Below are 127011 nucleotides of genomic sequence, written 5' to 3' on the forward strand. Positions count from 1 at the left end.
TTGGCCTCTTGTGCCTTTCCCTTTCTTGGCAAGTTCCTGCCTACCCTTCATGCTTTAGCTCAAGGGTGACCTCCACGAAACACAGTCTGGCAGTATTTCCTCTAGCACCACGTGTATGTGTTTTATTGCCCGAATTACACTTTATTGCAATTGTTCACAAGTTTATCCTTCTTATTAGGTTACAAACTTCTTCAGGACAGTGTCTGTCTAGTCATCTGTGTATCAAAGATCTAGGATACTTCTTGGCACACTGTAGATGCTCAGTAGCTATCTGTTGACTGAATGAACGAATGAACATGACCTGATGTCTGTGAGGCTCTGATGATCAGCAGAAGAATCCTTCTAAAACAACTGCAATAAAGAGTGTGCAGTATTCCAGCCCTGAGTTACCCAAAGGTGGTTTAGAAAACAAAGAGACACCAGCTATCTTGAAATAATTTTTAATGTTTTAAAATTTAACTAGTGCACACAATACATGTTTTAGCAGAAGAAGAATGAAAATGTGTGTATGGTGTTTAATAAAATTGACATTACAAAACAAGACCATGTTAAGAAAATTCTCAAAAGTAAAAGTAAACATTTCAGTAAAAACCAAGTAAACAACACGCTAAGGGATAGGATTTTAAAATCCTAATAAATGTAGTTGCCTAAATCCAGACTTCAGACATTGAGATTTACTTTGTCACTTTAAAAAAAAAAAAAAAAAAGGCAGAATGCCCTTCATTTTAAATGCATTTTTAAAAAATGTTTGCATATTGTTTTCCTGCTGGCAACTCAGTATAATCAAGTATATAAGAATACCAGACGGATTCCAATCTGATAATAAAAAAGTGTATCACCTGGTCTTCTGGTTAAATATACAGTTCACCTCAGAAAGCAACAAAAAGTTATGCTACACATTACATTTCTATGTCACACCCTCCCTGCTGTCCAGGCCCCAAAGTGAACACAGTTGAAAACTACTTCAACGTAAGAGAAAATGAAAACAAAAATCTACAGCACCTTTTGGTTTCTAAGCATAGGAAACAGGCAGAATGGAAATACAGGAAGAGGGAAACAATGGGTGAGACCAATGATGTGCTCTTCAGTAAAATTCCATTTATACACAGCTGCTCAAATGGACAGAATGGCTGATTTATGTATTGGTCACATGAGAAAAAAAAAACTGACTTTCAAAATTTCCTCGAATTCTGGCAGATCCCTCCAAAATGTAAAGACCGGAGATAATTTACTCACACAATCATTTCCTAGAACTTTATCAAATAATTAGGTAGCACCATAATGGTGAAGGTCGTGGTGAGGAAGAGAGGAAGAAAGGAGCATTATTTTTTCCTTCCTACCCACTCTTCTCCATCAAATTACTAAGGTTCAATGAGTCCTCAGAAAACCAAACAATCAAAATGCATTTCATGCAAATAAAGCACTTTCCAGACTGAGTCCGTCCAAAAGGTAGTGCTTCACTTAACATTTCAGAAGAAGTATGCAATTCCACGACAGTATGCAGATTTCTCTAGAATCCTGACAACGAGTGCCAGCTTGGCAAAGTTTAATTAAATGCATAAGAGTGGCAAATGATGATGATACTTAGAAGAGCATCTTGGTCACAGCAGGTAAGAATTTAATCAGCACAGAAGGTGTTTGCTAGCACATTATATGGTTAAAAATTCCAGAGTTCAACTGTTTCTTTTTCAGACATGAATTTCACTGAGAATGGGGATCTTGTTTTATCAATTTTTCTCCTTACAAGTAAAACAATTCAAACCACTCCTGCCTTATGTAAAAATATTAAAATCTTATATAAACCTTATCAGGCCTGAGAAATGCAGGGACATTCACGAAGAGATGTGTGCAAAAACTGTTTCCCTCAGAGAGCAGGATAAGTGAGAAGAATCCACCCTCTAGAATAAAATTTTAGCAGGGGTTTGTTTCTATTTTCACTAAATGAACAAGGGAGGTTTTATCTAAAATTTGTATGTAGCTTTAAAATGTATTTAATACACTGAAATTCTAAACAAATACTGACAATTGGTATCACAAAGTGTGATTTGGTATATTTGTAGAATTTGAGGACTTATACTACGTAAGCTCCTATTACACATTAATAAAATTTAATTGTACATTTAAAATACGATTATCCCTTACTTCACATCATTTATTCAGAACATCAATCCCCTTGGTTATGTTCACAACTTTCAACCCCTTAAGAAGCTGTACCAAAGTTAAAAAAAAAATCATTAGATTTGATGTGAAATACAACTCCTTACAGGTTGAATGAATAAGCCAGATATATATGCTTAAGAAAACATTTACAAGTATTATATAGGTAATATAATTAATTACAAATTGCTTGCTGTTCATTAAAAACATCTCTTTTGGACTTGTAGATAGTGCACAAACAGGGTCATTATGACGTGCATGTCTTTGCAATGCTAATATTACTGGATTATACAGATTCGGGCTAACGCTGTGCCACACACAGGACTGAGGACATGCCGCATCTGAAATGCCATTGATGGAAACAGACTGGGTACCTAAGTGCTGGGCTTCCAATCTTTTATCCAATGTCAGTTCCTCTTTAGTTAGTAGATGATGAAGCTTCCGCCTTCCCCGTGGCTTCCTCACTAAAGAGCAGCTTTCGAAGTATATTTGCATAAAATGGTCCATACACTTGTTTGTTGAGATTCACAATGCTTGCATATTGCGAGCCTAGCACCTCTAGCTCCTGCTGAACGACAGTGAGGCCTCCTGGCACGGCAGGCATGCATTTTTGAGGGTTTGGCAGACAAAGTAGGCTTTTCATGTATAGCTGGATTCGTTTTTCTGGGGAAAAAGAAGGCATCTTTATCTGTCCCATTATTAAAGCACGTGATTTTGAAAAATGAGAACAGTAATTGTGGTATGTGGATTGCGGCAACATTCTCAGTTCTTGACCTCTCCCTATATTCGTGCCCTTTCCAAAGCAGCCTTGCAGCTCTTCCCATCAAAGACTGGAGTCTGTTTCCCCATGCCTTGGAGCAGGGATGGCCTTACGACTTGCTTTGGCCAATGCAGAATGTGGCAGAAGTGCTGGTATGTGACTTCCGTGCTCAAGAGGCATTGTTTGAACCCACTCTCTCTGCCTACCACCACCATGTAAACAAGCCTGGGCTTGATGAGGGACCATGTTGAGGGAAGCCCAGTTGTTCCATCTTAGGCCATCCTAGACCAACCTGTAGCCAACCAACTCCCAAGCACCTGAGAGAGCCCAGGCAAGATCAGCAGAGCTACCCACCCAAGCCACAGCTGACCACAAATGCACGCGTGCGTCCAGCAAGATCAAAAGAACTACCCAGTTGCCCCACAGACTTGTAAGCAATGACAGATGGAGTTTTGGGGTAATTTGTTATGCAGTAATAGCTAGCTAACAAAACATGCATAGCATTTTCAGGGTGGGGTGGGGAATCTTTTACAAAAACTCAACGTCCATAATTTTAGTTATGTATCCTAAAGCTGAGTTGGTAAACTGGCACTGCCAGTTTGGTCCACGTAGTGTTTTTTAAAAATAGAAGTCATTTAAAACGAGGGGATTTCACATAGAAAATCAAAGTTTTGGTTCTTCTTGAAAAATCTACAGATCTGGCAAACTTGGGGGCCCAAACTGCCACATGGCAAGGGTGAGCACACATCCGAGTTTTCACAGGACAGTTAAAGTTGACACCTGCTGTCCTGGCATAATTAAAAAGAGCACTCTCAAAAGTGTCCTGGGGTGGAAAACAAATTATATGATCACCCCCCATGTGGGCAACAATCTGGAGTCACTAAGGAAGGGCCACCCCACTGGCACTGCCCCTTCTCCATTCTTCCTGCTTCAGTGCCTCAGTGTATCTGCATTTGAGACGACTTCACAAAAGCACGCAAATGCATAAATAAGTGAAGCTGCAGTGGTATTGGACAAATGGTACTGGACAAGCCTGACATGCCCCAGCCCATGCTGCTCCAAGGATGTTCTCTGGCTTTGGAAACAGAAATCTCACAAATAAGGAAGTTTACTAAGGAAAATACACTCCATCGAATACAGATAACTATATTGCTGAAACTTATCTCTAAACACTTCTCCCAAAAATCACACGTTTCAGCCGGACCTGACCTAGAACTCAAAGTCCCCAGTGTCCCATGTCCATATCTTAGCCCAAATTGTTTCCTCTTACTAGAATGCCTTTCCACCTCACCTCATCTCTGCACAAGTCGAGAGCATACTTCAATGCTAAAGTCACCTCCTTTCTGTGGCTTTTCCTAGCAACTGTTACACTATCACCCCATATTACTGTTACTTGAGAATTTATCTCTCCCTTCTTAGACAGTGGGCTTTCTAAGGGTCAGGGCTATTTTTTTGTCTTATAATATCCCTGGTCTGGCATGTGGCAGGCACGTCATAAATGCTGCTTGAATTAAAGTGAGATTGGAATGAAAAAGGTCTATAAAGATAAACCCGAAACTGAAAGCAATGGGAGCCAGAGAGGAATGGGGGCTGGAGAAGGCAGTCAAAGATGACTTGGGCCTTATCCATAATTTGTCAACAAGAGGAAATTATTCATGGATGTATCACTTGTATAATTGAAAATTACTTTTTAAAAATGTAGGTGGCTATTAGCATGCAAATAATTTATACAGCAGGTAATCCATAAATCATTTTTACATGGTTTTGGTATATATTTGAAAAAAAAATCATTTGAAGGAAAACTCCCTCTCTAATTACCTTTTTTAATGGCTAAGAACACAGTGGGAGTTTTAATTCCATTGTAGACAAATAGCACATCAAGTAAGAACAAAAGAAGGCAGACTGTGGGTACCGTGAACTACAGGGGAGGAAAGGCAGGGGTAAATTGGAGCCCTTCTTCTGTCCCAGGGATCCCTCTAAGTGCTTAATGTATTCCAGCTCCTCTGCAGGCAGAGAATTAAGAGGAAACTGTCTGCTAAATTCCCCGTTAGGAAGCTGGGTCTATTTTCATCACAGATACGGTCCAAACACTTTTCACAAGGCTGTTTAAAGAATGAAACTTTTTCAAAACTGTTATTATGCTGACAAGTGGTTCTATCTCCTCTGTGGATGAGTCACAGTTTTTAGGCCAAGACTAAGGTGACAGAAGCGTCTGTCCATTTAGGAGCAGCCAAATGGAGCCCCTGCCAAAGACGTGCCCTTGGCTTCCAGAGCCCAGGGAGGGACGCTCAAGTGAGTCATTCACGTTGCTAGGCAACAATACTTTGAATGAGGTTACAAAATACTTCCAGTTTGCAAAAGAACAGGAAACTTGGACTGGGGAGAGCTGGGTGGAAAAAAGTTGCTTGACTGGATTTTAAGAGGCCACCTCGGGGTGGGGCATCTCCTGGACCCCAGCTTCCCTCTCCCTTGACATTGCAAGTACTTCCCTGATCTAAAGCAAGGGCATGGAGGACACCCAATGCTCTGGCCACGCTGCCAATGAGCAGCAGGGCTCCAGCTTTGACTGTAGTGCCCATTAGAGCAGTTAAGAATATGAGTCACTCTCCCCACCCCACCCCACCCTCTCTCTCTCTTACACTTCTTCCTCTTCCTCTTTCTCTTTCTCTTTCTCTGCTATGTGAGGACACAACAAGAAAGCAACCATCTGCCAGCCAAGAAGAGAGCTCTCACCAGAGCCCAACCACGCTGGCACCTTGACCCCAGACTTCCAGCCTCTAGAACTGTAAGAAAATAAATTTCTTCTGTTAAAAAAAAAAAAAAAAGAATATGAGTCAGAGAGGCTCAGGAAGAAGCCATACTCTGCAACCTGCTAGTTATGTGACCTCAGGTGAGTTACTTAACTGCTCTAAGTCTCCATGCATTCACCCATTCCACAGATATTTATTAAAGGTCATCTCTGGGCCCAGCATGGTATGGGGAAATAGCAGTGAGCAAATATGCACCCCGTCCTCGTGAGGCCTGTGCACTAGTGGGGGGGGTCTCTTGGTACGTGGCAGACTGCAGACAGCCTGCCCCTCTTTCTCCGGGGAACACCGTCTCCCTGTTGTTAGCGTTCAGCTGGAGACTACGGGCCATGAGATGCATGTCAGCAGTGAAGGTTACGCAGGGAAGGGCTCAGCCACAGGCAGCTGCGGTTATGCTGTGTGTGTTACTGTTTTCACCCGTCACCCCTCAGCAGCCCACATGCTACACACCAGATGGCTCTCTTCTTGGGGGTGGGGTTGAAGCCTAGAGCTATTAAGTGGCCTGGGTGGCCTAGATGGCCAGCATCCCGTGTCCCCAGGGATAAGAATGAGAGAAACTATTTAAGAGCCTCAACTAAATAATAGCAAGTACTTGTATTCTTAGGGAAGTCAGTGCTGTACTTTGAAAACTTGCAGATTAGTCCTGGAATGTTAGTATATTCGAATGCCACACTCTTTCCTCTGTCTGGTCCATTCCTCACCCTCTGCAGTAGACACTTGCTTTGTGTCCCACATCACCCTCTTCCCTTCTTAAGGCCACAGCACTCTGATCTTGTTTGGGGGAAAACAATCTCTTCCCTAGTTTCAGACCAGGTGTTCACCAGGAATTGAACACGTCTCAAGTTTAAGTTTCTTCCCTTCTGGCCACCATGAATGAGTCAACAATGGGACATGACCACCGTCTGGAGTCAATGAGACTCAATTCTGGGGTCACTGTCTGAGCTAAGAGGGGAGGGAAACTGACTCCTTTTTTTTTTTTTTTGGCTTGACTTAAACACAGAAAGATGTAGGCTGGAGCTGAAGTCATCTTGCTGTGTTGGGAAGAGACCCTCCATGGAGACAGCCAGCCCAGAGGAAGGCAGTGCTGAGGGACCAAAGTGGGGAAACCAGCACCCAGGACATAGTTTAATCTCTGATTAAGCTGTACCAGCAGCCAATCCCACCCTGCTGTTTTCTGTTATATGAGCAAATACGTTCCCTTTTTGCTTAAGCCACTTTAGAAGCTTAGGTTCTCTGTCACAAGTAATAGAAAAAGTCCTAACTGATACATTCTCCCCAACTCACCAATACAACTTGACCTTAAGATATTCATTTTCTTAGCAATCAAGTACAAAAAAAAGTCTACCCACTATGCCTCTCAGTTGCAGGGTCTTTTTAACTCTTTGTCTCTCTAAGCCTGACCACCATAGGGGCCTCAGCTCACACAGGTTTGCTTCCAGCAGAGCCCGTGTCTGCTTTCTGGGAACACACTGCCAGCTGGTTTGGATTGCTCTGTTGATCTAGGAATTTAACATTACTGGCAGCATGATGTTATTTTCTTCATAGAAACCTATCAGCTGGGTAGTAAGGCAGGAGGCTCTGAAACATCCTCCCACTCTGCTACCTATACACACAGAAGCAGCAATGAGTCCCAGACCTTTGAAAATATTAATGCTTTCTTCATATTTTCAATATTTATTCACTCACCAAAAGAAGCAGGTAATCTGTTTAAGACTAAAATTTGACTGACACTTAACATTAGCCAAAACCAGCATGGCAAAGCAAATTGGAATTGAAGCAGAAACCAATAAAAACATGAAGACTCACCAATCAAGGACCAGATAGGATTGTCCTCCTCTTCGATGCTTGAGAACTGACCTACAAGATTAGCTTGAACCTCAGCATTTAGAGCAGGTAAACCTCTCTCCATCAGGGTCTTGTTTACCTCAACACAAGTCTGAACACCGATAGAATTTAGGACTTCCTTCAAGTTAAAGGTCCTACAAAACATGAAACAAAAATCCCATCAGGGATAGTTTTTATTTAGCAGGATTTTTGTTGTTGTTGTTGTTTTAAAAATATACCAACTTATTTCAAATGTCTACCAATTTTTCCCTATACAGACAATAATTACCTCTATTAGAATGAGCTTAGAAAATAGTAACTCCTCCCAACCATCCTCTATATGTAGCAGATTTGCAAATGCTTAAAACCACTCAATTCTGTGGGTAATGTTTAAATAGGAAAGCACAGGGGCTTCCCTGGTGGCGCAGTGGTTGAGAATCCGCCTGCCGATGCAGGGGACACGGGTTCGTGCCCTGGACCGGGAAGATCCCACGTGCCCCGGAGCAGCTGGGCCCGTGAGCCATGCCCGCTGGGCCTGAGCGTCCTAAGCCTGTGCTCCTTAACGGAAGAGGCCACAGCAGTGAGAGGCCCGTGTACCACAAAAAAAAAAAAAAAAAAAAAACATAAATAGGAAAGCACAGACAGAAAAATGTGGTCCCTGAAAATAAGTCTGCAACCCCATCTTCAGGCAGGGCTATCAGAAAAGGAAAGAGTAGGTTCTTTAAAAAGTAACCTATTTACTTCTTAAAATAAACCCTCTGGTCTGAGTGGATTCATTCATAGATTTTTTTTTTAATGTGCTTGGAAAATGAGGTACAATCAATTCCTTTATCCATGCCTGAGCAGTAAATCTCTAACACCAATCAAAAACAAGAAATGAAGATATTCAGAAGCCAATACCATGAAGACAAGTTACCTAAAACTCTTGACCTATCATGATGAAAGGTAAGAAACTCCTTCACATTGTTACTTTCAAGTAACTGATCAGTAATACCAAATATATACAGTCCAGAAAACTGTAAAAAGTAGTTAGTGGTGGGTTATTTAACAGGTAAGGAAAAAGGTGTAATTAGAAACAGCATTTGTTGGATCCGCACTATTGGGGAATGATGATGGAAAATTGCTGCTCACTAGTCAGAAAGGGTCTTTAAGACAACTTTGTGCAAAATGGGAATTAAAGGATAAGAGATGGGGGGATGGGGTGGGGGGAATTAGACAAAACAATAATATAATCAGATAGGCAAAACAACTATAAAGAAGATGACTTAACAACTAAGTAGTTATTAAAAGCTAACGTTTATCAAGCACTTACTATGTGCCAGACACCTGCCCTAAGTGCTTCACACAGTCATCTTAAGTTTCCATTAACCCTAAGGTAGGTACAATTATTCCCTTTTTACAAATGAGGAGGTGAGACTCAGAGTGATTCAGGATCTTATTCAATGGTACATAACAAGTCAGTAGCATAGCTAGGATTTAAACCCTGGTTTGCCTGACCCCAAAGCCTGTCCTCTTAGTAACCATTTTGCTGTGTGCTTTATATTAATACTTAAGCAGTACTGGGGGTTCACTAAAGGCTTAATAAATTAGAATTCCTGGAAAATAATGGTTACCCAGTGTGGGAAAATGCTAAAATAAAATCTATTGCAAAACCAGAGCCAGAGCAGATTTCTTTTTATTATAGGTCTTGGGTCCTGGAACGTGAAATAAAGGAGCCTGGCAAGTTAGCACCAGGATCAGTAGAAAGGGCAGGGCCTTGACATAGGCCAGAGTTCAGGCCTTGGCTTGTCCTTTTCTTGGTGTGCAACCCAAGGCAAATCCTATTCTCTCTCTGAGCTTCAGGTCAAAATGAGAACTCTGGATGCTATAACCACTTGGGCTTCTTTGGGCTTTTAACATTCTAGGATTTTATCAAGTCATTTATGTGCTCTCTAAGTAATGGGCAGGAGGATGGGAGGCTGGGTGTATCTCCCTTCAAAGAGAGGAATAAAGTCCCTGAAAACACCTGAAAGGGGAACCAGCAAGAGGAGCTGACCCATATGAGACCCATGGAAACATCTGGCCATTGGCTAAGACTAGGAATTTTCTAACGTGGACAGGATTCCCAATAGGATGATCTAAATGCAAAATTGAAATGGGATTCTAGTATTCAATGAAGGTTTGATACTGGGAAATGAATTTGGCAAAAACAAAACTTTCACTGGACTTGCAGAGCATCTCTGAAGGACAGAGATGTCACCACTCTGAAGATTTCACAGAGGCTGGGTCAGTGAAGCTGGTAAACATTTCATGGCAGAAAACCTATGGAGTTGGAACAACTGAATCGGAAAGCCTCTTTGATAGGGTGTTCTAAACACTGAGCATGGTGGATTTCTGGGTTTTGTTGGTTTTTTCCACAACACTGTCAAAGAAGAGCTTTTGCACACACCCATCCTAAGCCGAAACACTATACTCACCCTGGCACTTGTTATGGAAAAGACCTCTCCTTTCCTATGATGGGACATCTAAGCCTTCAGTGATATTAAAAGAAATTCTAAAAGAAGAAGGTGTGAGCTAAGCTTTTCAAAAGCACAGTCCTGAATATCACATCCAGATGTCAAGGTTATTTACATTCTCTGAAACACATGCAGACCCTGAATACAAGGCAAAGCAGATAAAAATGCTTGGAACTTACTCTTTGTTCATGCCTTCAAGTAGAACAGCTGAAATCTTTTTTACCCTGATTGCAAGCTCAGGTAGGCCTTCTGTCATAGCACCCACCATGTTGTTGGTGATTAGGGACAGGCAGGCAATCATTTTCAGTTGATTCAGCTTTTCTGTCAGTTCCTGAAGACGTGCTCCATCTGTCATGAGTGTCTAACATGTTTATTTAAAATGTAAAAATAGTAAGGGAAGCTCAATACCATGAACTTGTAAAATAAGCAATGTTACATCCAAACTCCCATTTTTATCTGATTTCAGTAAAGTCATTAAATCACATGCAACACAGACAGACCAGCTGATTCACAGTTTGAACTTAAGAATTAGAATACTGGAAAACTTGAGTGAAGGAAAAAAAAAATCACTCACCTCTGGTAATTCTTTTTTCTGGTAATCCCACTGTAACAATTTCAAATAACTATTATTTAGCACCAATGTAGGGCTCAGGCTTGGCTTGGAGCTGTTTTTGGCCCCGGGAGTTAAAGCAGTCTCAGAAAGAGAAAGTAATTCTTCATGCACAGATTCTTTTATCCATTCTGTAGTTTGATCAAGAGCACCTGCAAGTACAAAGGCCACATATTTGTCCTCCAGCTGATGGATTCCTTCATTTGTGCGTTCTACATGACAGATGTCAGGTTAGGTGCTGGGCATGAATGACAAAACAGCCATGGCCCTCAAGGAGCTGAGCTTAAGAGTCCAGATGGGCAGACAGACCTGTAGGCTCACAATTACAGCAGAATACAGTGAATACTAGAAGACACAGAGGAGTGGAGGGAGGAGAGGCTGTCCAGGACAGGCTGTAAGAGGAACTCCATAAGTGACACTTCAGGATACAAGGCAAACAGAGGAAAGAGCTGTCACGCCAGGGTAGGAGAATAGCCCACACAAAGACCCGGAATAGTGAGAAAATATGGTAATTTGGATGCTACAAGCAAATCTGTACTGCTGGTCTATAAAGAACTAGGCGGGAGAGAGAGTGGCAGCAGATGGCATCAGATGGATAGACAGGCCAGCTCACACATGACCTTGAGTCTTGTGCAGAGAAGGTATTTAGATTAAAGGCATTGATGATTAATTAAACATTTTTGGGTTCCAGACCCCTCCTCGGAGTGTCTGAATAGAGCTATGCCTTTCCCAGCATGCTGGTGTGCACACTTTATTTTACTTCAGACCCAGTTCTAAGGTTTCCCCCTAGAAATAAATTGCTTTTTATACCACATTTCTTATAAAATTATGTATTTGGTAGAATTTATAAGGTGGAGATTGCTTAAAAATGCAGACTGAACACAGGTGCAGATTTTTTAAAAAGACCCAGAGAACAAAATAAATAGTCACCCTGGAAACAGGGGTAATTTATGAGCAGCTCAGTTTGCCACAGTTAAGCAACACCACCTCCAGAATTTCACAACTTTGTTTCTCCTCAGTTGGCAAATGTTGTTCTTGGTTTTCCCAGCTCTGTTTATAAAGATATAAAAGACTTGCAGTCTTTTATTTAAAAGGTACCCAACAGACAGAAACAGTGGAAACCATCATGGATATAATTACAATATGGCAGTAATAAGCATTTATGCTGCAAGCTTAATCATTTACAGCTGACAGATTTTTTTTTTTTTTAAACATCTTTATTGGGGTATAATTGCTTTACACAGCTGACAGATTTAAAAGCCCATTTCTTTATCTCAAACAAAAGCAACAGTGTAGCAGAGGTTCTCAATCCTGGCTGATTGTAGAATCACCTGGGGAACTTTAAAAAGAAAGAAATGTGATCTTGGGCACTGGCTCTTGGAGATTTTGATTTAATCAGTGTGAGATGGGGCTCAGGCATCTGTGTTTAAACACCCTAGGTGATTCTAATATGTAGCCAGAATTGAGTACAACTGGTAAAGCAGAAAGAGCATGAGTTTAGGGGGAAACATGGGCTTTTCTCTAAGGAATCCCCTGAGATTTCACCCCCACAAGCTAGTACACTGACTGTTCTATGTGGCTCCAAAATCGAGGTCAACCCTATGAGGCACTGGTACCCCGTGGTTTTTCATATGGAAAAGAGCCTCTCCATTCATTTCTTCAATGACAACTGAGCACCTACTATACACCAGATACTATACCAAGTGCAGAGAATTCACAGGTGAGTAAACACAGTCCCTATACTCAAAAACCTCCTTATCTACCAGGAGAGAGAAACAGAACAATAGGCAATGGTTTTACAGGTGCATTTACCTAAGAATTTCTCAGGGGCAGTGGAGGCCCAAGAGCACTTCCCCACCAATATATGTTCCTGTTTCCTGCCAGGAAGTCTTGGACTAACCCCGCCGAAATTATCTCTGGTTCTCTCAGTCCATATCCTGCCAGTCCTCAGTGGTCCAGCCTCTTCCTGTGGGAAGCCTTTCTTTTTTTTTTTTTTTGCGGTACGCGGGCCTATCACCGTTGTGGCCTCTCCCGTCGCGGAGCACAGGCTCCGGACGCGCAGGCTCAGTGGCCATGGCTCACGGGCCCAGCCGCTCCGCGGCATGTGGGATCCGCCCAGACCGGGGCAAGAACCCGTGTTCCCTGCATAGGCAGGCGGGCTCCCAACCACTGCCACCAGTGAAGCCCGGGAAGCCTTTCTTGATTGTATGGACCCATCCTTATCACTGCCTTCTTTTTGTTTTTTATATTAATTTATTTATTATTTTTGGCTGCGTTGGGTCTTCGTTGCTGCGCGCGGGCTTTCTCTAGTTGGGGCGGGCGGGGGCTACTCTTCGTTGCGGTGCCCTGGCTTCTCATTGCAGTGGCTTCTCTTGTTGCGGAGCACGGGCTCCAGGTACACGGGCTTCAGTAGTTGTGGCGCATGGGCTTAGATGCTCCGCGGCATGTGGGATCTTCCTGGACCAGGGCTTGAACCCATGTCCCCTGCACTGGCAGGCGGGTTCTTAACCACTGCGCCACCAGGGAAGTCCTATCACTGCCTTCTTGAGGCACATCTGCCTTTGAATTTTTGATCTGGCTGTCATTTCTCTTAAATAGCTGACCTGAAAAACAGCTTCTCTATTTACTAAAAATAAGTTATTAAATAGTTCATGTGCCTTTAATATTACTATTGATATGAAAATGAGACTCCTTGAGAGTCCAAGCCTATGACGTTTATTTTTTATATAGTTTTCCCTTGACTTAGCTCACAGCACAACCTGATAGGTGTGTGAGATATCTGGCCTTGTCTTGGCAGACCCCTTTGCGTTGGAAACTAATCAAACGTTTTTCCAGTGGTACTTGTCACTTAGTAGGTTCTCAAAAAACCTCTGCTCTCTATACCTGGCATGAGAGACCCGGTAGGTTTCCTATTTAATTCACCATCTCTGGAGGTAACCATGGGCTTAAGTACTGACTCAAATAGTCTCCTTTAGACTGACAAATTGATTTGGTCCTATATGCCTGCAGATATATTTCCCTTCAACTGTCATGCAGTAAAATGTTTACTAATATACACTGTGCATGCAAATCAAACGAGAAGACACAGGGTGTTTTAACTCCTTCAGAAAGCAGAGGAGGGAACACTTCCTAATTTATCTTATGAGGGCAGCTTTGCTCTGACACCAAAACCAAGCAATGGCATTATAAGAAAAGAAAATTACAGGGGGACATCTTTCATAAATACAGATGTAAAAATCCTTAAGGAAGCATTAGAAAGGCAATAAGATAAAGATAATATACCGGGGCCAAGTGACTGGATAAACATCTCAGGATTGCAAGCTTGGTTTAACACTAGAAAAAAAATCAGTCACTCTAATTCGCCACATTAACACAATCAAGGAGAAGAAAAATATGACCAATTGAGTAAATGCAGAAAAAGCATGGGAACAAATTTAATATGTGACCTATTTAGATAAAAATTCTCAACAGGGCTTCCCTGGTGGCACAGTGGTTGAGAGTCCACCTGCCGATGCAGGGGACACGGGTTCGTGCCCCGGTCCGGGAAGATCCCACATGCCGCGGAGCGGCTAGGCCCATGAGCCATGGCCGCTGAGCCTGTGCGTCCGGAGCCTGTGCTCCACAACGGGAGAGGCCACAACAGTGAGAGGCCCGCGTACCACAAAAAAAAAAAAAAAAACTCAACAAACTAGAAATAGAAGAAAACTTCCTTAACCCCAAAAAATGACATCTATGAGAAGATGCGGCTAACATCATATTTAATGCTCAAATAATAAACATTCTTCTGCTAGAAAAGCAAGGATGCCCTTTCTCATGACTTCTATTCAACATCTGATGGGAGGTCCCAGTCAGTGCAATAAGATAATCCAAAGAAATAAAAGGCAACATGATTGTATATACTATAGAAAAACCTAAGGAATACTCCAAAAAGCTATTAGAATTAATAAGTTAATTTAGCAAGGTCTCAGGATGCAAAGTCGATCCTCAAAAATCAATTATATTTCTATATGCTAGAAAACAAAAAGTTTTATAAAATAGCATTTATAACACCAGAAGAACATAAAATGAGATTAAATTTAACAAAATAGGAGCTTCCCTGGTGGCGCAGTGGCTGCCTGCCAATGCAGGGGACACAGGTTTGATCCCCGGTCTGGGAAGATCCCATATGCCGTGGAGCAACTAAGCCCACGTGCCACAACTACTGAGCCTGTGCTCTAGAGCCCGCGAGCCACAACTACTGAGCCCACATGCCACAACTACTGAAGTCCGTGCACCTAGAGCCCGTGCTCTGCACGCAACAAGAGAAGCCACTGCAATAAGAAGCCTGCGCACCACAACGAAGAGTAGCCCCCACTCACTGCAACTATAGAAACCCCGCGCGCAGCAATGAAGATCCAATGCAGCCAAAAATAAATTTAAAAAAATTATAAGACCAGTACACCAAAACTAAAACAATATTGCTGAAATAAATTAAAGATTTAAGTAGAGATACTGAGTTCACATATCAGTAGACTCAACATTACTAAGATGTCAGTTCAACATAATTCCAATCACCATCCCAGCTGGCTTTTTTGCAGAACGAGATAAACTAATTAAAAAATGCATATGGAAATTCAAAGGACCTAAAATAGGCAAAACAATTCTGAAAAAGAATTAAGTTGGAAGCTAACACTATCTGACTTCAAGACTTAGCCTCAGTAACCAGGATAGTGTTGTATCAGCTAAGAGTAGAAATATAGATCAATGGAAAAGACTAGAGAGTCTAATAAAAAGGAATGAAGTACTGATATGTGCTACAACATGGGTAAATCTTTAAAAAACAATACTAAGTGGAAGAAACCAGACACAAAAAGCTACATATTATATGAATCCATTTATATGAAATGTCCTGAACCGTCAAATCCATAGAGACAGAAAGTAGAACTGTGGTTGTCAAGGGCTAAGGGAAGGGAGGAATGAGGAGATACTGCTAATGAGCTTGGGGTTTATTCTGGAAGCATGAAAATCTTATGGAATTAAATACTGGTGATGGTTGCATAACCTTGTGAAAATACTAAAAAACACTGAATTATACACATTTAAAATTTAATTTTATGGTATGTAAATTATATCTCAATTTAAAAAAAGAATAAAGAGTTCAGAAATAGAATCACAAATGTATGGTCAATTGATTTTCAACAAAAATGCCAAAGCAATTCAAAGGAGAAAAGATAGTCTTTTTCAACAAATAGTTCTAGAATTAGATATATGAATGGAAAATTTTGAACCTTGGAATATACTGCCTTGAAATGATTCATAAGCCTAAAAGTCTAAAACTTCTAGAACATACAAAAAAAATTTTCATGACCTTAGGATATACAAAGATTTTGTGAACAATTCACTAAATGCACAAACCATAGAAGAAAATTTTATTATTTGCACTTCATCAAAATAAAAAACAACTTCTTTTCAAAGGATAGGGTTAAGAGAATGAAAAATGCAAGCCACAGATGGGAAGAAAGTTTCACAACACAAAAATATGACAAGGGACTTGCTTCCACAATATATAAAGAGCTCTTCAAATCAATAATAAGACAACCCAATTTAAAAATGGGCAAAAGATCTGAACAGACACTTCACGTAAGAAGATAAATAAATGGCCATTTAGCATATAAAAAGATGCTAAACATCATTAGTCATCAGGGAAATGTATATTAAAACCACATGAGATACTTTCACATTCTCTATAAATATATATAGGGTAAAATTTAAAAGACTGATAATACCTAGTGTTGGTGAAAATGTAAAGCAGTTGGAACTCTCATACACTGATGGTGAGTATAAAATGGCACAACTACATTGGAAAATAATTGGCCGTTTTTTCTAAAATTAACCATATATTTACCATATGACTCAGCCATTCCACTCCTAGGTGTTTATCCAAGAAAATGAAAACACATGCCCACACAAAGACTGGTACACAAATGTTCACAGAAGCTTTATTCATAGTAGCCTAAAACCAGAAACAACACAGATGTCCATCAACAGGTAAATGGATAAATGAGGTATGTAATCATATAGGATTACAATATAATAGGATAACTTTCAATAATATAAACTATGGATACTCACAACAACATGGATGAATAGCAAAAACCTTATGTTGAGTGACAGAAGCTAGACAGAAAAGTGAACACACAGTATGATTCCATTTAATATGACGTTCTAAAAGAAGCAAAACTAATCTACATTGATAAAAATTACATCAGTTTTACCTCGATGGGGGGAGGTTGGTTGCAAGGGGCCTGAGGATTCTTTTTGGAGTGACAGAAATGCTTTATTTCTTGTTTCTAGTGGTGGTTACATGGGCATATTCTTTAGTCAAAACTGACAGAACTATACACTTAAGAGTTGGCGTGTTTTTATTCTATGTATTGAATGCTTCAATAAAGTTTTTTTAAAAAGATATGGGTTATGGGTTGGCCAACTAAGTCACTGAGTCTAAGGCAAAAACCTAGCAAACAACCTATGTGATAAAGTCACATAAAGCTTTATCAACACAAAACACACATGTAAATATTTATATTACGTAAAAGCCATTGATCGTGCTATTTAGTGCTTCAGAGGATTCAGTCCAGGGAATGCTCTGTGAACTCTGCCAGTTTGGCATGAATGAGTTTAGTATTTGAGCTTTCTGAGATGAATGCATCAAGGGTATCCCTGTATCGATTCATCAAGGAATACAATTCCCATCTCTACCGACTTCTAATATGGTACCTAAGCATGAAATCTGAGTGACCCTTAAAAAGGCAATGACTCTACATCCTGGACTTGGGGGATGGCCAGGCTAGCTCTTGGTCTGTACAATCCTGAACAGGCACCATTCAATAAACTAGGAGAATGGTGCAGAATACATGGATGGGAGTCCCTGATGTTGTCCAAAACTTTAGATGGCCTCTATTTTCAATATTCTGGAAAATATTCAGAGCAAATACCCCAATTTTCAGTTAGAAGAATGTAGTTCTCTTATCCATGACATCCACTCTTTTATGCCTAGCAACACCTCACCTTCCCTTTTTTTGGTACTGATTTTGAGAAATCATTTTCCCTCACTCCATGCTTTCTTTTTGTGAACATCAATTAGAGGTCCCATGACTAGGCAACCTCCCTGAACAGGGGTTGGCCTCGCTGAGTCATATGCCCATCAGACTCCTTCCTAGGACTCTGAATGATGACCACAGCGTTCAAGGATGGCCCATGTTGAAGTGCACATTAACCATCTGAGGACAGAGCTCGGAACTTTCCCTTGTTTCTTCCTCCCCAGATTCCTGATGCCCTCCCGGTTTCTGGCCTTGCGCAGACTCAGGTATTTTCGCTTTTCTGTAAACTGCATGACTCCTTCCATTCACTTCCTTTTCTGCTAAATCAGCCAGTTAGTTTCTGTTGCCTGCGATATACCCCAGCTGATATAACACCAAATTTAAAAATCCAAAGAAAGGAGCCAAAGCAGCAGCTTGGTCTACTCCTGACTTGGCCATGAGAGACCTGGCTTCCAGTCCCAGCTCCGCTACTTCTCAGCTGTGTGGCTCTGTCTTTGGGCAGGTCGTTGCTAAGCATCAGCTTGCTCGTCTCTAAAATGTTTCATAAATATTTCCTGAATGCCTTGGGTGCCAGGCAAAGACAATCATAATGCAGTTTTATATATTTCTGAAAAACATTTATGTCCCATAAGGATTTCTGAACCACATGAAATGAAGTTCCTGAGAACATTTTATCAGATATAAGAGATTATCTAAATAAATAAAACCTTTTCTTTCTGAAAAACTACTTATGGCCCAGCCCCCCAGGGGTAATGTGCCATTCTTTCTACAGGTAATTTAGTTGTTGGATCTAATGTGGTTACTTTGTTGACATTTAATACATTCACCCAATCACTGCCTAAGGCTTTCTTGGGTATATTTTAATAGGGCAATTATATAAAATCTCTCTGTCGGCAAAATACAATTTTGGGGGGAGTCAATTAAGAAACCCAGAGTACTTCTCTGTATTAACTTTCTGGATAATTATTTTATAAAAATCATGTACACACAAAAATCCAACACTTTTGTCCTTCTGTGCAATACTGTAAGACTCTTATTTTGATACTAGGGCACAGTGGCCAACTTTTGGCAGAGTGACTTGACGATATAATTAATAGTTGACATACACTCTGCTTCCTGGACTCTTGATTTCTCTGGGAACATATTTAGATCTGGGCAACAATGACCTACTTGCACAGCTGGATTTATTCTATTCTTAAATCTCTGGAAATATCCAAGTCAATGTGAAAGGTGCAAATGAAATATAAGTCACTAAGCCTGGGTTTTAAGGAGAGAAACAAATCATTTGAGATGAATGAAACTGTAGTTCAACCCTACAGTAAGGAATTTGTTCAAGATTACAGGCTATCTTGAATCAAGACATGAAGACATTTGCACACATGTGTACATACACATATACAGGGACACAAATGGAACCAACCAATGAATCTCAGGAAAATGCTGCTAAGAATGTGGTTATCATAGTTCAGGTTTCAGATCCAGGTTCTATGTAGGGTTCTATGTCCCATAATCCCTCTCTGCCTTTGAAGCCAAAACAATATAGCTCTGAAGTCATAGAATTTTTGTTGTAGAAGGATCCTTAGAAGTCATCTAGTCATATCTGTCACTTGACGCTAGAGCTCTCTCTGCAAATCCCCCCAAGATAGTCGATATATTGTCTGGAGAGAGTCAGTTTTGCATAGTGGTTGAATGCACACGCTTTGGGGCAGAGACACAGCTGGGTTATCCAGGCTTTACCACTTACTAGCAGTCACCTAGGGTAAATACCTTAACCTCAGTTTCTTCTTTTATAAACAGTAGGTGATAACAGTACCAGCCTCATAGGGTGACGTGTGAAGCCTGAATGAGCTAATAAACGTATGGTGTTTGGCACACAGTAAGGACTTGGCACACAGTAAGTGCTCAAACAAAATGTTAGCTAGCATGGGCTACTATCAGTAATAGAGAGGCCCATACCAAAGTTAAAACAGCAGCTCCAGCTGCTAGGAAGGCCAAAATTGGCTGTCTGCTGCTTCCTTCCCATGGGTCCTAGTCTGCCCTACAGAGCTTAACCAAAGCCCTGAATCACTATTGACAGGGAAGGCAGTGCTCATGGCCCACCTGAGTCTCCCTGTTATCAAGCAGAATGGGCCCAGCTTCACTGATTGCTCCTCCTGTCACCCTCCATGGCCCATGCCCTCCTCCCTGGACAGGCTTGAGCCCCTTTTAAAGTGGCATCTGTTTGGCTTTGTTTACATGAGGCTATCATATTGACCATCTTGACAGAAAAGCTCAGTCCACGAGGGGTAGGGTGGGGTGGGTGCATCACCTAACCCAGCCTTAGGCTGTGGTTAACCGAAGCCCAGAGGCTGCTGTCAAGGGTTTGCCAATGAGGGAACCAGCTAACCAGCCTCTTGCCAGCTGTCCAACATCTGGCATCTCAGCTTCCTCACCTGTGAAACAAAGGGAATAACAGTACCTCTCTCACTGAGTAATTGTGGGGATTCAATGAGGTAACACTTCCTTTACTCCCATTCTTTCTTGACATCTCTTCCAGTCCAGTTTTAACGCCCACTAGTCCACTGAAACTGCTCCCATCACAGTTACCAAGGATCCTCACACGGTCATATCCAATGGTCAAGCCTTGGCCTTCATCTTTCTTGACCATTTAGCAGCACTTGTCGCAGCTGACAGTGTTTTCCTTCTTCAAACACTTTCTTCGCTTGTCTTACAGGACACCACCCTCTCCTGGCTGTCTTCACCTCTCTGGCTACCCTTTCACAGTCTCTGTTGCTGGATCCTTTTCCTCTTCTCAAGCTCTAGATGCTCTAGAGGTCCCAGGTCAGGCCCATTCAGTATCTACACTCACTCCCTAGGTAACCTCATCCAGTGTAATACTGTGGATAAGAGCATGGAGTGGATAAGAGCGTGGAGTCAAACTGCTTGGGGTGAGTCCCAGCTCTGTAATTCACAGGTTGTGTTGTGGAGGGAAGTGATTTAACCTCTCTATGCCTCAGTTTCCACATCCATAAAATGGGGAGTAATTTCCTCAAGTTTTGGTAAAGATTAAATCAGTTAAAACAGATAAGGTGTTTAGAATGTGGTAAGCATTCTATACATGTTAGCTACTATCCAGTTCCATGGCTTTATCCACTATAAAGATATTGATGATGCCCAGATGTATATCCCCAGTGCCCATCATTCCTCTGAACTCTAGTCTCATATCTAAATACCTCCTGGCATCTTCATGTTGATGTCAAACAAGATCTCAAAGTTCACACGTCTAAAACTGAATGCTGACTCCATACCATCTCCCACCTTTCCCTGGCCTCTCCCATCTCTCTAACAGGCATCACTCTTCACCCAGTTGCTTAGAGTCACCCTCAACTCTCTTTTATCTCTCATCCAACTTTCAGCAAAACTTGTTACTCCATTTTCAAAATACAACCAGAACCTGACCTCTTCTCATTACTTCCACCACTATAACCTGGACCAGTCCACCATCTGCGATACCACCTAACTGGTACCCGTTTCCCTTCTTGCTCCTGTACAATCTGTTCTCTACCCAGGAGCCAGCGTATACCTAAAACATCAACATCAGATGTTGCTCCCCTGCTCAAATGCTCCAGTGACTTCCCATCACACTTGGAATGAAACCTAAATTACTCTCATTTCCTAACAAGGCTCTTTGTGACCTGCCTTTGCGTACCTCTTGGCCTCATCTGCTACCACTCTCTCCTGCCTACTCCACGCCAGCCACACAGTCTGCCTTGTGTTTGTCCAATTTCACAAGCAAGTTCCTGCTGCAGGGCCTTTGTATGTGCAGTTCTCTCTACTTGGAATGTTATTCTCTCACATCTTCCTATGACCCTTCCTCATTCCTTTAATTCCTCATTCCTTCCTCATTCAAATAGTTACTTATTAGAGAGGCCTTCCCAGTCCACCGCATCTAAAGAAACACCCCCTACCCTCATTCCTGTCCCGTTACTATCTGTCCCTTTATCCTATTTTTCTTCATAGCACTTAATAACACATCTGACAATACATGTTTTTTGTTTGTCACGCCTACTAGAAGGTCAGCTCCTTGGGGGCAGCAGCTTTATTCTGTTTTGTTCTATCCATAGCACGCAAGGTGTGTCTGGGACACAGGAGGTGCTTAATAAATGTTTGTTTGTTTTTTAAATGTATGAAGGGCTTCCCTGGTGCAGCAATGGTTAAGAATCTGCCTGCCAGTGCAGGGGACATGGGTTCGAGCCCTGGTCCGGGAAGATCCCACATGCCGCAGAGCAACTAAGCCCGTGCACCACAACTACTGAGCCTGCATGCCACAACTACTGAAGCCCGTGCACCTAGTGCCCATGCTCCGCAACAAGAGAAGCCACCGCAGTGAGAAGCCCGTGCACCACAACGAAGACCCAATGCAGCCAAAAATAAATAAATTAAAAAAAAAAAAAAAGTGACTAGTGCTTAGCACAGTTCCTGGGTCAGAGTCAATAGCTATAAGTTTATGATGTCAATTTTAGAAGTTAAAAAAATGTTGAACAGAAATGCCAAAAGTCTTTAGTGTTACTATTTAAGATGTCAAAAATAAAAATATCATATTTTCACCCAATTTCAATATATATACACACTTATATTGTACTTACTCGGAGTTTCTTCTAAAATTTCTTGGAACTTGGTTCTCTCATAATCTACCAACTGGCGTTGGAGATGTGGTCTCAGACTCCTAATTGTAAAATTGACCATGTCCATTTTCATGAGATCCAGGACATGAAATATTTGTCTAAAAATTTTAGAGTTAAAATAGTTAGAGAGGTGATTAAGAAATCAATCTGAAATTCATTAACTATTACTAATTTTACAGGCTGGAAAATATAAACATCCACGAAACGGTTTTAAAATTCCAATCACTTTGACAAGGTCACTTTTTACAAAAGGCATTATACATGCATTCCAAATGTATTCTTCTAGAGATCTCAAGAGTATTTGCTTTAGCAAATACACCTCCAGCTGATCCATTACATTCAGCCATAAACTGATAGACACTAAGAAGCATAAACAATGAGTCTTAACAATGAGACAAAAAAGATTCAAGAAGGAATTTTCATTTGAAATTTTATGGAGTCTGAACATAGTGTACATTGTTTCTGTTCCTAAGGAAAGAAGAAAAAGAAAAGGAAAGAAAGGACAGGGCAGTAAAGCACAGGGGGAAAAACACTGCATTTTAGAGTTAGGCAGCCCTGTATTCAACTGCAGCTTTACAACTGACCAGCTCTGTGGCCAGGAACAAGTTACTCAATCTCTCTGAGCCTTAGTTTCTTCATCTGTGAAAGAAAGGGACAAGATCAACCTTGGAGGGATGTTGTGAGAGTCAATGAGATAGTGAACACAAAATGCAGGGGAGAGTGACAACCAGTAGGTGCTCAGTACACGAGGAAGACGAACACCACAGAAAATCCTTCAAAGCAAGGATTCTACAACTGGAGAATCTCAATCTGCCAGAGCTGAGTGCAACTCTAAGGATACTTACAGCCTATTTTACAGATGGGGAAAGTGTGACTTTGAGAGGTTGTCAACTTTCCCAGAGTCATAAAGTAACCCATTATATGCAAACCAGCTTCCTTTCCCCTTCCCTTTCCTATACTATTACGTGAAACTTAGTTCTCAATGTGGCTGTATTCTCAAAAAAAGGAGAATTCCCCTCAATGGCAAAAAGTACTGCAGACTCCTCTCTCCTCTGGGATCACAAAGAAATTACTGTCTACACAGCCAGATTAGAGTCTTACGATCTTACTGTACACATCACTTCCTGAGGGAAGCTGTAGCAGAGATAGCTAGATGACCACCAAAGGTCCATGTTGCCTTCCTGCAGTGTGGATTTGTGGCTGGGAAATGTGTTCCCAGATAGCAGCCACGTTTCCCAGGCCACATTCAATGTAGGTGGTACCATGGGACTAGGTATGGTCAATGTAATGCATTGCTTCTGGGCCTAGGTGGTTAAACACTGGATATGCCTTCCTCATGATCTCTTTCCCATTCACCAGCTAAATGTAAAGGACTCCAAGGAGCTGGGCGAGGGTGGAGCCAAGGAGAGAAGGAGGCTGGGTCCCTGAATGACACATGGAAGGCTGCCTGACCAAGAATCCCTGACTCGGACTCTGACATGAGTGAGAAACAAACGTTTACTGGTTAAATCACTGAGAACTCAGGGTTTACATGTCATAGCAGCTAGCAATACCCTAACTAATGAAGAAGCCTTCCTGGATCCTTAACTAGGTTAGGTCCCCCTGCTGGAGGCTCCATTAATCCCCTCTACTTCCCTTTTCACAGCACTTATCACAACTGTAATTCCTTGTTCAAGACCTGTCTCCCCATTAGACTGTAATCAGAGATTGCATCAGAGATTGCATCTGCCTTTTTCATCACTGCACCTCTAGGGCCCAGCACTGCCAGCTAACAACCTTGTTGGGTCACTCAGTGTGAAAACTCCACGCACACAATAAATGATTGACTTATCCCTTGCTTAGGTGGTTTCTTCCTAGGGTCAAGGGTTCCTTTGGGAGAGGAGGAACCCTTATTCTGTGTTCCTCAATTCCCACACTTCCCTTCTGAATGAACTCAAAGGTACTCTAAGAAAATGCAAGCTGCAGAACCGCTAACCTCAGCACATCCACGATGTTGCAGGTAGCCTTTAACTCTCTGATATCATCATCTCGCACAGGAGCGCACAGCTTTCCCATCGTACTGATGACGTAGTTGGCCAGGGCTTGGATGTCGACAGCGCTGTGCTCAGCCTGCTGCCTAATGAGGTCTGTGTCCAAAACTTCACAGATCTGGTTGCGAAGCCGGTTGCCACCAGGAGTCAGAAAAGAGAGGAGAACCTATACAGGGAGAGGAAGGAAAAATTAACAGCATCCTTACATGAATAAAGGTTGTCATTTCTAATTTCAGTGTCTAGATGACCAAGCTCCCTGTCCATATTTTAATGCCCCAGATGCCACAGAAGTTTGCATCAAGTGGTGGATCAGAGGAGCACTCCAGGGTCCTGACTCTAAAAAGAAAGCTCTGTCTTCTGAATGAAAGCCTCCCCTCCCCTCCCATGGGAAGTTACTAACACTATCGGAATGAAAACAACTGGCAAGGAAGCAATACTATTGAAAGAACTTCAAAAAGTTTACAAAGAAACCGTGCAAAGACAAGTTGCAGATCATGGCTCCAAAAGAACCCTTTAAAGAAGGGCGAATAGAAACATCCCCATGGGCTCTATTAGTATAATATATTTACATGTGAAATAATACATATTATATGAGCAACGTATATTGTGTATTCACTACACAGCAGACACTGTACTTATAGACACAGCATGTGGTTAGGAGAACAAGCTCTGAGCCGGAGTGCCTCAGTTCAAATCCCTTCCACCCCTCAAAGCTGCGTGACCTTGGGTGAGTCAGGGAATTTGGTTTCTTTATATAAGATAATAACAGGCATAACTACCTCACAGCATTATAGTAAGGATAGATGAATAATCTAGTGCTTGGCACAGAGCAAGTGTCTTGTAAAAGTTAGCTATGACTATCATCTGATTTAATTCTCACAACTACTCCAGAGACAGACTTAAGAAGAGAGAGCCTGTCACTAAAGCAGGTCTATCTAACTCAGGCTCTGTGCTCTGAAGCACCACAGCCACTGCCCTACATGCTAAGCATTGGCTTGAGTTCCTGCCGCTGCCCTGTTTTCCCAGCCTGCACCCCATTCCAGGAGGTGCAGGAAAAAACCCTTTCGGTGACTGAACTGGCTCAGTGTTTCAAAAGAGTCTCCAATACTCTCTGCAGGACATGAAAACAGCCTTTGGGGGGAAAATTACTAATTAATACAGACAATATCAACTTGCCTCTCTGATTTCTTCAAACAGTTTGATGGCGTGTTCATACTCAGGGGGCTCAGCGTTCAGTTCTGATTCCAAGACGTCCCAGAAGGCCTGGTGGACAATGTGCCTCACTCTACCGGCCAAGCTACAGGAATGAAATGGATCGATTTTAAAATAAGCACTATTTTTCCTGATTATAAAAGAAAGATGCTTATTGTAGAAATCTTAGAAAATGCAGAAAAACAGAGAATAAAAATTGTTCATAATCCTATTATTAATCTTTTGATGTATTTGACATATGTTCGATGAATGCATTGTTTTAATATAATTGTTTTAATACTGAGTCTGTACAATATTATTTCATTTAATACTCTGTCTTAAGTGTCTCCCCTAGATTTTTTAAATGCTTCCTCCTTATAGCTTTTGATATGTTCATAAAATTTCGTCCTAAGGAGATACCATAATTTACCTAGCTACTCTTCTACACAGACTTTTAGACTTGGTCTAGATTTTGGGGATGAGATGGCAAAATTGCTCTTTCCTTAACAGCTGAAGTTTCATGGCATGGAACAGAACAGATTGGCCCATGGAGACATGCATTTGATTGCCTGCCAGCTTCAGCTTAGATGTCCCATTTAAAGTTGGCCAGACCAAAACTGCTGAAATAGGAGCCTTCCTAGGAAAAGCTAACAATAGAGTAAGTGGCCACCTTGCTTTACCCTGTACGTCAATGCCCTAAAATAGGCGTATGTTAAAACACACAGGGACCTCTCTGGTGATCCAATGGTAAAGAATCCGCCTTCCAGTACAGGGTTCGCAGGTTCAATCCCTGGTCGGGGAACTAAGATGACAGACGCCGCAGGGCAGCTCAGCCCACACGCCACAGCTACTGAGCTTGCGTGCCTCAACTAGAGCCTGTGAGCCACAAACTACAGAGCCCACCCGCCACAACTAAAGAGAAGCCCGTGCACCGCAACAAAAGATCCTGCATGCCTCAACGAAGATCCTGTGTGCCACAACTAAGACCTGACGCAGCCATAAAAATAAATAAATTTTAAAATAGATAAATAGATAAAACACACATTCCTACTGAACTCCTACACCATTCTGCAACAGCTTTTAGAAAAGCGCGTATTTCCCTGAACTGTAATTACCTGCAAGTCTCTATCCCACACAGGGCTATACACCTCTCTCAGGTAGAGGTCACTTCTTCTAGGTACCTGCCACTGTACCTAGCATAACACTTGTCATTTACTGAGGGTTCACTGAATGCATGGTGAATGAATTAATAATTTGATAGTTAAGCATATCTCCTAATTTTTCTTTTAAAGTACAAATAGCTAAATATACAATAATGCTATGAGAAGTGAAAATTAGCTTTCTGAGGAGTATGAGTTAAAACTGTTTCCGTAACTGCAAATACTATATTCTACTCAGCCACTTTAAATGTGAAAACTTATTCTAGTTGCCTGAATAGATTTATTCAACATAAATGCCATTTCCAATGTTTGAGACTCTCTTGAGCAATTACAGAACAATTAGAAAGACAAACATTGCTGGGACAGACTTTTGCTCTGAACTTTACAAGCCTCATGTACTTGGCCTGAATGCACCAACTAGGAGTGAGCTAGAACAACTTCATAGCTCCTTGAGGGATGTCGGAGTTTAAGTTTTCCCAAAGGCTACAAGCTTTTTAATTTTGGGGAGTGGAAGAGGTAGGGACGAAGGGGTGGAGATGAAATCAGTCAAATCATTTATAAGCATTCCTACCTGGTCTCAGAAATCTGACTTATTTTACCAAGTGTTTCCCCCAACTTGGTAAAATATGAGAGTTGGCCATATTTTAAAGAGTAACAAGAGACAGTGCTTTGAGAGCTATCACCCTGTCTCCTTATTTGTCACAAATAATAAACGCTTATGCTTTGATAAAAAAAAGAAAAAAAAGTAAAGACTTGGTCATTGTGGAGGGTCATCTGAAAAATCAGCAGCTAACGATACGCTATTTCACTTTTAAACAAAGGTAATGTGTCCCAACTCTACATGTTGTTTCCCTTGCTCACATTTTCTAGCCGTGGCAGAAAATGAAGAGAAGGGGAATTCGTATCTTCCACAGTATCAAAGTACTTACATGCAAGGCACTTATATGCCCAGGAGCATGCATTTAGAGTGAGTGTTGTGGAGAATGCTGAGGCTCAGATATGGTCACAGCAGAGCCAGGATTCAAACCCTGGAGTCTGTCTGAACCTAAAGGGCCTTCATTCAGCCTGTATTTGCAACTTTTGAATTTAAAGCACAAACACTCCCAATTTGTCTTTTCTGTACTTCATAAAACATACTTATTTTAACTTCAAAAATTCATTTTTATTAGTCAATAAATGTTTATTCAAAATTCAATATGTGGTAGGCCCTGTTTCAGGTGCTTGGGTGTAGTGAAAAGAAAGCCTCTGCTCTCAAAAAGCTTACATGTTAGCAGAGACAGAAGAAAAACACACTGAAAGGGAGTAAGACAATTTCAGAGCCACAAGGAAGGCAGAGGAAGACAATGTGGTCCACAGTGACGAAGAGGTGCAGATTTGACATGGTGGTTGAAGAAAGCTTCTCTAAGACAGTAAGCGACCTTAGAGCTGAGACCCAAATGGGGAAAAGAAAGCAGCTGGTGAAGATCTATTGGAAAAACATTAAAAAAGAAGGAAGGGGCTTCCCTGGTGGCGCAGTGGTTGAGAGTCGGCCTGCCGATGCAGGGGACGCGGGTTCGTGCCCCGGTCCGGGAAGATCCCACATGCCGCGGAGCGGCTGGGCCCGTGAGCCATGGCCGCTGAGCCTGTGCATCCGGAGCCTGTGCTCTGCAACGGGAGAGGCCACAACAGTGAGAGGCCCGCATACCGCAAAAAAAAAAAAAAAAAAGAAGGAAGAAGGTCCAAGTCCCTGGGACGGGATCAAGCTGGTGTACTCCAGGATCAGCAAGGAAGCTTCAGTGTGGCTGAAGCACAGCAAGCAGGAGGAAAAGGAGGAAGAGACATGGTCAGTGAAGGGGAGCCTTGCTCGTCATACTAAAGAGTTTGCATTTTTATTCTAAGTGTAATAGAACCATTGAAGGGTTCTATAAGCAAAGACATGATCTAATCTGATTTACCCATTAGAAAGATCACTGTGGCTACCTGTGGATGTGGAGGATGGACGATGCAGGAGCTAAGGATGGAGACTGGGCAACTAGTTAGGACACAAAGAGTCCAGGTCAGAGACGATGGTGGCCTGGCCTGGGGGTGTAAGCAGCACAGCTGATATAAAGGATCGTGGTGAAATGCAGTCACTATAGAAAACCAAACAGATAAACCTACTTTGGCCAGTAATCCTAAAAAGTATTAGTGATTATTATAAACAACATCCCCAGGAGGGAGACTATGATCCATATTTTAAAGAAGGAAAATTACTGTGTTTACTATTTTCCTGCTTTAAAACAAGAAAAGTTCTGAATGGAATCAAATATTATATGTTGTCTTAATTGACAGAGAGAATGCCTCCCAATTTATGAATGGCACTGTGAGTTTTAAGATTCAGTGCCGTTATCCAGGAGTCAATTTTTTTTTTTTTTTCCGGTACGCGGGCCTCTCACTGTTGTGGCCTCTCCCATTGCGGAGCACAGGCTCCGGACGCGCAGGCTCAGCGGCCATGGCTCACGAGCCCAGCCGCTCCGCGGCACATGGGATCCTCGCGGACCGGGGAACGAACCTGCATCCCCCGCATCGGCAGGCGGACTCTCAACCACTGCTCCACCAGGGAAGCCCCCATGAGCCAATTTTGCCTCTAAAGACTACCTGCAGTAATGGCTGCAAGACTTTTCTCCTCTTTGTCCCAGGGGACCTGTGAGCCACTAAAACCAGAAAGACTGAGATAGGATATAAGGGCATGGCTCTAACTAGAGATCCCTTGGGCATGAGGTTAACCAGGGGTGCCTATGTAGCTGTGATTCCTCCCTCCAAGGCTTCTGGATCACCTCTTACCACTTTGGCAGCTCAGCTGCATTTACTTATCTTTCACAACCTGAATATTCGTTTTTAATAAGTCAGGCTGCAAATATTTCTTGAGCAGGTACTACATGTCAGGCAATCTGCTAGGCAATAAGGACAGAGCAAACAATATAGACATAGTTTCTCCGTTAATGGGGCTTTTGGTCAAGTGGGAAAGACAGACTTTGAACCTAAAATTATAAAACATCTTAACATGAGGGAGGTAGAGGGGGCTATAGGAGTCTTTAGAAGGGGATTTAATGTAGTCTAGTGAGCTCAGGAATGTCAGGAAAAGCTTCCTTCAGGAAGAGACATATAAGCTGAATTCTAAAGATTATAATTAACATATACCCTAGAGGAATGGTTTTAAAAACAACTATAAGACCTTGTTAGAGAACTAAATACTGTTAACTCCCAGTGGATATTATATGAGACTGTCCAGGAATCAGTGTGAAAGTCTGTGTTTGCAGTACACACACACACACACACACAGAGTCTGCAGCACAGGTTATGCACAACACATGCCTCCAGGTTACCTGTTCTCAGGGAGGGCATCTTGTTTCAATTGGAAGTTCTCATTTACAGCAATCTCATGAGCAAGAGTCATGTTTGATAAGTTCCTTGCTGCAGCCATCACTTCATCAAATGTTACAACCCTGGGAGGGCTTGTTGCTGAAAGGAAGACAAAAACCAGTTAATGCTCTGGAAGGAGTTGTCATCCAATGAAGCCTCCTGATGCACACAGGTTTTAAGTTACTCCAACATATATTTTCAGTAAGAAGAATATATATCAAAATAGATCAATTCCCCCACTTAATACTTAAGGCTCCAAAAATTTAAGAACTCCTTTGATAGCTTCAGTTACTGTATTGAAAATAAATTGTCGGCCGCTCTCGCCTTCTGAGATAGCCCACGCTCTGTCTGTGGAGTGTGTTTCTCTCTAAATAAATCCACTTCTTACCTATCACTTTGTCTCTCACTGAATTCTTTCTGCCATGTGACATCAAGAACCTGAGCTTCATTAAATCCTGAAACCAGATACTGAAACCCCCGCCAGGTGGGAGAAGTTAACTATATGCTGCCACCACACTCAGACCCAGGACCAGTTGGAACCAGAAGGTTGATGCTGCTGACCCCCACGCACCTCACCACCAGCCAATCAGAAGAAAGCCCACGAGCTGATCACGTCCTCCTCTTTGAACCATTACTATAAAACTCCTCACTAACCCCTCCAGGTCAGGACACTCCGTTTTGAGAGCATTAGCCCTCTGTGGCCCCTTTGCTTGGCAAAGCAATAAAACTATTCTTTACAACTTCAAAAACAAAAGAAAGAAAATAAATTGTCAAATGTTTCTGAGAAAATTTTATTAATATAGCCTATTATAAGTTATTTTTAAAAATTAAATCACCTCATTTTTTAGCGAATATTGATATCTGCATTTATTACATGTACTCTACAGGAAATTGATGACTACTTTTTATTCTGTAATTCATAACTCCCATTAATTTAAGCAGACTCAAAATGAACTGATTTTTTAAAACTATAATTTTGAAAAGTATATGCCGTATAGCACAATTCTAAGTTTTGCTAATTGGGAGTTATCATTTGACTTCGCTGAAGCAAAACTTACCTCCTCATAGGACTGTCCTGAGGTGACTAAACAAGATAATTTAAGTAAAGAACATGGTAAGAACTCAATAATTGTAGATAATTAAAATAAAATAAATCTGATAAGCTGATAATCTACTTCTCAGTAGGAAACAGTGGGTAAAGAATTATTTTAGTTATCTGTAAAGATTATTCAAAAAATTACTCTAACAAGTCATGTCTTTTTGAAATCGTTGTTGGAACTCTTGGCTTCTGTTAATTAAAAATCACTACCTCAAACAACAATCCTGACTGGCAATACTTTGCTACCTAAAATAATTTATTTTAAAAAAAATTTTTGGCTGTGCCACGCGGCATATAAGATCTTAATTCCCAGACCAGGGATCGAAACTGCACCCCCTGCATTGGAAGCGCGGAGCCTTAACGACTGGACTGCCAGGGAAGTCCTTAAAATAATTTTAGAAATAAGAAGAGGAGGAGGTAGTGGAGAAGGTGGAGATGGAAGAGGAAGAAGAGGAGGAGCAAGGAATGCTGATATACAATTAGTAAAACCCTTCTTCAGGACACCTAGGTACCCTGCTGGAGACATCAACTCCATGTATAGTAATAAAGAGTGAGAAAAAGCACTGAAAGCTGGAGGGCTGCTAATAAATTCTTCTGCCAATTCTCTTTCCCATTAAGATTCTCCTTAAAACCATCTGTATCCTTTGGTCCAGCAATCCAATTATATCCAAAGGAATTCCTAGAAAGGCTTTATGCACCATGATGTTCATAAAGCACTATTTGTAACAGCAAAAAAAAAAAAGGAAATGAACTAAATGCCCAATGATGAATCAGAGGTTAAATAAATTGATGGTATTTTCACTTGGTAAAGTAGTAAGCAGTCATAAAAACGTTTAAAAAAAAACATTATCATGAGTAAATATTTTAGTTATAATAGTAAGTGAAAAAAGTCCACATACATATACAAATGTATATCTATGTGCAGTATGAAGATATGACAAAGCACTATCACCTGTCATCTTTGGGTGACATTATAGGCGATAATTTCTTTTCTTTCTACTTATCTACCTTTCCATTTTTTTAAATGAGAATGTACTAATTTAGAATAAATACACGACAGATGAATGGATAAAGAAGATATGGCACATATATACAATGGAATATTACTCAGCCATAAAAAGAAACAAAATTGAGTTATTTGTAGTGAGGTGGATGGACCTATATATAGTCTGTCATACAGCGTGAAGTAAGTCAGAAAGAGAAAAACAAATACCGTATGCTAACACATATATATGGAATCTAAAAAAAAAAAAATGGTCATGAGGAACCTAGGGGCAAGACAGGAATAAAGATGCAGACCTACTAGAGAACAGACTTGAGGACACTGGGAGGGGAAAGGGTAAGCTGGGACAAAGTGAGAGAGTGGCATGGACATATATACACTATCAAATGTAAAACAGATAGCTAGTGGGAAGCAGCCGCATAGCACAGGGAGATCAGCTAGGTGGTTTGTGACCACCTAGAGGGGTGGGATAGGGAAGGTGGGAGGGAGGGAGACGCAAGAGGGAAGAGATATGGGAACATATGTATATGTATAACTGATTCACTTTGTTATAAAGCAGAAACTAACACACCATTGTAATGCAATTATACTCCAATAAAGATGTTAAAATAAATAAATAAATAAATACAAATGAACAAACTTTTTCTGAAGTGGGTATTTGATCATATTAAATGCTAGTTGCTTCTCTCTGCATTTGCTTGGGCAGCTTAAGGAGTTATGTTTCCCATACAAAATGTCAATTAAAAAGCTAAAAAAAAAAAAAAAAAGACAAACACATGGCTTCACACATTTCTAGCTTCCACACACAAAAAAGGAAAAAGACATCTCCCTTCACCATGGCACTCTTTTCATTCCTTCTCATACTCCTGGTGCAGTAATTCTCCTCGTGGGCACTTCTCTGGGGTTATTTGCACAACAGTTTTTGAAATCAGTAGGAAACCCTTTAGATTATTTCATTTCCTGCCTGACCCTTGAGTTGGGGCAAGTTTCATTCCATGTAAACAAGAAAGGACCGATTTGAATTTACCCTTGAATGTGGCTCAAAAAATGATCTCAAGAGGGAGTAGCTTTCTGCTAATTGAGAGAGAAGACAGGTGGGGTTGGGAGACCTGATTTATAGCCAAACCAAAGCAGATCAGAGACAATGATGAAAATAAAAATGGGCAGATTGTAAACATCAATGGCAATTTATTGCTGAGAGCGTGTACAAGACAGCTGCAGGGCCCTGGCAGTGCCATTCCAGTACATCTAGAAGGGGAAAGTCAGTACTTTGCTCTCATTCATTTCCGAGTTTTAAAATCCAACATGTGTGTCTAGAACCACCTCCACTCCCCATTGGCTTACAAGCAGGAGAGCTGGATTTGCTAGAAGAGTCACTTGTAAAGCTCTGCCTGGAGCAGTCATAGTCACTGAGCGAAGCCATGCTTTCGGAAAACCGGGAAGAGTCTGAATCACTTGGCTGGTCCTCGCCCACACACTGCTTCTCACCATTGAAGGGCATTTTGTGTCACTGGAGTGCGGGTAAAGAGACAGCACCTGCACAGACAAACAGACCCTGTGTCAACGTTCTGCGGTACTCCCTCCAGTGGTGCTGGTGCTTCGTTCAATGTAGAAAGCCGTGTCGCATGTGTCACAGCACTGGAAAAGCCCCCAGAAGATGACCTCCTTCCTCCCATGGCACCCGGGCCAGGCTATCACTAGGCCTGCAAGACTGCCTTCCAGAAAGGGATTCCACAGCCAAGGTGTGAGCTCACACAGGACATACTTGGTGTGAACGTGGAGCAGCCCCCAGCAATAAAGCATCCTCAAAAAACAATGCGCAGAGCACACACTCTCTCCTCCTGAGGGTGCTAAAGCATGGGAGGGTAAGAGTGAGAGTGTGGGGCTCTGGGTTTGAAGCTTGTTCTGTCTTTTGACATGTGACCTTGGAGAAGTCACTTAACTCCCTACCTCATGAGTCAAGCTGGGCTGAAAGACTAACCTCACAGGGTTGCTTGAAGATGAAACAGGATTAATCTTATTAAAGTGTTTAGCACAGCATTCAAATGTTTGCTATTATTATTGTTCCTCTGTCTTTGTCTTAAATAAAATATTTTTGAAATCAGCCTTTTTAGTTGTCTGTGAGCCTCCTAGGGAAAGAGGAAGACTAATTAAAATTTCTGGCCAGCAAGTATATAGGTTTTTCTCCTCCATTTTCCCATGAACTGTCACGCTATGAAGAGTAAGGCCTGGTATTTCGATTGTGCTTTAGACAGTACCTACTGCCATCCAATGAACAAACAGGCACAAAAGATCCTGATTCACAGGCTGGGGGGAGAACAGACACTAGGAGACATACTGTGCCATAAAACCAGTCCCTGGACTCTATATCCACGGCTGTTTCTGGGACATCAGATTGCTTCCCAGGGAAGGGCAGGGCAGTTGGGCCCAGTCAGCCACTGGAAGGGAGATCCTGGGTACCCAGGACGCTCAGGCCTGATCCCAGGATCCTCAGCCAGGCCTGGGAGGAAGCTGGCCCTGATATGAGTGTGGTGATAGCTGACACTGAGGGGAAACCTGGGCCCGAGGAGAAAGGCACCTCAAATCCTGAACAGATGGTAATGATAGTAAGGGTTCACTGAGTCTCTTTAAACCTGAGCCAGCAATGAGATACTCAGAGCTTTTAAAGCTATCAGAACGGGAAACCACAACTACCCATGGAATGCCTGGAAATGCCTGCAGTTTCTTCAATGATTCCTTTGATGTGTATTAAGTGCCTACTATGCACCAGGCACTGGGAAAAGTTAACAGTGAACAAAATACACAGGGCCATCCTCTCATGGCTCTCAAGTCCAGTTACCTAAAACTGCGTGTGCCAGATGCTAGAGGACAAGGAACGGGAAACCAAGGCATTGCTGAGGAAGCACGCGAAAGGAGAGGCAGGGTTGGGACCAAGGTAGGGGGATCGAGCCTTTGCTGAGAGAAACAGTGCTATTCTTTATCCTTCGGGTGATGACAGAGAAATGGATGGGCCTGAGAGGGACTTACTAAAGGTCAAAAGCCAAGGGCACTTGCCCCTGGCCTCACCTAAACAACCTCTCCAGTCCTGCCACTTGTAGAAATGCACCCGTGCTCAGCCTACCACTTTCGCAAACAGAAAACCACCAACTTGGAGGCTGCCTCTGCAAACCGAAGGGCAGGGAGTGGGGACGAGCTGCCAGGAAGCTCCCCAGTAGATACACTCGCCTTCTCCTAAAGCCCAGAAGCCAACCATCTCGGACACAGACTGAGGGCCGACCCCTGGCATCCTCGGCGGTGAACTCACCTCCTTTACCGCAGGCAAACTAGATTCTCCTTGAGCGTTAACTCCCATCTGCTGGAAGGGGGACAGGTGGGGGTGAGGATAGAGGACAGAAGAAAGGGGTCTGCTCCAACCCTTCCAATTCCACCAAACCCCAGATCCCAACTGGTGCGCTTACCCTTCCCTCTAGGCTTCTCTCTTCGCCAACATTTTACTTCTCACTGATGGCATTTCTCGAAAATGCTAGCTTCTCCAGGAAGCCTTCCCTCTACGCCGTGGCCAGAGCTAAGGGCACTCTTCTTTGTACACCTGCAGCACATTTCTTGTATCTGCACAATAGCACTTAGACCCTTGTAGCTATTTTCCTCCTGTGGCTACTTCCGACTCTCCTTAATAGGCAGGACCTGTGTCTCGTCCCACCATCATCAGTGTCAAGTATGTGACAAATATTCATTTGGTGTTAGCTGAATGGGAATCACTGAATCCCATCTGGTACAGCTGCAGCCAGAACATTTGCAAACTGATTATCACTTCACATTTACAGGCCTGCTGCTGTCAAGGTTCAAGGTCTGGAGCAGAGTACCTACCACCTCAACCTGCTTTATCAGGCTTAAGACTCAATATTCCCTGGTCCTGTCACACTCTTACTAGAATATCTTAAACTCTGTTTCCATTTTATTATTTCTTTCATTCATTCAACTGTAACAACTGTGCTGTGATGCTCTGCCCTCAATTTCTCTTCACTTTGGCTATTTTTCCAAGTAAGAGTGAATAAGAGCTTCCATCCATTGGAATTTATGAACTGGGTTAATAGCTATAACTATCCACTTCACTTTTCTACTCCAGCTGAACAGCACACTTCATAGGTTTCTTAACTGTGTCTAACAAGGCAGCTAAGTACAAAGATTAAAAAAAATAAAAAGCTCTAGGTTAGGAGGCAGAAGTCCTGGGTGTGAGGCCTGGGTCTGTTGTTGATTTGCTGCGTGACTTTATCCACATCGAGTCTGCTCTCTTCACCTCATTTTTCTGAGGGGGCTGGGCCAGCTACCAGGTGTCTTTTAGTGAGGAATTGCTAACATGCTATAAACCCAGAGTTCCATGAGGCATCACTAGAAGCTCTGAGAAATTAAATACGCTCATGGCAGACATACTTAATAACATGCAACTACGCTTTCTTCCAACAATTCACTGGAGGTAGAGTTTCTGGCACAGGGGATGTAACGGAAAATGTAAAAGCATCAAAATGTTTAGAAACTCTTGTTTAGTTAAGCCTCCACATTACATCTGGGTTTTAGTGGATCCAAGCAGAAACTTTTCTTTGAGGCCAAAATGCACACTATTACTCTATCAAGAAATCGCCTGCGTCCTCATATTAATAATACCTAACTCACAGGGTTGGTGTGAGATTTCATTCAGTCAATCTATGTAGAGTGCTTGGAACAGTGTCTGACACAGAGTAAACAGGATACAGATGTTTGCTATTGTTAGTATTATTTGCTTTAGTAGTTGTTATTATCATCATTTCAGTCATTAAAAACTCTAGAGGGAAGAACAGCTCTATTCCATGATGATAAAAGCATGTTACCCTACAGATAACAAAGACTGGTATTTAACCTAGGACAGAATTCTTGCATTTGTTTGAAATACAAAAATCAAAAGCAAATGGCCCATCATGGTGTAAACAGTTTTCTGTAAGTTCCTTCACACTTGCTCTTACCTTTCTTGCTCTCTGGTTTCCATACAGGTCATCTGGGGACAAAGCTACTTGACTCAAAGACACTGACGGTAATTAGACTGTTTTTAAAGCTATTTTGGATTCTCTCTTAGAATAGTGATAATGAAAACAGGTTGTTTCTTTAAGAAAGGTAATGTTTCTCATACTGACAAACCTAGATTTACTTAACCTTCACCATTGAGACTCACAAACAAACCAAACAACTTTCCAGGAACACCACTTCTCATCCTACCTGGGAGGATTTACTCACTGGCCAAATGTAAAGTCAATGTGAAGAGAGAAGATAACGCCAAAACAAAGCCTCCAACACTCCAGTGAGTCACTATTCAAAGAGAATAATCACATTTTTCATTGTACTGTTCCACATTTTATAATAATAAAGGCAGTATTATGTCATTCTTTCCAAGGTCAATGACTGGGAGGCAGCAGGCACCTGAATACTTATTGTTGAATGAATGGCAGTATGACCACTGACATTTTAGAGAGGAGGGTACAGGTACAGAGACCTGAAGGGGCTAGTCCTGTGTTCCAGCACATATGGAGCAGAGATCAGTTTTTAATTTGCCAGTGATCCTCAGGCTGCATCCGGATTACCGACTTTACTTCCTTATTTCCTTTCTGCAGCAAACTCTATCTGCAAATGATCCTGCACTGGTTCAGGATTGCAAAGATCCACCAGTGACAATGCACATGTCACCGAAGCAGTTAGAACACTGGCTCTGGAGCCAGATGGACTGGTTCCTTGATCTCGACTCGAGATATTTACTGACTGGAGACAGGGAACTTACCATTTATGAATTGGGGACAATACTATTATCTACCTTGTAGAATTGTTGTGAAGATTAATTGAAATAGTCTATGTCAAGTACTTAAACACCTACTAAGTGCTCCACAGATATCAATTATTATTTTATTCTTATTAGAGGAAGTCATGAATTTAAAAAAATATCAATGTCATAAAAAACAAAGAAAGGTTGAGGATATGTTCCAGATGAAAGAGGACCTGACAACCGACTGCAATAGATGATCCTAGATTGCATCCTGTACCAAAGAAAAAAATGCTATAAAGAACGTTATTAGGGCTTCCCTGGTGGCGCAGTGGTTGAGAGTCTGCCTGCAGATGTAGGGGACACGGGTTCGTGCCCCGGTCAGAGAAGATCCCACATGCCACGGAGCGGCTGGGCCTGTGAGCCATGGCCGCTGAGCCTGCGTGTCCAGAGCCTGTGCTCTGCAACGGGAGAGGCCACAGCAGTGAGAAGCCCGCGTACGTACCGCAAAAAAAAAAAAAAAAAAAACATTATTATATCAATTGACAACACGGTTACAATACTTGAATCTACTGTCTGTATTACAATGTTAAATTTACTGAAGTTGATAAATGTGCTGTAATTGTGCATTTAGGAAAAAAGGCCGGCGATATATGCAACTTTCTCTCCAACGAGAGAGAAAAAGACAAAACAATAAAGCCTATGGAGCAAAAGGTTAATAGGTGAATATGAGTAAAATGTAGACAACAGGGAGTTCTTTGTACTGTTCTTGCAACTTTTTCTGTAAGTTTGAAATTATTTCCAAGCAAAAGGTTAAAAGAGAAGAAGTACTGAACCAAAAGTTCAAGTCTAATTCAGAACAGCCCAGCCTCCTGTAGTTTTCAGATCTTGATTGTTCCCACCACTACAATAGCTTAGATCCACTCTATTACAGAAACTCTTCTAGACAGTCAAACCCATCCCAATGTCCTTCTTGAACAGTGCCTAGTGAATAAAACAGGAAATCGTCCAGAGCCCTTCTGAAAAGGCAAAAGAAATCATCATTTTTAAGAGTTCTTCTCCAGGTGGGTTTCCTTTTCTTAAGAAGTTTCCTGGCAGTGGTTTATAACCCCTCTGTGATCTGGCCTCTGCCCACTTCATTCTGTTACCACTCTCTCCCTAATCCTTCATGCTCTAGACACAATGGCCTTCTTTGGGCTCCTCAGACATGCCAAACTTCCTCCTTTGGAGCACTTGTACCTGCTTTTCTCTTCCAATGGGATGTTCTTCTCCCTGATCTCTGTGTGGTTGGAGCCTTGTTGTCATTCAGATTTGAAAGCAAATGTTACAACTTCAAAGTGACCTTCCTTAATATCTCCACTAATTCCATTTAAATTCGTCATCTTAGAGCTTAGAACACCGCATGGGATAGAGAAGGAGCTCAGTGAGCATCACTGATGAACAAATTAAGCCACGTTCTATTCAAAAGACAACTTGGGCCGCCCTTCTCCTCTGCCTCACTCACACTGCTCATATTCCCATTATGCAGTCATTTAAAGTACGATAGTTGTTTTCTGCAAATCTGCCTTGCCACTAAATTATAAGCTCCTTGTGAGAAGAAGCTACATCTCCCTTCTCCAATTCCCAGTGCAAATTAACAAAGACTCACAGTCCCAGAGCTTAGAGAAACTTTTACATTGTGCCTTTCCAACCTCCTGATGCTAACTGATAGCAAATAATAACAATCGGAGTTAACAGTTATTGAATACTTACCATGGCTCGGCCCCCATGATAAGTGCTTAAAATGTTTTATCTTCTTGAATCTTCATCATAACCTTGTTAGCTAAGGTATCATCATTATCCCTGTTTTACCGATAAGAACCTGAGGCTCAGAGAGGTTAAGTTATTTGCTCGAGGGTTCATTGCAGCGGCAGGGGCACAACTCTAATCCAGGCAGTGGATCCTTAAAGCCTGTGCTCTTTACCACTCTAGGATGGCTGCAGAAAATTTGGTGTACTGCTCATTCTTTCCTCTCCCACTCTGCCATCGATCTACGCACTACCATGTGGACACTTGCACATGTGGTAACAAGCTGACCTTACCCCCGGGGTGTCTGCTTAAGTGCTATGCCGTGAAGGGCATCACTGAAAGAGTCCATTGACCAAACTTATTCTCAACCACCCCACTAGACTGACTGAAAATCCTCTATCAGGGAGCCATTCTTTATGCACTGCAAAATCCCTTCTTAAAACCCAAATATTATCAAAAGGGTTAATTGCTTATAGCTAGCATGAGTCAAAAGCATTTTGAAGTGAATTATTCAGATTATCCAGCAGGGCCCTGAGGAATGGAACCCATTCAATTAAGGTTAGGTCATGAAAAGAGAAAATTTCAAGAAATATCTAGCGGGTATCATTCTTCAAGACCAGATCAAGGTCAGCTGCAAAGACAAGCATTCATATATTTGTAGTAAAGGGCAGGGAGTCAGAGGAGTAGGACTGGGCTCTGAAGAAAACACTGCAGGTGATAAGGAAAAATCTTCATCTTCTGCGAAGTGCTGCTTTAGAACCAGTCCTAAAGAGCAGCAGCGCTTAAAAAGTTATTCACACGCAGCAAAGCAAAAACCACAGGGCAGAGAGGTAGGTGCCTGCTCCATTCAGCTAGAGAATACTGGTCTGCATCAAATTAGAGCCAACAAAGAGCTAGATAAAAGCCAACAAAGCCAGTCATTGTCTAAAAAAGCAGATGTTCACGCCACACATAACATTACAATGTCAGGGAGAAGGATTTCTAGGCACTTTTCACACTTGAAAACACTTCTTCTCCCACCCCTGGTTGGCCTGTTTTAGTACCTGTTTCCCCCTCTGGGCCCTCAACCCTCCACAAAATGGCACTGAAGCTGCTTCCACACACGACTGGGTATCTTCAGCTCTGGGCCACTTCAAGTCAGGCAAACTCCACGGGCTGCAAGGGTGATAGATGAAATCCCTGGAGGCAAGAGGAAAAGGCAGGCCGAGCGCCTCCTGCAGTGGGAACCACTGTCATAACCTCATTAAGTTTGCAGGTGGGACAGAGCAAGGTCTCTGACTGGGCTGGAGACCCACGGGACCCAGAGGATCTTGGGGGCCGAGGGGCCGACCGGGGACAAGGACAGCTTGTCTAGTTTCTTCAAGGTGAAAGTAACAGGATAACCATCGAAGACAGCATAAACTTTAGTCACTTGAGGGCCACTCTTCACGCCTGTTTCCACATTTCCATCCTCACCTGTGCTCTATCAAACACTTCTCTTTATCTGAACTAGATTTTTGCATTTAGATACACTTAGTTTGAAAGGAAACTTTATATCATTGTGAAGTCGCTCGGCTTAAGGGAACAGTTTTTCTTAATACTAACGAAAACACTTAACCACGTTCGTCCACGTGCCATCTCAAATCATCGCTGTGACCCGAAGTGGCGCCACACAGAGTAGCAGCCTTGGGAAGCACAAGCCAACCCTGACCGCCCCAGGGGTTCGAGCCCGGGCCTGGTGGGCATGTCCCGCCTCTTCCCCGCAACTGAGGGTACAGTCGTGGGGACGCATCGGCACACCCCTCGCCCACGTCCTCTGGGCGCCCCTCCCCTCCAGCAGCACGTTTCCTGTCAAAACAAACTCTTGGGGGAGGGGACGGCGTAGGCCGAGCCGAGCACCGAGGAAACCCGGGCAACAAACCCCAAACACACAGGTGGGGCCCCTCCCGGCCCCGACAGCGACTCAGTTCGCCCACCCGGGCAAGGGGTTGCAGGCGACAGGATGCCCGCTCCCGGAGCCCCGATGGTGGGAAGCCGCTCGCGGCGCGGTCGCTGGCACGGACCCAGGGGGATGTAAGCAGAGGCCAAGCGGCCCCGACCCTGGTGCCTTCAGGGCCCGAAGCCCGCGGCCGCTCCAACACCCACCGTGGCCACTCGGCGCCCGCGTCCCGCTCCCACGCGGGACAGCGGTTCGAGGTCAAACAAGGTGATGTGGCGGGTTGGGGGAGCAAGGAGCGGGCCTTTACCACCCCTGCCCCCGGGTCCCAAAACGGCGCTCCAAGGTGGGGCGGGGGAGACCCTCGGGCTGCCCGGGGGCGACGTGTCCCTCTCCGCCGGCCCGGGCCCATCGCCTCAGAGCCCGCGACCCCCTTCCCCGGGATGGTACGCACCGGCTCCGACGCGGCGACAGGCAGAGGAGAAAGGCGACTGAGTGAGCCCGGTTCGGGCGTCTCTGGGTGTTCCCTCGCCCAGCACGGTATAAACACCTCAGAAGCCCACGAGTCCAGCAACCCTCAGCCTCCCCGGCCCCCTCCTACCCCCACGCGGCATTTAAAGGACCGGGAGGGACTCTAGAGAGGCAGCCACGGCGTGGCCATCACGTAACCGGAGAGAGGGGGGAAGACGGCATCGGGGAGAAGGGGAAATCTAGGGCACTTCAGCTTCCATGTCCGAGCTCTGACAGATCTGACCTAATACAGGACATTTCCCTCATCTTCGGATGAAAGAGTCCAAGGAGAGCTCGGATTGGGTGTGTTCTGGGTGGGAGAGGGAACGGTTTCCCCCCCGTGGGCTGAGAGTGGTGCGGTCCGGGGACTGGTAGGGGCGGGGAGAGAAGTGTTTACGGAACTAGGGCAGCGGTGCCATCCCCAGCTCTCTGTGTTGGAGGCGGGGCCTGTCGGGACGCTGGGGACGGGGCGGAGCGGGGATTCTGGGGGCGGAGCGGGGATTCTGGGGGCGGAACGGGGATTCTGGGGACAGGGCGGAGCCACCGGCGGAGGTGCTTGTGGAGCGCTGGATTGACCCCCCCCCGCCGCGACCCCGGGCTCCCGGGGCGCACCACCGTAAGCAATGCTGCTAGGTCCCCGGCCGCGCGTGGAACTTTTACAGCCCGAACACCCAATTAGACTGGGCGATCCAAGTTAAGTGCCCACTATCACACGGTCTGAACTGAGACAATCCAACCCACAAACGGGCAAGTGCATTCCCACTCACGTCAGCAACCAACTTGTCACCTATGTTTGTATCTGCACCTCCACAGAAACAGGAGTCCAGATTTGCATATGGCTGGACAGGACGATTAGCTCCTGGGAGTCACACCCACCCAGGCTCTCTGAAGACGTAAACTTCGTGTGGACGCGAAAGATAAAGCATCTTACTTCCCCTAGGGTTCTTGGGCATCTATTTCCCGGAGAAGTTTCGACAGCGGTTAATGTAAATAAGCAGTCCCAGGGAGCTCGGTGCGGTCAGGCCTACTGTTCGGCTCTGCTGTGGGTGTGCTTCAGAGTGTACAGAAACACCCTCCCCCCAACCGCACACACGAAAGCCACTGTATCTTCTGTCAGGTGTACATTGGTGTTATTTGAGAGACAGTTTCATGCAAGAATGTAAGTGACTTTTGTATAGGCTCAGGTACTTCCATTTAGTGCTGAAATCATGTCTGGATTGTGAAGGCAAAATTGGTTCTAGAAAAAGAACCAGACAAGCAACATTTTAAAGGAGGGCAGAAAGCCAGTTAACCTAGATGGAATCATTCAGTGTCACAACATGGGCTCATACTACTATGAGATCTTGGTCAATGGGGAAACATGATAACTGTCTCATTGGGTTTTTGTGAGGATGAAATGAGATAAAGCAGTGCTTAGAGCTGTACACAGTAAGCACTCAATCAGTGTTGTTTAAACTATTTGGCAAACCACTCTGAACAACCTTAGCTGGTGATCTGTATAAATTTGTAGTACTTGTGTCTCCTTATGCCACTCTCTCCTCCCTTCTCCTAAAATACACAACTTGTTACAAATCAAGAGATTAAAGAGAAAATGCTATTGCCACCCAGGTTCTTTCCTATGAACCTTGTTTATACCGTTTGTTGGAATCAGAAGTCAGGTTGACAGAAGCCTCTAATTTCAATTCTTGCCAAATAACAACCACCACACAACTGCCATCACCACCCTAAAGATTCCACAATAGAAAGATTAACTAAAAATATCCCCCAAACTTCTGGACACTGTGACAATGACACATTGCAGCTTTGCTTCCTTTGTTAGCTTTGCAGGAGCTTAAGTATTGTTTTGCCATATTACATAACGTGAAGCAGGTAAGCATTAGTCGGGAGAGTTGTCCAGTCTACCTGGGTCACCAGCTGCCTGATCCCGGGCATGGCACTTATTTTAAAGCTCAAATATGTAACTCTCAAAGCCACGAGGAAGCAATTTTTATCAAAGCAGATGAGTCAAGTTTCAGCCTTTGCTGGGGTGAGAACCTTGAGGCAGAAGAGGTAGGGTAAAACCAGAGACCCATGCTAAGGAGAAAAAGTCTCCTGGAAAAACAATCTTCTATTACATCAACGTTAAATAACGTGCTATCTGGAAACCTTTTGGTCAATTACCTGACTAATTGTCCTTAGCCTGGCTTGTATATAAAATCACTTTGAAGAAATACAGTACTGTAAAACATTAGGTAGTTTCCTTAAAAAAAAAAAGAGCCTTGTATCATATTCTTACTCAGAGAGCTCAGGCCGTCATAGAATAAAGTCCTCCTTGCTCAGATTATGTTCATGACCTTCCAAAAAAAATGTCTGAAAAGGCAACCTCTTTAGTAAGTAAAATAATTAGCTTTTTATTTGAAGAAGACATCACACCTAATTTTTCTAACTTTTCTGTTTTGAATCACTTAGAGAACTCATGGTAATGCAGTTTGTTTAAATTAACACAATAGATTAAATTTGATCTGTTACCTTTGGCAAATAACAAAGGACAGATCAAAATTTTTGCTTGGTAAAGAAATGTAAATACTACTTTTCTTTTGACACATCTTAAATCTGAGTTTTAAATTACAGTGAAGCCTTGTATAAATCAGAAAATCCCAAAATGTAATTTTAATATGGATTTGCAACCTCTCAGCCATTTAACTTTTATAGCAGGGCTGCATCTTGTGCTGATCTAGCGTAATGCAAATTCAACTAGACAGAGATGGGACGGGGAGTGTGGAGCACAGCAGCATAACTGGAACTCTGCCAATGATTTTAACCCCTTCTTCTCTCCGTGGGAGTTGTGAGGCTTCGCTTTCCTGAGTTGATCTCAGTTTCCAAGCTTCTCAATTATGTTCCAAACTTCTTATCCAAGGCTGGTTTTGTGAGCATGCAGTGGCTCAAGACCCTGACCTTGGAAGAGCCCCATACTAGGTTTAATGCTCTGATGCTGCCAACTTGAAATTCTCAATATTTTTTAAACAAGAAGCTCTGCATTTTCATTTTGCACAAGACCTCGAAAATCATGTCGCTGGTTCTGATCTCACCACACAGAATATGAGTCTAGTGTTTAAGGTGCTTATTTTCCCTTTATCTGTCCTCAAATACAAGACAATTACTTTATCTAGTGCTCAGGTGAAGAAACATATATGTTTCCAGGAATCCCCTGGTGGTCCAGTGGTTAGGACTCGGTGCTTTCACTGCCGGGGCCGGGCTTCAATCCCTGGTAGGGGAACTAAGATCCTGAAAGCTGAACAGCCGGAAAAGGAAAAGAAAAGAAAAAAGGTGTTTCCAAGGTCTTATGGTCTACTTAAGGAATTTTCAAGGATAACTTTGATTGCACATGATTTTGACCTTATGATCTCTCTTTAGAACCTAACCCCTCACATAGTATATGACTCCACTGTAAGTAGAAAAATTGATTAAATGGAATCGCATCTCTTTTTCTCTCCCCTGTCCATCTTAACGTGCTAGGAAGGACTAAAAAGCAATAAAGGGGGGGAAAAGGGCAATAGAAAGTAGAATGAAGAAAAATAATTTGGCTAATATATAAACAAGATGATCCGTTACTAAATGTTCAAAATTTAGCCACACCTTCTTGGCAGATTTGTCTTTTTTTTTCCTTTTGGTCTTGAATATAAGGCAGATATAGATCATTTACCACTTCTGAGAGAGAATCAAAATGTTGATTCTTGATCAAGTTTCCAACTCACCAAAACCAGTGTTTCCCCTGACTCTACTCAACTGAATTGGTGTAAAATTGGAGGTTATTTCTCATTCCAATTGCCTCACACCTACCATACTAAAAAGAAAACCATTCTTAATTAGTACCCCCCTTCACCCTCCATGGGCCCCCTCCACTTAACTGGCAACCACAGTTGTCCCTTGGAAAGCCAAAAAAGAGAGCGAGGGCCAGCAATGAGGACAGCTCTGGGCAGGAAGTGGGAGGGACCAAGGAGAGATGAAGCTCAAAGGAACACCTATGCGAGGCCAAAGAGATGATGGCTCAGAGCTCAGCCATGCTCTCTAACCCACCTCTGGGCCAGCAGGCAGCTGTTTTCTAAATGTCTTCGTAGCCCTTCATTCAACCATGGATGAAGATTTGGGCCCTCAATTTAAAAATCAATTGGAACACCCAGCGGGGTGGGGGAAGAGCTTCTAAAATTAAAGGCAAAACCCAGAAGACATAAAGGAAAAGATTAAGAAATGTGACTCTTCAGATACAGCGTTCAACATAAAAACATGAATTATAGAACAGTCACTGTGCGGTGATACCATTTATGCTTGAGAGAGAGCTGGCGCAAGAGAGCACATGTATGTATTTTGTATACATGACATGCATAGAAATGGACTAAAAAGTTAGCCTCCCAACTGTAAAGGAAGCAAGTTGAGAGATGTTCCTCCTTTATTCTATATACATACACATGGCTTGTTTTTTTTACAATGAGAATGTATTCATTCATACATTATTAATGTAATTTCACATGGCCTCACAATGATACTACTCTTATCATTGAATGTCCTCCTCAATATGCCTTAGTGATGGAGGGCTATTAACACTACACAAGTTTTCCCATCTCCTTTGTATTCATATTTTTTTAAAGTCATGATAAGAAAAGGAGCTTTTTATGTAAACTCTGGAAAGGAATAGATTTGTAAAAGGCCCTTCACTAAGGTATGTCAAAATTATTTATGCTGGGGGGGGGGTGGAATACTCAACTTTACTTTTTAAGTTGTTCCCTTCAAGCCCAATTCTTAGACAGTCAAGGTGCATGGAGTTTCCTTTGATTTTAAAAACATGTTTTGCCCCACCTGCAACCTCTAAGGGTTTCTTTCCTTTGATGATAAACCAAAGTGGTATGGGACTTAAGTAATTATATTACTTTTTGAGGATAAAAAATTGAGAGCCCCGAACATTCAGGTGTCTGTACAATAGTTTTTACTTAAGTTCCAGAGGGTTCGAGTAGAAGGTATTACAGGGTTTATGAGGGATACTGAGTGACTCACTGAAGTGGCTGGTCAAGAATAGAAAACAAAGCTCATTTCGTGCCTTCTCTATACACACACACACACACACACACACACACACACACAGTCACATGCAAAGTATTACCTATTGGCATTATTATTTAATTTCCATAACAACATGCCAACAAGCATACCAGCACTGTATCAACTAAGTGCCCAAAGTATTTATAATCACATTGCATTACTCTAGAAGGGTGCTTGGACCAGGTACCGGGGTGGCTGTGCCTTCCAGGTAGCAAGGAGAATGAAATGGTGCCAACTCTCTTAAAATATGAAGCTGTCCATGCATCTCTCACATGTATATAGGAAGCAGTCAGAAAAAGAAAAAAAAGTAAATTCTGCTAAGAAAATCTGGAGTAAAGAAGCAAGTAAACAGCAAAGTGTTTCTGGCCGATTCCCTGATAGGGATTGTTCATGTTAAGAGTATACCTCTAACTACATAATCAGCAAATCCTGAAAATCTGGGTACAACATAATTGTGGTCAAATGAATTTTAATGCTCAAGCTGACTTTTTTATTTAATAGGCTATTGTGATTATACTTGTAAATTAAAAATGATTTTTAAAATTTTACAAATATATGTAGATCAAAGTTTTCGAAGAGAAAATCAGGTACCAACTACCTGTATATAAAGAACAAATGTATTCTGGTGGAAAGAGGGAATGCTTTGGATTCGCACATACCAGAGGGCTCATATGTATCACTCATTATATTGATACATATGCTTTACCTTCATAGGTATAAAATATGGATAGTGATATTGTGGGGGCCATTTGTCATTTTGGTGGTCCAGCTTCCCAAATGGTAGTCCCATTATTACTATTTACTATAGAAGCCAAAAAGGGGGTAATATGGTAATCCCATTAATACTTTACTACCGAAGCTGAAAGGAGAGAAGACATTCTTCCCAGACCCTCACTGGGCCATGGGCATGGGACCTAACCATACCTATTAGATGCTGCCCACCACGGGCAGGTAGGGATGACTCACAGAGCCTGCAGTGGTGGTGTCCCAATGCATGGAGTCCTAAGCAGATCATCCCTGTGACAAGATAGCTATGCCTGGCTTCATTTTGTTCTTTCCCAAGCCTGGATCTTCAGCCTTCCTGTTAATTCCATGAAGTACCCAAGAGCATTCTAGTATATCTGTTCAAAGTAGGTGTCTATAATTTGCCACTAAGAATGTTGACAAGAACAAATACCCCATAGTTCGTCAGAGAACTCAGAGATAATGTAGATAAGGAGTTGAGCAGATTGCCACGTACATTGTATGGATCAATAAACTATAGCTACTATTATTATACTCGTTATATACTGATTTAATATTTATAGTTTCAACTGGGCAACAGTTTCCTGAGTGACTTAAAGATCTGTGACATGTGATAATTTAAAATTCTGCCAAGGAACAAATTTGAATCCATCAAGTTGGTGCTACAGGAGCCATTTACTTAGCTAATGAATGAGCCTGACAGAGCAGCCAGTATTGACATATCAATGTGAATATTACTATTCTCTATCCATTAGGCCAATAACTCAAGATCCATTCAGGAAAACAAGAGTCTGTTCCATATAAGTTAAATACAGGGAATTCAATAGGGAGAAGAAGTTATAGACAGGAAGGAAGAGCTAAAAGTCCTGTTACGGGCTGGTGAAACAATCCAGATAATAGAATCAGTGGAAAGCTACTTCCATCCCTAGAGCTAAAGGAATAAAAGGACAAAAGCAGAGCCTGGGTGTCAGGACTGTCCAGTGGGAAGTGAGGCCAGAGAAGGAGGGACTGAGGAGTAGGAGGTGAAACCGTAGAGGAGATAAGCCTTGCTGGAGAGGCTCTCTAAAGGTGGAGGGTGGAAGAGGAGAGGAGGAGGGACAGGAGTGGGTGCGTCTCCCCTCTTCCTACCCTCCTGTCTCCCTCCAGTGCCAAACCCTGAAGCCAGTTGGCAAAGGAGGTTGGGAAATGTAGTCCCCAAGAACCCAGAGCCAAGCCGGGAAGGGAAGAGAAATAACTCTGACAACTTTAAATATAACTTTTTTTTCCCTTTTCCTTTTTGCTTTGATTGAAAACCAGGAAATATACAAGGTAGTCAGAGGGATTAGGGAGCTAGCTGTGAAATTAGGAAGGAAATACATTCCCCTATCTCTGTTTAAATTGGAAACATATCTCGCTATCTCTCTAAATAAGATCAGAACTACATGGGATCTGACCAGAGAGGTTCTTGAGGAAAATCTATGTAGATTTTCTGGACCTAGGATAAGTTGAAATAAGCCCCAGGCAAGCCAAGAAAGATTAAAGATCAGTTAGGACTACCCAGAGCTTTGTGAAAATTGGTGTTTGATCAGCCAGTGTTTCAAACCATTCTAAAGCTATTTATGAAGACACATAACAATGTAAGCATTTTCTTTGGGGGATAGTAGCTGGAGTGGGAGAAATTAGCAAAAGTTAAATTAGCATAAAGGAAAGTGGGTTTATTAAAATGAATCTAGATTTGAATCCCAGCCTTACCACCTATTAGCTACATAATTTTAGGCAAGCAGTTTAACCTTACAAAGTCTGAACAATCTTATCTATAAAATGAGAAGAATAATGCCCAACTACTTGGAAATCCCATGAAAATAAAATGAAATGTATGTATATGTGAATATGTGCCGAGATTGGCTAGACACTCATACCTGTATTTCCTTTTCCTTCTGGTGCACTGGCCTCCCAGAGGTTAGATGTTAACATGTGACCGAGTTCTGGCCAATGGAAGGGGAGGGGAGGGATGGGTGCCGCTTTCCAGGATGGCCCTTAGATACCACTCTCCCCTAGAAGATAGAAGTCATAGGATGGAAGAAACCTGGGTCTCTGGATGCCTGCCAGTCAGGAAATTCCATTCGGACTTTATAAGAGTGAGAAGTAAGATGTTATTTAGATTTGGAACAGTTGGCTTTAACTTCATTTAGTATATACATATATATATATAAAAAATTTAAAAGTGTATTAATATAATCAATACATAATATGCATACATAATAATAGATTATAATTATATATACCTTCATTTATTATATATACAATATATAAAATAAATGTATAACATTTCATTTATTATATGACATGTAATAAATACATATAAACTATATAAAATATAGCTGTATTATATACCTTTATTAAATATAATTTTTAATAATAACATACGTGACATATAGCATTTACATAACATATGATAAAAATAGAGCAGTTACCATGTGTCAAGCTCTATCCTAGGCATTCGAGATACAAGATAGTCAAGGAAGGGCCCAGGCCTCCAAGCGCTTACAATTTAGGAAGGAAGGTGGATAACAAATCACAAATATATACTATGACTTTAGGTATCAATAAGCTATAGAAAAAATAATGCCCAGAAAGGGGACTGAACATGATGGGGGAGGTGGATGGGAGAATGGGTCAGGGAAGGTTTGTTAGGGTGTCAGCCAGTTATTAAATGATTGACTCTCACCCCTAACCCACCTTCTGTGCTCTGATTTGTAATGCATGAAGAGGCTGAGGCTGAGACCCTACAGGCTACATTTCTCCTTTGCTAGGGGTTCCCTGTTAAGGCTATGACAATTGGGGTGGGGTTGTGCGCTAGAGGGAGACGATGAGGCTGGAAGGGATATGTTAAGCCCCTCTATGGGTGCCCCAGCTGAGGTCTGAGGCTCAGCTCTGCGGATAAAGTCAAGGGGCTTGAGGTTCTGTGGGAATTAATATCCCTTAGGACTGGGACACTGGAGGAAGAAGGAAGATGGGAAGTAGTGACCTAAGAATGTCCCTTGATGTGATACTTCGGAAATGCTACTGTTGTGGTCAGTGACCGAGATTGGAGCAACACTGTCTGATAGAACTTTCAGCAATGATGGAACTATTCTTTGATCTCAGTGTACTCAAGCCACAGGTGGCTATGGAGAACTTAAAATGTGGCTAGTGCAACTGAGGAACACAATGTTGAATTTTATTTCCTTTTAACTAATTTAAATTTAAATAGCCATGGTCTGATGGGAGAGAATAACACAGATAATTTCAAGGGAGTACGGTTTTTAAAAAGCACCCAGGATGCCAAGGGAGCACAGAAGAAGTGTATTTAGGCTAGTTTGAGAATTGTGAGGGGGGTTCCTGGAAAACCTCCATGTGCCAAATCCAATGGTGAATTCTCAGTCCTCAAGCTACTTGACCTCTATATAGTAAATGTCGCAGTTTCAACACTCTCCCCATCTTCAAGCACATTCTTTGCTTTGTTTCTGTGCATCAGACTCTCCCACCTCTCTGTCTATTCCTTCCCAGTCTTTGCAGGTTCTTCTTCCCCTGATGAGCCCTTTAGATGACTTGTCCCTCTTGTTCTCGACCTGCCCACATCTCTTCCACAGGTACCCTCATCCCCCTTCCATGACTTCCCTATTTATGTGTTGTGTCTCTCCTGGACTCTCTATGTCTAACCCTCTCTACCTTTGAGTGGATGAGGAGCCACCAGTCACAAAACTTGTTTTTGACTGCCGCATTTGTAGGTCCTCTCCAAGTAGTCTGACGTCTCTCTTAGAGACAGGGGAGTAGTTGTCGGCCACTTTCTTGTGGCTGCAGATGAAACGGATACCATCACTGTCTCATTAAATATCCTGTTAAATCTCTTCCTTCCACTTGGACCCCATGCAGGTAAGGGCTGCATCACTCTTCATGGCTGTCTCTCCAGTGCCTGGTGTAATATCTGGTGCATTGTTTGTTTCCTCATAAATATTTTGTGAATGAATGAATGAGCTGCCCTAAGGCTGTCTTGATGGGTGAATTAGTGCGTTAGCTGGAAGAAGAAAGGGAGTCAGTGTTCTGAATAAGAAGACAGCATGACCAAAGGCACAGAGGTGAGAAATAGGAATGTGTGCAGACTTTAAAAGAAGGGCAAATGGCTACATCCCACATTATTTAGTTGTTTTCTCTTTGTTAGACTCGCCAATCTACTCTTTTTTTTAATCCTATGGAAAATGGAGAAAAAAGAGATGTTAGGGAAGAAGTGCAAAGGGGGTGGGAGCACATTGGCATACTTAAAAAAACAGCTAGGCAGCAAGCATGGCTGGAATGTGGTGGGGAAGGGGTTGGGGGTGGGAGGTTGGAAGTAACCCAGGGCCAGATCACACAAGGCCTGTAAGTGATGAAAAGCGATTGGAGAGAAAGGACAGGATGTGATAGATGTTTTAAAAGAGTCACCCTGACTGTGTGAAGGTAACAGCCTAGCAGAGCAAGAAGGAGGCAGGGAGAACTGTTGGGAGGCTGAGGTTGCGATTCAGGCTGGAGATGATGCTGGTTGTCCTGGGGTTGTGCTGGTGGCCTTGACCCTTGCATAGATCATGCCTATGAATAGCAGTTGGCTGTGCTCCTTTGGAATCCTGACCTGGGAGTTCCCTTTGAGGTGAAGGTGTCTTAATTCCATGCCTGACAGTGAGAAGGAGATTACCTGGGATGGATATAACTGAATGGTACGTGAGTAAGAACATAGTGTCATCAAAGGCCCTCAGGAAAATCCCCAAGTGGAATCTGAGACTATGGCATCTCCTTGTAATTAATTTTTCCTTGTCAAAGGAACAGATGGAACTAGTGGACGTCAACCATTGCTCTTAAGGAAGGCATGCCAAGGCGGGTGCCTTGGCTTAGTTCAGATGCTTTTGAGGAACAGAAATCCAATTCAAACTGGCTTAAACAGAGGGGAAATCATCTCCCATAGCAGCAATATTCTGTTTGCTTGTACATTTTTTTTTGCGGTACGCAGGCCTCTCACTGTTGGGGCCCCTCCCGTTGCAGAGCACAGGCTCCGGACACGCAGGCTTAGCGGCCATGGCTCACGGGCCCAGCCGCTCCGCGGCATGTGGGATCTTCCTGGACCGGGGTACAAACCCGTGTCCCCTGAATCGGCAGGCGGACCCTCAACCACTGCGCCACCAGGGAAGCCTACTTGTACATTTTGATATGCATATCTTTATAGACAGAACCCTCTGATCTGCTTGACTTTTTCTTTTTTCCCTAACATCTTCTAGCATACTACAAAATGTGCTTACTTATGTTTATTAGTATTGTTTTTCTTTCTCCATTAGAATTAACCTCCATTACTGTACGGTTCATTGTTTTGTTCACTTATGTATCCTATGTGCCTATATTGGTGCCTGAAACAGTGAAACAAATAAATATTTGCTGAGTGAATGTGTAAAAGGATGAAATACCTTCCTTTGGATCCCAAATGAAGCAAAAGGAGCGTCATGATGACTCCACAATTTCTCTCCTGAGGAAATAGGGAAGAAGTCAGGAAACTCTCCATTTGCTAGGATAGTTTCCTTGTAGCCTCCAAACGGACAAGACGGTAAACTGCAAACCAAACCCCATTGCAGAGAGAAGGGTACTCTTCAGTAGGGTTGTGAAGGCTGAATAGGGGTTTACTAGGAAAACATGGAATAGGAGAGGGCAGAGTGACACTCCAGGGAGGGCAAATAGCAGATACAAAGATGTGGCTGTATGAAGCAGCACTGTGTGTTTAGAGAATTATAACTGGTTATGTATTTCTGGAGTACAAAATGCTGGGAAGGGAGTTACCAAAATTGAGGCTGGAGAGCTGGGCAAGGGCCAGAGTAGTAATACATTGTATGTTCTGATAAGGGGTTCTGTGTTTATTTTAGGTGATGAGTTTTCATCAGGAGAGTGAGAGGATCAGATTTATGTTTAGAAACGTCACTCTGGTATCCAGGGACAAGATGGATTTGACAAGGGCAAATTGGTGTCAAGAAGACCCACTCACACAGGAAAAATAACAAATCTTTGGCGGTTTCCCACACTGCCCACCAGGTGGAGTAAATAAGCCAGAACAGCTTGGTTGCTGGCGAAGAAGAGGAGAAAGCACCAGCAAGGGGTTGTTTTCACAGGCAGGAAGCTTCTTAAGTCAGGTGCCCATAACTCAGAAAAGAACTGTACTGATTAAAAAAATTCTCCAGCAAAAACTGGAAGTCACTTAAATGTCCTCAAATGGAGGATATGTTAAATATCCCAAAACATTCACGCACTGGATTACCAGTAAGCCATTTAGAGGAATGAGATGGATTTGTGTGTACCACATAAAAAATATCCAAGTGAAAAAAGCAAGTTGTTAGCATAGTGTATAATATGATCCCTGTTGTGCAAATGTTCAGAAAGATGATCATAAAATTGGTATCAGTGGTAAATTCAAGAGAGGGTTTTGGGCTTACTCACTGTGTGTGTCTAACAGTTTTATTGAGGTGTAATTGGCATACAATAAGCTGCATGTACTTAAAGTGTACAATTTGATAAAAGTTGACCTATATGAACCCCTATGGAACTTTTACCACAATCACAATAGTGAACATGTCCATCACCCTCCAAAGTTTCCTCACACCTGTTGGTATTCGCTCTCCATCATCCCGTCCTGCCCCGCCCCCATCTCCAGGCAACCACTGATCTGCTTTCTGTCAATAAAGGTTTCAATTTTCTAGAATTTTACATAAATGGAATCAGACAATATGTCTTATTTTTTGGTCTTGCTTCTTTCATTTAATGAAATTAATTTAAGATTCACCCATATTGTTAAGTGTATCAGTAATTAATTACTTTTAATTGCTAAATAGCATTACGTTGTATTGTTGTACCACAATTTGCTTATCCATTCTTCTGATTGATATTTGGAGTGTTAATAGTTTGGGGAGAGACTTCCCTGGTGGCGCAGTGGTTAAGAATCCGCCTGCCAGTTCAAGGGACACGGGTTCGAGCCCTGGTCCAGGAAGATCCCACATGCCACGGAGCAACTAAGCCCGTGCACCACAACTACTGAGCCTGCGCTCTAGAGCCCGCGAGCCACAACTACTGAGCCCGCGAGCCACGACTACTGAAGCCCGCGCGCCTAGAGCCTGTGCTCTGCAACAAGAGAAGCCACCCAGTGAGAAGCCTGTGAACCGCAAAGAAGAGTAGCTCCCGCTCGCCGCAACTAGAGAAAAGCCCGCGTGCAGCAACAAAGACCCAAGGCAGCCAAAAATAAAAATAAATTAATTAAAAAAATTATTTGTTAAAAAAAATAGTTTGGGGATATTACGAATAAAGCTCCTATGAGCATTCATGGACCACTCTTTGTATTTGCATGTGCTTTCATTTCTCTTTTGTAAGTACCTAGGAATGGAATAGCTAGATCGTATGTTTAACTTTTTAAGAAACTGCAAATTTGGTTTTTCAAAGTGGTCGTACCACTTTACATCCCAACAGCCCTGTATGAGTGTTCTAGTTGCTCTATATCTTTGCCAGCATTTGGCAAGATCAGACTTTTAAGACTTTTAGTTCTTCTAATGGGTGGTTTAAAATTTCATTTCTTTAATGATTAATGATGTGTGTTTTTCTATACTTATTTGCCATCTGTAGCTCTTCTTTGGTGAAGTATCTATTCAAATTTTTGTGGGCTATTGACATTTCTTTTTTGCTTTATATTTCATAACGTTTAAAATTTTTACAGCAACCGTATATCTCTTTTATAATAAAATGAATTTTAAAAATCTCAATCTGGAGTACAATAGTAATTACAATCTGCACTTCAAACTTAATAGTAGTATATGATGATACTAAAGGCAAATCCTGATTATATCCTTAAAAGGTAAAATATTTGGTTTCCAATCTCAAATTACTGGGAAATGACCTCAAAACCAATATTTTTATTTCACTAGATTATTGCATTTGAGAGATACCCTGAGTTTAGACTCAAATGAACTTGGCTTCAAACTCCAGATCTTCTACTTATCAGCTGTGTGATTTGGGGCAAATTCTCAGAGCTTCGGTTTTCTTTCTTTTTTTTTTTTTTTAAATCTGACATACCCTTCACCCCATAGGCTCATTTTAGGGATTAAATTTGATTTTATATTTAGCACAATAACTAGCATGTAACGTGTTTCACAAATATTAGAACTTCTAAGACAAGCAGTTTGAGTGTTTTGACAACCAATGGTTCCATGCTCAAAATTCAAGCTAAAACTAAATAAAGCACAGTCACAGTGTTTTGTAAAGGAACTGTTGAAACCAGTGTCAAGACAGGCAACATCCTTTGTGATAACAGAGATCACCAGCCCTCCCTCGCCCCCATTTATTTGGAAAGAATCTGACAAAAGAGCTCTGGTTTGCACTTGGTTTTGAAAGCGGGGGGCGGGGGGGGGAACAGGAAACTTAGGTTGAAAATGGACTTTATTGAGTATCTTAGCACACGTTGACTTCCTTGGAGAACCCTCAATATTCTCTGTTGCTCAACCCACCAAACAGACTTGCAGACGTTCACGGTACCCTGCAGGGTGGTACAGCGCTAGTGCAGAGCTAATGTTCTGCGCGTTTCAAATTGGGGTGACTGCCAGTCATAAATGCTGTATGTCGTGTAATGCAATGGAAAGAACCTTGGCAGCCACAGCCAAAGAGCAGCTTTTAGAAAAGAAATGAGAGGAACACCAGCTGAACCCATGGCTTGAGAAAGGAACTCAGAATTCAAGACTCCTGTGGGTCTCCGCCTTGAGTCTCTAAGGGGCCCCAATCTACAGACTGCTCCATCCCCTGAAGTCCCGCGGCACTTTGCCCCCATCTTTGTTATAGCACCAATGACCTGGTATGGGGATTACTTGTTCCATAAGCTGTGAGTTCTAAGGAAATTAATGATTAAATTCTTAGAACTGTTGCTTGTGTATTTTTCCAATTTTGTATATCTCCAGCATCTGGCACAAAGCACGTTCTCAATTATATTTACATATTTAAGAGTAAAAGAAGAAGTCACCAATACAACTGCTTTGTAAGGAGTGGATTCGGCTTCGATGAAAGGTCCTTTTGTTCAATTGGGCACCTGGAAGGGTCAGGAGCTGAGTCTGGGGGTTGGGGATTGCATGTGCTGTGCATGCTGGAGAGAGAGTTAGGGTTGGCTGAGGGGTGTGGGTGGTACAGGAGGGCAATGGGAGGGAGGGAGGGATGATCCAATAAGATAGTCAGAGAGCAAAGCAGCCAATAAATAATACATTCTCTCCAGGGCCTGGGAGCCAGAGGGTTGTGTTTTGTTTTGTTCTGTTTTGTTTTGTTTTCACAGGAAAAATATTCCCGTTGAAGTTGAGTTTCAGCTGTGTAAACCTCTCCTCGCCATCCAATGCCTTTGATAAAGTCTACATGTTCAGATCACCTAGGTAGAGTAGGTTTTCTATAGAAACCGAGGAAGGAGCTGAGTTTCCATCTGGGTCAGGGACAGAAAGGTGAGACCATTTCCTGAACGAACTAGTTCAATGGAGTCAGAAGTTAGAGGCAGAAACAGCCTTAAGAAGATAATCTTAAGAAAGGAGGCTCCTGGGGAATTTGCAGAAATCTTGGGTAAAGCTTTTTGTTTTTTCTTTTTCTTTCCTAACATCTTTATTGGAGTATAATTGCTTTACATTGTTGTGTTAGTTTCTGCTTCATAACAAAGTGAATCAGCTATACATATATATATATCCCCATATCCCCTCCCTCTCGCCTCTCCCTCCCACCCTCCCATACCCACCCCTCTAGGTGGTCACAAAGTACTGAGCTGATCTCCCTGTGCTATGCGGCTGCTTCCCACTAGCTATCTATTTTACATTTGGTAGTGTATATATGTCCATGTTACTCTCTCACTTCATCCCAGCTTACCCTCCCCCCTCCCCGTGTCCTCAAGTCCATTCTCTACATCTGTGTCTTTATTCCTGCCCTGCCCCTAGGTTCGTCAGAACCACTTTTTTTTTTTTTCGGAACACATATATTTGGGTCAGGCTTTTAAACTTCCCTTAGGACATAAATTTGGGAGCACCTAACTCATTTTACCTTATGGTGCAGAGACACTGTAGCCAACATCTAGGATGCAAAAGGGAGGAGAGGAAGAAAAGAAGGAAAGAATAAGAGTGAGAAAAAAAGATAGCCAGCAATGTAAGAGTCAAAGAAGGGAGCAAACGTCAGTGCCAGATTTAGGGACAGGAACAGAAGTTCTCACAAAAGAGGTAGGCCTTGGACTAGCCTTGAAGGGTGAATCTACTGCTTAAAAGAAGCTTACTTTATATATATGGTTATATATAAAGTATTTATCTATTTTCTTCTCTTATCGGGGCAGGTGGGGTGCATAGTGGGCTATGGTTCTGAAATCAAACAAGCCAGGCTCTAAATCCTGGCTATCAGCTGTGTGACTCTGGGCAAGTTACTTAAGCTCTCTGAGCCTCAGTTTGTAAACCGGAGACACTAAAAGTACCCACCTCATAGGTTTGCTGGGAGATTTAAATAAAATAATCTATGAAAAGTACTTAGCATAGGGCCTGGCATAAGGTAAATACTCAGTAATACTCAATATATGGTATCCATTTTTATGTACGTTTATTGAATGCAATTTGGAAAATACAGAGGAAAGCAGAACTGGAAACCATCAATAAATAGTTCCACCACCCAAAGGAGAAAACTACAGTTAACATTTTGGAGTATGCCTTTCCAGTTTTCAATTAATGCATAGTTTAGATAGCTTTTTTCTTTTCTTTTTATATTGCCAGTCATTCCAAATATAAAATTTAAATCCTAATTTTTATTTAGTTAACATAAGAATTTTTTCCATCTTATTATAATCTCTTCAAAGCATTTTTAATGACTGCGATGCATTAAATTGAATTGATGTATTGTGATTTACTAAATCATTCTCCTATTGTTAGATATTTGTGTAGATTCCAGGGTTTTTTTCCCTATTCAAAATAACTCAATAATAAACAAGTCTGTGTACAAACCTTTTCTGTTATTTTGTATTGTTTCTTTAGAAATGATTCCTAGAAATGAAATCCCTGCTGTAGAAGGTATGACTAGTTTTAATGCTCCTACTTGTCAAGAGAATTCTGAGGGCATTTGTAGAAGGGGTTCCTATCTCCAGATTCTTTCCTTACAGCCCTCTTTTTTGCCTATTTTCCAAGAGGAGGTGGAAGAGGAGGGAAGTGATTAACCAGATGCCCAGGCACTCATTGGGTCATCTTTGCCAGTGGGCAGAATCACCAGGCAGAACAAAGTCTGGAGATGGGTACAGTTTCTTTTTTTCCTGCCAGATCTGTTGAATGCAGTCTGAGAGAACAGGTGACCCAGAGCATGAACTCCCGAAGGATGTCCGGGAATTTTGTTTGCTCTCAAAACTCTCATAGGGCAAGCAGGCCTGGGACCCACCCTGGTCCTGCCAGGGCTCCCTGCTAGGCTCAGAGGCAAATGCACATTTTCTTGAGATCTCTCTCTGTGGTTCCATCTCACCCAGCACTGATGTATGTGCATTGTATCACCTTTCCTTGTAAATGGCTGACCCAGAATTCAGGTCAGGGGAGAAGGCTGCCCCCTTAGGTGTCTAGCTGTGACCTTGCTAAACAGTCATGCATCAGAGTTCTGCTCTGAGCCAGATCCTAAAGCCCAGCTAAAAATAAAACTCCCCCTTGGGGTTTTGCCTCCTTTGGGGACTGCCTGGGGAGGTTTCTTTATTTGTAAACTGGGGATAATAAAAGTTTCAGGTGGGATTTGGGTGCTGTCAGCATCTCTGGCTGCATTGCCCGAAGTTCTCTGGCTTGCTAGAGAAAACCAGCTCAGGTAGCTTACAGAGAGTGGTGTGCTGGTAAATGTTTAACAACTGCCTCTCCAGAAAAAAAAAAAAAAAAAAATCCTGATTTGCAGTGTTTGCAGATTTCCATGGGCTGGAAACTCCCCTGTGGCTATAAAGTAAATACTTCTAACAGGGCTGATTTCAAGTTCTAACTGTTTAACAACCTGTTGGCAAAATTCCTAAAAATTTAACAATAGGCTCTTGCAAGCCAGAAGGAGCCCACTCTGGTGTACACTTAGGGAGGGGGTTGATTGGCTCATGTCAACAACACCTGGGGAGGGCAGGGACACAGAAAATGACCTCAGGAATGATGGGAACCAGAGAATCTAGTGCCAATCGGATTCTTTCTGCAAACCAATCTTTGGGTTTTTTTTCTACTACGGATATACTCTCGACATGCTTCAACAGACATGACTGCTGGCAGCTTCCAGAGTCACATCTTTACTGAATCACAACCAGAGAAAAGGAAGGGCTTCTCTTCCAGCCAGCGCTGGTGTGAAAGTCCCAGCAAAGGGTCAAGCAGCCTTTAATCTTGTCCTTTCCCCTTGACTCAAGAAGGTAGGTGCACTGCCTGAGCATCCTAGGGTCTGTCAGAAGAGGGGGTTGGAGGGTTGCGGTCAGATGCAACCAATGATTCCCGTTACAGTGATCATCTCGATACCATTAGAACCTGGACCCCATTTCTACTAGCCTCCAAAGTGGCCGAATCAATGACAGCATGAAGGAGCCTGCCTTGGCATTATATGTCATGGTTTAAAAAAAAAAATCTCAGGGCTTCCATGGTGGCGCAGTGGTTGAGAGTCTGCCTGCCGACACAGGGGACGCAGGTTCGTGCCCCGGTCTGGGAAGATCCCACATGCCGTGGAGCGGCTGGGCCCGTGAGCCATGGCCGCTGAGCCTGCGCGTCCGGAGCCTGTGCTCCACAACGGGAGAGGCCACAGCAGTGAGAGGCTTGCGTACCGAAAAATAAAAAATAAAAAATCTCAGCTAATTTCATAGGTAAAAATAATAACCCATTGGTATTTTAAATACTTTTATTTCTTATATCGCAAGTGAGGTTAGCAATATGCTCCTATGTGTTGAGTAATCATATTTCTTTTGTGAATTATTTTCATGTCTTTCTCACTTATCTCCTGGGGCTTTAAGGTTTCTAAAAATAATCTCTTCATTCGCCAAATATTTACTGTTCCGTTATTATAGGGCAAGCATCTATAGATTTAGGAAATACAATAGCAAACAAGATAGGGTTCCAGTCTTCAGAGTACTTACCCTATTTGTATGACCTTTTTAGATAATAATATACTAACATTTGATTGCCATATTTACAACAAATATTTTTCCTTATTCTTTAATATAGTAGTCTTATGTATTCGTGTAGTTAAATCTGATCTACTCTTCCCTTTTAATAAAGCCTTTTTCTTCCATGTTTAAATTCCATTTCCTTACCAAAATCTTAAGATATGATTCACTTTATTTTCTATTTGCCTAAAGTTGAAACTTTTGTATTTAATGATTTAATTCATTTGTAGCTTGTCACAGTGTATGGGTGATCTGAGCATCAAAATTGGTCATTTTTTTCCAAACATTTAACACTTACTGAAGTCTTCTTTACTGATTTGTAAAAATGACAGACAGAATTGTCATTGATGGAGAGGTGAGGTAGGGGTTGTTGAACGACAACTGGAATTGCTCAGTTTAGGGAACTTGCATGGGAAATGGTGAGGAAGGGAGGAAATATAAGGCACTAATGGTGGTTTGTCTGGAATAAAGGGTCCATATGTTGTAGTGATTCTTAACCAGGGATTGACATACCTATTGACTGTGAAGATTTAAAGAAGTACTCATGCCTTGGTCCTTAGCAGCTTTATGGGTTTTTTTTTTTTTGGATTATTTTTTAGAAGAAGTGGAAACATTTAAAAAAATAATTTCTTACTAAACTTCAACAGGTCAGCTTCTTTCTTTTCAACTGTGTTAATTCAAAATGCATCATCCAGGGACTTCCCTGGTGGCACAGTGGTTAAGAATCTGCCTGCCAATGCAGGGGACACGGGTTCGAGCCCTGGTCCGGGAAGATCCCACATGCCAAGGAGCAACTAAGCCCATGCGCCACAACTACTGACCCTGTGCTCCAGAGCCCGCGAGCCACAACTACTGAGCCTGTGTGCCACCAATACTGAAGCCCACGCGCCTAGAGCCTGTGCTCTGCAGCTCCTGAAGCCGACACGCCTAGAGCCCGTGCTCCATAACAAGAGAAGCCACCACAATGAGAAGCTCACGCACTGCAACAAAGACCCAACACAGCCAAAAATAAATTAATTAATTAATTTAAAAAAAGGAAAGAAAGAATCCCCCTGCCAATGCAGGCAACACGAGTTTGAGCCCTGGTTCTGGAAGATCCCACATACCACGGAGCAACTAAGCCCGTGCGCCACAACTACTGAGCCTGCGCTCTAGAGCCCACGAGCCACAACTATTGAGCCTGTGTGCCACAACTACTGAAGCCTGCGTGACTAGAGCCCATGCTCCGCAACAAGAGAAGCCATCGCGATGAGAAGCCCGCACACCGCAATGAAGACTAGCCCACGCTTGCTGCAACTAGAGAAAGACGCAACACAGCCAAAAATAAATAAATAAATTTATTTTAAAAAGATGCATCGCCCAAAGATTTTGCCTCTATTGTACATCCGATATAGCAAATCATGCAAATCCCCACTCTTATTTTACAGTGACAAACATGATTAACATTTACATATAACTTTCATGCTTAATATTGCAACTCTCAAGTACACGTGATTTTCTGAATCTAGGTATTTGTATGGAAATCTTGAATCTTGCAGGTTGCAAGGCTGTTCTTTGGGAACAAGCCAATGCAGGAGGAAATGAGTAGCTTTTTTGCCCTGGACATGGAGAAAGTCAAGTCTTCTGCCTCATAACCACATCTTAATATACGTCTGCACACTTGGAGTAAATCTCCCTTCAAATAATAAATGTTTTCTCTTTGTGAAAACTGAGGAAGAATATGAAGAGTGCCTTAGTCCACTCAGGCTGCTATAACAGAATACCATAATCTGGGTGTCTTGTAAACAGAAATTCCTCACTGTTCTGGAGGCTGAGAAGTCCAAGATCAAGGTGCCAGTCATTAGCAATTTTGATATGGGGTCAGGGTTCGTCTAGTTTTTAAAAACTCCCTGGGCACTGATGATGTAGAAAACTGTGGAGAATAAAGCTAATTGGATAAGTAGGGAGCTGATCAAGAGAGTTGTCAATACGAAGCTGAATTCAGCTGTACCTCCAGGAAGCCTCTGGGGAAGAAGTAGAAAGAGAGGGGTGGACTTTGGACCCAGGCAGATGTAGGTTTCAATCCTATTTTTGCCACTTGCAGGCTTTGTTATCTGGGCAGATGGCTTGTCCGCACTGAGTCTTCTTATTTTTCTGCCCTAAACAGACTTAATAACATTTACCTAATAGGGTTGTGATGATTCAATGGGAAATTAGGTATAAAATGCCTGGCTCAGCACCTGGCACATTAATCAATTCTCCCCTCTTTCTCTTGAATGAATCTTTGGCTTGCACAGGGCTGCTTCAGGATGAACTGATGTAAGACATTTCCAGAGAAAACATGCAAATACATGTCAGGATGAGAAACGGAAAGAGGTCCAGGTCGTCCTTTAATCCCAGAGATTTCAGAAACCTTCAGAGAGGCTGTACCTTTTAGGAAAGGAACCCTTCTCCCTTAGGGAAATGGAGAGATGCTTTGAACTTTACCAAGGCCTTGCCTTCATAAACTAGGCAAAGGCAAAATCTGGCTCCACGGCAGGCCACCTCTACTCAGTGGCACAGATAATCCCAGCCCCTGGGCAGCTTAGCCTGTAAACCAAGGACAGCTGTTGTGAAAATAACACAGGCGTAGTCATTAAAAGAAAACTTCTCATGCAGATCTGTTTACAGTGCAAAGAATCTCCTTTCTCGAGGATGGAAAACGCCATTCCTTCTCAGAAGATCCACCTGCCTTAACTTCATTTCACTGATATTCATTCAGTGGTTTGACAAATATTTATTGATACCACTTCTGTTTGATATCACTTCTGTTCTCTACAGAGTACTCATTTAAACCAGTTGTCCATGCTTCCCTGCATTTCAAATTGACACCAAATATTTATTTTGGGATTGGGGGCTAATCAGTATTCCTTGGAGGTCATTCATCCAAGAGGCAGTGGGGACTGGTGGAAAGGGAGAGGGGTTTGGAATAAGACACACGTGGTTCAAACCCTGACTCTTTATAGGGACGAGCTGTGTGACTTTAGGCCAATCGCTAAAACATTCTGGGCCCCATCCTTATTTTTCTTTAAAATGAGAATGTCTTCTTTGCTCTAAAGCCAGTGCTCTCTTCTTGGAAGAACTGTATTTTCTTGGGTGGAGAGGAGGAACGAATTCATTCATTCTAGAAGGCAGGAACTTGTGTGGTACCAGAGAGGAGAGAGAAAGAGCTCAGCTGCCTATGGGGTGGGTGTGTTTGGGAACAACGAGAGAAAACATTGGGACAGCAAAAGAAGGGTCCTTCTGCCCCCTGGTCACAGTCCACTTTAGAACAGGGGTCTTGGAAGGCCCTGGAGGGGCTTGAGCTGCAGAAGGGATGAATGCATTAAGACTGACATTGCAACTGAATTGCCAGCTTCCTATAATTAGAAGTCTGCTTCGCCTTCATTGGACGTCAGAGAAATAGACCAAGAGAGGGGTGGTATTTTTTTCAGTTGAAGAGAGAACAAGGGGACCTAGGCTTATTGAAGCAAGAGGGGCTTAAATTAGTAATACTGACTTCCTGGCTGTGAGAAAAGCATGAGATTATCCTACCTCACCAAGGAGTCTCCTTCCTAAGTGACCTGAAATCTCCTGGCTGGCAGAGACTCAGAGAGGAGTTCTTTTGTTCATTAGTGACTCTTAAGCTCTTCCACATCGTTTCCACATCACTGGACAGGACTCCCAAATCACCGTGAGGATCGCTGTGTTTGAAAGTTTCCTGGTGAGCTTCTAGTTCCCTCACTCTCATCCACCCCCTTTTAGGCAGAAACCTTTTCAGAGGCTAATCTGAGTTGCAGACAGCAGGCTGCTCCTTCTGGCCACTGGGTTCCAGGTGATATCCCAAATCTGATGGGGATGCTGGGCCCAGAGCCCAGACACTTGCTGTTTGTCCCTATAAAACGAAGAGGCCCAGGACTAATCAGAAGTCACAGAATCTGAACTGTAGAGTCTGCCCTGTCTCCCTTTCTGAAGGTTGAGGAATTCAACCCAAGTGATACAATACTACACTTACATACAATTCTGGTATTACTTTAAAACCTAAGGATTTTCAGAGCAAAAGGTCAGCCGTCAGGAAACAATATCTCCAATGAAGCCAAACTTCAGGGGATAACCAGGTGTTAACTGTTAGGGACAGAGTGAGATTCAGTTCACTGAGCTCTTACTAGGTGCCGGGTCATGGGCTGAGTACTGGGTGGTGGTGGGAGTGACCTAGAGATAAGAGTGATGATGACAGTGATGATAATAACAGCAACACATGCTGAGAGCTGACCACGTCCCAGGCATTGTGCTCATGTATTCATTTATTCAATAAATAGTAGGGGCTCGGGCTTCCCCGGTGGCGCAGTGGTTGAGAGTCCCCCTGCCGATGCAGGAGACACGGGTTTGTGCCCCGGTCTGGGAAGATCCCACGTGCCGTGGAGCGGCTGGGCCCGTGAGCCTGCGTGTCCGGAGCCTGTGCTCTGCAACGAGAGAGGCCACAACAGTGAGAGGCCCGCGTACCTCAAAAAAAAAAAAAAAAAAAAAGTAGGGGCTCCATAAATACTTGTTGACTGAACTAGTCACTTGCTCCAGCTACACTAGCCTCGTCTCTGCTCCCCAGATTCATCTCAGGGACTTTGCATTCACTCTTTTCTCTATTTGGAAGACTCTTCTTCCAGATGTCTGCATGGCTGGCCCCCTCGCTTCCTTCAGGTCTTGACTCAAATGTCACCTTCTCAGTGAGACCTCCCTGACCACCTAATCTAAAGTTGCAACCCCCCTCCCAATCCCATGGCCATCCTGTTCCCGTTTCCTCACTACACTTTTTGCCCTTAGCACTTAGTACTATCCAGCATGCTGTAGTTATTAATGTGTTATTTGTCTGGTCTCCCTTGCTGGCATGAAAGCTCCATGAGGGCAGGGACTTTGGATGGCTTTGTTCACTGCTCTGGCCCCCTTGCCTAGGTCAGATGCTCAAATTTGCCCAAGGCATAAATCACATGAAATGCTTTCTTCGTGTCAATTATCCATACAACAATAAGCACTAAGGATAATGCAGTGAATGAGGCAAAGTTTTTGCCCTCTAGAGGTCCATGGCCTAGTGGGAATAAGATATCACACTAATCACATAATAATCTCCATTCTGCTGAAATAGGGCATGCTGGGTGCTTCACTGATATTATTTCACTGAAACCTCACCACAACCTTAGGCCATTGGTACTATAAGCCACAGCTTACAGATGCTTTTTTTTTTTCTAGCTGAAAATACACAGATAGGCTCTGAATTACAGAGGGGCTGGATTTATCTAGTTGGCCCACATTAGTGATAATTATGTACATGTAACTTACAGTTACAATGGTCTTTTTCATACTCATTACTTCCCATGAATCCTGTGAAGTATTCATCCTACACTATAAATGAGGGCTAGAGAAGTTAAACAACTTTCCAGAGGGACACAACCACATAGCATCAAACCCAATCTGTATCCTTACCACCCTTCCTCATTCTGAACAACCCACATGATGGAGGGACTAACTGGGGTGGTGGGAGGAGGTGGTCAGGGACTAGATTTTCCTAGAGAAGGAGGCAGTTGGAACTTCCAGGCGGAAGGGCTGGGGAGAAGAGCTGGAACAAAGAATGAAAGCTTGCAGGCGGCTGTAGGTCAGGGAGAGGTAGGTTGAGTAGAATCCTTGGTGAGTGGGGAGGCTTAGTTCTCACAGCCCCATCCCCCCAACACACTCCTGGCCATTGTGGTTTGACTCTAATAAGGAGACTTGGGAGATTCTTGAGCAAGGCAGGGCAGGATGAAAATGGTCTCTGAAGAGTACGGTTTTTGCAGCTACCTCTCCATTCCATTCACTGAGGAATCCATCATCTCCACACACCTCTTCTGGTTTTTTGGTTAAATTAACAAATTATCTGAACCTATCACAAAACATTGCATTTCCACATAGTACCCACTTCTAAACTTTCAAAACTTTGAGACTTTCTCTACACCCCCGCCCACTAAAGAGTGGGTACCCTGAAAGGGGGGATGCTGAGAATCAGAAGTCTGGCATTCTAAGTCACACAGTGTTGTAGCCATTCAATAACCAATCCAGTGTGGACTGAGCACCTCCTCAGTCCAGGCAAACTGCCTGGCACCAGGGATGAGAAAAAGGAACAGATGACAGCCTCTTCCCTGAAAGGTTCAGTGTGAATGACAGTAAGCAACAGGCAATTATAGTACATCATAGTAAGTGCTATGACCCATCTGGGAGCTGGGATAGCCCCAGGGAGGGACATCTTATCCAGACTGGGGGTGGGGCAGGAAAAGGGTCAAGGAAGCTGAGTTCCTGAGAGAATATGGCAAACTGGGGCAACTATAGGACAGCTGAGCCTGGCTAAACGTAGGGTGGGAAGAGATTTGAGGAAGACATGAGGCTAGAGAGAGAGAAGCAGGGCCCAGATTATGAAGGATTTTTTAATGTCATGCTAAGGCAGTGGTTCTCATAATTCTTTTTCTCCTACAGCACTCCTGAGGGGTGAACAATAGGTCCGTCAGCAGCATGGTGAGAAGAAGCAGTTGTGGAGGTAAATCACCAGTGTCAGGTTGAGATACAGCCCTCCCCTGTCCTTCCCGGTCTGAGATTCATGGTGCTTATTAAGAGTCTGGATTTCATCAGAAGGCTGGCTAGCCTTGGATAAATTATCTCATCATACTAGGCTTTGTCTTCTTATTGGTCTACACATTCATGTGTTGGTTGAGGGTATGAGCTCCAGGATCAATCACCTGGATTCTAGCCCGACTCCCACAATTCTCAAGATGTGTCACCTTGTGTAAGAGTGGCTCCCCCTCGTCGTAAACTGGATCAGTACCACTGTGGTGCCTACATCAAAGACTCACTGAGCATGAAAGGAGGTAAAGCATGTGAAATTCCAGGCATAGTGCCTGGAGTGAGCGAGCAGTAAATGTCAGCTGACTGTGATACTGCAGTTCCCCCACAGCCTCACAGTGTTAGCAGTCATCCTCTCTTGGTCATCCCCTTCCCCACCATTGTTGCCGTCATCATCATTATCATCATCCCCATCATCTTGATATCGAAGTTCTAGGAGATCATTTCTCCCTGGGTTCCTCCCCTCCACTGTCCTTCCTTTCATAAGACACTGTGGTTATCTCATGAAAGAGAAGGCCCTACATAGATAAATTCTAAATAATGCGAGATTCATAATATTCATTGAGCTCCTACTATGTGCCAGACATTGTTCTAGGTACTGGGGATACAAGAGTGAGCTAAATAAAGTTCCCAATCATGGAACTTACAGTCTAATGAGAAGAAACAGGCAGTAATAATTAAATAAGCAAATATATAGTAGGTCAGAGCAAAAAAATCAGGGAAAGAGGGATCGACAGTGTCTCAGGTTGGGCAGTTGTTATTTTATATAAGATGGTCAGAGAAGAGCTTGCCTAGAGGTGACATTTGAATTGAGGAAATGAAGAACACCACCTTGTGGATACCTGGGGGTAAAGTTCACTGGGCACAGGGGACAAAATTACAAAGGCCCCCAAGGTAGGAACATACCTGGCATACTGAGGAGCAATAGGAGGCCGGTGTGGCCGGACGGCATTCATCAAGGGGGCAAGTGAGAAGGGATGAGATCAGGGAGGCAGTAGGGAGCCAGGACCCGGGGACCATGGAGGTCATTGTAGAAACCGCCTTTGACTCCGACTATCTTGAAAAGTCACTGGAGGGTTTTGGAAAGAGGTGTGACATGATCTGACATATTTTCAGGGATTGCTCTGGTTTTCGTATTGAAAAAAGACCACAGCGCAGCAGCAAGTGCTTAAGCAGGGAGGCCAGTATGAAATTATTTCAATAACTCAAGTGTGAGTTGGGTGGTGACTTGGATCTCTGGGATAATGGTGCAGGTCACAAGAAGTCAGAGATGCTGGATATATTTTGAAGGTAAAGTCAACAAGATTTGCTAACATATTGTATTGGGTGTGGGGGGATGGGTGAGAGAAGGAGAGGAGTTGAGGATGATTCCTCAGCACCTGGACAGATGTTATTGGCATGTGCTGGGATGAGAAAGACCATGAGTGGAGGAGAAAATCAAGTGAGTATTCACATTGCCTCTGTAAGGTAGGGACTATGGTTTTCTGCCATAAAAACTGGGGCTCAGTGAGGTGAAGCCTCGTATGGTGCTGGGAGTTCCAAGAAAGAATTCCCCTACTGCATGGAGCTCAGGGTTTGGAGCTGGGGGACTCCTGGGACTGGGAGCCACTGAGGCTAACACAGGTCCTGTTTGTGGGGCATTTGGGCTCATGCCTTGGCCTCTGGGGGGTCTTGCTAACCTGGAACAGAGAAGAAGCAATTGAAGTAATAGGGGCTTTCTATTTAGACCTTTTAACTGAAATGCAGATAACCAAGAGGGCTGCAGGCTTACAAAGCTCCATGTAGCTTAAGATCCATGTCGTTCAAGGGTGTTCAGAAGCATCTTTGCATAAGCTGGGGGAAAGGAAGAGATGTCTCTGGCTCCTTCTCTTTTCCACCTGCATTCCTGACCATCGAACACACTTTAGGGAGGATGAAATGGAAAAGGGATAGAAGAGAAGAAATCAGGAGGAAAAGAAGGGAACCTCCTCTAAATGCTTGTTGTGCTGACTCAGAAAATGGGGTAGAAGAATGGTAATCTCCAAGAAGAACCGTTGGAGCCTTCCTGCCCTAGAAGGTGCGCTTCCACGACTACTTACCAACCTCCTTCTCTGGGTGTAGCCGAACACCACAGTGGAACCACACTCCAGGGGGAAACAGTGCTGCTTTTTCAAGTTAAACACATAAAGCCTGTGGTCTATAAGCCGCATATGGTGCTGGGAGCGCCAAGAAATAATGATGAAAGAAAATCGTTGGAATCTAGACATAGAAGCTCTGTACAGCTAGACTTTCAGTGACTCTGCAAATTGTATTAACTACCCTTTATTCACTGAGCCCTGCTATGCGCCCGGTATCATATGGTATCTCTCATTTAACCCTCACAACAACCAGGTGAAGTAGGTTTTATTACCCCCATCTCACAGATGAAGACACAGAGGTTCAGAGAGGTCACATTCCCCAGTCAGTCATGGAGCTGAATTTGAACGTGTCGGTCTATCCCAGAGCCTATGTCTTAACCATTATATTTCACTACCTCCCAAAGGAAAAGGACAAGAGGGAAACACTAATGATAGTCACAGTGCGTTCTCCCCTCCCTTCATTCTTCCAGGGCTCAGTAGAGGCAGAAAGTTGAGAAACCTGTCATTCTTATATCTGGCCTATGTTCTGAATCAACTTTTAAAAATTTAATTATTTCTCATAATAATCAGATGACTATTTTCTCTAAGAAATAGATTAATAATAAGAAAGGCCTTTAGAGATACAGAAGTGGTGACCTTGAAATCCAGAGAGGAGGTTAAGTACACTTCTCAAGGTCACAGAGTTAGTTTGGTGGCAGACTAAGGCTAAAAAGCAGGGCAACTGCTTCCCAGGCCAGAGCTTGTCTGGGACCCCAAAGCCGCTTTGCAAGTTATCACTACCTCTGCCCTAACATGGATGACTGCTTGAAGGAGGATGGTTACTTTTTTTGCACTAGAGATTTTGAAACACAATCTGAATTCAGCTGAAATTGTTTTTTTTTTAAATTTTTTTATTTATTTATTTTTGGCTGCACTGGGTCTTTGTTGCTGTGCACAGGCTTTCTCTAGTTGCGGTGGGGTGGGGGTCTACTCTTCGTTGCGGTGCGCGGGCTTCTCATTACAGTGGCTTCTCTTACTGTGGAGCACGGGCTCCAGGCTCGTGGGCTTCAGTAGTTGTGGCTCACAGGCTCTAGAATGCAGGCTCAGTACTTGTGGTGCATGGGCTTACTTGCTCTGTGGCATGTGGGATCTTCCGGGACCAGGGCTCGAACCCGTGTCCCCCGCACTGGCAGGTGGATTCTCAACCACTGCACCACCAGGGAAGCCCTAGCTGAAGTTTTTAAACAAGGTTCTTCTAGCAGCTTCATGGATGAGTTAGTTTTCTGATTTCCTCTGCCATCTCCTTTCCCCCCTCCTAGGTCAGAGCTGTAGGCCCAGAGCTAGGCATTTTCTACAAGAGATCCTGGTATTTAGCAGGAGTGGGAACATTCCTCTCTGTCTGGGGCAAATGATTATATTTCTAGTCCAGAACCTGCTATAATCTACTCTGGCCTCCCACACGAATAGCGACTCTTCCGCCTGGCTGGCTGGCTTCTGTGAACCTCTGCAATCTGGACCCACTCCACCCAGCTCAACTCTCTCTTTCCTAATCGCAGCTCACACCCTTTGTGTCAGACAGGTGTCCTGGGCTCACCCCATTTCCCCCACAGAAACATCTCCCCTGCTCCTCCTATGCAAATCCATTCTTCAAGGCTTTGCTCAAGAACTTTCCGCCTCAGAAGACTTCCCCACATGCTGCCCAGTGGTTTGCTTTCCAAGTTCCCTTTACATTTATATTCTCAACTACACGATTTAGTCTTTGAAATGTTTTCACACATTTCTCCAAATGTAATGCAGGCCCCTTGAGGGCAGGCACATGTGTTCATTTATTCATGATTTTTAAATGCGTCTTTTTTTAAAAAAAATTATTTATTTATACTTTGACTGCAGTGGGTCTTCGTTACTGCGAGTGGGCTTTCTCTCGTTGAGGCGAGTGGGTTTCTCATTGTGGTGGCTTCTCTTGTTGCGGAGCACAGGCCCTAGAGCGCAGGCTCAGTAGTTGTGGCGCATGGGCTTAGTAGCTCCTTGGCATGTGGGATCTTCCCGGACCAGGGCTCGAACCCGTGTCCCCTGCATTGGCAGGTGGATTCTTAACCACTGTGCCACCAGGGAACCCCGGGAATATGTTTTTAAAAAGAAGGAATTGGGAGAAGTTTCCAGGCAGAAGAAACAGGGTTCCTAATGCACAAGCACACACAGACACCAGGTTCAGGGGTAAAGTAGCTTGTAGAGTGGAGCTCTGTCCCTGCCACAGCACTAACTAGCCTTATTGAGAGTGGGCAAATTGCTTAATTTCTCTGGGGCCCATTAAAGGGCACAGGCTCTGAAAGGAGCAGACCAAGGTTCAAATCACGGTGTGTGAGACCTTGAGCCAATCAGTTGGGGCGGGGCTCAGCCTCAGTTTCCTTCCTATAAAGTGGGTAAAATAATTCCTACCTTAGAAGCTATCAGTGAGGCCTGGAGAATATATATGTAAGTTGCTAAGCACAGAGCCTGGCATTATTATATTTCCTTCTTCCAAAGTAGGGGTGACCCTGATCTGCTTCCCTCTCATTGCAGAGGCTGCTGGTTTCCCAGCGAGCAGCCCAGAGCCTGTCCGTGGCAGGGGCTGACGCCAGAGCGTGGGCCCCCAAAGAGAAAATTGAGCTGAAAGGCCTTCAGAAAGAAGTCAACAGCGTCGACGGCGGACTGGCTGGGCTAAGTGGGCCGCTCAAGTCTTCTCTTCAACAGTCTTCACGCAGTCCGAGAATCTTTGGTAACTTCCCTTAAACATGCCCCTGGAGCCAACTAGTTTTCAGAAAGCCCTTTCTGCCTCCGCCTTCAAACCCCAGGAAAGGGACAAGGTCCAACCAGCGGAGGCTTGGAGGGTAGGATGGGGGGAGGGGGGTGGGGATTTCCCCAACTCCCAGCAGAAAGGAATGGGGGGGTGTGTTCCCGCCCCTTTGCTCCCACTCCCAGGGGCAGGGCTCCTGGGGCGCCCCCCTTCATTTCCTCTTTCCGCACAGGTCCATAAAGGAGCGGAGCTCCCACGTGGCCCACTGCACCGGGTCTTCCCCGGCTCTCCGCTCTCCGACCCGCCTGGCCACCCCCATCTCGGCCGCCTATCCCCGGGGCCCCCGTGGCCTCAGCTCAGTCGCCAGTCCCGGTCCCAGTCGACCCAGCCCTCCGCCCACTCCCTTCGGCCACTCGGCGCCGGTTCCCGCCTCCGTTGACCCAGCCCGGTCGCTCCCCACCTCGGCTGCCTCCTGCCCCCTCCCACCTCAGCCGCCTGCCCCGACCTCCGGTGACCCTGCTGGGACACCATCCTCGCCCCACCCGCCCCCCCGGGCCCCAGTAGACCCCGCTCGGCCACCACCCTCCCCTCCGCCGAACCCCCAACCCCCGACCCCCGGACCCTGCTGAGCCGTCCCGCTCCCTTCGGCCACCCCCATCCCACCCCGGCTCCCGTAGACCCCGCTGGGCCGCCACCTTTCCCTCGACCGTCCCCTCCCCCCGACTTGGTCCAGCCCCCTAGACCCTGCGGAGCCGCCCCGCGCTCGGCCCTCCCTCTTTGGGGTCGTGGCGGCAGGGGGAGGGGCCGCCCGCCGGCCCCAGCGTGCGTGGCAGGCGCTCCCGGCTCTGCTCTGCCGGCCTCCCTTCCCGGGAGGCGGGGTCGGCGCCGCGGCGGCGGAGGCAGGCCCCCTCCTCCTTCCTCGCTCGCCCGGCCTCCTTCCTTGCCCGCCCGCTCGCTCGCTCTCTCCCTGCCGCTCCGACGCCAGCAGCGCCCGCGTGCCGCTCGCCCAGCCCCGGGGGAACCCGAGGAAGTTTCCTGGGCCGCGCGCCCCGCTCGCTCGCCTCGCAGCCCGCGGCTTCACTCGCCGCCGCGCCCGCCATGCCCTCGGCCAAACAAAGGGGCTCCAAGGGCGGCCACGGCGCCGCGAGTCCCTCGGAGAAGGGCGCCCACCCGTCGGGCGGCGCGGATGACGTGGCGAAGAAGCCGCCGCCGGCGCCGCAGCAGCACCCGCCGCCGCCGCCCGCGCCGCACCCGCAGCAGCACCCGCCGCAGCATCCGCAGAACCAAGCGCACGGCAAGGGCGGCCACCGCGGCGGCAAGTCCTCCGCCGCTGCCGCCGCCGCCGCCTCGTCCTCCGCGTCCTGCTCGCGCAGGCTCGGCCGGGTGCTCAACTTTCTCTTCTACCTCGCCCTGGTGGCGGCGGCCGCCTTCTCGGGCTGGTGTGTCCACAACGTCCTGGAGGAGGTCCAGCAGGTCCAGCGAAGCCACCAGGACTTCTCCCGGCAGAGGGAGGAGCTGGGTCAGGGCTTGCAGGGCGTCGAGCAGAAGGTGGGTACCCCGGCCCCCGAAACGCCGTGCGCCCGGCGTCTTGCCCACGCACCCACGGCCGGGCCCCTCGCCGGCCTAGGCCCGCCAGCGGCCCGGGGTACCCCCGCCCCGGCCCCCTAGTTCCGAAGCAGTCCCCAGACCCTCTTTGTTAATGGCCGCGGAGGAATCGGCCCCAAGGGATGGACCGCTTCGAGGATGGTCTGGCCGGCCCGGGAGGGTGGGCCAAGAGCCTGTCACAGGACATTAGCGGTGACCTGTAAGGAAGCCGGCAGGCTCTGGGAAGCCCATTCTTTTTGGATTAGGAATCGCTGAATGGGCAGAGTTGTCTGAAGGGGAGGTTGGAAGGGAAGCCAGCGCATCCCTGGAAGCCTGGGGCAAGGCCGCACCTCTGCTCTCCCAGTGGGAGACATCTGAGCCAGATTTTAATAGACCTGGAGCCCGGGGAAAGAAAAGCTAGTAGTCTTGCTCATTTGTGTAGTTCTAATGAAATAGCTCATCTCTTTAGGCTCCTTGTCCTTTATTGGACCAGTGTACCTATGTGGGCCGTGGAAGTAGCATATTTCAGCTTTAGAGGAAAGGAAAGGCCAAAAATACTAGGTCATACTGGTGAATAATACCACATTTATATGGTGTTCAGAGGGCTTACTCACTTATTATCTAATTCTCATAGCAGCCCTGGGAGGGAGGACTGGCAGTTTTGACTCCATTTTCCAGACCAGAAAATTGAGGTTTAGAGATTAAGTGAATTGATAAAGACCCCAGCTCTTGAATGGCAGACTTCATGACAGTGTCTAGGCCACTGCAGAGTGCAGGGTCCACAGGGGCCTATTTCAGGTATGGATGGACTTCCCTTTCCACATGAAGTTGCTTAGGTTCCACCCTTTCTGTTTTTTTCCTACACCAAGTGCAGCTCCCTCAGCCTCATTCCTGCGTCCTCCCCTAATGTCATTGCTCAATGAAAGTTGGTTGCATGATCGAAACAAAAAATCCCGCCACCACTTCTGAGCCCGGAACTGCTGCCTTCTTTTCCCAGCATGCTGCCTGCCCTGCCAAGTTTCTATCGACTTGTGTGGAATATGCAGGACTAGGAATTTCCTCTTAAGACTGGCAGAGCGACTGGAGTGAGTCATCTCCATGCTGCAGGCCAAGGGAGGTGACTTTTTCGAAGGGAATTAAGTAGGCAGTGCTGCTTTGCCTATCCTGAATGTCAAATCATTCTTAAAAAGTAGACATACTGCTGGAGTATAATCACTAGCCTCTGAGTTTCCTCTCTTCGATCCACCCCCTTACCAATCAATCATAATATTTGGTGAAGTCTGATGGTCATATGGCTCCTCGTAGGCCCTGTGGAGGGTGCGAAGGTGCAGAAGACAAATCCTATTTGTGAAGCAGCGCACAGGTAGGTTTCAGTTGAGGGTAACTGCTGTGCGAGTTCAGAAGAGAGAGAGCGTGGAGTTTGCCCAGGCCCGTATCCTGGTGGCCAGGGTAGTGCCAGTCTAGATCTAGATGGTAATGGATAACTGTTGAGAGAAGGAGTGAAGAACAGACAGGTTTGTTTGGGGGACAGCATGTGGCTACCCTGCCTGTAGCAGAGGAACATGTAGGAAGCTGTGAGGGGGAGGGGGAGGTCGAGGCCAAGATGGTGGAGGTCTTGAACTGAGGTGGAAGAAATTGAACTTTATTCTCTCTGCTTCCTCCCTGCCCCTCCCTTATTCTCCTTTCAGGTTCCCACCCCTCCTCCATCACAGCTTTGTACAGATTCCTTTCCTTTTGGGGACTCAGTTTTCCCATGTCCACGTTAAGGGGAGGGCTCTGTCCAGATTTTTAAGAGTCCACCTGGCTGTAAACCATTGAAATCATGACCTTTCTTTTAATTTAGTGGCGTAATCAAGCTAATAATTAATGCCTCATATTTACTGTGCACTCATCTCTTTTGACTGTCACAAGCCCAACAGGTACGGACTGTTATGATCCCCCTTTCACAGATGAGGAAAGTGAGCTACAAGGAGGCTAAGGAACTCTGTGTGGTTACACACCTAGCAAGTGGCAGGGCTAGGACTCAAACTGCAGTGAACTCCTAGAACACTCTTAACTAGTCGCTTGTTCATTATGCTGTCTTTCCCATGCCTTGCCTGCTACCTAGTAGGTGTTCAATTAATGCTTACTTCATTGACTGGGAACTCAGAACATACCCAGAACGGGGGCATTTGGCACACAGGATCTTCCACAGTGTGTGGCCACTTCCCTCTGCACCTCCGGGGTGGCCAGGAAATGTTATTCTGCATTGAGGAGTGAGTAGTGATGGATGGGCCCTCTGACAACCTAAGTTTGAGCCTCTCACAGCCCTCTCTGTGAGGTTCGTTGGGGGCTGGGGCTTGCTTCTTCCCAGGGACATATTCTTACTGTATTATTTTGTTCATAATTAGTCTTCACTGTGGGCCAGGCATTCCCAGCTACCCTCTGAGGCGTTAGCACCATTTCTTAGATGGGCCAGTTGAGCCTGGAGTGGTTGCGTTACTCATTCAGGGATGTGCAGACCCTCAGCGGTGGAGATGGGGCTGGAGTCAGCAGTGTGACTCTGAAACGTGCTACTCCACTGCCCTTCTGGGTGCCCACCTGGTCTCTCTTGTTCTCAGATGCTCTCGGTATTGGGACACGGCCCAGGTCTGCTGAATGGGCCAAGAGGCTGGTCTGTTCTTATCCTGAAGATTCAGCAGGCACACGTGGGTGCAGGGCTTCAGAAAATGTTGGTAGTTCAGCTCTAGGCCCTCTGAAGGGCCTGGGTTGCTCTGGCAGATCCAGGGTGGCATAGAGTATAGGAGTAGGCTTAGGCCTGGTGGGGACAGTTTAATGAGACTAAAAGCTATTTGTGGACGAGTGAGTTCTCTGGTCGTATTTCTTTGTTTTCTCATCTTGAGTCTGGGCTAGGAGTCAAGGCTTGAGGCTGAGGCAGCATCTCCTCCAGGCACTCAGTGCACTTTGGACATGCTTCTGCCTGAGCGTATCACTGGAGGCTAAGAGCACAGGTTCTAAAGTCAGACATTCTTGGATTTTGATGCTCAGCTCTACCACTTCCCAGGCTTCTGCTTTGTAAAATGGGGATTAATAGGAGCTACGAACTCATGAGATTATTATCATAAGGGTGGATTGGGATGATGCCTCTGAAGTGCTCTGCATAATCATTGGTGTACATCAAGTGTCCTGTTGAATGTGAGCCACCACTGGTCTCGTCTCCTACCCCCTGCTGTGAGCTCCTTGATGACAGGGAACCTGTCTTAGCGTTACTTTGCTCTGGCATCTTGTCCACTACTTAGTGGGTATCCCCCATATGTCGGGGAAACATGTATCCACTGCATATTGATAATTATTTTTTTTTTAATATTTATTTGGTTGCACTGGGTGTTGTGGCTCGTGGGTGCCTTAGTTGCGGCTTGCCGGCTCCTTAGTTGTGGCCTGCATGTGGGATCTAGTTCCCTGGCCAGGGATCGAACCTGGGCCCCCTGCATTGGGAGCGTGGAGTCTTATACACTGTGCCACCAGGGAAGTCCCCTGCATATTGATTATAATGAGGTCTTTGCATGTGAAGGTGAGCAGCTCACACCATCATAGGGAGACACTTTTTGTGCTCTTTTCAGTGTCACGGGTTGATTTGTTTGGTTTCATCCATAATTTCAGATCTAGTCCCCTTCCTAGCCATTTGTAAAGAGCCAGCCCAGGTTAGGAGTGACAGTCAGGGGTCGGGGGAAATGGACCAGCTCCGTCTTCGTCAGGCCTTTCTCTGTAAATGAGTTCATTCTTTGATTCATTCAGAAAACAGTGATGAACGCCTGCCATGTTGCAGGTAGGGTGCCTACCTGTTCAAACCTTTGTTCTGAATGCTGTGCTCAGAACAGGCAGGTTCTGTGATTGAATAACCTAATTTCAGAGTTGAGCTCTAGGTTATATTTGGTTAAGCAGGGAAATCGTCTAGTATTCTGGAGTCCTTGAGAATCTTATTCTAATCTATCTTAAAATCACAGACCGGTGGAAGCCAGAAAGGACTTTAGAAACCTATTTGTTAATAGATGAGGAGCTCGGGACTTGGAATATGAGTGTGACTTGTGCTCACAGAGCTGGTGCTGGAACTAGAGCCCGGGGTCCTGTTCACATACCTATAGCATTTGCCCTTTGGCATTGGGCCAAGGGTGGGCTAGGAATCTCCAGACTTCTGAGCTACTCCAGAAGAAAGATTAAATGATAACGAAGGTAACAGTTACTGTTTATTGAACATTATGTGTTAGGCACAATTTAAGCACTTTACATATTAATACGTAAAGTGGATTAAGCTCACTTAATCCTCACTGGACAAGCCTATGACTTAGGTACAGTACTATCTTTGTTTTCATCCTGTGGGTTAGGAAACCAAGGCACAGATATGCTAAATAACTTGCCCGAGATCACACAGATAGGAAGTGTCCAAGCTAGGATTTGAACATGGGCAGTCTGGTTCCAGAACCCATGCTATTTTATTTTTTTAGCTGTCCATCATGGAAATGTTCAAGCATAAACAAAAGAAGAGATCAATATAAGGAACACTATTTTCAATCATTATCAATTTTTTGCTATTTTAATTTCATCCCCTCACCAGCCCTTCCTCCTCCCATTTTGTTGTGCTCTTTTTGGGCTGGAGGTGGAGCAGTATGGGTCTGAAGCACTCTGTTCCACCACCGTGTTGGGTGCACACCTGGTTGTCTTGTTCTCAGATGCTCTGATGCTCTCAGTATTGGGAAATGGCCCAGGTCTGCTGAACGGCGTGAGCATGGGCAGAGAAGCTGGCCTGTCCTTCCCTGGAAGATTCAGTGGGCACAAGTGGGTGCAGGGCTTCAGAAAATATTGTCAGTTCAATTCTAGACCCTCTGAAGGGCCCTTGTTGCCCTGGCAGACCCCGTGGATAGTGATCTAATTTTAATTTTGACTGACACATTAGTTGACCCAAAGTATTCTGGGATTTATTTCTAACAAATAAAGAGTTCCTTTCTGTTCTTTCCTTTCCCTCTCCTTTGCTTGTTTCTTTTGGCAAAACACAGTATATTACACCTAACAAAGTTAACAGTAATTCTTGATTATCACCTGATACCCAGTCCAAAATCAGATTCCCTGACTTTCTCAAAAATATGTCTCTTTTACAGTTGGTTTGTTTGAAGCAGGATCCATATAAGTCCACACATTACATTTAATTGAGAAATCTCTTAAGTTTCTTTTAATCTGTAACAGTTTCTTATATTTCCTCCTTTAAATATGCCATTTATTTGTTGAAGATCCTGATTATTTGTCCTGCAGAATTTTCTACATTGTGGATTTGACTGTATCCTCATGGCATGTTTCACTCTTGTATGTTTTCTGTGAATTGGTGGTGAGAGCTAGAAACTTGACAGATTTGGATTCTTTTTTTCTTCTCTCTCTTTTTTTTTGACAAGAAAGCATTTTAGGTGGTACCATGTGCCACATCAGGATGAAGCCCAGACCGTTAATCAATCATACTCAGCCTCTCAGTGCATTAAACCTGCTCCCGGGGGTGGCTTCCCGGTCAGACCCTGTTTAGGGTAGAATTTATTTAGAATGAAGGTGTAGTGGCAAATAGGATCATAGTGTGTTCACAAAGCCAGACAATGCTAAGGGTCACCGGTCCACTGGTCACATTTTCAGGTGAGGACAGTGATTTGTTCGGGGCCACACAGCTATAGGCGGTGAGCAGAGACCTGAACCTTGTCTCTTGCCTCCCTGCCCAGTGTCTCCCATGTGCCTCAGCTTTGTTTCTACAAAAACTTGAGACTCTTTCAGTTGCAAGAGCTAAAAATTCAGCTTAAACTGGCATAAACAGAGATGGAGGAAGGGAAAGAATTTATTGGCTCAAACAAAAAAGTTCCAGAGTAGGTTCCTTCAGTATGGCTGTATCCAGAGATTTAAATTGTGTCTTCAGAACTTGACCTTGCCATCTCTTAGTTCTGCTTCCCTCTGTGCTGGCTGGATTTGTAGGCAGGCGTTGGTCATGTGCTGGTCTGAGCGGTTCCAGGCTTCTCTCATCCTATAGGTAGCAATTCCAGTAGAAAGAGGTTTCCCTTCCCAATAGTTTTAAGAGAAGTTTTGGAATCGATTTGTTGGTCTGGTTTAGGCCACATGCCCATCCACGGGCTAATCACTATGGTTCCAGGAGCGGGTGGGAAGTGGGTGGACAGAAAGCATTGATTGGTCAGGCCTGGAGCACTTGGAGCTGGCCTTGGGGTTGGTCCCCCAAACCACATGGGCTATGTGCAAGGATGGTTCCCTAAAGGAAAAATTATGGTACTATTCTGGAAGAGGAGGGACCTGTAAGCTGGGCAAACGAAAAGAAATACAGCTGAATTGCATAAAACCCATCAGCTCTTCTCCGTGGTTAACATCCGGATTTTGGTTACAGGTGCAGTCTCTGCAAGCCACGTTCGGGACTTTTGAGTCCTTCGTGAGAAGCTCCCAACATAAACAAGATCTCACAGAGAAAGCCGTGAAGCAAGGGGAGAGCGAGATCAACCGCATCAGTGAAGTTCTGCAAAAACTCCAGAATGAGATCCTCAAAGACCTCTCGGATGGGATCCACGTGGTCAGGGACGCCCGGGAGCGGGACTTCACGTCCCTGGAGAACACGGTGGAGGAAAGGCTGACCGAGCTCACCAAGTCCATCAACGACAACATTGCCATCTTTACCGAGGTCCAGAAGAGGAGCCAGAAGGAAATAAACGACGTGAAGGCCAAGGTCACCTCTCTGGAAGACTCAGAGGGATACAAGCAGGATTTGAAAGCCTTGAGGGAAGCGGTGAAGGAAATACAAACCTCGGTTAAGTCCAAAGAGAAGGACATTGAGGCCCTGAGAAGCACAGTCCAGACCATGGAGTCTGATGTCTACACGGAGGTCAAAGAGCTGGTGAGCCTCAAACAGGAGCAGCAGAGGTTCAAGGAGGCGGCCGATTCGGAGCACCACACCCTGCAGGCGCTCATGGAGAAGGTCCTCCGGGCGGAGGAGTCGGCCGCCCACCTCCCCGAGGAGATCCGGAGACTCGAGGAGGAGCTCGGCCAGCTGAAGGCCGCAGCCCTCAGGCCAGAAGAAGACGGGGTCTTCAGACCCTCCGAGGCCTTCGAAACGCTTCAGAAGGAGAGCCAGGACTTGGACTCGCGGCTGCAGAGCGTGGAAGATGGGGTGCAGGCGGCGCGGGCGGCCTGGGAGCACCACCGCGAGACGCTGGAGGCGCTGCGCTCGCAGAGCGAGGAGCAGGCGCAGCACCTGGTGCACCTGCAGGAGCGCGTGGCCAGCCTGGGCCCCGCCCCCGACGCAGACGTTGACGCCGAAGCCGGCGGCCTGGCGGGCAGGGTGCGCGGCCTCGGTGAGGCCCAGCTCTCCCTGGTCGGAGACATGGACGAACTGAAGCGTCGCATGGCCGAGCTTCCCGGCGCCGTGGAGGCGCTGCAGAAGGTGCAGGAGCAGGTCCGCACACTGCTCAGCCGCGACGCCGCCGCCGCCGCGCCCCCCCAGGACCTGCTGGACAGACTCTCCTCTCTGGACAACCTCAGAGCCTCCGTGGGCCAGGTGGAGTCGGACTTGAAAATGCTCAGGACTGCCGTGGACAGTTTGGTCGCGTACTCAGTGAAGATTGAGACCAACGAGAACAACTTGGAGTCAGCCAAAAGTTTGCTAGAGGACCTGAGGAATGACCTGGATAGGTTGTTTGTGAAAGTGGAAAAGATTCACGAGAAAGTCTAAATGGATTGCGTGTGCAGGGCGCGGATGGCGAGTCCAGTTTCTCACGACCAAAAAATGTGTTTTCCGCTCCCGCGCCCCTCCCCCCAGGGCCTGGTCCCTCCCGAAGAGCCGGCCACACCACCGGGATCACTGGGGCTTTCTGTGTTTTTGTGCCCGTTTAATTTATTTACGATGGTTACCACGCGCTATCGGTTGCGCAGGCCTTCTGCTTCTGCTCCTGCTCTGGGTGGGTTTCCCGAAGGCCCAGCCCCTGTGCATCAGAGGTGCCTTCTAGAAGGGACGTTTCTCCCTAGTGTCAGGGAAGAACCGTATAGTGGCTGCAACCGAGGATAAACGGAAGCAGATTAACCTCAAAAACCCTGCCTGGCTGGAGGATTTCAAGTAACAAAAAAAGTGGGGGGAGGAGGTATTTTTTTTTCTAATTGTCTTTAAGGAAAATTCATTTCACTTTTTTTTTTTTTTTTTTAGTACTTTTGGCCAAGGTTTTCATGAGATGTCACTCACTTCTTGTCTTCCACTTTAAACTGGTTACAGTTCATAAATGGCAGCTCTGAGTTGGGAGGGGGACAAGCCCCTCCATCTTTAGTTGAAAAGAATCAGCTGCTTGGTGGTCTGTGGGGTACGTGTCTTTTCCATTCCTGAACCATTTCTCCATCTCAAAGATGACTATGCAAAAGAATCCAGACGGTTCAGAATGTGAAGGCACAGCCCCCCCAGAGTCCCCTGTGGCCGACCTATGTCGCCTCTTGGTAGGGTCCCCAAATAATGTGTTTAGAATAAGGGTTTAGAATCCCTGAAAAGGGAAATCCTTGGATTCTTTAAAGAAATGTATTATGAGAGCTGCTCATAAAGGCATGGGCTGCCTCCCTGGGGAATGGAGGCCACATCTTTATTTTACCACGATGTCCCTGAAGAGGTTTGCTGTCAGCAGACCCCATCCATCAGTGAGGAACACGTGCATTTTCTGTAGCTGTTTGCTGTTTCCCTTCTCCTTTGAGCTGTACTGTTCTTTAATGGCTGTCTTGCCCTTTTAAAAAAGAAAAAAGAAAAAAAAAAGGAAAAGAAAAAGGAAAAAAAAGGTTTCGTTTACTGTGGAATGAACTGTGCGGCTTATTTACAGTATTTTTAATTCTTAATAAACACTTGAGCTTTGTTATGACTTTTCCAGAGTGGCTGCTTTCTGAGACTTCAGTAACTTTGAACGATGTATGTTATTAACATGCAGTATTCAGGATTAGAAAGATGGGTAAGTTTTCAATTTTAAGACTATTTTTTTCCAATTCTAAAACCAAGATGGACTCCCTCTTAGGCCTGGGGGCATAGTTTTGATTGATTATTAGCAGGTTTGTTTATAGGTCATTGCTTGACTCCAACTCTTAGCTATAGCAGAGGGTCTCAACCCTGGCTACCTGTTAGAATCTTACAGGAGCTTTTAGAAATGCCTGGGGCCCATCCCCATGGATTCAGATTCAGTGGGTGTACAGAGGGCTGGCACTAGCATTTTAAAGGCTCCCTTGCTGATTCTAATGCACAGCCAGGTTTAAGGACAACTGTCTTGGACTATCTTGGTGACCTTTGGCCCCCGTGTAAACCTGGGCATGTTTCCTTTACCTGCCAGGTTGCCATCCACCTGCCACTTAATAAGGGATACTGTTTACTGAATTGAGTACCTGTATGCCAGGCACGGTGCTTAGCAAATCATAGGCCTCTGTTTATTAATCCTAATATTTCCCTGGGGGGAGGCAGTATCATTCCCCGTTTCACAGAGGGGCAGCAGGCTGAGGAGCATCATGTATGATCACTAGCTAGGAAGTGGCAGGACTGAGGTTTGAGCCCAGTCCCTGCTCTTAGCTGTGACAGCATCCTCCAGCTTCCAGCAGCACAAGTACCGGGTCACGTTGACCTGTGCAGTACCTGCCGTCCATTGTTTCAGAGCCAGAGGCTACAGGAGCTCTTTTCTCTCCCACTCAGGGAGTAGAGGGAGGCCAAGACCTGAGTGCATATGGAGCTTTAAGCCTCCTTTCTGGCTGGAGGGTCCCTCATCTTTGAACTTCTCTGCCAGTCATCTGCGTCCTGGAGGGAGGCAGATCCTTAAGGCTTCACCGCTCTTTCTCCCAAAGCAGTTTGCAATCAGGATGGGCCCTTTCTAGGTGTTAGAAATCATCTGTATTTTTATTTTGAGGTCAAAGAGTTTATGTTTTAACAGCTTGTTTTGCCCTCTTTGGGGGAAGGTGCTGAACAGCATAAGCTCCCATGTGTGGAGCCAATTAAATTCTTGTTCCTTCTCAGCTTGGTTGGTGGCATCAGGCATATTCTTGCTCTTTTACCATCATTTCTGCAGTCTAACCTCAGACTGTGGAGTAGTTTAATATATTCTCATTTAATATTAATAGTTGAAAACATCTGCAAGGGTCAGAGAAGTAGTCAGATATAAATTCAAGTGGTGAAAATAAAAGGAATGCGTTATGAGATAGATCTCACCCCAAATAACAATCACAATTCAGTCTTGCTCGTGTCTGCTCACTCGTTCATTCCGTGGACATTTATTGAGCCCATAGCCAGACATTTTGCTAAAGATGCACTCGGCAGGATCCTTATCCTTAAAGGACCTGTAGCCAAGTGGGAGTGACAGTCATGCAAGCTGGTAGATATCATAAGGAATTATAGGTGCTATGGCCAGGTGTAATGGGGTACAGAATAGGGGGTGGCCAGTTCTGCCAGGCTTGGGCTGGGGTGGTTAGGTTTGCAAAGGCCTATGGGAAGTCTCTTGGAATGTGTCCATGAGTAATGGGAGCCCTCGGGAAACATGAGTTTGCCCCGCCCTTTGAACAGGCGATAGGCACAAGTAATTGAAGGTATTGATTAAGCTGCATATGGTCCAGCACCGGGATAATAGGCTGCGGGGAAATTCCCCGAGCAAGACTGGCAGCATGCTGGTAAGGAGACTGCTCCACCACATCCCGTGTCACTTAGAATAGTGATGATGATGATGATGGTGATGATGACACCTCACAGGATGATAGTGAGGGTTGAATGAGGCCATGGGCGGAGAGGGTTTAGCTTGACACAGCATCTGGCACATAGTAAGAGCTCCAGTGCTCATTCATGTACAGCCACACCAGAGGGTAAAAGATGGAAATACTTCTGTGCTGCTTGGTAAATAGCTGCAGCCCTGAGCCCCCTGAGTGCCCTCCCTCGGGACCACTAACCTCCTTACAGTCCAACAACTAATAGGCTAAAACCTTGGTGTAGTGAGGTCTCCAGGACTGTGCTCCACCCTCAAGGAAGCATTAGTTCTCATGGGTGGGCACCCATGCTTTGCCAGGGGTTAAATATTTTGCAATCACCCTATGTCTTCCTCAAAACATGATTCTGAGCTACTGATCTCTTTTTCCAGTAACATCTGGACACCCTGCCCCCACTGCCTAACATCTCACAGGGTTCGAAACCGAAGTCATCACTTTCCCCTGGAGTCAGTGGAACCACTGCTCCCTCATTGCTTGAACCAGAAGCTCAGGAGTCACCCATGTCTGCCCACCTCTCTCTTTTCCTGTCCCTCCACATCCACTCAGGTTGAAGCCCAGACACAGCCACTTCCATCCCATTCCTTGCAGCCTTCACTCCATCACCAGATGGTGCCTGAATTCCAGCAGCAACCCCTGATTTCACCCCCTGCCTGTTAACACAGAAACGTGGTTTGTGCACTCAATATTCATTCAACAATACTCGGAGAGCACCTCTCTGCTGGACCAGGAGGAGATGACAAGGAACAAGACAGATCTGGCTCCTGCCTTCATGATGCTCAGTCCAGGTGGGAGGAGACCAGCAGTAAGTGTGGAAAGAAACAGAGCTAAATGTACAAACTGCAGTCCGTGTCTTGAAGGATAAGAACAGCCCCTATTTGGCCTCCCCTGTCCCCAGCCTGGTTCCCATTCAGGGAATCCTCCGTGGGTAACCGGTGTGATCTTTCTCAAAAGCTCTGAGAAAGAGACTTTCTCAAAAGTTAGCCTGTGTCCTTTCCCCACTAAATCCTTCAGTGTCTCCCCTTTGGTTTCAGAAGAGAATCCCAGTTAAAAACCTGTGCTCTGAATTACTCTATAACTGATTTATTTTCTTCACTTAAAAATACCTAGTCCTGGGACTCTCCTGGTGGCACAGTGTTTAAGAATCTGCTTGCCAATGCAGGGAACACGGGTTCGATCCCTGGTCTGTGAAGATCCCACATGCCGTGGAGCAACTAAGCCCATGTGCCACAACTACTGAGCCTGCGCTCTAGAGCCTGTGAGCCACAACTACTGAGCCCACATGCCACAATTACTGAAACCCGTGCGCCTAGAGCCCGTGCTCCACAACAAGAGAAGCCACCGCAATGAGAAGCCTGCGCACTACAACGAAGAGTTATAATTCACATACTACAAAAACTACTCTATTAAAATGTACAATTGTTCTTAGTATATTTACAGAAGGCTGGACACATTCTTATTTGATAAATCTTGCCTCTGTCACTTATTAAAAAATGGCACATAGTAGGTGCTCAATAAACAGCATCCGTTTGAGTGCATAAGGATTTTTGAGCTGGATAACACATTTTGGGGTCTCCATCTTACTGGTCAATGACTCTGAGATGAAAAAAGAGGGTGAGGTGTGGTGGAAATGTTCTTCCTCTCGCCTCTCTGGCTGGGTCCACAGGGAAGGAGGTGAAAACTACTGGGGCAGGGGCTTTGACAGTCCTTCCCCCTCCTCAGGCTGTGTTTAGTTAAAGTGTGGATTCCACAAGTGGCTGTTTATTATGAACCAGGCAGAATTGCATTCGCTCTGGGAGATGAGACGAAGGATGAGGTCTCCTTTCCTTGAGAGATTCCCAGCTGAAAAAGGGACACAGATATGTAAACGGCACATGTAGTGTGACGTGTGCTGCGGTAAAGGGGTGCGTGCATACAGGAGGGACTGATGAGGTCCTGGACCTCTGTTTTTGCCTGCCCAGCATCAATCCTCCCTTGTTAGGCAACAACTCCTCTGTTTTTCTTCAGAACATCACCCCTTCCCCATTCTCAGTCTACTGCACGTTGATGAGACTGACTGGGATAAGCACATGACCCAGGATCGGCCAGTGAGAAATCCCATTCTCCTGGTCTGATTTGTTCAAGATGAACACATATCCCAATCTTATCCATTGCTGCTGGAACTTTCTAGAAAGGAGTGACCTCTGTCCACTGGCAGGATATAAGCCCAGAGCTGCTAGGGGCCACGCAATGTGGAGAGACCACTGAGAATGAAGCCAGCATAGAGGAAAGCAAAGCCAAGAGATGGTACTAGACAGATTCCTGATGACATAGTATGAGCACCTGGATCCAGCTGTGCCTGAAGCTCCACAGGCCATGTTCTTTACCACACAGAATTGTACACCATCGTGCCTTTCATGTGGACACAAGGTGACATGGAACCATGTAAATGACGGGCATAGTGGCAACTGCTTAAGACTAAAAAAATTGTAAACACCTAAAAAGTCTGGTAACCTGATCAATAACTACTTTGTCACTTGTTCATACAATGGACCTCAAAACAATAATAAAAATGAATTAAACCAGAATCCTGTGTATCAGTGTGGATGGATTGCTCAACTAAATTCTGAGTGAAAAAAAAAAAAGCTACAGAAGAAAATACATAGTATGAAAACTTGTATATAAAATTAAGGAAGCATACAAAGTAATACTATATATTATAGTAAAAGGATCAAGAAATGGCTAGGCTACTGACTATGCACATTCAGATTGATCTCTTCGGCTACGTGGGGGCTACCTGGGTATTCATTATATTATTCTTAATATCTTTTTTCTTCTCTCAGCAATTTATTATGAAAATTCAGACAAAAAATGGGAAGAATTGTGCAGTGAACACATACATTTACCACTGAGATACTGCAATGAACATTTTACTATCACATATATATCCATCTCCCCATACATATATATTTTTTTGATCATGCCATGTGGCTTAAAGGATCTCAGTTCCCTGACCAGGGATTGAACCTGGGCCATGGCAGTGAAAGCCTGGAATGCTAACCACTCGGCCACCAGGGAACTCCCAATCTCTTCATATTCTTGATACTTTTTGCATGTCAGAAATGTTTTGTAATGAAAAAATTTTAAAAAGGGGCATGAAACACATAGGGAAACACTCATACTTTAAAAAATTAAATTATAATTAACATAAAATATTATATTAGTTTCAGGTGTACAACAGTGATTTGATATCATTATACATTAGGAAATGATCACCACAAGTCTAATAACCATCTGTCACTGTCCAACGTTGTTACAATATTATTGATTATATTCCCTATGCTGTACATTACATCCCCCATGACTTCTTTATTTAATAACTGGAAGTTTGTACCTCTTATTCCCCTTTACCTATTTCATCTCTTCCCTCCATCCCCTGTCCCTCTGGCAACCACCAGTTTGTTCCCTGTATCTATGACTCTGTTTCTGTTTTGTTTTGTTTTGTTTGTTTTGTTTTTTAGATTCCGCATATAGTGAGATCATATTTGTCTTTCTCTGTCTGACTCATTTCACTTAGCATAATGCCCTCCAGGTCCATCCACATTTGTCTTGCCACAAATGGCAAGATTTCATTCTTTTTTATGGCTGAGTAATATTTCATTGTGTGTGTATATATATATATATATATATATATATATATATATATACACACACACACACATCTTCTTTATCCATTCATCTACGTAGGTTGGTTCCATATCTTGGCTATTGTAAATAATGCTGCAGTGAACATAGGGGTATACATATCTTTTCAAATTAGTGTTTTTGTTTTCTTCAGGTAAATACCCAGAAGTGAAATTGCTGGATCATCTGGTAGCTCTATTTTTGTTTTTTTGAGGAACCTCCATAACTGTTTTCCATAGTGGCCTCACCACTTTATATTTCCACCAATGGTGGAAAGCGTTCCCTTTTCTCCACATCCTCGCCACTTGTTTTTTCTTGTCTTTTTGATGATAGCCATTCTGATGGTGTGAGGTGGTAAACCACACTTTTTTTTTTTTTGCGGTACGCGGGCCTCTCACTGCTGTGGCCTCTGCGTCTCACTGCTGTGGCCTCTCCCGTTGCGGAGCACAGGCTCTGGAGGCGCAGGCTCAGTGGCCATGGCTCATGGGCCCAGCCGCTCCGCGGCATGTGGGATCTTCCCGGACCGGGGCACGAACCCGCGTCCCCTGCATCGGCAGGTGGACTCTCAACCACTGCGCCACCAGGGAAGCCCGTAAACCACACTTTTATCATTTAATATAGTGTAGATCAGAAAACAAATGATCATCTCCCTATACTTCATGAGATGCTATATTTAAACATAACTAACTACTTTTCATGATAGCCAAGCTAAATAGCCATGTGGCAGGCCTTAGAGAGCTAAGGCTGAAAAGGGGTTCCAATGTCCCTTCTTTTATAGATCAGGGGAGGGGGGACTGAGTCTCAGAGAGAGGAAGTTGCTCCCCCAAAGTCACAGACTAGCTGTTTAGGAGACAGGGCCTAGTTCCTTCTCTTCTCTTCCACTAGTTGTTTTGGCTCCATCCCAGGCCTAAGCAAATTTCTGAAATGCCCAGAAGAAAGCAAAGAATCAAGGCAGCTGAGTTGCTGCAGGCAGCGAACTGCATTCTGTGCAGGAAAGCGAGTGGCCCCTTGGCTGTGCTGAGCGTATTGGTCATGAACAGCCAGGAGCAATACATGTTGGGCAATGGGCTGTGGGGAAACCTCAGCCTATGTGCGTATAAATACCTGATAATGTTCTGTTGAAATGCCTGTTATCAATTGGGTGTAGCTGCCTGGTATTAAGATGCTTACTGTCCTATGGAGTCACTCTTAGAAACTCAGGAACATAGGTCTACATTTCTCATGAGCTGGTATTATCTTGGTTTGCTCTTCTTAGGGGAGTCCCCAGCTGAAGTTTGTTTTTTGTTTTTTTTTTGGCCGTGCCTGCATGTGGGATCGTAGTTCCCCTACCAGGGATCGAACCTGTGCCCCCTGCAGTGGAAGTGCAGAGTCCTAACGACTGGACCGCCAGGGAAGTACCCCCGACTGAGCTTTTAAGGACAGGAGGCAGGGCGGAAAAGGACCTGGGGTCAGGATGCTGGTCTTAGTTCTGGTCTGCTGGCCTGTGTTTCTTTGGATAACTCATCTCTCTCTGGGCCCCTGTCTGCCGAGCTGTCTGTAAAGTGAGGCGGGTGATAAATATAAAATGATCTCCAAGTTCTCTTCCAGCTCCAACTTTCCTTGACTTTATCGTCTTATATGATTCTTTGGGAGCATCTTGTGGGCAGCAGGAGGTCTGAGGGAAAAAGAACTAGAGGGTGGGCAAAGCCCTGGAGGTCAAGGATAACTTCTGTCGTAACCAAGGCTGTGGTCCTAGCTCCCATCAGTGTCTGGCAGACAGTGGATGCTCAAATCTTGTCTTTCTTACTGGGGTGGGGCCAGTGATTTGTTAGATTTGTTATCGGCGATAGCCTCCAGGCTGGGCTGACATCTTGTATAACCTTATCCGAAGTCTGTTAACTTTTAGAAGATACCCGGATACACCAGGAACTCAAACTCTTGAACTTTCAGCACACCCCAAATCTGTAGGGCTGATGGCTGTAGGAACCAGAGGTGCCACTCGAAGTGAGAATTTAGCGCCATCTAGTGTCTAAGTTGGGGATCATAGGAATGATTTCTTCAGTTTTTTAGGTATTGTGTTTCAGAAAGGAGGGATAAATCCAGTTGTACCATTAAAATGTACGAAGAAAACCCACTATTTAAAAGACTCATGAGTGTATTGTTATGTGACATGAACACTTTTTTTAATATGTATACTCTCCCCCAAATAAGCTCCCTCTGAAAACTTAGGTAACGATAAAGAGTTTTGTTAATAGGAATCTTTTGTTAGTTGAGGCTTAGTAAGTCCTAAAGGACTTAACCTTCCCATGTCCAGCTAGTTCAGAAGGGCAGGCGCTGACCCTTAGAGCAGTCCAATGCTGAATGCTTAGTCATTAACATAAGTAGTAGTCACTCATAATTGTGTATCTGTGTTTTATGTCATGCATTAGGTAAAACACGTTTATCTCACTTAATCCTAGAGATTATCCCAGAAAGTGAGAACGGCAGTCTCTGATTTGCTGGTCATCCACAGCAGCTAAGAAAGTTTTATTAATTTGCCCTGACATCACACAGTAATCGTTAGGGCCAGGATTCAGACTCACATTGGTCTGTCTCTAACGACTGTTCTCTGCCTACTAAAAATCACATTCTTTTTGCCATAGTGATATAACTGGCATCCCATAATGTCCAAGGATACAACTTTACATACTTGTACTGTTCATATAGTACTGATAGTCAAGGAATTGGGTTCTGGGGCCAGACTCTCTGAGTTCAGATCCTAGCCATAGCAATGTCTATCTGTCGGGCACAGGGAAAGCTACTCAAGGGCTCCACGCATCAGTTTCCCATTATAAATGGGGATGATGCTAATAACACCTACTTCATAGGGTTGTGTGACCCTTAACATAGTCACTACATCTCAGGTGCTGAGAACAGTGCCCTTCACACAATAAGGTGCTCAGTAAATATTACTTCAAAATTGACTGTAAGGCAGGGAGTTGAAAATATGAGTCCTGTGAAACGAGCTCGCCTGTTGCTGGCCGACAAAATGCATGCTGAGAATTTTGGGTCCGAGCACCTCTAGGTGGGCCTGTGTCCTCTAGATCCTCACGGTTCCCATCACTAACTCACTTCTGCTTCTCCATCCATTTAGGACCCTTGTCTGCCTCTCAAAGGCATTTGGGATTTTGATCCTTGCAGTGTATGAGATGAATTAATGGAAACTCCCAACCCCGAGAAATGGAAACTTTGGGCTCTTTGTAAATCTCTTTCAAGGCCTGCAAGTTCACAGCTCTGTACATCAGAGAAGACCTTTGGGTTCTTCCGTCGTGCAATATGGTTTCTCCTGCCAAGAACAGGGGCTCTGCTAGCCACGAACTAGGGCCAGCCCCAGCTCCACCTTACCTCCTTCCACAGATGTCTACTTTCCTCCCACCCTTCTCAGGGAGGAACCAGGCTCCGGAGGTAAGAAGGGGTACAAGAGAAAGTGAGTGAGATTTGCAGACACAGCCGAGAGCCCCAACCCCTGCAGTCGCTCTGCAGGGAAAGTCTGCCCTGAGGAGGTGTCAGAGCCTCAGGAGTCTTGAAAACTACACGCAGACCAAAAAGGCAATTTCCCTCCACTGCCAGAAGAGGGCAGTGTAGTGCAGAGGACAGAGACGATTAGGTCTGGGAGACGCAGGTTCAAGTCCAGAGTCTGCTTGGAAGGACATCGCTGTGATCTGCGCAATAAGCTTGGCCCCATTTTTCCTGATGTACAGCTCTAAGGTTCTGCGATCCTGTCAGGAGAGAATTGGGATGAACTAGCCAAGAACTCAAGTCGGCCTGTGTAAGTAAGAAACCAGAAATGGACGAGGGGAGTGGGGGGATGGGTGAGAATGGCGCGGTGGTATGTGTAGCTGAGAAGTTTCTTTTGTGAGGGTTCAAACCTCTCCACGCGAATCCAGCAGGGGGGAAAGGCTTAAAACGGGTCTTTCAGGGTCACATGCTCATGCTGGGAGGCATGTCGAACCACCCCAAGGCGTCCGGAATCCAGCATTGTAGCCTGCTTCTGCCCTTGCTGGTGTCACTGTCTAATCCCGAAAAAACATTTACAGTGACAAATACCACACGCTGCTGGTTTGCCCATCTCTGCATTGTGTAACAGCAGAGCCTATTTTTTTTCTTGATGGAAATTCCTTCCAGAAATGGCTGATGCAGAGCCTGTGGTGGCCTCAGCGTACCCCTAGGCAGAGATAAAAAGTGAAGTCAGCAGGCAAAACCCTTTCTGGCTCAGCAGCTCCACTCTTCTATGCTTTAGAAACCCCATCCTACTAATTTTGGGCAGGGTCTTTTTCCACTGAATTCACTTGATCAGGTGCCCTGGTCGGGTGCCCCAGAAGTCAGGGACAGTGAGGTTGTATCTTAAGAGAGCACTAAGGGTCTAGCTTGTCATTAGGAGATGAAGGGGCATTTTTGGTGGTTTGGTGTCTACGCATCTCCATTGGCCTCTAATTCTGCCAGACTCACCCAAAAGCCAGCCGTAAAAGTATAAACTCTGGGCAGGAAGCCTTGTTCAGGAGCTTCCTACCAAGCTTCACATTTCCCAGCCTGTTCCTACATCTGTTGGCTGTGGACCTCTTACCTCACTTCCTCTTATTACCCTTGGACTTCTTGGAGCTAGTGGGGACAGGATAGCCTAGTAGCTAGGAACACAGGCTCTGGAGCTCAGCTGTCTGGGTGTGTGACTCGGGTCAAGTTACCTAACTTATTGCCGCAGTTCCTCACCTGTAAAATGGGGGTGATTATAACAGTACCTGCCTCACAGAGTATTTGTGAGGTTGCAAGTGCTTAGGACAGTATAAGTAGGAACCCGATAAAGATTTGTTGAACATATATATTCATGTCTACATTGCAGACTCTAAAGTATGCAGAGAAAAAAAAATCCTAGAAGAAAACACATTAAAAAAACCATTATCTCCACTTCTACATCAGGCTGAGGTGGATACGGGGAGTGGATTTGCCCATCTGCCTGAAACAACTAAATACTAACATATAATAAGTGCTTATTAAATGTTTGCTAATATTATTGTTTTCATGCCTTAACTCACTTATTCGTCACAAGTGTGTGAAGCATTTTATTTTTATTTATTTATTAAAATTGTTTTTCTATTTATTTATTTATTTATTTGGCTGTGTTGGGTCTTCGTTGCTGCGCGCGGGCTTTCTCTAGTTGCGGCGAGCTGGGCTAATCTTCGTTGTGCTGCATGTGCTTCTCATCGCGGTGGCTTCTCTTATTGCGGAGCACGGGCTCTAGGCGCGCGGGCTTCAGTAGTTGTGGCACGCAGGCTCAGTAGTTGTGGCGCACGGGCTTAGTTGCTCCATGGCATGTGGGATCTTCCCAGACCAGGGCTCGAACCCATGTCCGCTGCATTGGCAGGCGGATTCTTAACCACTGCACCACCAGGGAAACCCATGTGAATCATTTAAAATTATTAGTCTCATTTTACTGCCAAGGAAATTGAGGCTCAGAGAGTTTCCATGACTTGACCAAGGTCCATTAGCTAGTCAGTCAGGGGGAGAATCAAGATCTGAACATTCTAGAGGCTGTGTTCCGGACCACTGTGCTATCATGTCTGAGTGTGTAGCCAAGTGTTCAGTGATATTTGTTGAATGAATGACCCCAACAACCTGGCATGAGACACTCTCCATCCTCCCACTCCTCTCCCGTATCCTCAGCCTCTTCTCCTCTGACTCTACCCAGTCAAGTCTTGAACACATTCCTCTCTCTCCTATTCAGGAAAAACAAAGAAAAGAAAACCTCCAGTGCCCATTCCACCTCTTGCCTCTGCCCACAGGCAAACTTCTTGAAGGCGTCACCAGTTTTTGTCTCTTTATCGTCCCTCAGTCCTGCTATATGAGTTCCCCTCTGTGTTGTCACATGGTTCCTGTGGAAGCCACCAGTGGGTTCCAAGTCCAAGATCTTCTCATCCTCATCTTCATCTCATAGCTGTGTTCACTGCAAGTGCCCACTGCCTCCGCTGGTGGCCGCGTTACTTCATGCTTCTGGTTTTCTTCTCACTTCCTCGGCCACTCCCTCTGGGGATGTGTGCCTGCTTCTCTTCCTTGACCAGACCTAAGGGCTTGGTCATGGACAGTCCTTTCTCCTTGCTCTATCCTCTCTTCCTGGGTGATGCCACCTGCTCCTGGGCTCAGCATGCCACCTCCATAGGCTGAGGACACCAAGGTTTTCTCTCAAGCCCAGACCTCTCTCCTGAGCTCTGGATCAGCTCTGCTTAAGTACATACTTGGCATTTAAAGACCTCACAGCAGACTGTCTTTGGAACACACTTTCTATTTGGGGGAAGAGGCACAGATATTCTCTTTTCTAGTTCTCAGCAAATTACAAGCTCTCAGCCTAGAGCGTTGAACTCTCAGCTCAGCCTTTGAGGTGCAGAGATAATCAGAGGTCATTTACAGTGATACTGAAGAAATCGAGTGTCTAGGCTTCAGATGGAAAGTATCCAGGGGTGGCGATGCCCCTGGCAGCATCCACAACATGCTGTTTTCACTTGAACTTTGCTTCTCTCTTGTTTGAATGTTTTTGGTGACAGGGTCTCTAGCCTTTCTTTTGCACCAGTGAGCCACCAGCTGTCCTTCCAACCCAGGGCTGTTTTGTGGTGATTGTAGCCAAGACCATGAAAGGTACAAGCTTACTAGATTCATTGTGCCTCAAACGAGCCCATCATCTACTCCTCTGAAACCGTCTCCTCCTCCAGTGAACTGTATCAGAGTAAATGTCCTTTCCATCTATCTGGTTTCTCAGGTCAGAAACACGAGTCTTACACCTCCCTCTCCCTCACTGTCTGCCTCCAGTCACCAGATCTCACTCATACATCTTTCTAAACATTTCTCGAGAATGTTTCCTGCTCTCCACTGCCATGACTATGGTCCAAACCACTGTCATTTCTTGCCCAGACTCTTGTGATTGCCTCCTGCCTGATGTCCTTGCGTTCCCCAGTCCATCCTTCCCCCAGAAGCCAGAGTGACATTTTAACAAGACAAATCTAATTTTATCACTCCTTTGCTTAAAACCTACAGTGTCTGTGTTGCTCTGAGGGTAAAGTCCAAAATTACACTGGAGTCCCTAAATTCACACGAGAAGCACATGAACCTTTCAGTTTCCTGCCAGTGCAAAACTCCTTATCACCTCAGTAACTTGGGACAATCTGGTCCCTCTGTCTAGAATACTCTTCCCACTACCCACCTTCACCAGGCCAACACTTGGTCATCTTTTTGACTCCAGTTCAAATGCTGCATCTTCATGGAAGTCTTCCTTGATTCTCCAGGCTAGGTCAGATCCTTCTGATATATGGTCTTCTGGCATTCTGGCTTTCTCTGTCTCAGCTCTTGTCATAATTGTTATTAATTATTGCTCTAGTTCCTTGATTTTCCAATATTTATATTTCTAAACACTTTAATGTCTCTGAAATCAGGATGCATCTTACAATTGGACGTGCCTCAGAAGTATCATTGGTAGTGTTTTTCTTTTTTAGTTGTATGTAAAATAATGGTGCAACTTACAAGCAGTGCCATCTTAGAGCAGATGAACTACCGTAATTATATATTCATTGGTTTGCCTGATGTATCTCCTAGACTGCAAGCCATGTCTGTCTTGATGAGCACTGTATCTCCAACACTACTATAGTACCTAGCACACAGTAGGCACTGGATAAAGATTTGTTGAATAGACACACACATGTATACATTACAGAGACTAATCTTTGCAAGGAAAATAATTCCACAAGAAAATAAACAAAACCCCTCATCATCTCGACTTCTGCTTCTGGGCCAAGGTTGAGTAACAGTATTGGATTTACCCACCCATCTAAGACAACTAACCAACTGAACCAAATGTGTGAAACAATGATTTTCATGACATTGGATATCAGACAACAAAGGACAGCGAGCCCTGAGAGAAGGGAAACAAGTGAAGTGAGCCCTGGACCTACCCTAATTTACAGCCTTAAGAGGGTTTCCAGGCTGTGGTGTAGGGAGAGGGAACCCAGGTGGATCTTGGCAGTCTCCCCAAGTTGAGGAGACAGAGGTCTCCTTCTGCGGAGTCCAGAGTGGCTAGCATTTACAGGACAGAGTACTGGGGAGGAGAGAGAACTATGGGATTTTGCAGGTAGTCCTCCTTCAGTCTTCAGGTGAACAGCCTTTAGCTCATGTGTTTGAGGAAATACCCAAAGTTGGGAAAAGAACTCCTCAAATGGGTGGGAGCTCGCTCAGGGCGGGGAATAGTCTCTGTTCCCACCAGTCAAAGTGAAAACCTCATAATTCACAGGGCATTGGGTAGAGTACTCAGTAGAGTTTTGCCTCAGTAGTAGGAGAAATTAGCCCTAGGTTAAACATTAAACTCTCCTTGAGTCCTGCCTAACAAAATTTAAAAGCAAGACTCGAAAATACCATACGGTTTCTGGGTAACTTAACTATGTTCAAGAACAAAGCTCAAGAGTATTTATAAGACTACAAAAACATCCAGCACCCAAAAAGGTAAAATCCACAATGTCTGGCATTTTATGAAACACTAGGAGGTATCTGAAAAAGTAGGAAAATATAACCATAATGAGAAGAAAAATCAATCAATTGAAAGTGACCTAGAAATGCCACAGATATTAGAAGTTTTAGACAAGGATATTAGAGTAATTATTTTAATTGTATTCTATGTTTCTAAGAAGCTAGAGGAAAGATTGAACATATTAAGTAGAGATATGGAAGTTATAAAAAAAAGACTGAAATTGAACTTCTAGAGATGAGAATGACAACATCCAAAAGGGAACTAATAGCAGATTAAATTTTGAGAAGAAAGATGAATGAACTTGAAGATATAACAATGAAAACGATTCCAAAAAACATAGAAAAAAAGACTGAAAAAAATAAATAGAGCTTCAGTGAGCTGTGGTAAAACTACAAGTGACCTGATATAAATGTAATTGGAATCTCTGAAAGAGAAGGGGACAGAAAAGCTGGAAGAATTTATCATTAGCCAACTTGCACTATAAAAAATATTAAGGGAAGTCCTTCAGGAAGAAGGAAAACGATACCAGGTTGAAATCTGGACCTACACAAAGAATGAAGAGCCCCAGAAATGTTAATCACATGGATAGATATTATTTAAATCCCTCTAAAATATAATTGGCTGCTTAAAAAGGAATAACAATGTATTGTGGGATTCATAACATGTAGAAGCGAAATGTATACCAAAAGGAGGAGGGTGAAATAAAAGGATATTGTTGTAAAGTTCTTACAGAATATGTGAAGTGGCGTTGTATCACTTGGCGGGAGACTGTGATAAGTTAAAGATGATTATTATAAACCCTAGAGCATCCACTAAATTACAAAACAAAGAGTTAAATTATAGCTAATAAGCTAACAGAGGAGACAAAATGTGAAGGGATAGAAAGGAGGGATTCCAAAAGGGTAGGAGAACACTTTGGGGTGGGGGTGATGAATATGATCATTACATTATCGTGGTGATGGTTTCATGGGTATATACATATATATCACAACTTACTATGCTGCATATTTTAAACATATGCCCTTTGTTATACTCAATAAAGCTATTAAAAAGGATACCTCTTGGGGCTTCCCTGGTGGCACAGTGGTTAAGAATACACCTGCCAATGCAGGGGACATGGGTTCAAGCCTTGGTCTGGGAAGATCGCACATGCTGCAGAGCAACCAAGCCCGTGCGCCACAACTACTGAGCTGGCACTCTAGAGCCGGCAAGCCACAACTACTGAGCCCGCGTGCTACAACTACTGAAGCCCATGCGCCTAGAGCCCGTGCTCCACAATAAGAGAAGCCACCACAATGAGAAGCCCGTGCACTGTGACGAAGAGTAGCCCCTGCTCGCCACAACTAGGGAAATCCTGTGCGCAGCAACGAAGACCCAACACAGCCCAAAATAAATAAATAAAATAAATACATTTTTTTAAAAAACGATATCTCTTGATGGTAAGGTTATGAATCTCTTTTATTTTCCTCATTATCCTTCTCTAAGTTTTCCAGAATGAAGATGGGAAAGAGAAAGCCCATGAATCTGTTTTTGTAAAGCCTCTGTATCTTTCTTCTCCTTTTGAAAATTCATGAAATTCTCCTGTTTTCCATACTTTTTCCTTTACCTTCTCTGTAATCCATCCAGCCAAGGATCACCAGCTTCATTCCCTTAAAAGGCATCTCTCTCTCCAGCTTCCCATCATCTATAATTTAATGAGGTCCCGAATCCTCCACTGGGCATTTAGCACCAGCAGTTAACCTAGCATGTTTCTAGCTGGGGTCTGGTTAGCCTATTCCAGTGGGCACATTTTGGTAGTTAGGGGCTTGCCTGGAATTTGGGTTTCCATCCTCCAGGGCAGCATTTTTCATCCACTGCAAACCCTGCAGAGGGAAGGAAAACCCAGAGGCTGGGAGCCACTTCCCCACCCCCAGTGCATCAGCTCCCAGCAGAGCCCCGTGCCTCGGCAGTGATGGGTGAGTCAGGAAGAGGGGGACTGGCTGCCCTCCTCACCCCATGTCTCAAGTGTCCCAGAAAAGAGAAAATCTTGAAGTGATGTGAGCTACACAAACCGCTGTATCTCTCAGAATAAGTCAGAGCTGGGGAGTGAATACTTTTCCCAGCTATACATTCTGAAAAACAATCTGTATATCCCAACATTAATGGTTTCTGTCTCCTCCCTCCCTCCCTCCCTTCCATCCTCCCTTCCATCCTTCCTTCCCTGCTTCCTTTGACGGTCTCTCTTTCCCACTCCTTTTCCTTCTCCATCCACTTCCACCAATGCACCCTTCTCTCCTTACACGAGATTCTTGTTTTCTTTATCATCACTATTTCTTGGTTTGTAGTTTCCAAGTACATGGTCTTAAAAAGTGCCCGGCTGACTCGAGGGCTCCCTTGCGAGGCTGTTTCCAACAGGTGTGTCCCATTAAGCCCAGGGCGCCCCCAGCCCAGCCCTGGCCCCCAGCTCTCATTTCCGCCCTGCCCACCTGCCCTGCCCACTCCTTTTCTCTCTCTATCAGCCTCAGCTCTGGCTGAGCACAGGGCGGGCTCCCTTTAGCAGGTGTGCCGCTGGTGAACCGCCTGGCTGCCAAAAACAATGCTCCTGGTGCCCGGCAAGAGCGCTCCGCGTGGCAGAATGTTTATGGAACTTTTCCGCAGAAAAATCTGGCACCTGACACTTTTAAACCACAGGGAGGGATCCCGAAAAACAACTTTTTTTTGCACTTTCTCCAAGAACTTTCTCAAAAGCAAAGGCAAATTACATTTTTTATGGAGAAAAAAAGAAAACCACATGGAACCAACAACAACACAGGGTACTAATGACGGAGGATGAGGGAAAAGCTGTCAGTGATGTGAAAGCAGGCTGTCGTTTTTTTTTTTCCTTAGCACTTTTCACTTTGGAGGCAAAAGAGCCACGGCTCTGCTACATTCCTGTGGACGGTCCTGTTTTTTTGCCAGGATGGGTCTGGTTGGGGCAAACTCTTTTTGTTCTGAGTAAGGGTGGAAAGCATAATGAGTGTTTGTTGGAAAGATCATAAATTCCTTGACCTTCTCCAGGCTCTGGGGCTCTGGGGAGATGAGATTCTGAAGCTCCCGGTTCAGTTCTGTGCCATCTGGCTCTGGTCTAATGAAGGTTCAGTGACCCCTGGCTTCTGGGTAATAAAGCTCTGTGTTTATACTTCTCCCCTCTACGAGAGCTTGAACTACCTGCTGACCTGCCAGGTCACTCACCTTAGTTGTTAGTGGTGGGGAATTAGGGGCAGGAAAGCAAGCAGGCAGAGGCACTTCTAGAGAACATGCACAGAGGGGCTTTGTATTGGTTCCCCACGGCTGCTGTAACAAATGACTGCAAACGTAGTGCTTGGAAACAACACCAATCTATTCTCCCACGGTGCTGGAAGTCGGAGTGTAAAATTGGTTTCACTGGGCTGAAATCAGGGTATCAGCAGGGCTGTGTTTCTTCTGGAGGCTCTGGAGGAGCCTCTGTTTCCTTTGCCTTTTCCAGTTTCTAGAGGCTCATGGGCCCATCATCTGTCTTCACAGCCAGCAGCGTAGCATCTTTGAATCTACATGGCATCACTCTGATACCCTGCTTCATCACGGCATCTCTAACTCTATTAAGGACCCCTGCAATGACACTGGACTCACTGAGATGATCCAGAATAATCTCCCCATCCCATCTCAAGGTCTTGAACCTAATTACCTCTGCAAAATCCTTTTTGCCCTGTTGGGTAACATGTTCACAGGCTTCAGGGATTAGGGTGTGGGTATCTTTGGGGGACCATTATTCTGTCTGCCACAGGCTTCTTGGAAAGGCAGTTGCCTTAAGTCATGTGGTGAGACTCAGAGGACAGAGGGGACTTGCCTTAAGTCAGACAGCCTGTCATTGACTGAGATGGGACTCGAATCCTAGTTTAGGACCCCTGTCTTTCCACGGCATTTGGATTTGAGAGTAACCTTTTGAGGATGGGTGGGGATCCTTGCAAAGCAAATCTTAGCCTTCATAGAGAGGAGGCAATGAGACGGCCCAGATGGCGTTGGAAGGGTTTGTTAAAAAATTATAATTGGGCTTCACTTTGTGCAGAGATTATGGTAAGCGATTAAAGGCCTTACTTCACAAAATCATTCACAAAACACTGCAGTAGGGATAATTATAAGCTCCATGCTACAACTAAGAAGACCAAGGCCAAGGGAGACTAAACAATTTGCTCAAGAAAACAGTGAAGCCAGGATGCAATATCAGGTCTGTCTGACTTCAAAACCCAGGTTCTTGGACTTCCCTGGTGGTTCAGTGGTTAGGAATCTGCCTGCCAATGCAGGGGACAAGATTTCGAGCCCTGGTCCGGGAAGATCCCATATGCCGCAGAGCACATAAGCCCATGCACCACAACTACTGAGCCTGTGCTCTAGAGCCAGCAAGCCACAACTACTGAGCCCATGTGCCACAACTACTGAAGCCCGCACTCTTAGAGCCCATGTTCTGCAACAAGAGAAACCACCGCAATGAGAAGCCCGCACACCCCAATGAAGAGTAGCCCCCGCTCACCGCAACTAGAGAAAGCCTGCACAAAGTAACGAAGACCCAAGACAGCCATAAATAAATAAAGAACTAACTAACTAACTAACTAACTAAATAAATAAAATAATCCCTGGTTTTCCTACTCAGGTGTCTCTCATATATGGACCCATAAAATCCTGTCTTTATGAAGCTCTTATTGCATTAATTAAACTTTATTAAAATTACCTTTAAACAAAAAACACACCCAGGTTCTCAATGACTGTGGTACAAAGGGAGGACTCATGAAACACTCTCCTGCCAGGAGAAAATTTTGCTGTTCCTCCTAATTTACCTGCAAGGCTGAGTTAATTCAGTACCACTCAGAGGATAGAACAGAAATTTATGGAGAAAGTCGAGGTACAAAGAGGTGAATAACTTGTCAAAAGTCACACAGCCAGGCAGAGGCAGGGCCAAGAATAGATGCCTGAAGCCTCTGTGGGGACCTCTGTGTCAAAGATTATTCATGGTATGAAAGGGACACTAGGAGAACTGGCTCCTCCCTCCCTCAACCTTCTCTGCAGGATAGAGAAGGAGGCACAGAGAGGCGTCACCTGGATGAAGATGGTAGGATAAAGTGCATCACCATTGCCATGGCCAGCAAAGCCCTCCATGATGGCCTGGCTTCTACCTGCCAAGCACGTGTCCTGCCTCCCTCCCCTGGCTTGCCATACCCCATCACACTGGCCTTCTTTCAGTTATGCCAACGCTCCAAAATTCTTGCTAATTTAGGGCCTTTGCACTCATTACCCCTCTGCCTAGGGCACACTGCCCCGGTTCTTACATGGCTGACAACCTCTTCTCGTTCCAACCAGTCATCTCAAATATCACCTCCTCAGGAGGCCCTCCCTGATCACCCAATCAAAATTATCACAACACTTCCCAACCTTAACCATCACTCTCTGTCATGGAATATTGTTATTTTTCGCTTCACTGCATTTACTACTATTTGCTTTTTTAAAAATTTATTTTCATTTTTTTGGCTGCGTTGGGTCTTCGCTGCTGTGCACGGGCTTTCTCTAGTTGCGGTGAGCGAGGGCTACTCTTCGTTGTGCTGCATGGGCTTCTCATTGTGGTGGCTTCTCTTGTTGCGGAGCACAGGCTCTAGGCGTGCGGGCTTTAGTAGTTGTGGTACGCGGGCTCAGTAGTTGTGGCTCGTGGGCTCTAGAGCGCAGGCTCAGTAGTTGTGGTGCACAGGCTTAGTTGCTCTGTGGCATGTGGGATCTTCCTGGACCAGGGATTAAATCTGTGTCCACCACATTGGCAGGTGGATTCTTAACCACTGAGTCTCCAGGGAAGTCCCTACTACTATTTGATTTTCCTACTTACTTTTTTTTTTTTAACATCTTTATTGGAGTATAATTGCTTTACATTGCTGTGTTAGTTTCTGCTGTATAACAAAGTGAATCAGCTATACATATACATATATCCCCATATCTCCTCCCTCTTGCATCTCCCACCCACCCACCCATACCCATCCCTCTAGGTGGTCACAAAGCACGGAGCTGATCTCCCTGTGCTATGCAGCTGCTTCCCACTAGCTATCTATTTTACATTTGGTAGTGTATATATGTCCATGCCACTCTCTCACTTCATCCCAGCTTACCCTTCCCCCTCCCCATGTCCTCAAGTCCATTATAACTGGTCTCTACCCCGTCCCGTTCCCCGCCCTCCCCCACCCCCGTAAGCTTCATTAAGCGCAGGAGGGTTGGTTTGATTATTTACGGCTGTGTCTCCTAATGCCTGGTAGATGGTATGCCCTGAATAAATGTTTGTTGAATGACAAATAAAAGTCAACGAGGTGACTACAGGTGGTGGGGAGACCTACTAGAACTCTAGGCAGAGGGAAGAGCGTTTGTGAAGGTCGAGGGCTTTGAGAGAACAAGGGGCAGTGGGTGGTCGGCCATCTGGTGTGGCGAGATGGTGAGTGGAGGAGATGGGGTGTTGAGTTGGGTGGGGCAGGCTGATGCAGGGTCTCGTCTGCCAACCCAAATAGCTCAGAGCTTATCCTGACAGAGACGGAAAACCACGAAGGAGTTTAGGCAGGGATGTGTCATTGTCAGATTCTCATGCTCTACTGACCACTCTGGCTGAGTAGGAAGCATGGATTCGATCAGGGAAAGGCTGGAGCAGGGGTAGACAGGTAGGATTGGAGTTGCATGGTCCGGATGAGCGGGTGAGAACCTGAATAACATCTGGGGATGTTGCCCATGGCTTTTGGATGTAATGCATACATGTTACACGTACACAGTTGGTCCTCTAGCCCCTCTACTCTTGCTCTGTTTGTGCTCTGTTCATGTCTGTGTCCCTCCCGGTAGGGACAGGTACCAACAGCTCTTGGCCTGCCTTGGAGTTAACACGTGGGGAGCAGCCTCAGCCAACAGTTGATGTTGGAGGACAAACACCCCAGCCTCCTGGTACCCCAGGGGAACAGCTCTGAGGCCTCTTCTGCACCATCTCCCGATGCCCCCAGTGGGACTGAGCCCCAGGGGTAACCTGCTCACGAAAGAACCCTCCCTCTAATGGCTTCCTCCTTTCCCTGGCTCTCCTCCTCATTCTCGTCTTAGTGTTTCTGGGGTTGACTACCAACTAAATCACTCACATCCAAATCCTTGTCTCAGGGAGTGCTTCTGGGGGTTCCATCCTGAGACACTGTTCCTCACACCTCACACCCTCCTTGGCGTTTTCTGTCTCTAGATTGTTCTTCCCCCAGGTTTCCAGAAGGCTCACTCCTTTACCTCCTCAGATCTCTCCTGAGATATCACCTTCATTATCAGTCAGGATGGGTTAGTTATGCTGAGGTAACAAGCTGCTTATCTCAGTGACTTAACCAAGGAAGACTTACTTGTCCCCATGCCACATGCCTCCTGGGGTTTAGCAGGGGTGTTTTGCTCATCAGAAGTCCCCAGGACCCAGGCTGATGGAGGCTCCACAGCTCCACGTGGATTCCACAATCACCACAGCCTGGTATGGACCATGGGGAAGTGACCCTCGCCACTTCTGCTCACACAACAGAGGCCAGAGCAAATAAATGGCCGCACCTAGCGGGGAGCAGAGCAGTGCAGTCTTCAGGTCCAAGAGGCAGAGAGCCGGAAATATTTGGTCAACATCCCCAGAGACTCCTACATCTTGGGGAACTTGGCTGTGAACTGGAACCCCATAGGCACAGGTCATGTTCTGTGTCTTCAACTGGCTACCTGAGTATGTGCACTTGGAGAAAGTTTGTTGAGCCGAACACGTATGATTTGTTCACTTTTCCGTACATGTATGATATTTCAGTAAAAAGTTCAAAAATCGTACTCCTGCCCTTGCCGTCTCCTTTCCTCCTTCTTCTCCACAGCATTTATCACCATATAACCAACTACATATTGCACTGCTTTGTCCCGACCATTGGAATATAAGCTTCATAAAGAGGGAGAGCATTTTCAATATTTTTTTTTTTTTTTTGGTCCAGGCTTCATTGCTGTTTGATCAGGTTCTGGTATACAGTAGGCATTCATGCATGTGTATTCAATAAATGAAGATTTGGAACCAGATGTAATATTCAAAATATGTCCTGAGTAGAAAGTAGAGGCCTGATCCACTTGGGGTGGACATTTGCTATAAACAACCAGTACAGTCTTATTGGGCATTCCGGCTGAATATTAGCCCTGGCTGGGACACTAAATGCAGCATTTGAGAATCTTATACTCTCCCTTTTGCAGTGAAATAGGCATGTTCTGGGAACAGGCATTGCCAGGGCTAATTCTCTGTAATTAGCCAAAGGAAGGGAAACTCACACCTCCTGAGTATTTCACTTGGTGCCAGTCCTGGGCTGGGCCTATTATTTAACTTTATGGTCTATGTTGTTTTATTTCAAAATAATCCCAAATTGCATATCCCAACATTCTTTTTCCTCCTGGCCTCCCCTTTCCTCTCTCTGCGCCCACTTTAGCAGTGCACCTGGCAGGTAAAAAGGTGCTCCTGGGACCTCGGTGGTTGATGAAAACCAGGTTAGGAAAAATGGGCTGTTATGTGCGTCTGGCTGGGACCAGCACCTCTGGCAAAACCAGAAAAGACAACACCAAGAGGGCCAAGTGGGCCTCCTTTTCTGTCTGTATTCACACCTCATCTTTTCCTGTCACATGTGACACCTAGAAGATTTTATACTGAAGCTGCCTGGCTGGCCCAGGGGTTCATACATAATGGCCCAGAGCGCTTATTCTTTCAACCCATTATTACGATTGTTTTATTGAAGTAGTGACTCGAGAATGCTAAGTCTGTTCTTTATGAACACTGGCTTGCTTCAAGACCAGGCCTCTGGGTCTGGCTTGGAAAAGAACTTGAGCGTGAACTTCACAGACTACACACTCAGTTCCTCCTGGATTTGCTCACTGGACTCCCCAGTGTATCAGGGAGTCAGTCCAACAACTTGATAGGGTTTGGGTTCTGTTAGGCTTTTAAAACTTATTGTTGAATTCCCCAGCAGTCCAGTGGTTAGGACTTGGTGCTTTCACTGCCATGGCCTGGGTTCAATCCCTGGTCGGGGAACTAAGATCCTGCTGTGCAGTGTGGCCAGAAAAAAAAAAGAAAGAAAGAAATCACTGGTGGTGACGTGATGGCTCCAGAAGAGAATAGAGGCTTTGGAATCAAGAGCCATAGCAACTCTTATCTGGGAAGATGATTTCATTTCTGTGTTCCTGCCCCACCATCACAGGGCATCAGAACTAAAAATGAAATTATTTAGTCAATCGAATCAACAAATGGCATCTTCCATTCATCCAGGCACCAGACCTGGAACTGGGGTGCAGCAGTGCGCGAATAGAGATGACATATTTCTGCCGTCATTCCTTCAATGATTATTTACTGAGTGTACACGGAGGACCAGACCCCGGCTTGGGTGCAGGGAAAGCAGAGGTTGATAAGACACAGTCTCTGCCTTATAACCTAGTGGATAAGAACACGAACTGGGGAGTTCAAATCCCAGATCTGCCCTCTCCATAGCTGGGTGACCTTGGGCAAGTTGATCCAACTCAGTGTTTTAGTTTCCATGTCTGTAAAGTAGGGATAATAGTAGGACCTATCTTATAGGGTTGTTGTTATTAAAATGACCTAACCGTTAGGTCTTTGGAATAGTATCTAGCAAGTGTTCAGTAAATGTTAGCTATTATTATTAGCAATAATTCTATTGTTTATCTAATCAGGGAGACAAATAGGCCAAATCTTACAATGTGATACAATCTATAGTGAATGAAGGGTTAAGGAAACATAGAGAACAATACATTCTGATGGACTGAGAAAAAGTTTCACACGAAAGGGGATTTTCAGAGGCGGAAGTAGGGTTAGGAGGGAGTGGGGTGGAACCCTCAGCAAGGGGAACAAAGTGAGCAAAGACACAGATCTTTGGGAACTCATGATGTGTGTAAGGAGATCAAGAATATTTGAGAAGGAATCATAGGAGGTGAGGCTGGACCAACTTTGTGGAAATAACCTGCACTCTGGAGTCAGGCAGACCTGAGTTCGAATCCTAATTCTGCTACTTACTGCCTGGATGCCTTCTGTTAAGTGATTGAAACTTTTGGGGTCCCTGCAAATGGGTAATACTTTTGCCTGGGTCATATAACCCATGAGAGAAAAATGGTGTCACTAAATTGTCCCAAAGAATCTCTGTCTATTCTTTCCGTCTTGAATTTTGTGGAACTACAGACCAGTTCAGAGTTCTCCTCCATGATTTCCAAACAGCTCCCCCCAAATCAACCCTGTGCTCACAGAGTCCTTGTAGCCACCCAGAGATGTCGGCCACATCCTCCTTTTCTCTCTGGCTCTTGTTGAGTTGTCTGCTTCTGTTTGTACTGCTGCATCTGTGCCTCTGTAGACTCTTAAAGTCTTGCAGTGATGTCAATAAACAGCTTCCTTAATGACTTTCAATGCAGCCCCCTTGTTTCCGGGTCTCAGGCATGAGTCAGAGACAGTGTGGGGACAGGACCTCGTGCCCAGAATCAACCCTCCCCCCATAACACTGGCCTATCACTCTGGACCCTCTCTGCTGTGCTTTCACACTCTTCCATTGTTCTTTAGTTGTGTGTGTGTGTCTGTGCATGCACACGTTCACATGTACACACATTCTGGACCCATTTGGTGGTTTGGAAAAGCCCATAAATCCCTTCTCAGTGTCAAAGTCATAGATGCAGCGAACACTACTGTGGTTTGCTGCCTACACTCTAAATGACAAATACGTTACATTTCAGTTCTAGGTTAGTGAAAATAAAGATGCATGTTTTTCTTCTCCAACTTTTTGGACTCCCTGAGTTCTATTTATAGGTACTCCGGGATAGGTGGACCCCAGATGTTCCAGATATGTATTATGCTGCATATAAGCTACCTCAAAGCTTAGTGGCTTAAAGCAATACTGTTTTATTCTGCTGCTCCACATGGTATGAACTAGAGTCACTTAGTGGTGACATTTGTCTTATGACTAATCTGACCTGGGGGCTCCGAGAGCTTTAAGAAGTTATGAGTCCTCTTCGAAGGCTAGACCAAGAACTGGCATGGCATCACTTCCACTGTGTACTCCACTGTCAAACAGTCACAGGCCTTCCCAGAGTCAGGGGAGGTGAAATAGATCCCACCTCTCAAAGGGTGAAGTGTCAAAGAATTTACGGTTATCTTTCATCTGTCATACCAGGTGACAGTAAAATGTTTGCTTTTTAAAAATCTTTGCTCCTTAAGCGGTGTGTTTCCTAGGGGCCTCCCCGGTCCCTCACGCAAATCAACTTCTACCAGGCTAGCCCCATGGATCTGCTGAACAAGCCACACATGTCAACATGTTAGATTGAACAAGACTTAAATGCCTTTGTTGCAACTCCCTTACATTCCTAGGACTATGCAAAGATCAAATGTGATAATATATGTCAAGTCCCCAGTATAGTAAGTAACTCATGGTCAGATAATGTCAGTGCCATTCCCATTCCCTTTCTGTTTTGACAAAACAGTAGCAAACACTCTCCAAATTCAGAGAAGGAAGGGTTCATTTCATGTGGGATATCAGGAAAGCTGCTGCAGGGCTTAACAATAATAACTAATATTTATTTGGTGCCTTCATTATGCCACATCCTGTGCTAAGTGCCTTACTGGCTCATCTCATTTAATTGAATCTTCTCTGAGTCGATGAAGCAAGTATTCTTGTTTCCTCATTTTTCAGATGAGGAAACTTAGATTCAGAGACATTAAATAATTTGTCCAAATCACACAGTAATCAGTGATCGAGATGAAATTTGAATCCAGGCACTGTAATTACAGAGCCATGCTTATAACCATCGTAATATGTTAGTTTTCTATTGCTATGTCATAACTTATCCCAAAAGTTATCAGCTTAAAACAACAATGAGGGCTTCCCTGGTGGCGCAGTGGTTGAGAGTCCGCCTGCCGATGCAGGGGATGCGGGTTCTTGCCCCGGTCCGGGAGGATCCCACATGCCGCGGAGCGGCTGGGCCCGTGAGTCATGGCCGCTGGGCCTGCGCGTCCGGAGCCTGTGCTCCGCAACGGGAAAGGCCACAACAGAGAGAGGCCCACGTACGGCAAAAAAAAAAAAAAAAAAAAAAAAAAAAACAATGAATATTTATTACCTCACACAGTCTCTATAAGTAAGGAACTCAGGAGCTGTTTACCTTGGGTGCTAAAGTTCTCTCATGAGGTTAAAATCAAAGTGTCAGCTGGGGCTGCAGTTGTCTGAAGGCTTACTTGAAGCTGGGGGACCCTGTTCTCAGATGGCTTGTGCACATGGCTGACAGGTCTGAGCTGGCTGTTGGCAGGAGACCTCAATTCCTCACCATGTGGACCTCTCCAGAAGGTTGCTTAAGTCCTCTCAACGTGGTAGCTGACTTTCTACTGAGTGAATGTTCAAAGAGAGATCAAGGTAGAAATTGCAGTTTAAAAAAAACAGCCTAGACTCAAAAAAGTCACACACCATTTCCACAAAATTCTTTTGGTAACATAGGTCAGCCCTACTCCGTGTGGACGGGAATGGACAAAGGTGTGAATACCAGAATACGAAGGTCATTGGGGACCATCTTGGAGGTGGCTACTACAATGTGCTCTTCCACACAGAGAAGGTATTCAATAAGACATTTCACATCTTTGGAATGGTATTGATGGAAGTGTTAGATTTTTGAGTTGGATCTAGGAGGCTGGGCAATATGTTAATAGTTAGAAGTGATAGGAAGTATGAGTCAATCATCTCTCTTTGCCTCTTCACCCCTAATCATTATCGTCATTGTTAACGGATATCGTCAATATTATTGTCATCATTCTCATCACCAGCACCAGCAGCATCGCCACCGTCATCATCGTTCTAGAGACGTCCTCGATCACCTTCACAGGTACTTACAATCTATGATTGTAAAGATAGGGACAGATGTGTATAGAGACCACACGTGTATAAAGTTAAATCTATGCCGTACAATGCAAAGCGGCGGTTATTTTGGTGGAGTGGGATGGGTGAATTGTGCGCTCTAGCAAAGACCTACTCATTTGCCTTCTGGAAAACCAGTCTCTGTTGAGGCCTAGAAGAGGAGGGACTTGGTTCCTCAGTTGAGGGCTGTGAGGGGAATATCTTAGTAAACCAAAGTGGGCTGGCCCCAGATGCCCTTGCTGTATGTTCCCTTGGCACTCTGAATTTGTAATTTCTCGTGTAACAGGATGTTACATTTGACTTTTGGTGTTTTGGCAAAGTACCCAAGGTTGAGACCATCTGTGTAGTACATGCTGAGAGATTGTGAAATCAGTTTTTGTTTAAAAAAATTCTTAGCTCATCACCCACATGAGCTAAGACACATGGAAGACAAACAATGGGGTGGGAGTGGGGATCAAGGAAGAGAGACTGGAGAGTGAGTAGTCAGAGTGGGGAGAGGAAGGGGCATGCTTCTCTCTCCTTCCTTGGAACCAGATGTGGAGGACTTCTGAGAATCACTTGGAAAAGTCCCTGGCATTGAAGGGACTTAGTGACTGGTGCACAACTACACCTGGAGTGTCTAAAGAGAGAGTCAGACTGGAATTGCCTTGATGAGAAAGAGAAAGAAAGGAACTTCCCTGGTGGCGCAGTGGTTAGGGATCTGCCTGCCAATGCAGGGGACACAGGTTCAAGCCCTGGTCTGGGAAGATCCCACCTGCCGCGGAGCAGCTAAGCCTGTGCGCCACAACTACTGAGCCTGCACTCTAGAGCCCGTGAGCCACAACTACTGAGCCTGCGAGCCACAACTACTGAAGCCCACGTGCCTAGAGCCTGTGCTCCGCAACAAGAGAAGCCACTGCAATGAGAAGCCCATGCACCGCAACAAAGAGTAGTCCCCGCTCGCCGCAACTAGAGAAAGCCTGCGTGCAGCAACGAAGACCCAATGCAGCCAAAAACAAACGAACAAATAAATAAAAAAGAAAGAGGAAGAAGGGCCACGCTGGTATGAACAGTCCTCCCAATGGCAATGGGAGCCTGAATATTGTCCCAAGAAGGAGGAGCCAAACTTGAGTTATCTTGAGAGGGGTCTCCATCCAAGAGATCCCGTGTGAGGCACAAGGTGACTCCAATAGAGTGTCTGAATAGGACAGATGGCTGGAAGTGAGGGGTTGAGAGGTCAGCTGGGGAAGGCATGGCCCATATCAGGGAATTACAGGAGGCCAATTCCATCAATGGCAGAAGGGAGTGGAGAGGAAGTCCCTGTGGGAGAAAGAACCAGCATTTGCACATCTGCGTTAATGAGGACATTCGACCAGTACAGATGACCCTGGCTCCATATGACCATCTCACCTTCTTTACCTCTCTCACCTCTCCTTCCTGCCAGCGAAACAGTGCATGGGGAAGAAGGGCAAGGGTCAGCAAAGGAGCCCATACAATTCCTTTCCCTATTGCAGCTTCCCAGCCTGAGCCAGTACCGAGATGAGGCTGGGGGAGGACTTTTTAACTGGATGAAAGATTGGAACTTTGCCATTAGACTAAGTGGGACTTTATAAATTACCCAGAACGTGAGATTATTCTTTAATATCTGAGAGTGGCCAGAATAAATATAGGATCCATTGAAGATACCTAAGATTTCCAAGGACTAGGAAGATAGAGCAGGTTTGAAGAGGCAGCAATGAGAAAATAAAGTTGCTTTCGACTGATTTCAGTTCAGTCAGGAATCTGGTTACCTTTTAAAAGATGGTTCTTTTCTGCTGCTCTTTAAGCTCTATGAGGGCAAGAGTACATGTTAGTCCCCTTCACTGTGGGATTCCTAGCACCAAGGACAGTGTGTAGCTCGCAGCAGGTATTCAGCGAAATTTTGTTTAATTGCACTGAACTGAGTTGAACTCAGGGTGTGGGCAAGAGTGGGGTGAATGTGATGCCAAATCTAGTGGTTCAGTGGGAGAGAAAGAAGCCACCTTTCCCCCATTTAGGATCCAGTGAGGAATGTATGATAGGATGGCAAGAGCGCCATATTGCAAGCCCTGGGTTCTAGGCCTGATTCTGCTGCCAGCAGGCTGATTACCTTGAGCATGTCACTAGAACTCTCTGGGCTTCCGTTTTCTGATCTGGAAAATGAAGAGGTCGGTTGGATTGGCAAGTAGATTCCAAACAAGGCTGTACATGAGAATCATTTGGGGTGCTCTGTAAACACAGATTCCTGGACCCTCTCCTATCCTTGTTCCAATTGAGGGTGGTGGTATCTAGAATAGGGTTCCAGATTCTGAAGGGTTTCCTAGATAATTCTGATATACCAGTCAGCTTTGGAACCACTGGCTAAGATGATTGCTAAGGTCTGTTCAGGCTTTAAAGGGTCCAAATTACTTACCTTATCTGAAAAATGGGAATATTCTCAGCATCTGCCCCAAGGTTGGTATGAGGTTTAGATGAAATAATACATGGAAAGAGTTGAGAGCAGCTTCTGGCACATGCTACCTACTTAGTAAATAATATCTCATGAACTATAAAAATAGAGGTTTGCCAGTAGAGTACAACTGTCAACTTTAAAATGGGTTTTAAGCCCACAAATATAATGCCAAATCTTTTCCTGTTTTCCTTTTATTTTCTTACACATTTCTAGCCTGGGCCATACCCTTTCTCCCTCTCATGTGTTTGTAATTATTTTCTCTTTAAAATGTTTTCTTATCCCATCCAGCCACATCCCACGCTTGTAGTGTGTTTCGCCTTACACTGAAATTATGGACATTGCTCACTAATTTTCCAGTTCTCAGGGCAAACTCCCACCAGTACCTCCACCCCAGTGTCCCTGAAATGCAATGTCTTAGAAAGTCCCTGGCACGCGAGGCAAGTTTTCTGTAAGTTGAACAAGAACCGAGGGCAGTGGGTAACTTTGCTTTCGCGGTCCAGTCCTGATGGACGGAGGGGTTGCTGTTGTCCTGGTGAATGTTGATCTTGGTCATGCTCAGCTTCCCGGCTGGTTTTCATTGCATCCTGACTTGGCCCAAGCCAAACATTTTGTGCTGGGCCAGCAGTTGTGAAATCCACAGCAGATCCAGTGGTATTGTGTGTCTATTTTTAGATGCTGTGTCCTCGGGGCCACAGAGAATGGGGGTTCTGTGGTATTTTGCTGCTTCTCCTGGGCCTTGCTGTCAGGGACCTGACCTCATTTTTCACTCACCATCAGTAATTGACTGCAGAACCACCTCTGGATTTCTCCAGAACCATCCCAGACTTACTCCCTGCACCCTCCCACGACTGAGCTGCAAGTACACTGCCTGACTTCTTGGACGGAAATTAATCCTGGCCTAAGGCACTGCTCCAATATGGTTTTCTATAGCTGAAGAGGATAGGCCAAAGGCCAGCATATCCTAAATCCCTGCAGGTCCCTTGCTTTTGATGAGCCGTTAAGGAAGAGGACGATTGGAATTGGAGAGAGTGGGGTCGGGTAGGCTTATTCCAAGGTTTGTCAAACCCAGTACAATGCAGGTGGTGGAGAAGGTGGATCTCACTTACTCCCTCTGTTATCACCCCTTGACTTACCATCACTGTAGCACTTAGCCAATCGTACTGTTAGCTGCTTGGGAATTTGTCTGGATTTGCTAGTAGCTTATAAACCACTATGGTCCGGGCACTTGGTGGGAACTCAGGCAATATCTGTTGAGTGAATTTGGAATAAACTACATGAGGAGTGAGTCTCATCGACCATTTATTTCCATTTCACGCAGGATTTGGAGATGGTAGGGACTCTATCCTATCTATGAATGAATGAATTTCAGCATCTATGGCTTTGGAGTCTGCCAGGTGTGGTTTCAAAGGCTGGTTCCACAGCTGTGTGGCCAAAATCGATCAGTTTCCTTTCTGAGCCTCACTTCCTTATCTGCATAATGGAGCTAACAGTATCCATCACACAGAGCTTATCTTGAGGGTTGGATGAGCTAATGTACCAGTTGATGAAAAAATTCGGTAGAGAGAGACCCTTAGAACTGATGGTGACTCTGGGAGAAATTAAAATAGAGACAACAGAGCTGGAGGGGAGACAGTAGGAAGAGAGGCAAAGATGCAGTGAGGGCCAGTGAAGGGTATAGAAGGTATACATTTCCCTCAGCTGGTAACCATTACCGGTTGCATGGTCTACCCTCCCTTTCTGGATCAGAGACTTAGAGGTCCAGCTAGGGAGACTGGAGAAGGTTCCTGCCTGACTCCACTGTGGGAGTCCCTGCTGGAAGTGATTCTGGGACAGGATGCAGGTCACTGGGTCCAGTGGAATCCCAGGACATTGGGAGGCTGAGCACAAACCCAAATGCCCTGCCCAGATCTGGAAGATCAGTCCTGGTGGCACCAAGGTAAATGAGTTTTTCAGACTGTGACTTCTCCAAAATTCTTAATGTCTGTGGTTAGTGTTTGAAATATGTTATATGGAATATTTGGCTGTTCAGAAGTCTAAGGTAGTAGTACCATGCGATGATAGGGCTTCTCTTATATTTTTTGTAACTTCAGAGGTTCTACAAAAAGGAATTAGGGAGGGGAAAGAAGCATGTCACTTCAGAAATATTTTTTAAAATTCCTAATTACCCAGGAAAGCTAATACAATAAAGTTAACACATATATCAAATCTATCAGTGTCTAACACCTTCTAGATATTCAAGAACTATTACTTTATCTTCTCCTCTGCAGCATTAAAAGGTGGTAAAAAAAAAAATCAAGTCACAATGAAAGGAAGGAGCCCCAAACCCCCAATTCCAAATCTAAATCCAATTTTTTAAAAATGTTGCAGAATTATAACTGAGGAACAGTTCCTATTAGTCTCATGGCAGAAAGTAACAGAGCAGTAACTGAACCACACGATGGCTCTGAAAGCTTCTGCTCAATGGTGGCTCTGTCACATCTGCCCAAGCCCAACATCAATGGAAGCACCAAAAGCTGTGTGGCAATGGGCAGGGATGTTTAATCCGCTTACGAGAAAGGCAGTGACTGATTGGAACAGTAACAGGATCCACTGTCAAGACTTTGGAGGTGGGACTTCCCTGGTGGTCTAGTGATTAAGACTTCGCCTTCCAATGCAGGGGTGCGGGTTTGATCCCTGGTGGGGGAGCTAAGATCCCACATGCCTTGCAGCCGAAAAACCAAAACATAAAACAGAAGCAATATTGTAACAAATTCAGTAAAGACTTTAAAAATGGTCCACATTAAAAACCAGACCAAACCAAACCAAAAAAACATAGCACTTCCCTGGTGGTGCAGTGGTTAAGAATCTGCCTGCCAATACAGGGGACACAGGTTCGATTCCTGGCCTGGGAAGATCCCACATGCTGTGGAGCAACTAAGCCCGTGTGCCACAACTACTGAGCCTGTGCTCTAGAGCCTGTGAGCCACAACTACTGAAGCCCGAGTGCCTAGAGCCCGTGCTCCGTAACAAGAGAAGCCACCGCAATGAGAAGCCCGCGCACCACAACGAAGAGTAGCCCCCACTCGCCACAACTAGAGAAAGCCCGCGCGCAAGACCCAACGCAGCCAAAAAATAAATAAATTAATAAAATTTTTTAAAAACCTTGAAAAAAAAAAAGACTTTGGAGGTGATTTGATTCAAGCACTTCACTTGACAGATAGAGAAACTGAGTCCCGGATTAAAGTAACTTGCTCGCAGTCACGTGGGTCACCAGTGGCAGAGTGAGGGCGAGGACCCAGGTCTCTTGTGTCCCAGTCTAGAGCTCTTCCCTGCGCCCCGGCTGCTTCCTTGAAGTTCCACTTTGGCGAGTGAGGTGAGATGTTCACAGTTCTCTGCTCCCTTCCGCTCACTCGCACAGTATGTTTCCCTGCACTGATTGCTGGATGATGGTCAGGGCAAAAGAGAAAATTCTCCAGAATCATTATCTGAGCTGGTTTCTCCCAGGCATTTAGTGAGAACAGACAGCAGGTTAGGGGTGATCAAACAAAGTCTAAGAAATTATAATTCTGGGGATCCTGGAATGGAGAAGACATCTGGAGTGGAACCACAGGGCCACAGTCCACCTGCAGCCAACAAGCAACATGAATGAGAAATGAATTTTGGTTGCTGTAGACCATCGGAAGCTTGCAGCTGTCTGTTATGCGAGCCTTTCTTAGAGAAAGTGGGTTAGTACAGTCTCTAGCTTTGAAGTTCCGGGTCTTCCTGCCTCCAGTGCAGGAGCCTCTTGGTCATTCCCCTCCGAACAGATGGCATGCCCATTCTAAACCCAGATCTGATTGTATCCATTAGGGCTCTTTTGGCTGCAAGTTCAAGAAAATCCAACTCAACAGGCAAAAGACCGAAAGAAAAAAAAAAGAGAGAGAAAGGAGTTTAAAGCTTATTTAACTAAGAAGTCCAGGATAAATTTGGCCCAGCTTTACCCAGAGGTGCAATATTATCATCGGGACTCCATGTCTCTCTATCTCTTGACTCTGCTTTCCTGCTTTCTCATTTTTTGTATTAGTTTCAGGCTTTCTATGGTAGCAAGATAGCTATTTTAACCACCTTCTCTAGGTTTAAACCCTTCTAGGTCCAATCTAGCCTAAAAAAGGTACTTTTTTATCAATAGTGCTTGCACGAATCCCAAGAGTCACTTTGAGTGGAACAACTTGGGTGAATATTCCTGAAACAATCCCTATGAAGTCAGGAGGACAGAATTATTGTGATAAGCTTACCTCTAAATCAATCACTGTGGCTTGGGGAATTCTGTGCTCTGACTGGCTGGGTTTGGGTCACATGCCCTCCCTCTACCTCTAAGAGTTGTAGAGAGGTGGTTCTCCTAAAGAAATCTGAGCTACTACAGCCGGGAGAAAGGGGATGTCTGTTGGGAGGGAAATCAGCAAGTGAGCATTTTACTCACTGTGTCACTTGTATGACAGGGAAAAAAAAATTACCCCCCACCTGCTATAATTGTCAGGACCAAATCCCAACTCTTTGATCTGGTCCTCATTCACTTTGCTGACCTCATCTTCCTCCCCATCTTCAGTAAATTCTTCCCTCTTGGCCAGGTTCACTTCCTCAGAAGTTGAGAGGTGCCTTGAAGCCAAATGAAGACATGTCAAAGTAAGGTTAGGAATACTGTTTTTTTTTGAAAAAATAAAAAGGTTTTGGGGCTTCCCTAGTGGCGCAGTGGTTGAGAGTCTGCCTGCCAATGCAGAGGACACGGGTTTTAGCCCTGGTCTGGGAGGATCCCACATGCCGCGGAGCAACTAGGTCCGTGAGCCACAACTACTGAGCCTGCGCGTCTGGAGCCTGTGCTCTGCAACGAGAGGCCGCAATAGTGAGAGGCCTGCACACCGCGATGAAGAGTGTCCCCCGCTTGCCACAACTAGAGAAAGCCCTCGCACAGAAACGAAGACCCAACACAGCCAAAAATAAATATAAAGTAAATAAATTTATTTAAAAAAAAAAACCGTTTTGGTTAATTAACAGTTTCAACACATGCATGAGAAGTTCAATGGGGATATAATCTCATTAGAGGATTTAGGATCAGAGGCCTGAAGCTGGGGCCCTCTGTGATGGTGACGCCAAGGTGAATAGGCTTCCAACTACACTCTCAGCCTCTGAACTGCCTCCCTCAGCTCGCCACAGCTTAAGAGGTCCTCAGCAGCCTCACCAAACAGCTATTGTACCTGAAAAGCATGTGATTTTCCAAATGCTGTTTCCTAGGCTGAAATGCCTTTCCCCTGCCCCTTTCTTTTGTCTGCTTTAATTCATGCCCTTTAAATTTCAGCAACTGATCCTTTAAAAGACCACACCTGCATCCCATAGTCCAAGGGGCCCTTAATCTTTTAATGCCTTGGACCCCACTGAAAAAAAAGAGTTAGTGATATAGTGATCTATATTCTTCTTATTAATGTATTAGATAACAAGATCCAGCAGCGAGTCTAATAACTACCATTGTTTTGATGTCGTGATACAAATAAGTGTTATTTCAAAGTTTCTGCCACAAATGAAATATGATATGAGAATATTGGGGATTATAATTCATTGTAAAGTCACAGGTACCACTCATGCCACTGTGTTGCCTACACTCCTAATAGAAGGGCCTTCTTCATTTCAGTTAGAGGTTGGTGAAAATTAAGATAAAAATTTTTTCTTGTCCAAGTTCAGGGAGCCCCTAAGTTCAATCTGCAAGTTAATAACTCTGCCCTAGTCTGATTTAGATGGCCCTGACCTAAGATCTATGTCTCTGTATCATGTATCTTGTCTCTATATCTTCTGCTCTCAAAGCTGGACCAAGACATACAGGCATCCTCAAGCAGCCCATAACCTGCCCTCCCAACATCTACTTATAGGAGGGGTGGGGGTGATGGGGGAAGATGGAAAGGAGGTTGGACCTCTGCTGGCAACCCTCAGCCTCATCTCCTGGTGCCAGCCCAAACTGGCATACTTCACCCAATAAAATCCATACCCTTCTTAGAGAGCAGATCTAGTGCTTCTAAATTGCTGTTTGCTGAGCTTGACCCTTGGAGGTCTAGTACTGGAAGAAGTGCCAGAAGCCTCTTTCTAAAGAGACAGTTTCTACACTTTCCTGGCATTCATAAAATCTTCCCTAAGGAGCCCAATGGCCACCTTTCCTCCCTGATTAGGGGAGTGGATGGGGAAGGTGGGCGGTTAATAAGATGCTCAAGCCAGTCAGATTTTTCTTTATTTTCTTTGTTACAAATGTTTTACCACCTAGAGCAAGTGTTTAGCTGGGTCTCTCTCTTAATGTGGAGGAATGGTAATCACCGACTAGTTGACTGTAAGTTACCTGAGGACGGGACCCAGGGCTCTGTGTCCCAGTTTCTAGTATACATTAGACATTCAATATTTTGGGAAGAAACACTTCTATAAAAAAAAGCAATGGTGAATAACATTTAAGATGTCAAGAATGAGAACCTAAAATACCTGATCCTTGCTCAGTCCTCAGGCTTTCCTTCAAACATTTTTATTCATGAAACCAGTCTTTCTCCTTTATTGGACTTTCTTGCTCTCCCACCCTATACCATGTCCTAATTAAGCGGTTTTGCTTCATAACCTGGCACCAGGAAATGACATGAACCACAGACCTCCCAAATGAACCCCTGCTCCCTATACTTTTTGGGTGAAAGGACAACAGACTCTATGGAGAGGCAGAGCATACATTCATTTAACAACTGAAGAGAGAAGAGAATACAGGTTTTCATATATTTTCTTTCTTACCACCAAAAGGTTAAAAAATAAAAAAAAAAGGGCTGTGAAGCTCGTGCACGTTCTTATCAATGGGCCCTTTTGCTCAGGCCCTGAGGGCCTCCAGCCCAGTTCTATAACCACTTGGATCAGATTTAATTTGGTGACTCTTTGGATGTGCCACTTGTGTTCTAGGCAATCTATTGGTTTCTTCCTGGAGCCACCTGGCTCACCAGGTGACGTAGCTTTAGTTCTAGACTTTGGTTTATGGAGGTTTTGGGAGTCACAGATAGACCAGACTAGCAGGTAGACCAGAAGTCCTAGCAGGTGGTTGATTTGTTCCTCAAGATATTAAAAAAATTTGGGAATAAGAGACCTCTTTTTAAAAGACAGGATATTTTACATTAAAAAGTCTGAATTTCCTGCCTCTTTTGGAAAATTGGAAGGTCTGGCAATACTGGGTTCACTGTCCCACGCTCCAATACCTGGCTGGTGTGGAGCAGTAGCTGCTGCCACCACTGTCCACGGTAACGCTCTGCCTTCTATGTTTAAAACCCTTCAGGCTTCCCAGTGCTTTCAGGTTACAGACCAACAGTCTTTCCAGGGCCCACAAGGCCCGAATAGCCTGACTCTTGTCTACCTGCCTGTCCTCATCTTGTGCCAGGAATAATAACAGGACACATACATGTAGGGCTAAACGTATGCCAGGCTCTGACCATCCTCAAGACAGCCCTGGGAGGGAGGCACTTTTACTGTCCTCACGTTACCGGTGAGGAAAGTGAGGCACAGAGAGGTCAAGTAACTTGTCAATAACACACAGCTAAGACGAATCAGAGCTGGGATTCAAGCCAGGCAGCCAGCCCCTTGGAGTCTCCACTCCTAACCACTCCAGTCCCTCTCTCTGCATTCCAGTCACATAGCTCCCTCCCATCACAGGCTTGTCCCATGGGTGTTGTTACCCTGCCTACCATGCTTTCCTGCCCTTCCCCAGCTCTCTGGAGTTTTCCTCATCCTTCAGTCTCAACTCAAACGCCACTTCCTAAGGGAAGCCTCTAGGTGTCTGAACCCCCAGAACTCATAGTTTTGGTTCCTTTCCTCTTGAGCAGTGCTCTCCGATAGAAGCTTCTATCATGATGGAAATGCTCTCGATGTGTGATGAGCCGTAAGGTAGCCACTAGCCCCATGGGCTGGTGTGACTGAAGAACTGAATTATTCATGTGGTTTACTTTTAATTAATTCGAAGTTGAATCAAAATAGCCACTGGTAGCAAGTGGCTACCATCTTGGATGGCACAGCTCTGGATTGTTCACCTCATGCAGGAATTACACTCTCTCACCCCTGCTGGTCTGATCTGCGTGTCTCGGTCCCAGACCATAAGCTCCATGAGGGTAGACATGACTTCCTTTGCTTCCCACTGTATCCCTGACCCTATAGTCAGTGCCTGGCCCATCCCAGATGATGCCTGAATGGACAAACTTTACAGTTCTCTTCTTTCCACCAGAGAAGAATGTGCTAAAGAAGGGCAGTCTGAAACCCCCAGGCAGAGGGTGACTTTGCAACAGTGTGGACGCTGGGGGCAAAGCTGAATTTGAACCCAGCCTCCAAATCTAAGCTCTGTGAAAATGGGAATTTTCCATTAGGAAAATGGAGATGGTAATAATTGCTATCTCCGAGGACTGTGAGGCAGGCTTGAATAACTGCTGATGATAATAGGTAAGATTTCTTGGGAGTTTATTGCCATGCCTTCTAAGAGTTTTCTACGTATCATTTCACTTGGTCCTTTCAGTGCTGAGGCACGGAGGGGCCAGGTGACATGGGGACGGGGCGGGGGGGATGGCACGGTGGTGCAGCCTTGTTTGAGCTCACCTGTTCCCCTCCCCAGCACGCCCTCTTAATCATCAGGTAAAAAGCCCCAGCTCTTGGTGAAAATCCTAGTGTTTACCCGTTGTCCACCTCCCCACCCCCATCCTCGTGCCCTCCTCCCCTCCCCCACCCCCACCAGCTTCTCCCTGGTCCAGCTGCAGCAGTGCAGCCCCCCTGGTGGTGTGAGCCCCTTCTGGGGGCAGCTCTGGGGTCCAGGTGGCTGAGCCCAGCAGAGCAGGAGGGCTCCTCCCTCACAATGGCCCCAGAGGCCCCGGGGCTGGGGACAGGCAGGGTGCCAGCTGTTAGTGAATGGGCTGGCGCCCCGGCCAATCTATCTGCTGCCCCTGCTGCTGCCCCCGACCTTGCGTGGCTCTACTGGCCGCTGTGAGCCTTGTCCAGCTGTGAGAGGTCAGCCCCTCTATCCTCGAGCAGGGTGGTTTCCATTTAGGCTTGTTGGAGACTCCTTTCTGAGGGATTCAGACTGGGAGGCTGAGAAGGGGGTGGGAGATGGAGTTGGAGGGAGTGGGGAGGAGGCAGGAGAGAAGGGGAGGAGGGAATGAGCTTTGTGGGTGAGAGGTCAGGTCTGTCCAGAAACCAGGGCATTTTGGGATTTGTAACCTCTTGGGCAGCACTTTACAACAAGGCTAGTGGTGATAATAATGAAACTAACACTTATCAAGCACTTGAAACCCTTCAAAACAGTTGTTCTCTGATTTAATCTCATTTGACAGATGAAAGAACTGAGGAACAGAGAGGTTAAGTAACTTGCTCAAGGTCACACAGTAGGTGATAGACCCAGGATTCCAACCCAAGTAATTGGACTTCAGAACCTAAGTCTTTATGAAATAATAAACCCAGATTACCTCATGTGCATGTTGGGAGACCCAAAGATTAGCTATCACGTATACCCTGTTCATTGCATAGCTGGAACCTCAGAAATCTAGAGAGGTGGAGTCTTGAGGATTGCCTCAAGGTCATACATGTGACTGGAGATGGAGCTGTGTAAGAACGTAGTCCTTAACTTCTACTTCAGTCACATGTTAAAAAAAGATCAGGACTCGGGGGATTCCCTGGTGGCGCAGTGGTTGGGAGTCCGCCTGCCAGTGCAGGGGACACGGGTTCGTGCCCCGGTACGGGAAGATCCCACATGCCACGGAGCGGCTGGGTCCATGAGCCATGGCCGCTGAACCTGCTTGTCCGGAGCCTGTGCTCTGCAATGGGAGAGGCCACAACAGTGAGAGGCCCGCGTACCGCAAAAAAAAAAAAAAGAAGTATTACTTGACAAAAGTTTCTGTGGCCAAATAAGTTAGAAAATTCAAGGGATGCAGATTTCTTTCTACAGAACTTCTCAATGCCTTTAGTTGAGTTCTTCTTCAACTCCATCTCTAGTCCTATTTCTTAGGATTCTCAATTCTGATTTTTTAAAAAGGAACATGACTTTCCTATTTATTTTTTGATAACTACTTACCCTTTGAGTCCTCTAAGTCTTAAAGTGCCTGGAATCTTTTGTGCTCCTCTGAACGTTAACTAGTAAGGTACCCTGAGCTAAAAGGATGATTCTATGTGTGTCACGCCAGGTGTCATGGGGGACAAAAGCAGCATTTACTGAGTGAGGGCTTACTATGTGCTGGTTAATTTACACACATAATCTTATTTATTTCTCACAAAAGTCATGTGCCATTTTAGTAACCCCATCTTATAGACCGGGAAACTGAGGTTCAGAAAGCTCAAATATTCAAGGCAACCTGTATAGTTTATGGCTCTGCTGAGCTTAAAATCTAACTTCAGGCTGACTCCAGAGTCCGCGTGCTTGGAGAGGTGGTATGAGCGCGGACTTTAGGGACGTCAGAAAATGAAAAGTAATGAAACAGAGAAATGAGAAGCTTCTTGGGCAATGAAGTGTAAATAGAGGAGCCCTAGGGGGAAAAGTGAGTTAGCTGGGTCACATGCTTTTCTCTGGCTAAGTGCTGGGGCTGGGGAGATAATTGAATAAATAAAGAGCTGGGTCAAGTTTCCTAAAGGTTGACAAGCCAATAAAATGACAGTCTTCATCCAGTTTAAGGGATGGAAAATGGGGCATAATTGAAAGAAATTGGTTATTCCTGCCTCCTTTGGCTAAGTGCTGGACCTTACATGTGTTCAGTTTGGATCGATTGTGATTTTTCCTGCCCTGTTCTAGTCTTTTTTTCTGTTTTTTCTTTAATTTCTGAAAAATGATCTTGCAGCCAGTTTCTGAGAGATGACGTTTTCATTTTACATGGGGTTGCTTTAATAACTTAATATTACTTATTGTCATTTGCAATAATCCCTTGAATATTGGAAATAAAATCTTTAGGGGACAAACTTGCTTTCTTTCTCTTTTGGGACTAATAATTGTTCTTAGAAGAATGAAATGGAACTCGGGAGAATGAAGCCTAGAGAGGAAAAATGGAAAGTGAGCTAGAAGCCAAAGAATTTGGGGTCCAGTTCTAGCAGAGATAAGTCAGAGTTAGGACTAGAGGCACCACTTAGATGTGTGCCCCTAAGAAAGTCCTTTCACTTCTCTGGGTGTCCATTTCCTCATTTGTCAAAGAGAGGGTGGAGGGGGGCTTCCCTGGTGGCGCAGTGGTTGCGAGTCCGCCTGCCAATGCAGGAGACACGGGTTCATGCCCCGGTCCGGGAAGATCCCACGTGCCGCAGAGCGGCTGGGCCCGTGAGCCATGGCTGCTGAGCCTGCGTCCGGAGCCTGTGCTATGCAACGGGAGAGGCCACAACAGTGAGAGGCCCGCGCACCACAAAAAAAAAAAAAAAGAGAGAGGGTTGAACCAGGTCATTTCTTGGATGCCTTCCAACTCTAATATTCCATAACTACGAACTTATTGTATATGCACGGGATAAATAAATACATGGTACAAACTCAGGGCTGCTGGTGAGATCAGTCTTGGGGTGCTGGGTCTGGGGGGCATGTTGGGAGTGGCGGTCTGTGGGAAGACAAGGTCTCCTTCATGATATCAACCTCAGAGGCTTAGAGGTGCTCCCCCAACTCTGGATGCTATGCCATACCTTGCAAAGACCAGGTGGCATAGTGGTTACAAGGTGTGAATCTCAGCCTGGCCATTTTGCTAGCTGGGTGACTTGGCCCAATGACGTCACCATACTCTGAAAGAGTATCCCAGCGTTTGTGATATACAGATCAGCCTGGAAATCACTGGTGCCACTCAACTCTTTAGTGTGTTTCACCTCTAAAACGGTTTCCAGTCAGTTATTTCCTGAACCTGTGAAACTGAAATAATAAAACTTATAGACCATAGACTCGTAGTGAGGGTTAAGTGAGATCATGTGACTAGTGCCCTGCACACAGTAAATGCTTAGTAAGATAGCAGTAGCTCAAGGTAGGCGCCCAATTAATGCCTGTCTACTTACTGTGTGTGTATTAGTGCAGCTGCCTGCTCCAGTTTAACCCCAGGCCCTTTCCGTACCACGCCCTCGCCCCCAAACACCCTTCTCGCTCGATGCTGTCCCTGTTGTCCACTCTGCTTTCTCCTTTGAGCCTTTATTCCAGAGCAGCTGCCTCTTCCTGGGCACCTGCCTGTTGGCCTGGCCATTTGGCAGGGCCAGTTTTCCACACATGCTCTGGTTCTAGGTCCTCATTGTCTGAGACTAGAATTCTGAAAGTCAGGTTTTCTTCTAAATAAAACAAAGTGTTTCCTCTTTATTATGAGAGCAATTAAGCTTTTAACTGATCATCTGGAAAATGGGAGAAGAAGAAAAACTTAAATCTTCATCAGTCTAAAACTGACAGCCAAATGTAGTGACTGTAATATCATATTTTCTCACATTCTTTTTGTCTACATGAAATGTGTTTGAACATATTTTGGACATAACATAATTGAACATAATATAGTATATATAATTGTGTGCCCTTATTTTTCCTATAACATTATAATAAGCATTTAAGCTATTATCACAAACTCTTCTTAAGTGCACTTAGTAAAGGGCATCTAATACTCCATCAAGAGTGGTGGCCCATCGTTTCTTTAACTATTTCCTTTTTGTTCATTTAGGAGATGTTTGTTGAGGGCTTACTCTGGGTCAGGCACTTCGTGAACAATTAGACATTTAGGTTGTGTTCATTTTTCTAGTAGTGTACATAGTCCTGGGATGAACAATGTTCTACATAATAAATTCTTTTTCAAGTTTGAGATGATCTTCTTAGGCTAGGTTTCTAGAAGTTGGGGGCAGTTGGCTGTAGTTAGTGGAAAAAATCATAGGTCTCTGAGTCAGACAGCTGGAGCAGTATCCCAGCTCCATCTTTCAGTAGCTGGATGACTCTGGACAAGTACATTCCTGCTCAGAGCTTTGGTTTCTTGTCTCTACAATATGGGTTAGAACGCATAACCTATCCTTATTGTAAGGATTCAGAGGTAAGTGCTGAAATAACACCTGGTATGTAGATAATATTGAACGACAATCACCACGACAAAATATACCGTGTTATTGAGTTTGAAGGCACGAACATTTGGGACATTCTATAGGCTTTATAGGTCAAGGCATCTCTTATTTACTCTTCCCAGCTGTCATCTCATTTCAGCTAACTCTGGGCCTGGGAAGATCTTAACTAGGCCCCTCTCTCTCTTCGTGTACCTAGGAACACCTTTCTGTGAGCCCATAGGGAAGGAAGTGGGCTTTGAGGTCTAATCTACACAGAACCAAATTCTCTGCCCCGCAACCCGTCTCCCCAGCTGGCCTCCCTTGGTGCCAATATCTTCACCATGACAGGGACTTCTCTGGCCCAGAGGCAAGAGCTCTGGCCTTACTACAAGAGGGTGCAGTCTGCAGTCTGTCTCTGCCCTGGAAGGTCCCAGGAAGGAGCCTCTCTGAATCCAGCCTCCTCTAGCCTGCAGGAGCCAATGCTCCCTTCCTTCCCCCAAAAGTTGAGAGAAACCAAAGGGGTGTGCGTAGCCCCCACTGGCCCGTATCCTGTCAGTTGAGTCTGACAAGGTTTGGCTGCAGAATCCCTTCACCGGCTCAGGCACCCAGCCTTCCACTCAGGTCCAGCTGACTTTCACTCTGTAGAACTCTTCCCCAGCATTGCCAGATCTTCTGATTTTTAAAATATAAGCTCAAACATCTGGATTTAAAAACACAAAATAATCTCCCAAGTTTGAAATGTTAGCAAACCCTTATTTTTCCTTCAAGACCCTTTCCAGCTCTCACCTCTTCTGGGAGTCGTCCCTTGTCCTCCAGTCTCCTCTGTGCCACCCACGCCCTCTGCTTCTCTCCACCATCCTCATATCTCATCACCTTGTGTAACCTCTCGTGGGATGCTTCCCCATCCATCTCTCACATTTGACCCTGAGTTACTGAGGGTGACCACCTGGTCTGACTCATTCACTTTTCCTGGGCCCAGCACAGGGCCACGTACAGAGAGCTACTTAATAGACTTCTAGAATGAATCGATGAGTCGGCGACTGATGAAGAGCTGAAGCAAGCAGATGTTATCTTATGATGCAGAACTTGCAAACCCAAGGACCAGAAACAACAACAAAAATCCTTGAAGCTGGCTGCACTTAAGACAACAGGCACCTGACTGTTTGTAACGCGAACCATCTACCTTCTGCCCTGTTACGTGGGTTAAGCACACTGCCCCGTGAAACACACCGGGGGCCACTATTCTGCTATCCTGGCACATCCCTATGTGGCGATGGATTATACATTATGCTCTGTAAACCAGGTGCAAAGCTGAGAAAAAGAAACAGGATACAAATGACATAGGTTGCTAGAGTAGCCAGGATACTGGTGAAGTTCTTGCCAT

General features: G+C 44.8%; 2 protein-coding genes across 2 annotated transcripts; one reads left to right on the forward strand and one right to left on the reverse strand.

Annotated features, from left to right (window-relative positions):
• Positions 1 to 424: 424 nt before the first annotated feature.
• On the reverse strand, positions 425 to 42302 carry TCP11L2 (t-complex 11 like 2). Its single transcript, XM_065887585.1, has 10 exons — positions 42200 to 42302; positions 33605 to 33796; positions 30122 to 30257; positions 25603 to 25723; positions 24372 to 24592; positions 22358 to 22494; positions 10618 to 10805; positions 10223 to 10404; positions 7531 to 7703; positions 425 to 2820 (listed from the first exon to the last, which is right to left on the reverse strand). Exons 2-10 carry the CDS (start codon positions 33759 to 33761, stop codon positions 2576 to 2578), a joined length of 1560 nt encoding a protein of 519 aa, XP_065743657.1. The 5' UTR covers positions 33762 to 33796; positions 42200 to 42302; the 3' UTR covers positions 425 to 2575.
• A 31523-nt stretch (positions 42303 to 73825) lies between these two features.
• On the forward strand, positions 73826 to 83206 carry CKAP4 (cytoskeleton associated protein 4). Its single transcript, XM_065887490.1, has 2 exons — positions 73826 to 74275; positions 80712 to 83206. Exons 1-2 carry the CDS (start codon positions 73826 to 73828, stop codon positions 82044 to 82046), a joined length of 1785 nt encoding a protein of 594 aa, XP_065743562.1. The 3' UTR covers positions 82047 to 83206.
• The last annotated feature ends 43805 nt before the right edge of the window (positions 83207 to 127011 follow it).

The sequence above is a fragment of the Phocoena phocoena genome, chromosome 11 (assembly GCF_963924675.1).
Source record: "Phocoena phocoena chromosome 11, mPhoPho1.1, whole genome shotgun sequence".
NCBI classification, from domain to species: Eukaryota; Metazoa; Chordata; class Mammalia; order Artiodactyla; family Phocoenidae; genus Phocoena; species Phocoena phocoena.

What these genes read in the sequence shown, in the direction of transcription:
- CKAP4 (XM_065887490.1), top strand. Translation starts at nt 73,826, where the DNA reads ATGCCCTCGGCCAAACAAAGGGGCTCCAAGGGCGGCCACGGCGCCGCG. An exon ending in TGCAGGGCGTCGAGCAGAAG is followed by an intron (nt 74,276 to 80,711) that starts GTGGGTACCCCG and finishes TTTTGGTTACAG; the next exon opens with GTGCAGTCTCTGCAAGCCAC.
- TCP11L2 (XM_065887585.1), bottom strand. Translation starts at nt 33,761, where the DNA reads ATGCCCTTCAATGGTGAGAAGCAGTGTGTGGGCGAGGACCAGCCAAGT. An exon ending in AATTTTAGAAGAAACTCCGA is followed by an intron (nt 10,806 to 22,357) that starts GTAAGTACAATA and finishes TTGTACTTGCAG; the next exon opens with GTGCTCTTGATCAAACTACA. An exon ending in AGAAAAAAGAATTACCAGAG is followed by an intron (nt 10,405 to 10,617) that starts GTGAGTGATTTT and finishes TAAACATGTTAG; the next exon opens with ACACTCATGACAGATGGAGC.